General features: G+C 35.7%; 1 protein-coding gene across 4 annotated transcripts; it reads left to right on the plus strand.

Moving 5' to 3' along the window:
* Window positions 1-30409: 30409 nt before the first annotated feature.
* LOC149812032 (Clathrin adaptor complex small chain family protein) lies at window positions 30410-96997 on the plus strand. Of its 4 annotated transcripts, none has more exons than XM_089993440.1 (8): window positions 30410-30447; window positions 30698-30770; window positions 57215-57257; window positions 68086-68147; window positions 87197-87293; window positions 93830-93900; window positions 96196-96287; window positions 96400-96997. In XM_089993440.1, exons 2-8 carry the CDS (start codon window positions 30702-30704, stop codon window positions 96464-96466), a joined length of 501 nt encoding a protein of 166 aa, XP_089849566.1. In that variant the 5' UTR covers window positions 30410-30447; window positions 30698-30701; the 3' UTR covers window positions 96467-96997. The 4 variants fall into 4 exon arrangements, with proteins under 4 accessions (XP_089849566.1, XP_089849565.1, XP_089849567.1 ...); XM_089993439.1 differs by having other exon boundaries at window positions 30412-30536; XM_089993441.1 differs by having other exon boundaries at window positions 30413-30451.
* The last annotated feature ends 47182 nt before the right edge of the window (window positions 96998-144179 follow it).

Raw genomic sequence — 144179 nt, forward strand, 5'->3', positions numbered from 1 at the left:
TCCAAGATCTGCCAGAGGACAGGGTCAGACAGACAGGGATGACATCGATCCCATTGTATATCAGTTGTTTTAAAAAATGATGATTAAAATGATGTCTGAGCAAGCTGAATCCAGTTCCAGAAAGGTTCCTATCAAGAAGAAGGCACCTGTCACCTTCTCCATGAACATCACTTGCAACAACAATGACAGTGGCAAGAGAGGTTCTAAGCCCGATAGAGGCAACATTGAAAGCAAAAAGAGAAACACCTTCAAGCAAGACAACAAGTCATTTCAGTCAAGCTCTTACCAGAAATCTCTGCAAAAAGAAAAGATAAAGCATGACGGTTGGGGCTATAACTACGAGTTCAATACTTTGGATCAACCACGGGAAAAAGTTCTCGAATACATATTGACGAAAAGATTGGCCAAGCTCCCAAGAGTCTCTGATCCTCCTACAGTCATGGGAAGATTCAAAGGTCAATTCTGTAAATTCCATCAGACAATGGGACATGATATTGAGCATTACTTCATTCTCAAGAACATCATCTAAGACTGCATCGGCAAGAATCTCTTTGTTGAGGATGAAAAAGAGGATCAGTCGACTATCCTGGCCAAGCCTCAGCAGAAATCAAGCACTCAACAAAAGATACAACGTGATAGTTGGAGCCATGATTACAAACTTACCCCATTGGATCAAACACTCGAGAGTGTTCTCGAGTACATGCTGGCAAAAGACATGGTAAGATTTTCAAAGGCCTTTGATCCTTCTGTCACCATGGGAAAATGGAAGGATCGATTCTGCAAGTACCACTGAGCAATAAGGCATGACTTAAAACATTGTTTCATCTTCAAGAACATTATGCAGGAATGCATTGACAAAAGATTTCATATAGGAGACAAAGAGGAGGATCAACCTGTTGTCTCACTGACACCTTTTTCGGACGTAAAGAAGAATGATGACGCCAATGCTCCCTTATCTCTTTCATTTTGCTTCTGTCATTTTGAAGAGACGATGTAATCACAATTCTTTTCTTGATTTGTTGATTCTCTTTCAATGCATCAATAAGACATCAACTTTCCTCATAGTGGGCGTCATCTTCTTTATATATTGTTGTTTTTTGTCCTTTTGTAATGTCTTTTGTGAGAAGCAACCTCTTTCAGAATGCCTTTCGAATCAATCAAGAAGCTCATTGCCAATATTTTCCCTGTTATCTTCAGAGAGCGTTCTTCAAATATTAATTATTTATCCTTTTGTCCAATATCTTACTCCCTAGTTACACTGGGACATTTTTTAAAAAAAATTGTCTTTACCTTAAAACGTCATGTATGCAGGCAAGATCAAACAAAATCTCTCACCATTTATTTGCATCCATTTGTATTAATTTGCATCAAATTCATTTACTCATTCAGGATAAGAGATAATCCTGAGATCCTGGCAGTTGTCCACGTCATCGTAAGGGTAAAGATTGAAAATCTTCCATCATAATCATCAAGCGCTTTCAAAACACCAGTCCTTTTTAATTTCGACCTTTGGGTAAAGTCTTTTATGGAAGCCATTTTTGTCGATCATGTCAAAATCAACCTTTGGGTTGAGCCTATTTCCAAAATCATTTTAATCAGTCCTTTTTTCAAAATTTGACCTTCAAAGTAATTTCCTTTTCAAAATTCAATTCATGGACCAATCCTTTTTATTAAAAGCAATTCTATTTCAAAATTTGATCCTTAGGATCCTTTGTTTTTCAAGACTATTTTGGATCGAGTCTTTAAAAAAAATCTGGTTTTCAAACTGAACCCTTTTTCAAAAAATCCAACTTCCGAGTTGGTCTAGTTTTCCTTTGAAAATTCAAGTTCCGACTCAAATTTTCTTTCAAATCCAACTTTCAAGTTGGTCTAGTTTTCCTTTGAAGATTCGAGTTCTGACTCGAATTTTCTTTTAAATCCAACTTCTGAGTTGGTTTAGTTTTCCTTTGAAGATTCGAGTTCTGACTCGAATTTTCTTTCAAATCCAACTTCCAAGTTGGTCTAGTTTTCCTTTGAAGATTCGAGTTTTGACTCGAATTTTTTTTCAAATGCAACTTTCGAGTTGGTCCAGTTCTTCTTTGAAGAATCGAGTTCCGAGTCGAATTTTCTTTCAAATCCAACTTTCGAGTTAGTCTAGTTTTCCTTTGAAGATTCGAGTTTTGACTCAAATTTTCTCTCAAATTCAACTTTCGAGTTGGTCTAGTTTTCCTTTGAAGATTCGAGTTCCGACTCGAATTTTTTTTTAAATCCAACTTCTGAGTTGGTCTAGTTTAACTTTGAAATTTTGAGTTCTGACTCGAATTTTCTTTCAAATTCAACTTTCAAGTTGGTCTAGTTTTCCTTTGAAAATTTGAGTTCTGACTGGTACTTTATCAAAAAACCAGTGCTCGTACTGGTTGATTTTCTAAATTCAATGCTCGTACTAGTACTTTATCAAAAAAAAATAGTGCTCGTACTAGTTGATTTTCCAAATCCAGTGTTGGTGCTTTTTCAAAATTCTGTGCTGGTGCTTTTTCAAAATCCAGTGCTGGTGCTTTTTATCAAAATCTAGTGTTTGTACTGGTGCTTTTTTTAAAATCTAGTGCTGGTGCTTTTTTAAAATCTAGTGTTGGTGCTTTCTTTCAAAATTCAGTGCTCATACTAGTGCTTTTTCAAAAATCCAGTGCTCGTGCTGGTGCTTTTTATCAAAATCTAGTGCTCGTACTGGTGCTTTTTTAAAATCCAGTGCTTGTACTCATGCTCTTTATCAAAACCAATGCTCGTACTGGTTGATTTTCGAAATCCAGTGCTCATACTGGTACTTTTCAAAAATTCAATACTCGTACTTGCGCTTTTTATCAAAATTCAATGCTCGTGTTGGTGCTTTTTATTGAAATCCAGTGCTCGTATTGGTCATTCTTTTAAATCCAATGCTCATACTGGTTGATCTTTCAGATCCAGTCCTTATATTGGTTCTGCATCAAGATTCAACCTCAACACCAATTTTCAGACCTTCGAGTCAACCAATTTTATCAAGCAAACCTTCAGGTCATCAATATTATCAAAGCCTATCATTTGCCAACCTATGAGTCGTATTTGCCAATCATGGTCTTTCAGGATTCGACCCCTATGTCGAACTCATTTTCAATTGGCTCACTATCTCAATTATGAATCATCTTTCTTGTGAGGGACCCTTTCTTACAGGGAGAGTTTGAGGTAGTTTGTTTCTTTTTCATGCAATTCACCATCGTTCGCAAGAACCTTTTTTTACAAGGAGAGTTTGAAGGGACTCGTTTCTTCGCGGACAGTTTGCAAAACAATTTTTATTTTTACACAAAGCACCCTTTCTTACAGGGAAAGTTTCGATGGAAGCTCATTTTCGTTGTGGCCCATTTACCATGGCCTTCCCGTCATCGAGAACTCTTTCTTTTATAGGGAGAGTGTGATGGACTTGATCCTCTATGACAATTTATCGACCTTATCCAATCGGCCGCCTTTTCATAAGAGAAGCCTAAAGTTAGAGAGTTTTGACAAAAACTTAATTTCTCTTCGAAAGTTTTGTTTTGCAAACACCTTTTCAGGGAAGAGAGGAGTATTTTTTTTATTACCCGTTCAGGTAAGGGTCAAGCCTGAGTCTCTCCTTTTGAGAAAGAAGAGGAGAATTTAGTCACGGATGTGTCAATCGGATGTCAAGTACTTTCTTTCACCAAGGATCTCCATAATATTTTGCCAATTTGTCATCAAAAATAGTTGTTGATTTTAAAACTTTTATTGCATAAAATTTTACCTCAAATTACCTTCAGTATTCTTTCCAAAAGGATAAAGCTCTTGCAAAGGAAGACACAAAATTCAAAGCTTTTTCTGTTGGTCGACCAAAAGGATGAAAAAAAATCCTTGATATGATCGGTAAAAGAAAATTCAATGATGTTAAAAAACCATAAGTGAATTGATATTGATCGCAGCTATGGTACATTTTTAAAAACTATTCTTCTGTCAATAAGGCAGCTGAAATATCCTGGGTGATAAAAAGAATTCACTCAATCTCAATATCTCTCCAATCGCTCAAGCTACAATTAACTATCTGCAAAAGGGATCTCTCAATAATCATCAAGTTGAAGACTGATGGATGAATTAGACCCCTGGGGTCAAAAAAGACTGAGATCATCTCCAAGTTGAAAGGGCATGTAACGTGTCTTTCCAGGGAAAGTTCAAATTATTACCAAGTTGAAGGCTGATGCAATGAACCTCCCGCCAATCCCTAAAAGATATTTGATCACTGTAATTATTAAGAGATTTTCATCAAAGAGACAATATTATCAATATAATTCCTGGGACCAAAAAAGACTTGGATCGTCTCCAAGTTGAAAGAGTATGTGACGTGTCCTTCCAAGAAAAATCAAAACATAGCCAAGTTGAAGGCTGATGTAATGAAATTCTCGCCAAACCCCAAGAAAAGCTCAATCTTTATGTCTCAAAAGAGTGCAAAAAGATCATCATGGGTAAACCCCAGATATCAAACTGCCAAATCTGTCCAAATTTATCTTTATTCATGTAAATTTTTTTTATCAATATCCTTTCATAAATTGCTTTTATGATACTGAGAACAAATTCCTTTCTTTTCATATCAAGAAAATGGATAGCTTCCTTTAAGAAACCCAACATCAATAATTTTATTTTGATTCTGGATTCTACGGAGTTAGCCCAATTGGAGGTAATACTCTAGGTAGAAGAGGGAATATTTTTTGCACAAATGTGTATATTTCAATTACTTTGAATCAACTACAATTTTTATAATCTTGGCAATCTTTTCAAGTTATCCCAACATGAAGTGAGAGCTTGATATCTATTTTGATATATCTTTGCGTTGTTGTTATCCCTCTTTAGGACTTGATAATAGGAGTTTTCAAGATCCTTTCCTTATTTTTAATCTAAGCGTCTGAGCTCTCAAATTCGCACACTTTTTTGTGTTCCCCATTGTCCCCCCATAGACAGTTCATTTTCAGTTCAAGGTCGAGTTAACATCTATATTTCCAGCAAAAGGTCACCATAAAAGCTATTTAGTCTCAACAATGAGACACCCAAGATCAATCATTTTTCAAAGCTTTAGGGAACCCCATTTTCTTTCTTTTGCAAACCTGATCATGCATATATTTTAGGGATATTTCATATGAAAATATGCATGATTTCATGAGAAAATGATTTAAAAACCCTAGTTTACGCTAGTTTTGAGTAAATGAGTTAAAAATAGAAAATGCATAAAACATAGCTTTATTTTACATTTTAATGCATATTTTAGTTTTTGGCTTAATTGTAGTAGTTTAGTTTTTGAAAAAAAATTGATATAAATAAATAAATAAAAATTAGAGTTAAAATAGAGTAACTAGATTTCTTTTAAAAATATAAGTCGAAATGAGGTTTTTAGTAAATAACATTTTTTTAAGGTAATTTTTTTAGAATTTTTGAAAATCTTACAACAACCCATATGAGTTTTTAAAACTCAACGAAAGTGAAAAAAAAAATTTGTCTCCCCCTTTGTGCGCCAAAACCATTTTTCTTCCCCCTGTCTTCCCCCTCTTCTCCACCACCGGCCTTCTTCCCTCTTTCTTCCCTTTCTTTCCCCTATCTTTTTCTCTTCCCTCTTTCCCTTTCTTTCTCTCCGGTGGAGGCTTCTCTTCAGTCCAACGACGACGTACGGGAGGAGACCGCCCTCTCTTCTAACCCCTCTGGTTCACGGTAAGTTCTTCAAGTTCTTCATTTTCTTCTTCTTTTCAATCGGTCATGTTCCTGTTTTTGTTTCAGAAAAAAATGAAAAAATGTAACTCGGCTATGGATTCTACATTTGTTTCCCTAATTTCTGCCTATGTTTTTTTTCATGTTTTTCGTTTTTTGTTTCATCTCCAGATTTGTTCAATCTTTTCTTACTGTGATTTGATAACCTGTTTTGTTCATTTCATTTCCTATTTTGTTAATTTCAATTCCTGTTTTGTTAATTTCAATTGAGATTAGTTCCAGATCTTGTTTTCATTCATAGTTTCCCTGTATGCATCCTAATATTCATTGCATCTATTTTGGTCATCATTGTAATTAGCGTTTGATTTTTTTGTCGATTCAGTAATTTCCTGTTGGCTTCCATTTCAACGTGCTTTCTTGTTTTACTTTTTTTTTTTCTGCTAACTGCATTTCCATTCGTTGCATTCTCTCCTTTCTCTGCATATTTTGTTCTGTCATTCATTCATTACGGTTCCTATTTTGATTCAATTTCTTTTGATTTCCTGTTATATTTTTTTATTTCATTTGCTGTTTTAAATTCCTTATTTCCTGTTTTCATTTTTAGTATAGATCTCATATCAATTTTTTAATTTCTAGTTTTCTATTTCCTGTTTGGTTAATGCTTTGTTTTTTTTTCTGTTTCATATTCTTGTCTCTTTCATTCATCGCATGTCTTGTTTGCTAATTTTTTTTTTCCTGTGTAATGTCCTAATTTTCGTTGCAATGTAACTTTTTGTTTTCACTTGTTGCATTTCTTCCACGATTTCCTGTTTTTCAAGCATTTTTCTTGTTTTGCTTCATTTAATCTTCTCTGCAAATTTTTTTCTGCTATTCATTCTTTGACAGTCTGTATAATTTTCCAGTGTTACATGCTTTTTTGAATTTCTATTTTTCATTGGTTCAAATTCTGATTTTCATGTATTTTCAGTTTTTCTCTATTTTTTTATTCAGTAATTCTCTATTTTTCACCTTCTGAGTTCATGTTTTTCAATTTTTTTGCTAAGTATCGGTTCTTCATTTTACTTAACTTACTGTCTTTCATGCATTGTCTGGTTTTCAAAACATTTCATGTCCTGTTTTTTTAGTTTTTCCTATTTCTGTTTTTACATTCATTTTTTTATTTTTTTTAATACAGTGATTTCATGTCTTTTTCAATTCATTAATTTCATGTTTTCCATCCTATTTTACATGTCATTTCCTTGTTTTTCTTTAAATCACTAATTTCCTTTGTTTTTCAACAATCCATTTCCTGTTTTGTTAACTAGGTATTAGATGTTAATTGAGTTACCTGAAGCATTAGTTAGTGTTAGTTAAGTAAAATAAGTTTGGTTTAATTAGTTGGTAATTAGTATTTAGTTAGTCAAATTTAATTAGAATTCATTTCCATTTGAAATTGTCATTTAGAATTCTTGCATAATTTCCTTCATATTTTTAGCATTTAATTAGTTCAATATAGTTTCTACTTCTATTTCGTGTACTGCTCATGTTCATTTGATTTATGCAGGATAGCACATGAGTGGAGCTTAAGTGCATACGTGACACGAAGTACATGAAGATAGAAGATTTTTACTTTTATTTTAGAATTTAGGCATTTAATTGGGTTTGTAAATAATGTCTTTTATGCCCTCTGTGTAGGGTATTCATTTGTTGTAATAAGTAGTTAATTAGATTTATTTTCTTTGTGTACTATTTTTCTCATTTCGGCAATAAAGAATAGTTTAGTTGTTTGTTTGAATACGAAGTATTCCCGTTCCCTGAGTTCGACCCGGTCTCTACCACAAGTGAGAACCGATTTTTATTAGTATTTGATGTATGGTTTTCACATGCTTTTCATTTAAAAATCTTTTCAAAATTACAATGATTTAAAAAAAAAGACATCAAAACCGCTCTCAGATTTATTATGCAAAATCTGAAGGTTCCATCATAGTTTCTTCATTCGAGGATTTTGTTATCCATACCCGTTCAGGTTAAGGGTTACACATGAGCCTCATTTCATGAGGTATATCCATACCCGTTCAGGTTAAGAGTTACACCTGAGCCTCATTTCATGAGATATATCCATGCTCGTTCAGGTTAAGGGTTACACCTGAGCCTCACTTCGCGAGCTATTTTCCTTCTCGTTTAGGTTAAAGGTTAAGACTAAGCCTCATTTTGATGAGATAAATCTTCTTATCCATTCTTCATTTCATATCTACCATTATCATCAGAGCTAATTCTTTCATACCCAGTCATATTCTCCTAACTGGGGCATTTTTATAGCCCAAATTTGGTGTATTTTTCTTTGCCACTAAGCTCGACTTTTAACCAGCTTAGTAGCAAAGAGGGCCATCTGTAAACACCCTAAATTTTTCTTGTTCATTTTCAAACACCCTCTTTTAATAGATGCCAATCCTCTTAGGTTAGTCTACCCCTAGGTCCATTCTAGTTTAGGTGTCATTTTGACCTTTTTATCAGTAAAATTACTATTTTACCCCCAGGTAACCCTAGATCCCTGCCAGTTAGACCCAGTCAAGCTCATTTTAAGTTCATAATAGTTAGAATATTAGTCATTTCTAGTTCCTCTGAGCTCACGATGAGCGAATCCTATTCATTTCTGATCATTTTAACTAAAATTAATCCATTTACTAAGAAATGAGCTCAATTCTAGCTCGAATTCTAGCTAATTATCTCCAAGTCGGTCAATTCCAGTCAATCATGTTCCCCTGAGTCTAACTTGAGCTCATCAGAAGTTTGAATGGTCTAATTTCAGTTCAAATCTATTTTCCACAGTCTTTGAGTCTATTTCAGCTCAGTTCAGCTCAAATTGAGCTAATCCCAGTCAGCCTATCTAGTGTTTGAGCTCCAGATTTAGTTTATCTTAGTATAACTGACCTTCATTTCAGCTCAAACCTAATACATTCCCGTCACTCACTTCATTTCAGTATTCATTTCTCACCATTTCACTAAGAATTATGTCATTTCTCGATCATCCAGTCTAGGAGCTTAGTTGAGTTAGTGTCTTTTTAGTTTATCTGAGTTTAAAAACCTTAGAATCCAATTTAATTCAGTTTAAATTAATTTAAACCTCATTTTTTAGTGTCACTCTTTGCCCTGTAGGGGCAAAATCATTTCTCAGGTCATTTTCATTTAGAACATCATTTTATCATTTTTCAAGCTGGTACCATGCTCAAATCAATTCTTTTTCTGAAATTTTAGCTATATTTGAGATCCAATTCACATTTGAATCAGATCTAATATCGAATTTGATATCCAATACTCAATTTTCGTCCTCAGACAGGAATTTTTAATTCCTTGTCTCTGCCAGGAGTCTGGGACTTCAAATCCCTCATCCAGGGTTTGCATTTCTCATGTCATGTCATATCATTTCATGTCATTTCATATCATTTCATGCCATGGCATGTCATTTCATAGCATTTCATGTCATTGCATACAATTTTTGAGATCCAGTACTCTTATTTTCAAAATATCAAATCCAGACTCGATTTTTAAAACCTTTCTTTTGAAATCAATTTCCAAAACCAGGGTTTTAAATCGATATTTTCCATTTGGCCAACCCTCAAGGCTTTATATTCCTTATTTCAAAGCATTTTTCTTAGAAAATGATTTGAATTCATTTTAAATTTGATTCTCAAATGGAATCCCAATTTTCTTAATTTTTCTCAAGTGGGCCCCACTCTACTGGGGGCGCCAAACCTTAATTTTTTCATTTTTATTCAATTTCATTTTCATGTTTTATTTATTTCAAAAATACAAAAAAAATCATAGATATAAGTGTCTTTTAAAGCTTTTGAAAATCTTGTTTTTAACCCCTTCATTTTATCTTTTTAAAATCGCTTTTGAAAAAACAAATGGGGCCCACATTAGGTGGCGCCATATTTGAAAGTCTTTAAGTTAGTTTAGGTTTTTATTAGAGTGTTAACTAAATTGAAGTTTAAAAAGTCAACATCAATCCCATTAGGACTCTCCAAGAAAAATCACCCCCTCCCCCCCCCCCCCCCCCCCCCCCCCTCTATTATTTATCCCTTTTAATTAAGAGAAGTTTCGACCAAAATGGAACTCTCTAAACCTAAGCCTAAAAAATCGATAAATAGAGCCCCATAGGGGATCTCTCTCTCTCTCTCTCTCTCTCTCTCTCTCTCTCTCTCTCTCTCTCTCTCTCTCTCTCTCTCTCTCTCTCTCTCTCTCTCTCTCTCTCTCTCTCTCTCTTCATCTCCCTCAAGCTCCTTCATCTCCAACAGCCTCCATTGATTCCCTAAGGTAAGGTTCTCTTTCTTTTTAGTTTTATTAGTTCATGTTTTTCCTTTAAATTCACCATTGCTGCCCCTCCTCATTGAATCTTTTGCATCTTTTTCTTTTAAGAGCCCATGTTTATGATTTAAGAATATGATCTATTGATTATTTAATGTGTTTTACATATTTTTGATCCGTTAACAATGTTTATATTTCATTTATTTCGTCAATTCCTAAAAAAAGATTGAGATTCGACCCCTCTATGGATCAAATCCCTCTTTTAATGGCTAAATCGAGTTCTTAACCATGTTTTCCTGTGTTTTTATTTTATTTCATCATGCTCATATATATTTCCATTATTTTCATGCATTTAATCATGATTCATGGCATTAGTTACACGTTTTATCAATTTTATCATACTTAATTAGGTTTCTTTTTGTTCTAGGGTTTTAGTTTCACAGTCTTGATTTCTAGCCATCTATTAATGCTATTATTTTACTAGTTTATGTTTATTTTTTTAAATTGATTTTTTTATGATAGAATCATGCATCTATCTACAGTTTTCAATAAAAAAATTGGATTTTTTTGAGTTTTGTAACCCTGTTCCTAAATTCAAGAACCGAAACCTGATTCATGCACCGTTAAAACGTTGTGCAGAATCAAGAGCATTTTTCTGGGGCCATATCTCCCTAACCAAAGATTGTATTTTAGATCCGTAAAAAATGACATACTTGTCAGAGTGTCTAGTTTATTTTGTGAAATTTTTAAAATTTTTTACTGTCATTTATTATTTTTCCTTTATCTAAAATCAAAACCTATTTCTCTAGAACTGTTAAATCTTGTTCAAGCCTTGGGTCATATTGCCAGAGTGATTTCTCCCTAACTAAAGATGATCTTTCCAATTTATAAAAAGTGTTGTGTTTGTTTGCTTGTCTTCTAGTGTGATTTTGATGATTTTTGAAGTCTGTTTGCTATCTTTCTTTAAACCAAAATCAGAACTTGCTTTTCTTGAACTAATATATGTTGGTCAGAATCGAGCACAACTTGTTGGAATGACTTCTCCTTAACTGGAGATCATATTTATGATCCGTAAAAATGGTTATTTTGTTGAGATGTCTAGTTTTTGTCTGTTAACTTTCATAAATTTTCATTATTGTTTGATATTTGATTTTGATTTAACACCATGATAGATATGGAACAACAGATAAAACAGAATATTTTCTTTTTTTATTTAATATTTATATCCAAAATAATCACAAAAATTTATTTTTCGATTGCATATTATTTTTAGGGTTACTAGAAGTGTCCATGTTGATTTTTATGATTTTTAAAAGTTATTTGATATGTTATTTAGTTATTCCATGAAAACAAGATGCCTATGAAGTCCTGATTCAACTAAATACGGGCAAAAATCAATCTTTTTTTATTATTTCATCTTTTTCATGAAAATAATTATATTTTTAGGATTTGATCATGTTTATAATTATATCAGGGTGTTCTCCACTCGATTTGGCATCCTTTTGAATCCGTTTGATCTCCAGATTAAGCATATTACAAAAATCTTTTCTAAAAAATCCTGTTTTGCAAATAATATCAATTTTTAAGGGTATTTTAGTTATTTTTCCCCAATTCTGAATTTCTAAGTTGTTTATTTTTATTATTTATTTAGTCATGCATTATCTTTTATTTCAGTTATTTTACAGAAGCATTAGAAAAGGCTTATATCTAGATAAATCCCTAAATTTCTAGATATTGTTGGATAAATCCAGAAAAAGCTAACATATTTCTACTAACAAGTTTGCTAATTTTATAAGAAAGCTCAAGATTAGATTTTATTTTATTTTTTTTTCCTTTATTCAGTTATTGATGTAAATTATAATTGTAATATTGGAATAAGAACATTTTTCTTTTTTGCTTAGCTTAGGATACATTTGCATATAATTTGATTTTGATATATCACTGTTATTGTTTGTCATTCATATACGCATATTTCAAATTCACAATGGTCAACATGAATGGCACGTGCACCTACTTCTAAAGAGTTGATGAACTCAGTGAAGTTTGTATTTGTGGTTATAGTCAGAATACGAATGAAACTCAGATTTATCTTCTTTTAAGTTATAAATGGCCTATACTCTTAGGCTACCTTCAGAAATCATTGCATATTTTCAAAGGTTTTTCCAAGTATTTTCCTATTTTGAATCAAATGAGATATATTCAATACATATTCATGGCTATAGTCAGGGATATGTGGCGAATTTATCTTATCTAAATTCTATAAGGCACATAAAATCCCTTTATACAAATTTGATTATTGAAAGAAAGAGAATTTCTCAAAGATTTTTGAATTTCCAAATATTGAAATTCCACTAGAGGGGGGGTGAATAGTGAAATACGATGCAAGTTGATATAATAAAAAATAAAGCAATAAGGTACAACACAATAAACACAGGATTTATACTGGTTCGGTCAAAACCCTGACCTACATCCAGTCCCCAAGCAAACCACTTGAGCTTTCCACTATAACATCCGAGTCACCGGATAAATAGTACAACACCCTCTTCCTCAGAGGTCTTCTTCTCTCAACAGAGAAGGGGCACATCCTCTTCCACAGAGGTCTTCTTCTCTCAACAGAGAAGGACAACACCCTCTTACACAGAGGTCGTCTTCTCTCAACAGAGAAGGGCAACACCCTCTTTCGCAGAGGTCTACTTCTTTCAACAAAGAAGGAATATAGTGAATAACAGAAAGTTACAATACTTCCTATAGAACCTTCAGGATGATATGAATGCACGAATGAAGGATTCTCAGAATGTTCTGTTTGTCACTCAGAAGATACTCTTTGTCAAAGAGTTATTTTTGACTTTTTCTCTTTCTTTTCTCTTTCTTTTTCTAGGCTCTCTTTCAAATATCAAATAGGTATTTTTCTCGTTGTAAGCTCACTTGTCTATTCCATTCCCTTCTTTTTTGAATAGTTCATTTGAGTGTGTTTTTATAGCTTAAAAAATAGTCATTGGCTTTTTGAAATCGTAGCCTTTTTGAGATGTGAAATGTCATGTCATTTCAAAAAACATCATTAGAGAAATTCGAGAAAGTCTTCTTTCCATAAAAGTAAAATATAGGGTGCACTAGTCGTTGTAATATTTTAGGTAATATATATTTTATGTAAAAAGTCTATTTGTTACAATAGTACATTGAACGTTGGATTGTAGGTTGTCATCTGGTTTTGTCTTTATCCTAATTAATGATTTGTGGTACATAGGTACTTCTTTACTTTAAATGAGTGTAAGTACAATAAATGCTTTGAGATATTTATTTGTATATAGTCATGTCAAGAGTTTTCTTTATGTTGTGTTTTTCAAAGTCTACAGAGAGAATGAAGACTATGAGTAAGTCGACATTCTTGAGAAGGATATTAACAAGGACTTCTTGCAGGAGGTATTTAATGCTATACAAAGAGAATGATGACTTCAAGTAAGTCGACATTCTATGGGTTTGTAAAAAGGTAACTAAAGTCTTTTCAAAACCAATATTACATTTGTTTTCTTTGTGTAGCCGATTTCATGTTTTGTCTTTTTCCTATTTCTTTAAAGAAGGTAAACAGAGTCTTTTCAAAACCAATATTATATTTGTTTTCTTTGTGTAGCCGATTTCATGTTTTGTCTTTTTCCTATATTTGAAATCATTTCTTTAAAGAAGGTAACTAGAGTCTTTTCAAAACCAATATTATATTTGTTTTCTTTGTGTAGCCGATTTCATGTTTTGTCTTTTTTCTATATTTAAAATCATTATTTTTCAAGTTGTCTTGTATATGATATAAGGTACAATTATTACATTTTGAAATCATGTCAAAATACCTTTTCATAAAGGGTTGTAAGAAGGTACAATTATTTGTTTTCAAAAAGGCGCTTTTTGAAACTATCGTATACTTTTATGAAATAGCTTTTATGAGTGAGTATGTAATATGCAATATGCATGCTTCTGAAGGTTCTGTTACAAATGACTCTAAAGAAGAAAAAAATCTTCAACTTGAGGAAGCTGATCTCTTTAGATGGTCTTTAGGAGTGCATGGCTCAACAAGCTTTTTCTTCAAGGAGTATGATTGCATCATAGTTGTACTTGAACAAGAGGTCTCCATCCTTTTTGAGTGAGATATCCTTGCATCAAATACTCGTTAGATATATGGCAAAACATATCCAGTCATTATATAACATTTTTCAAGAAGACATATTATCATATTATATGAAATCAAATAAGACAGTGTATCATATTATGTGACATCAAAACAGAGTTTCTCAACAAATATGATTTTACAAAACCATATTTCATCCATCATATAAGTTAGTCAGCATCATTTTCCGATTCCTTTTCCTTAAAAATGATTTTCTCAAAATCTCCAGTTTTCAAGAAATTTTCAATCTTCTAATTCACGATTTTCCAAGTTTCATTTTCTTCAAAAATATTTCCCAAGTGTGGCTCACGACTTTCAAAGCATCTTTTTTTCCTTGTATTTTCCAAGATATTTGAAGCATACATCATGTTTTCAATGTGCATCTTTCAAAGTCATAGCACATGCCTGATTCTTCGTGCATTTAAGAGTAGAATAACGATTTAGACAGTTGAGAAAAGCAAAACACAAGATTGATCCATGGTTCGATTACCCCTAGTTATGGCACCAGGAACGGTTGAACCTCGTACCAACAGGCGAGTCCCATTCTATAAATTTTTTTCGTATTTTAAAATTGGAGGTGAGTTATTTTCAAAACTTTTTCAAAGGTCAGTTTGACTTGCAAAAGTAAAATTTTGCAATGAGAACATGACCAAAGTTCGCTCGGCCAATTCCAACTCAAAGGTCATCAACGAATATAATTGTTTACCACCATCTCTTCAGAGGGCTACCTACCCTTTGCACATTGAAAATGTCCAACCAACATAGAGAGACAACGGGAGTCTCCTGCAAGCATGTGTGTTGCATGCTTCATGGTTTTCTATTGAGTCCTTGAGTGATTTCCCAATACTAGCATGGTAAGTAGTTCATCTCCTAAAGGCCTTTTCTTTCAAAGACCCCCATTGCAAAAAAACAAAAGAAGACACACTGCATCACCCCAACTCACCTAGGATTTACTGCTAACCTGATATGTGAGATGTAACACCCTAAATTTTGTATCCTAAAAATCATGATTTTTTTTAAACAGTTTTATAAAATTGTAGCGAAAAATTTAAACGGGATAAAAACTTGTCGTATTACTTCCCGATCTTATTCATTTACCATACATGTAATAAATTTAAAATTTAACATCCATAATCGAATAATTATCTATTATATCTCCAAAATTAATTAATAATAGTCCATTTAGAAATTAAATGAATAATCAGAGTCTCGAGCATTTATAAATGCTCACAATCCAAAACACTCTAAGGGATTTAGAAAGGCTTAACTCGATCTCCGTCGCAACCTTCCATCATCGCATGTGAATTTATTCACTACCTGAAAATAATTAAAATCAATAGAGTCAGACAATTATGTCTCAATAGGGTAGAACTATTTAAAATACCTAAATTAGAACAAGCAGGAATCACTTCAATCTTTCATAGATTCAAATAAAATAACTACATCAAAATTTACATGTAGACATATCTAACAAGTCATTCAAGCATACATTCATGAAATTATTCTCAATCAGTCGTTCACTTAAACACAAACAATTAAAGATGCATAAATAGTTAAAAATGCATGCACCTACCATTGCAGAAGTTGACTATCAAGATTACTACACCAGTTGTAGCTAAAACAATGTTGTTCTTGTTTAAAGTCTTTTTGGATAAAGTACTATGATAGTGATTCATTTTTGTTTTCCAACTACGTTGGATATTTTTGTAACCCTGCCGTAGTTAAAAGGTATTTTGGATTGATCTATTATAGAAATGGGTGAATTATTTGCTTTATGAATAGAATTTGTATTTTTGAAGATATACCTTCGATTACACGAGTTTTTTTCTTGTTCAAGATGGCTTGGCAAGGAAGATACAACAACCTTATAGAGACTCCCAATAACCTTGCAGAGGTTGTCGGTCGTCAAGTTGAGACTATGCGCACCATGGGCGATAACCTTCAACAGGTCGCTCAGGGGCGTGGAACTCCTGCCCTGGTGTCAGTCGGTGTTGTACCTTACAAGCAATTTATGAGTATGAACCCACCATCATTTAACGGGAAGTCTACTCCAAAAATAGCTAAAAATTGGATTTGAGAGATAGAGCGAATCTCCCGCATACTTCAGGTTGGTGAATAGCGGAAGGTGGACTTTAGGACATACAGATTGTGCGAAGATGCAGAGAGGTGGTGGGATACCACCCTGGAGGTCAAGTTTGCCAATGAACCAGTCACATGGACGTAGTTCGTTGAAGTGTTTTACACTGCATACTTTCCAAAGCATGAGCAGAGTCGAAAGATGCAAGAGTTCTTAGATCTTTAGCAAGGAAGTGCTACTTTAGCATAATATATTATGAAGTTTAGAAGTTTAGAGCGTTATTGTCTGAATGTTTATACAACAGAGGAAGAACGAGCGATAAGGTGACTATGGATGAAGGTCTACATTCATGGCCCCAAGACAATGGATGAAGGCTTGGAAGTGACTACTCTTTTTAGACCAAGATTGGTCAAAAGCCCAGAAGATGAACCGTTTCGAGGGAACCAGCAACCAGGCCAAAAGAGTTGGCCTAAGAAGAGATTTTTTCAGAAGAACTCAGACGGAAGGAAATTCACTCCCCCATGAAAGAAGCATAGATCCCAAGGAAACAAGTATCATTAGAATCATCAGTAGAAGCCAACAACAGCAACACTAGGTTATCTAAAATGTCCCATAGATAATCCTGACAGGTCGTGTCCTCATGACACTGGTGGATGTTTGTATTGTGGCAAGATGAGCCACTATATTAAGGACTGTTGGAAGAAGCAGTCAGATGATTTGAAGAGAAGCACCCCAGGGCCATCGCAACCCTCATATCAGCAACCGCAACAGTAGAAGGCAAGCGGTCATAAAATAGTGGTAAGACGAGCTTATGCTGCCACTATGGAGCAAGTGACTAAAGGCGAGTTTGTCCAAGGTACTGTATTAGTTGCTGGACAAGCAGCTTTTACTTTGTTTGATTGCGGAGCTTCATATTTATTTATTTGTGATAGATTTGCTAGAACCGTTCCTATTTCTATCGAAACTTTGAATTACTCGTTGGAGATCCATACTTCGACCTGTGAACTTTCTTTGTGCACTGCCTATATCTCGAATATCGAAGTGTCAATGATAGGTCAGATATTGCCAGCTGAAGTAATCCTGCTAGAGATGACTGAGTTTGATGTCATTCTAGGCATGTATTGGTTATTCGAGTATCATGCCCAAGCCTTGTGTAGAGAAGGCAAAGTTGTCCTATCTCAGCCCAATCGTTCGATTGTGGAGATCAGATTCTCTCGACCTATGCAAAACAATCGTTTGATTTCTTCTTTTAAGGCTCAAAAATATTTGTGGAACGGGGGTACTGTATTCTTGGTTAGTATCGCCCCAGTTAAACCAAAAATAGTCTCAATCGAGAACCTAGATGTGGTTCAGATTAGGTTACAATTATTATCCATATGGGTACAAACACAAGCAATAGTTCTAGGATTGGACCATGACACAAGCGGTGTTTTCAAACAAAAGTGGCTTTAGCCTAGACGGGCACCATTCGTCACTGTTGGGTGAGGGACACCAAGAGTAAGAGAAACTCCCACACTACCATTCTGATGCATCATACTTTACTCATGAATTTATGTGCCTCCACATTGCAGTCTAATATGGAGGGTTCTCCTATCTTCGTGGTTGGGGAGGAGCAACCTTTTGTGCTCAATTTTGATACTCATGAAGCCAGACTAGTACCACTTACCTTCTCTTTGTAAGTATCAATTCTTTTAGCATTACATTTTTAAACTTTTAAGTTTTTTGTTTTACATGCAACACTCACAAAACAGTCCCACTTGACGGATTCAGCCACTTCGGGCCTATGGATGCATGTCTTGAAATATTAAATTTGGTAACATTGTGCATGCTTCATTCATCTCAAATTTAAGCCCATATGCACCAATGAAGCAATGAATTTCTTTTGCAACTAAATGCATCTAGACATTCACATCTTTATCAGCAAATTCATGTTAGTCTGACATTCACATCTTTATCAGCAAATTCATGTTAGTCTTATATGTAAAAAAACAACATGCACAATCCCTTAATATTCACATTAATTAGCAAGGCAGACACTTCGGTACATTCAACAGCGAGAGGCTGTGAAGTCATGCATATGCAATAGCATATCACTCAGTATAATACCTCATAAATGGGCACTTAGTTCATGCAGCAAACTGACTTTTTACAGTCCATAAATAGTCTGATATTCATTTGCAAAGATACACACAAAAATGCATAAAATTCGTAAGTATTCTCGATAGTCGAGTCTTAAACTGGTTCCAAACTTGCGAAAACTCAATTATGACTGACTATTACAGAGGTTACAAAAAATGTTATAGTCGTTGGATATAGCTGAAATTTTCACAGTTTGCAGAGAATTTTGTCAACTTTTCGATACCATAAACTGTTCATAAAAATTCTTCCAAAGGAGGAAGATATGAACAATTTAGTTTAGACCTATACTTTTATATTCCAACTATCATAATTCAGTGCACATTCCACAAACAAAGCTCAAATTTTCACAAAAGCTGTAAAAAAAATTATCTTTTCAACATAATAAACCATTCATAAAAAATCCTCTAAATGAGGAAGATACAAATGATTTATCGGTCAGGTGTCAGGTCAGAAATACGTATTAATGAAAAATATGCATTCGGGTGGGCCAAAACAGGCCACTCGAATTCATATTTCCAATTTTTTTTCACATGAATATCTTAAATAAATCTTCAAAAACATCACTATATTAATTTTAGCCATTCTAACATGGACAAATCCCCTTTTCATAGCTATTAGGCCATAAAACTGATTTGTCTTCCCAAACTCTATTTCCTCGCAAATAGTTTCAATATTTTTGCAATAAGGCACATCAAAAACACATATTTTTTCATCACAAAAATAAAGAAAAGCATGCTAATCACTACAGTATATGTAAATGAATATTAACTAAAATTTTTAATAAAAAAATAACTATTACATGTATTTTTTTAAATTTATAATTTTTATTTCTGACAAAACCGATAGCATGCATCGATAGTAATTTTTTTGTTTTTAATTCATTAGTTTGGCTACTTTAGGGGGTGAATCAATTTTTTCTAGTGAAAATCAAAATCAACCCCTTATTATTGAGTTCAACATGAATTCTTACATAAATCTTTTTTTTAATAATAGTTTCAATCGTATTCTAAAATCCAATTTTAGAAAAAAAATCAATTTTGAGAGGGGGTTTTCTTTCGAAAGCCGTCTCTATCATGTTTTTTGACAAACTCTACGCCAAACCCACGTAGGGAAGCATGGTATAGGGTTTGTTCCTATGAAGGATCAGAAGAACTCATGCCTACGAGTTCTAATTTACGTGTAGAGAATAGACCCCTTACCACTTTTGCAAAAATGCCTCCTAAGCTTGCAAAATTGAACTTCATACACGAACTGGACACCCAATACGTATGGTGACTATGCCAATGAACTCCTTACACTCCACACACACGTGAGAGCCTTTCTTGTTGGGTCAAGAGGGGAAGCACAAGGAAAACATAGAGAATAGAGAGAAGAAAGGAGGAGAATCAAGGAAGCAAAGAGAGGAAAAGGGAGAGCAAAAGGAAAAAAAACTCAAAGGAGCAAATGGGGGGGGGGAGGGTGTAAGCCCCTCCCATGGTTTTATAGGCATTAGGGGTGAGGTCAAGGGCTGAGTTAATCTCAGCCCTTGATCTCTCTCAAGCTTCTCTTTTCTCAATTTTTTTTTTCTACTTTCTTTCCTCTCTTTTATTTCCTTTTCCTTTTTTTGGTATTAATATTTTACTTAGTGTAAACACCCCAAATTTTCTAGATCCATTTCAGACACCCCCTCACAGATGCCAACCCTGTAGTATAGTGTAGGAGTTTAATCCCTAGGTTTGTCCCAGTTTAGGTGTCATGTCACCCCCTTTTCACCAGTAGAATTACCATTTTATCCCTAGGTCACCTTAGATCCATGTCAGTTAGGCTCAACCCAGCTCATTTTAAGTTCAGAAGAGTTAGAATGTCAGTCATTTCTAGCTCACGATGAGTAGATCATATTCATTTATGATCATTTCAGCTAAAATTGGTCTATTTCCTGATAAATGAGCTCAGTTCTAGCTCGAATTCCATCAAATTGTCTCTGAGTCAGTAAATTCTAGTCGACCCTATTTCCCTGTGTCTAACTTGAGCTTACCAGAAGTTCAAATGGTCTAATTCCAATTCAAACTTGTTTCCCATATTGTTAGAGTCCAATTTAGCTCATTTCAACTAAAATTGAGCTAACTCCAATCAGCCTAGCTAGTGTTTAAGCACCGAATTTAGTTCATCTCAGTATAACTGACCTTTATTTCAGCTCAAACCTTAGCACATTCTCAGTACTCACTTCACTCTATGGTGAAATTCCCATCATTTCTCTGAGAATTATGGCTATTTTCGATTACTCGATCTAGGAATCTAGTTGAGTCAGTGTCTTTTTAGTTCATCTAAGTTTAGAAACCCTAAAACCTAGTTTAATCTAGTTTAGTTCAGTTTAATTAGTTCAATCCGGTGTTACTCTTCACCCTGCAACGCGAAAATCATTTCTCGATCATTTTTATTCAAAACATCAATTCTGTCAATTTTCAAGTCGGGACAATTCCCAATCTAGACTCAGATCACTTCCTTTATCTGATATTTTATCCATATCCGAGATCTAATTCATGTTTTCATTTGGATCAGATCCAATATCTGATATCCTTTCTCTTTTCTGAACCTGGATGCTTTTATTCAATTTATTTTCTGAACCTGGATTATCTCATCAGATATTCAGGATCTAATCATTTACCATTTTGGATCTATTCTTCAATTCTCATATTCGAGATCCATTTCTATCACATCATCCTGATCCGGATCTAATTTCTAATTCTATCTTTGATCCAAGATCCAGCTTATCCTTTTATCATCTGGGATCCATTATAAATGTTTTTATCTTTTATCCAGGATTCTTTCATCATTTTCAAACATGGATCAAGCTCATGGTTTGAGATCGAGATCCATTTTTCATCTTCAAACTTCGGATCCAAATCCAAATTTAAAGCTTTTCCTCCAATTTCAAACCTGGGATTCAAAAATCAATTTTTATATCTTACATCCAAACTCAGTTGCTTTACATTTGATGTTTTAAAATGCTTTTCAGAAAAAATATCTTTTTCGATGTCAGATCTAGATCCAGTTCGGATTTTGATTCAGATTTTTTATCAAAGTCAATTTTTAAAATGGATCTTAGATCCAATTTATTCCAGAAGTGACCAACCTAGGTGGCATCACCTAAGAATTCTCATTTTTATTTTGTTTTGATTATTTCAGAATTCCAGTTGATTTAGGACTCTATCCTTGTTTTAACTTTTAGCTTTATTTTCATTTATTTTAACCCTTTTAAAAACCTTTATTTATTATTTTTAAAACCAAATGTGGGGCCCACCTAGGTGGTGCCACATTTGGATTTGTTTCAATAGAGTTTCAAATAGTTTGAAGTTTGAAAAGTCAAAAAGTCAAGTAGATTTCAATTAGGATCCAATTAGGAAAATCCCCCCCCCTTTTTTAGAAAACTCTAATTAAAATTAAGCTAATTAGGATCCTTATCTTTCAAAATTTTTGTTATCAATAGGGCTATGGGCTGGACGTCCAGCCCATGCTTACCAGCCCTCTCAACTCTCTCTCCCTTGCAGCCCCTTAGCCTCCTCCTTTAAGTCCCCAAGGTATAGCTTCTTCCCCTTTTTTTGTTTATTTTTTTTATGGCTTTCCTCTATTGTTGTCCCCCTCTTTTTCTTTCTTTATTTTGCTTTTTAATGTGATTCTCGTGTGGTAGCATCCATGAATCAATCTAAGTGCAGGTAAACCCTTGTTTCCATGCTTTTATTTCATATATTTTGAATCTTGACTATCGATTTTATCTCAACCAACAAGAAATAGAGATTCAATCTTCCATAGATCGAACATCTCTTTCAAATGGCTACATCAAACCAAATCCCATGCCATTTTTGTTTTCTATATTTTTCTTTATTTTATATGCATATTAGATTTAGTTTTACATTATTTCATCCATGAAAAATAAAAAAAATATTGCATCTATGCTCTCTTTTTACATTTTATGCATGTTAGATCAAGTTCTTGAATTTTTTTAACAGCCCTACATGAATCTTGATTTTGGCTATGCGTTAGCAGCATTATTTTATGTGAATTTTTTTATTATTTTCATTTAAATTTTTTATGAGGGTTAGATACATATATTGACATGAATCTAGAAAAAATTTCATAATTTTTCGGTATCTGATGACCTATTTATAAATTTAAGAACCGAAACCTATTTTTTGCATTGTCAAAACACTGTGCAAAATCAGGAGCAACTTGCCAGAGTCATATATCCCTAATCAAAGTTTGTATTTCAGATCCGTAAAAAATGACATATTTGTTTGCATATCTACTTTCTTCTGTGTGGTTTTTGTGATTTTTTATAGTTGTTTATTATTTTAATTTCATCTGACAATAGAACCTACTTTTCTTGAATCGTCAGGCACGGTTCAGATCCAGGTTCATCTTGCCAGAGTGATATCTTCCTAAGCAAAGATTGTATTTCCAATCCATAAAAAATGACCTATCCGTCTGCATGTCTAGTTTTTGTGGTGTGAGTTTTGTGATTTTTAATCATCGTTTACTATTTTCTTAAAACCCAAAATCAGAATCTACTCTTTTTGAATCATCAAGCATGGTTCAGATCTTGGACCATCTTACCGGAGTGATTTCTCCCTAACCGAAGATGATCTCTCTGATCCATAAAAAGTGATCTCTCCATTTATATGTCTAGTTTTTTTATGTGGTTTTTATAATTTTTTCAAGTAGTTTGGTATTTTATTTTGACCCGAAACTGGGGTCTACTTTTCTTGAATCATCGGGCATTGGTCAGAATCAAGTTCATCTTGCCAAAATCATATTTTCCTAACCAAAGATGATTTTTCTGGTCCATAAAAATGAATCATTCTATCACTATATCTAGTTTATCCCTGTCAAATTTCATAAATTTTTATTGCCGTTTGATATTTTATTTTGATCTAACACCATGACAGATACAAGATAGCATGTTCAATAGCCTATTTTCTTCTTTTTTATTTAATATTTTTTCTTAAATAATCTTAAAATTTTATTTTTCAATTGTTTGTTGTTTTTAGGGTTGTTAACAGTGTCTATGTCGATTTTCATGATTTTTAGAAGTCATTTGATATTTTTTTTAGATGTTTATCAAAAATTGGATTTTCAGAGAGTCATGTTTTGTTGAAATATGGGTAAATTTAATCTTTTTCATTTTTTTCATTATTTTCATGAATTGTTTTCATGATTTTAGACTTTGATCATGTTCTTGATCATGTCAGGGTGCTCTCCACTCGATTTGGCATCATTTCGAATCTATTTAGTTTTCAAATTAAGCTTATTTCAAAACTATTTTCCGAAAAAAACTGATTTTTAACCCTATTTTACAAATAATATCAATTTTTAGGGGTATTTTGGTCATTTTTTCCTTAATTCTAAATTTCTAATTTTATGATCAGTTTATTTTCATAGTTTATTAATTCATGCATGTTTATTTGAAATCTTTATTTTATGGGAGCATGAAAAAATGCTTATATCTAGATAAATCTCTCAATTTTCAGATATTGTTGGATAAATCCTGAAAAGCCAACATTTTTCTACTAATTTGTTTCCTAATTTTATAGAAAAGCTCAAGATTGTATTTTCTTTATTTTCCTTTTTCTTTTCTTTATTCAATGTAAATTGTAATAAAAAACAAAAAATGGTGAAAATTTTCTTTTATGCATAGATTAGGGTTGCATTTGTATATAGTTTATTTTCAATATTAATCATTATGGTTGATGATTCATATGCATTTTCCAAATCTACAATGGTCAACATGAATGGCGCGTGCACCTTCTTCTAAGAAGTTAATAAACTTAGCGGAGTTTGTATTTGTGGCCATAGTAAGAATACAAATGAAATTCATATTTATCATATTCTTTTAAGTTACAAACAACTTACACTTTTAGACTATCTTAAAAAATTATTGCATATTTTCAACACTTGTATTTTTAAACCCTCCTTTTAGGATTTAATGAGATATATTCAAAGTATATTCATAGCCATAGTCAGGAATATGTAACAAATTTATTTCGTTCAAATTCTATAAGGCGCAAAAACCCTTTTTATACAAAATAAATTTCTGAAACAAAGAAGGATTTCTCAATGATTTTTCTCAAATTTTTTTCAAAAAAGATTTTTGATAAAATAGCATTCATGTACCACTTAGAATAAGGTTGCATCATTTAGACTAAGGCCACATGCCCAGTCTTTCTTCAGAAAAATTGATTTTCTCAAAATATATCCTTTTTCAAAAGTATTTTCCAACAATTTCAAGCATGCATCATGTTTTCAATCAATATTCTCCAAAAATCATAGCACATGTTTGATTCTATGCGCATTCTAGGACTTAAACAGTTAGGCAAACAAGGCATAGTATTCGATCCTTGGTTCGATTACCCCTGGTTATGGCACCTGGAACAGTTGAACCTCATACCGACAGGAGAGTCTCATTCTCTCTCAATTTCCCCATATTTTCAAAACAGAGGCGAGTTTTTCTTAAATCTTTTCAAAAGGTAAGTTTGAAAGCTAAAGTAAAATTTTGCATGATAACACTTAGATTAGGTTATATATATATTATATGTATATGGGTCATATAGTATATGGTATACCATGTGAATAAAAAGGGAACATGGGCTGGTCGACCCCCATGGTCCAACCTTTCTAATTTCTACTTTTAAACTCGCCTGTTTGGCAAGCAAGTATGAATAGTCAAGGAGTTTTTTTTTTCATGCCCTTTCTATTTCTTTTCCTTATTCCATCCATCCCCATCCTAGAACCATCTAGGAGGGGACGCCCCTCTCCCCTTGGGAGGCTACTATTTGAAAAGGTAAGTTTTGACTTTTAATGCCTTGTTTTGGTTTTTGGTAAGTTTCAAAATATCATTAATTTTAAAGCTAAATTTTCATTTTAACTTTTTAAAGTTAAAAAGGAGTGCCACATATCGGACGGCCCACCTATGGACTCCTATACTTTTATTAAATTTAATTGAATTATAATTTTCATTCCACTTGGTTATTTAATTAATTAATTAATTTAGTAATTTAGATTTTAATTCTCATAAAACTAGAATTTAGAATTAAGTGAAATGACTCTAAATGGAATTCAAATTATTTTCAAATGTATGTGAATGCTTCTAAACACAAAATCTTGGCTATAATAATTATTTTTTTCTAACAAATTTTAAATTCTTCATAAATAAATTTTGAAAAGAGAATTTTCACTAGGGTCGATAGTACCCTTGGGTGTTTTTAATGTATTATATATATATATTTGTAAATTAGATTTTAAACTCATAAAACTAAATTCAAATTTATAGAAGTTACATTACATACATATCAAATTATTCTAAATTTGCTTGAAATTATGTTAGACTTTATTTCAATATAATTTACTAATTATTTTATTAAATTCATCTTTTTCATAAATTTGACTCTCAATGCGAATTTCACTAAAATCAACTTGAAACAACTTTAATTTTTCATAAGATATTTCTTATAATTCATCTTAAGTTAATTTGCATTTGTATACTTCTTTCTCTTAAAATTCATCATTAATATTATTTTATTTATTAAAAATAACCTAAAGAATCGCAAGTATTACATCTGAATTCAATTTAAATTCCAAACTCAATTTCGATGAATATTCAAATTATTGTATAATTTCAACTTGAATTGACATTCAACTAAATCTTAATTTAATTTCAACTCATACCCAAATCCAATTATAATATTAGAAACATATTTATTAAATCTGAACTCAAATCCAAATCCGATCCGAATTCAATTTTCCAAATTGAAATCCAAATTTAATAAAACTCCACAACTTGAAAGGGAAATCCAATGAAACTCCAAATTCAAATACACACTAAATTTGAATCCAGAGTAATATTGAAATTCAAATTAAATTCTATTTAAGTTCAACTTAAATCTAGATTAAATCCTATTACAAATCAAAAAACCCATTTCAGAATAAATTCTTAACTTGAAATTTATTCTGAATCCTAATTAATGCTCGAATTATAATTTAATTTTCATCTTAATTTTAAATAATATTTTAGCCTTAAATTCAACGTTATTTCTTGTAAAAATATCAAAAATTTGTAGGTTTTACATGAGACATCAAAGGTAGTGCATCTAAAAGTCCCGAGAATGAGGTTTTCTCATGTCAAAATGACATAATTCATGTTTAATTTTCAAATGAGTTCAACCTCCAATAACCCGTTAGTACCATAATATAATCACGTACAAGCCACAATTGCATGCAATAATATGAAATTGTTCCTGAACAAAACATAAATTTATCCATTTAAATATCCATGAATTTCATTAGAAAATTATGCAATGCTATACAAAAATCCAATAAGAGCTTGATCTTGGAAGCGGCCGGTCAATTTATAGCAGTCTTGAATCACCACACTTAATGATGAATGGTTTTGGCAGTTTTAATATTGTTTATGAAATTATGAAACAGATTACAACAGTAACTCAAGTGTTTGACATGTGAGTCATCTTTTCTAAAAGTCTTTTATGATGGTCATGTAGCAAAATTGCACAGATTCTCGACAACCAAGTCAACTACGGCAATGGAAGTTTGATGCCTACTTTTGTGAAGTCTCGACTCCTAATGGGGTTGGGCCATGGGGTAGTATATATATATAAAACTCTTGGTAGGAGAACTAGTTTTTCATGTAACAATTTTCCTTTGAAAATTTCATTGTTGTGAATCTGAAAGTTCAAATGGTTGTATAATACAGATTCTCTCTATATGTAGTGGCAAGAATTTTTTCTAAAAGCTAAGGGGACACTTGTTTGTTGTGATCTCAGTGATAGCATTCAAGAGTGTTGTTGCTGAAAGAATCATAACATAAAACACAATGACAAGTATTATAGCATGGCATGACAGAAAAGCACAAGCTCTACCTTTTCTTATCCTGGTTCTTGGTTGAAGAGAAATCCAACCTTGCTACTCGATTGAACATTTTCAAACCTTTAGAAGGGTCTCGAGCCTATCTTCTTCCTCTAGATCCGCCCTTAACCACAAGGATCAATACTATGGGCCGATAACAATATACCCATGTATCTTCTTTTTAAGAATATGCTATCTACCATAAGAATTGGAGGGCATCATTTCAAAAACTCATCGATGCTTGGTGAGAAGGATAAGAACATGTACTTAAATCAATCTTTTCAATTGATCTTAATATACTCTAGAGATCCTTGGTTAGCATTCATTAGATGATCCAGATAGGTGGGAAGCATCTTAAAGAATTGTTTGAATGAACTATATAATGCAACCTTAGTGTATTTTCATCTACACTATGCTTGTTTGTGAGTAACCTATACACCTTCCTCGCGACTGATGTCATTTATGATTTCTTTTAGAGTTATCTTTGGGTTACCGTGCATGTGTTTGCGAATAACACTTGAAATTCACTTGGAAGACAAGTTCTCCACTACAATGTTGCCCAATGATCCACCACATGTATGCTCACTGTTATACATCTTCACTTGAAAGAAACCTTCTCTGCATACCTTTGTGGCATAGATCTTCTAAGGGCAATCAACTGTCATATGAGCGTTCTTCCTCGTGCATATAATAGTGACTATGTTATTGCAGCTCTTTAAGAATTTTGCTTTATAGTTAATTTTGATCACATGATCTTTCAAAAACTCATGGTAGTGCTGAAATCATTAAACCTTTTACCCAAAACAATTTCTTAATTGTTTGAGTGTGTTGATAGTCATTAGAATTGTTCACAATCATTAAGCCTTTCAATACATAATTGCTTATACAAATAAGTTGTCTCTACTTCAATGATTTTCAATTATTTTTCATTATATGAGAACCCATTGAACGAGAACCAAGGGTTCACATTCTCCAATGCCATTGGTGCATCGCTTTTACTCGCCCTTATTTGTTCAATGTTATCAATGTCTTCGCCATCTCCTATCGACATGGTACACTCATCATCATTGATATCATCCGATTTTGCATTGTCAACATAATCACTACTATCACTATTTGACTCTTCGATCGAACCAACTAAATTAAAATTTATTGTATCTATTACTTCATTTTCTTTCATGCATGCATCAATCGTGCATTTTCAACATTTAAGATTAACCATCAAAATATCACATTCATCATCACACCTATATCTCAACCATATATTATATCAAAATTATAACTTGTATTGAAATTATAACTTATACCTAGCATTGCCGTATGTCTAGAAAGACTACATGTCATTCAAATTATTGTGATGAAGATGACTGATACTTCTTTTCTCATTGTTTTAGAAACATAGTTTCATATCCTTTGTAGTGATTCATCAATCATCTACAACATCAATATCGTCCACTATTTGGGACATTTGGATAGTCAGCAAAGGACTCATCTTGATAGATGATGCCTGAAATACATGCATATTCTTCATGAGATTTACATCATTTCATTGATCAACTACTTATTTCATTGCTCTTTCATTAACTTTTGATACTTCCAAGTAAACATCACTACTAGTTAACATCGATTCTACATCATCATTATCCTCAACATTTATCTACATTTCTTTGTTGTTTAGAGAATAATTATACCGAAGTATCAATAAGTCTCCGCATATCCTGTTTTATGAGACATCAAAGCCATAAATTTCTTAAATGTAATATTTTTGGAGAGTAATAAATATTTTCAATTAGTGAAATCAAACCTATGTTTGTGTATTTTAGCCTTTTAAGACTGCATCATTGATTGCTTATAACAACCACAATAGTATACTTTAGCCATTTCAATATTCATGTACAGTGAACCCTGGCCCTATTACACCAATAAAAGAATAATAATATTAACTAAAGGACAAACAAACAATCATAAATCATCTACAACAATATATAAATTTCTATGCAAAAAACTGTAAAACATAGTAAACCCTAAACGTTAAATCAAATGGTTTGGGATGTCGATGACAACATGAGAAAGTTGATCACAAGGATGATACCACAACCTCCTTGGAATGTAGGAATCACCGCAAGGGTTATATAGAGAAGTTCTTTGTATACACAAGCGAGAAGAAGAAACCGTAAAAATATATATATATATATATATATATATATATATATATATATATATATATATATATATATATATATATATATGATTCGACACAATCGCAACAATTAAGAAAAATTGCATATAATAGAAAATTTCTAAATATTTAAATAGCATATTTGCAATTTTGTTAGTTTTCTTTAAGTGGAGTTTCACAAATAAATGTATGCAATTTTAGGATATATGTAAAACAATATGATATTTGTGAAAGGTGTTTTGCAAATATTTTTTATGTGAAATAGTAGGATATTTGCGATTTTGGTGGTTTTAGTTTCACCAAAATTTTACAAATAAATTTATCCAAGTTTGTGAGTTTTCGCATAAAAACCTGTAATTCTATATTTAAGTGGGTGTTGGACAAAGCCGATGAGTGGTACAATTTTATAGTAAAAAGCCTTAAATTCGCACTTGCGAAAGGTAAAAAGGACTTAATGATGTCGAATATTTGTGATTTTGAACATCGAGATAATATTGAAAATTATAGGGTTTTTAGAGAATTGAGTCAAATTAGCCCCGGAGTAAGTTTATTTTCAGAAAATCTAATGAGTAAAAGTTCTTTTTAGTGATTCAAAAATCAAAGGCTAATAAAATGCACAAAATTTCCACGTTTAATTTTTTTTTATTATAAAAAAGCACGATCCAAGGGTCAATTCTAACAAATTGACTACGCTGAACACACATGTTAGATTGAGTCAAACAATTTGTACCTATGAGTTTCAACTCGTTGATGCCATATTCACATCCGCAACAGAGATATACATGCACATTCTAGTTTCAGTCATAATTTTGCAGTTTAGCTAAATTCTTTGTTTTTCTTTGACTAGTTTAGGACCAAACATAGAACCTAAACATCAGTTGCAAAAGCAGTCAACAATAAGCGGCTCTTTTGTGAATATCCAATATTATAAGTTGCGTTTTATAAATTTCTCATCTCTCTCTCTCCGCGACGAGCACAAGCTCTCTCCTGTTTTGGGCGTTATATTTTCTTGTAGGTTGTGCATAAATTTGGGTTTCTTGCTTTGTAATTTTCTGATTCAGATTTTAAATCATTGGGAGGATTTCTCTCTCGATTTGGAGGTGTCGTAACTTTTCTTCCCACGGACCCTCCTCTTTTTGACGTGATTGCTAGTTTTCCTTTCGATTTATTTGTGCCTGTGCATTGTTTATTTGTTAGCCATTTGGCATTCTCATGACATTATTGCGTTTTTTTAATTGTGGTTTGTGTTGGATACGCCCAGGACCATGATTCGAGCGGTGTTGGTGATGAACACGCAGGGAAAGCCTCGTCTTGCCAAATTCTACGAGTTCCAGGTCGCTCCTTCCCCCAGCTCTTTCGTATTAACACCTTTCTCTTCCATCAGTCTAAGGATTTATCATTATTTCTGCATATAAATCATTCATTCGTCACGGTGGTGTCTTTTGTTCACTTCTAATGATTGTTGGCAATGTATCATTATTTCTAACGAGGATTTAACTCATTGTAATACATAATTTCCATGGTGGTACCTAATATTTGGTGCGTACCAATGATTTCTAACGCAAATTCATTGTGTCGATTATGAATGTGAGGAAAGATGGATCGTTTTGTGTATAGGACGCTCTTGCTTGTGCTTAGTAATCGAAGGCACTGATGTGATATTTCAAAAATGTTAGGGGATGTGCAGAATTGCTAGCAATTTAGAAGAAACTCGTGAGATGTTATTCATGCGCTTGTGTTGTAGGTGTTCCTTTTTTATGTTTTACTTTTTTATATCTAAATATGCATCATCTGACATTCCATCCTTTCAGAATGACATATTCATCTTAATATGCATTGTTGAAGAAATTCAATTCGGAGCATTTGGTTGCTTTACCAAGTATCGGTAAATTTTAGATAGGGCTAAATATAGTTTAGATTTTAGAATTTTGAATCTTTAACAAACTACTAATAACTAATGAGAATTGATGTTGAATATGTTTATCAAAGCTTTTGGCATAGATGGCATACAAAATTAGGAGATAAAAAATGAGGGGTGAGAAAAAGCATGATAGAGCATGCAATCATACTTGGTTACACAATTCGTTTCACTTTGGTGCATCCACCACTGATTTGAGATTCGTGGATCTCAAATCCTTAGACTAGAGAACTTCAGATTTTGAATATAAGGAGGGTAGATCAGATTAAAAAACGTAAAAATTTGAGGCTTTTTAAAAATTTCAAAATCCTTAGTTTGAGGGGATTCAAGGGTGGTTGTTTGCTTCACCTTGGATCCAGCCATAAAATTTGTAACCTTTTCATGAATCAAATGATGTGCTTGGTCTTTTCATGTGAACTAGTTCAAAAGCTATCTAGGTGGCAACATTGTTGTGAAAATACAAGTCATACAAAGCATTACACACTAATGATACACATTAAAAAAAAGTCGCATATGTCATAGTCCTATACTTAGCTTGACACTTAATTGAGATATAACATTTAGCTTTTGCTCTATCAAACAAGCAACCTGGCCTCTTCAAAGTTGTAGTATTCTGAACAAAATTAACAACTTGGCCTCTTTAATCTATGTTTATTTCCAGATTGCAATGTCCATGATTAGCATAAAGGATTCATTTCAACGTTTTAATTCATTGTGAGTTGACATGGCTCATTTGTTGCATGGATGATATTTGTTCTATTCATGATTAGGTAAGTGAGCTATGCCACCAAGGTTTGATACCCCTTTTACATTCTTGATTTTTTATCCTTCTTAGCTCATAGCTTCTGATTTGAATCAATTGGCTATCCAATTTCTTATATGCCAAAATACTAGGAATTAGTTGATCACATAAATTCTTTTATAGTATAATGCTCTTGCACAAAATATGTACTTTCGTAGAAGAAAGTAACAAGGGATTCCTTAGTTAATATCAAACACTTAGTTATCACTGCCATCATGGTGAACCTTATGAGAGTTCCTCTTCAAAGGATCATCTCCCACAATCAAAGGGCCTTCCTCCAAAGGTGTACTACTCCGGACAACATTCTTATAGCTCACAATCTGGTGGACTCGATGTCCAATAGCAAGAAAAAGGTAGTCATATTCAAAACTAACCTTATAAAGGTGTATGACGCATTAATTGGCGGTTTATTGAGAACTCTCTCAAGTTCTTTGGATTTCCTGATGAATGGATTGAGCTTATCATGCTGGGCATTTATTCTCGTTCCTTTTCAATGCTTATCAATAGAGAACCCGAGAATCAATTCAATGCTAGTCGGAGCATCAAACAAGGGGACCCCTTATCTCCCTATCTGTTCTTACTAGTGATGGAGAGGTTCTTCTGTCACCTATTTAGTGAAGCACAAAAGGACATTATACCTTGCAGAGTGCATGGCTTCCTTTGGATCACTCCTTCGTCTATGACGCCCTCTTCTTTATTAGAGACAAAAGAAAATCCATCGAGAGTTTCATCTCCATTGTCCACGACTTCGAAGCCAAAGTTGGTCTCAAAGTGAGCAGCGAAAAATTAGTGTTTATGCCCTTCAACATCCCCCATCACAGGGTCCTGCATACAGTTGCGAAACTAGAAAATTTATATAAGGGGGGCCATATATATATAAATTGCATAGAAAAACTATGGGGATTAGTATGTTAATCAACACGTTCACCAAATACATTGAAATAATATCAACCTTGATGAGATCCTAAAAATGAGAACAAATGACATATAGCATCTATGGCTGCCAAGATCAATGTTTACTACCATTGCAACAAATAAAAAATGTATTCTCTACTAAAGTATTCCTGAAGTAGATAAAAGCAATTACGGCCATCAAAATCCCTCCAGACGTCTTTAGGAATATTACTTTATTGTCAAACTAAGAATATAAGTTGACTTGTCTTCCAAACCAAAAAAGTATGTTATGGCTCTATCTCAATTCAAGTTTTGACTTTTTGGCTTTTTCCTTCAGCTTCGTATGTTCATAAAATCATAATGCGTATTGAAACATCATCCTAATTGCCAACATTAAACTATTCAATTTGAAATAAGATTCAAAACAAATAAGCTATAAGGAAGAACATAAAATAAGTATTCTTAAAACATATACTATCAAGGCAATAGCCCACATGCATATGGCCCTTGCATGAAAAGAAGGTTAAGAATTGCAAAAGCTAAAAGGGACCAAATGAAAGGGCCCAATTGGGGCACCAAAAATATTAGAACTAGAGTTACTGGAAGCTTCTTACATAGGTGGGAAGCCCGCTTCCTGGAAACTCGCTTTGGAAACGCAATACTCCTCGCTCCCGAAACTAGATGGGAATCTCTATTATCCTATGCTTTCCACACGCTTCATATATTCTTCTTATATGTTTTCTCTCTATTTTTCATGTTTTTATGTGTTTTCTCTCACGCTTCTCACTCACTTCCATGTGCTTTCTCTAAATTGGCAATTATCATTTTAGATTTTGTTAAAAATTAATTCTTACGCTAAAAAATCATGAAATTTAAACAATCACTTTTATTTTAGTTTTTATTTTTAACCTTTTCCCGAACCACCTGGTCCTCTTGAATAAAGACTGGATGAATTTCTTTGGCTTCGACCTTTTCTCGAACAAAATGTTGATTAATCTCTACACGTTTCATCTTATCATGCTAAACTGGATTAGTAGAGATAGCTACCACACTTCTATTATCACAATAGAGCAAAGAGTTGGATATATCCTGATGCAAGCTGAACAATACTTGTTTAACCCATGCAACTTCTGCAGTAATAGCTGCCATAGCCCAATATTCTGCCTTTGTACTTAAGCGGGCAACTGTTTGTTGTTTTCGACTAGTTCAAAAGACCCGGTGTGTTCCCAAATAAACACCATAACCAGTCACCGAACGCCTTGTGAGAGGATCATAAACCCAATCTGCATCAGAATAGGCTAGAACCTTAATGGAGACATGAGGACTCACTGAAGAAGGTCTAATATATCTAAGAATCCTCTTCACCGCTTCCATATGACGCATATGAGGTTTATGCATACATTGAGAAACTTGATTCATTGAAAAAGCCAAATTTGGACGTGTGAAGGTAAGGTATTGTAGGGCACCAACAATGCTTCAGTATTTTTCAGGTTTGGGAAAGTCAGCATCATCCAAAAGACTATGACCTAACTGAGTTGGAGCAGCCATGGGAGTGAGTACATGTTTGCATGTCAGCATTTTACTGCGATGTAGTATGTTTCTAGCATACTTTTGCTGCAAAAGAATAAGATGGTCTGATTGTTGATCCACCTTCACACCCAAGAAGAATTGAAGAGGGTCCAAATCTTTCATGTGAAATCTACTATGAAGAATGAATTTCAGCTGACTAATCTTTGCATGACTGCTGCCTGTGGTGACTATATCATCCGCATAAACCAAGACGATTGTGATCGCATATTTGTCATGATGCACAAACAAGGAGTAATCACAATGACTGCTAAAAACCAAGAGAACGAACAACATTGCTGAATGTATCAAACCATGCCCGTGAAGCATGTTTTAAGCCATATATAGCCTTTTTCAGTCTGAGAACAATGTCTTGAGCGTCTCTCTCGGGATAGCCATGTGGATGCTCCATATATACTTCTTCACACAAATCACCATGAAGGAATAACATCTAATTGGAATAAATCTCATCCATTAGATACGATGAGAGACAAAACAATATGAATCATTCCCATGCGAACAACTGGACTAAAGGTTTTATCAAAATCGAGTCCGTGTTACTGAGTATATCCTTTAGCTACTAATCTGACTATAAAACGCTCGCTGCTACCATCAAATTTGCGTTTAATTTTGTACACCCAATGATAGCCTACCACGTTTTTATTTGTTGGTCGAGGAACTATTTTCCATGTATTTCACTCATGATGGACTGCTATTTCTTCTTTCATAGCATTCATCTATCGTGAATGACGACTAGCTTCAACAAAGAACTAGGGCTCTTGAAAATCATCAAGTGATACAACATATACCTGCCCATTTATCAGGAGGATGCCGAATCCTGCTGGACATGCGAGTAGGGTGAGGTTGTTGCTGAACGGAACCAACGCCTGCTACATTATTTGATGGTTGAAATGAGAAACTGCTAGTAGGCTGATTGGAGGTGATGCCCTCAACTAATGAGGGAGGATCTACAGTCTGATCAACAATGGAAGTAGTAGGCTGAACGGGTTTGGTAGTTGATTTGCTATATTTTTCAGGTTGCTGTCCACCTTTTATGTTGTAAACCTGTTTAAAAAATTGAAAATGTGGCTGCTGTTCATGTGTTGGCTGAGTATTATCATCAACAACTTTATCAATAAAAGCATGCTGAGTTTGTTGCATGGATGATGGCCAAAAGGAATGCAGCGAACTACTGGTGACTACTGGTGATTTCGGATGATGCAGCCCCACAAACATCTTCATTAAAAAATGACGGGAGATACCCAATAAATTGACACATGGTTGCTCTGGGAAATAATTTATTTCGCATCGAGCCATCAATATGGACAAAGTATCGACATCCATACGCACGTAACCAAGAATAATTAAGGAATAATCCGTACAACAAAAAAATAGGATGACTCACCTCCAAGATTGGATAGAGGCATTCTATTTATCAAATAAACTGTTGTGGGAAAGGTCTTCGATCATAGGTAGGGCTTGAGGTTAGCATCATACATCATAATCAAGGCGGTCTCTACAATATGACGATGTTTCCGTTCCGCCACACCATTTTGTTGGAAGATCCTTGGACAACTCAACTCACGTTGAATGCCGTTATCAAGCAAAAATTGTGTGAATTGAGTGAATATTAACTCACCACCACCATCACTCTGCAAGGTTAAGATTTTTCGAGAAAATTGAGTTTCAACATACAATTCGAATCTACGAAAGACATTTAAGGCTTGGTCTTTGAATTTTAGAAAATATATCCAAGTGAAACGAGTAAAATCGTTTACGAAAATCATATAGTACTTGGATTTGGATAAGGACACAACCAGGGAACGTCTCCAAACATCAAAATGAATCAACTTAAAAGGAAAAGAAGTTCCTTTATTAGATCTTGAGAATGAAAGTTCATGACTTTACAAATACAACAAATAACACAAGAAGAAAAATTTCTTCTTCGAACATCAATCAAACCTTTATTACATAAAATATCAAGAAAACTCAAATTGCAATGACCTAATCTACGATGCCAAACATTAACTTGCATGTGGACTATTAGACTTGACGATGACGCATAGAACGAATGACTCGTTAACGATGGAAAAAACTGTAGAGCTTCATTCATGACATATAAGTTTTCACACCTTCTTCCCTAAACGAGTGTCTGATTCCTATGAATGCCCTTTACAAAAATGAAAGACGAAGAAAATGAAACATAAGAATTAATATCACGACAAAGTTGAGAAACATATATAAGATTTTTCTGAATATTGGGCACAAGAAATGTATTGGACAAAGAAGGAGACTCTTTACTAGTAAGAATAACAGTTGTAACGACCCCAACTCATACCCCTTGAAAATGCAGATTTTTTTTTTAAACCATTGCGAAAATATTCTCAGAGACCCGAGGCCTTTACGGTTCCACTCCCAATTGGATAAAACAACCAACCACAAAAGATCTTGCATTTATCATCCATACCGAACAAAACCAAACTTTTATTGAATAAACAATGATAGTCTCGAGACAATTGCATAAGGAAATTCAGAGTGCATAAACGATTAAAGGTAAATGAAAAGTAAAGAAAAATAGAGCCACGCTGTCCATTTGTGAAGCAATCTAGCAAACGTGAAACACTCGTAGCTCTCCCAGAAGCGAGTCGCTTCACTGATCCCCTGAGACTATGAAAAACAACAAAAGTAGGGTGTCAGAAATCCGTGGAATTCTGCGTACGAATCCCTCTAATGAAATAAATGAGCATAAAGAATACATATAAGAATTCATGCAATATTTTAGAGGGATACAATTATGACAAATTCATAATTCAATTAAACATTTATGCAATAAATAACCATTATTAAGCATGAGAGAACATTTAATAAATAGCAGAGATCACGATTTAAGTAATACAATCATTTAACGTGTATTAGAGAACAACATCATGCATCCATCAAGTACCAACATATAACAATTAAGGGAACAAACAAATATGCATAACTTAATGCATAGCAGGAATATGCATAACTTCAGTGCAATGCATAAGTAAATTATTATCTTTCATTATAGTGTTCTTTTCATATACATGTCTCTATCAAATGATACAATTTAAGTTTCTCTTTTTAATTACCGTTGCCCGCGGATACACCAAACGGGTAAAATTTTTCAAGGTCAAGTAGGGTTCTCAGGGTAACTTAACACACAAGTTGTATTTTATTACTGGGTTCCAAACTTAGCCCTCGATCGAATCACCTTCGGAACATTAAACCTCTACATCTAATGTCGGGACACTAAGGACATCCACATCCAATAGTGTCACTTTCTTGATATACCAAAACAACAACTGTGTCTATACACCAGCCTCAAGTAAAGTGGTGGACTCTCCCTAAAACCGTGACCATGAGAAATAACTTCAATATCGGGTTTAAGGGTAGTAAATAAAACACACAGAGTTTTTGTATCCTCGTGGTCTCTCAAAACTGAAACTCTAAGATTCTCATTCTTTCGACGAAAGATCTCAGAACGGATATTGCACTGTTCTTTTATTCTTATTTGATTGCTATTATCCCATTTCTTTAATTTGCAATTCAGCATGCAAACAAGGGCAAAAACTTACATATTCCCCTGCGAGAACCATCACGGGACCTCCGCCCGCGGAAAAGCATAGAACATTGCAATACAGTGCTATAACATTAATGTGATTTTTGCAATGCATGTAAATTAAATAAAGAAGGAGCAATTAAAGCTCGAGGCCCACCATACTCATGGTGATTCATTTTGATCATCGATGCACCGTATGCAAAAACCATAACATGTCATATATGAAATAACGTCTTCTAAATGCACATTCATATATGCGAATTTCAACTATGCACCAAAAACAAGAATATTTAGAAGCATGTTTATATTCAGTTCATATGATAGTGACACGTGGATGCTTTCATGTGATGCACATATTCAAGTCAATTGCATGTTTTCGTTGAGTGTACATATTCATGTAACTGCAGATTCTATGTTTATGTCAATTACATGATATTAATAAATTAGCATATACATATCAGTGCATGCTCTCATTAACTTTGCATATGCACAACAATGCATGATCTCACTTAATTGCATATTTTTATCACGTGTATACATAACCGTCGATGCACTGTTTCTCTTTGGAACGACATGTACACATTCAAATGCATGTTTTATCAATACTTACATAACTGTAAATGCACAGTTTCACTTTGGAATAACGCATACATCACTGCATATTTTTATCAATGCTTACATGACTATGAGTGCACTGTTTCTTTTTGAAATGAATATACACATCTCAATGCGCTCAATGCACATACTGTTAATGAACTGTTTCTCATTGAAATGAACATCAATGCCTATTCTTTTTATCAAGTGCATATGTAACTGTCAATGCACTGTAACCACATACACCTAAATGCATAACATTTTTTCCCCCAAGTGTATACATCACAGAACGTGTAATGCTTCTCTTTGGAAATAACATACAACACATGATAAAAAATTTTGTAAAACAAGAATCCAACACCCAGATATATACATTTTTTTTATACATGACCCAGCCGACTGGGTCTGGCACGCAGCCATGTCGGCTGGGTCAGTCACGCAGCCCAACCGACTGTAGGTCGGTTGGAGCTCAGCAGTTTTAAAAACAAATTTTTTTTTGTGTTGTTTTTAACTGGGCCGGCTCAGCCGAGCCACTCGGGTGAGCCCTGAGGCTCGGCAGGCCCTGCCAGGCCTGCTGGACACAGTCCAGCCGGGCCTGGTAGACCTGTCGAAACAGTGACAGGTCTGGCCCTGGTTCGGCCAGACTGTGAGGTCCCCCAAAAAAGGATTTTATGGGTCCTCTAATGGCCCGATTTACTACCCTTTTTTTTTAAAACCTATGCATGCAATGTACCTGATTATACGAATGAAAAACATGTATTAAACAATATTAGATTTGTACCAGCATGCTTTTACTTACACGTTTTCTGAACCATACATGCATACACCAAGGCTTTCATATGCAAACACATAAATAAACTATCTCTTATCATGAAATAAATTCTGTTTTAACCTAAACATAACTATGTACAAAAATTTTAGTTTTGAAAGGATAAAAAGAATAAAAAACGCATACATGGAAGAGGATCCATGGATTCTCTTCCGTGTATTTTAGAATGACCCCATAGATCTACTCTTCTACCATGGTTTACACCATGGTATAGCATGAGAATCAAATCGGTAATCGATTTCTCACTTATTTCAAAAGAAGGGACCCGTACCTTGTGCTTGAATAAGAGAGAATCAAAGAAAACTATGGTGGAAAGGAGTTGATGATGGGAGAAGAAGATCCTTCTTCTTCCTCCTTCCTCTCTTTCCTCTCTTCCCCCTTCTTTTCCTCTCTCTCTCTCTCCCTCTCCTCTTCCCCCCTTTCTTTTTCTTTCCCTTCTTTCTTTTTTTTTGTTTTAAATAAAGAGAGTGAGAGGGGGTGACGCCCCCCCTTCTCCAGCCCTCTCTAAGAGAGTTTCCAAAAAAAATGGAACTCTCTCTCCATCTTGTTTCCAATTTTTTTTTCAAACTCTTCAAAAAGTTGACTTTTCCACATTTGGTATTTTTTAACTTTCCAATTCTTTTAAAACTCTCTCTTAAGTAAGAATAATGACTCTTTTAAGGAGTCCTACTCAGCCCTAAAATAAAATTCGAAATTAACATAATTTAATTAATTAATTAATTAATTAATTAAAAATTATCTAAAGTCTCCCAAAAATAACCAAATTAACCTAGAAGGCTTCTCAACCTTATTAAACTCCAAGTTAAAGGTTTTTATTGAATTAAAAGCTAGAGAAAAAAAACATTGGGCTTGGATTTGGATTCAGATCAATCCAAACCCATACCTAAAATGAAAATGGATCAAGATATGGATTAAATCCAGATTAAAGTAGGTCTTGAATAAGATCCAAATCCATAATAATTCGGATCATATACCTTGGATCCAATCCGATCCAACTTCAGATCCAGTTCGACAAACTGCTTAATTTTTTGAAAAAACACGATTTTTGGATCAACTATAACCCGAATCGAAGAAAATAAAATATCGTTGCGCTCAGAATTTCAAGACGCATCCAACGACATATTACACAAATATCAAATTCTGAATTTCGCCTGAAAATAACTCAAATTTCGCTCGAATTTAAAGGTCAAAATTAAAACTCTCTATCTCGTTTCTATTGGATCGTTACGACCTTGTCGATTGGACCTGGTCCAAGCCCAGACTCAAAGTCATCAGTCTAAAAACAGAGCCTCAAATGATTTTTCTCCAAGACTTGGCCAAAATTTTGACAAAATTATAAAATGACTAAGCACCAAAATATGTGATATTACAACAACGGTACCTATGTGAGTAATGTGGTGGTGTTTTCCATCTCCCATAATCACACTCTCATTATCATGATAAGGCTCAACATAAGAGAGTTTACCTGGATCTCTCGTTACGTGGTGTGCAACCCCTGAGTCTATAAACTAGCCTTGTGAGGGAGTGCCTGAATAGGGTCTCGCTGAAGATGAAAAATGCATGTTGATGGCTCCCACGACCACTAGAATTTCATCCACGACCGTGTCCTCTTCTTTGAGAGGTGTTAAAAGTATGTGTTGCAACCATTACATTATGACTCACTTCATCCTTGTGGGACCCAGATGATATGATATGTTAAACATTGCTTCATGTTCCAACATAGTGCGCAATCGTTCATGTTCCAACATAGTGCGCAATCGATCAAAAGGTGCGCGAGAAACTATACTAGTATAAACCGTGATAAACATATTATATTCCTGCCCAAGGCCTCTAACAGTTTTTGAGCATATATCCTCATCTGACAATAGAGAGCCTATGGCTGCAAGCTGATCCACCAAAACCTTGATCTTGTTGAGATATTCAACAATATGAGAATTTCTCATTTTTAGATTTCGAATTCTGCCTTCAACAGATAAATCCTGGGAGTAGAAATTTCTTCATACCATTTATGCAAAGTATCCCATAACTCTTTTGCTGGAATTTCAGATAGAATGTGAAGAAGAACTTCACGGGAAAGAGTGGTCGTTATGAAAGCTACCGTTGACTGATCATTCCTGTGCCACAAAATAAAATTTGGATTTTTGACCATGTCTTTGGAGGCTTTCCCTGCACTTTTATCTTTCTTTGAGATTGTTTTGAGAACGAACTCCATGGGTACCGAAATTGACCCATTAAGGTGCCCTATCAGATCATGGCTGCAGAGGAAAGGGATGATTTGTTTCTTCCAGGTAGTGAAATTGGAAGAATCAAGTTTCTCAATGACTAGGTGTCTGAGAAAGGAAGCATTGATTGCGACCATTGGAAGAATAAAAGAAAGAAAAGAAAGGAGTGATAAAAGGAATAAATAATTGACTAACAGAACAAATAGACTCCGCTCTGCATGAAGGATTTTTCTGGTCTTTTTTTTGGATACGGTAAATCAGAAAGGAATCAAAGAATAATCTGGTAATATTGATGCGTAGAAGAGGCCAAGAACCAATGACATATACGTATAAAATATAAAGTCTATATGCATATATTTAATACTATCGGTCTTGTTTTTTTTTAAAAGTACAAGTCAGATCTGATCTGACGTGATGGCGAAAACCAGAATTACGTCAGATCTGGTCTGACGTGTGTAATATCACATATTTTCACACTTAGTTAAATTTGAGATTTTCAAAAATTTGGCTAAGTATAGAAGAAAAATCGGTAGATTCTCGATTTTAGGCCGATGCTTTGGAGTTTCGGCTTGACCCAGGTCTCATTGTCAAGGCCTAAACGAGCCACTTAAAATGTGAGAAATTTTTTTATTTTTGACCTTTAAATTCAAGCGAAATTCGGGTTATTTTCGGGCGAATTTCAGAAGCAAAATTCAAGTTATATATTGTTGGATGCATCTCAAAATTTTGACCGTAACGATATTTTATTTTTCGAGATTAGAGCTACGGTTGACCCAAAAATCGTATTTTTTCGAAAAATGAGCAGTTTGTCGGTTCGGATCCGGATTTGGATCAGACCGGATCTGATGGATTTGATCCAAATTAATATGGATCTAGACTCTATCCAAGGCCCATATTAATCTGGTATTGATCCAGCTCAAGACCCATTTGGATTTTTGAGATGGATTTGGATCTTAGATCCAGATTCAGATCAAAATCCAAATCCATGCCCAACAATTTTTCTAACTTTAAATTAATTTAAAACCTTTAAATTGGAGTTAATTAATGTTAAGAAGCCTCCTAAGTTAATTTGGTAATTTTTGAAAGCTTATGAAAAATTATTTATTATTAAATAATTAAATAATTAAATAATTAATTTAATTTAATTCCGAAAATTTAATTTGACATTTGCTTAGGACTCTTAGTAGAGCCCTTAAACACACCTAGAAGCATCTAAGAAGGTTTGAGAAACATAGAGTCTAAATGAATTAAAACTTTCAAAAAAAGTCAACTTTGAGAGTTTCAAAAGCCCATCTAGAAGGGGCTGGAGAAGGGTGGGCGTCCCTCACCTAGAGCCCTATAAAAAGATAAAAAAAAAGAGAAGGAGAAGGAAAAAGAGAGAAAGAGAGAAAAAGAGAGGAATAGGAAGAAGAAGAAGAATGCTACCTTCTTCAATCATCAGTCTTTTTCAACCATCTATTAGTGTTCTTCTTTTGATCTTTGTGTAAGGTACGAGCCTTTCGAGAAAAAGATCACATATTTGTATTCCATGCAAGATTTTAGCAAGAACCCATGAGAAAAGAGTAAATCTGAATATTTACTCTAGATTCACAGTTGAGATTAATGTTTTCTCCTTTTTGATATATATATATATATATATATATAGGTTTTTATATATGTATATATATTTTCAATATGCCATAAAGCTATGGAGCTGGACCGATCTGCCATGTATTTAACATGCGCAGATCTGGTCCAGATCTTGTGACTGAAGTTTTGAAAAAAAAAGAGATTCAATGAAATCTGCATAGTTAGAAAAAAATTCTGTTTATGTTTATGGTCGGGTGAAACAGAAAGTTTGTTTTGATTTTTTGTGCATGATTGGAATAGCACGTATTGGTGCATATTGGTATTATGTGATATATGAATGTGAAAATAAGAATATGCATGTATACTTGTAAATAATATGTTTGCAAACGCATATCTAAATGAAAGGGCTGCATATGCATGTTTCTTGATTTACGAAACTGTGTATAACTGAATATGTACATGCTTATGCCTGCACGTTTGAGATACAAATCTGTATGTGCCTACATAACTGAATCATTTGCAAGCATATTCGGATTTAGTCATATTAAATTTTTTTTTCGTATCATTATACTGGTTTTTGCTAGGTTGACTGGATTCGGCTGGGCTGCCGGTGCCTGACGTACCTGCCAGGCCTAGCCAGATATGCTGGCTGGCAGGAGGTGAAAAAAAAAAACTTATTTTTGGTTTGGGCTGGCAGGCAGCCAGCCGAGTGATACTCGATTGACTGCCAGGCCCTGGCAGGTGGTACACAGGCCCAACCTGGGCTGTGTGGTACCCTGCCAGGCCCAGCCGACCCAGTCGGCTGGGTGCTGATTTAAAAAAAAAAAGAAATTTTGCCACTTTTTCACGGATATGAGTTGGGGTCGTTCAGTGTTGTGAAAAGCGTTGAGGCGTACACCAAAATCTGAGGCGAGGCGTAAGCCTCGAGGCGCAAAGCGTAAGCTTCAAATTTTTTTTTAAACTTAAAAAAATTATAAAAACTATCTAAAATTATAAATAAATAAGAAATGGTTTATTGATGAAGCAACAACCAACAAGAAATAAAAAATCTCAAATAAATACGGAAAAATATAAGATTTACATGTAAAAGTAACATTAATGCAACAACTTGATCTATGTAAGTATCTAAGAAATAAAATATGAGCATTTATTCAATAAAAAATTAACATTAACAACAAAATGCATATTAAAAAATGTAAGTATCTCTCTATATGAGCATTCATCAAATGAAAATAGTTCATCACTCGATAGTCAATGCTATATGCTCCATTGGATAATAGATAGATAAGTAGTCTACATCATGGTTGCCAGTTGAGGAAGCGGGAGCGGGAAGCGATACGGGAAGCAGGAGCGGGAAGCGAGGCACTTTCAAAATTTTAGGAAGCAGGGAAGCGTGGGACCACTTAGGAGCGATTCGGGAAGTGTCTCGGAAGCGACCTAGGAAGCGTCTCGGAAGCGAGGGGGAAGCGAAAAATAAAAAATAAAAAATACAAAAAATTGAAAAAAACAGGGGAAGCGTGGGGGAAGCGTGATGGGAAGCGTGCTTCCCATTAAAGGGAAGCGCGTCCCCCATTAAAGGGAAACACGTCCCCCATTAAAGGGAAACGCGCTTCCCAAAAAAGGGGGACGCTTCCACCCACGCTTCGGAAGCGCGAGGTTTCGCGCTTCTGAAGCGCGCTTCCCCTTTTAGCTAGGCGCTTCCGGTAACCCTGGTCTACATCCGGAAATGCTGTCTAAGAACATTCCTCTTTTAACAGTATGCATAGTCGCCGGAAAATCCATGACAGCCGGATTCTTGGTGTCCTTGAGCATCATCAGGTCATAAGCGGCATCAAAAATGGGATCGTGGGAGACACCGAGACGAGAAGTGGGAGACAAGTGAGGGATTGTGAGAGAGAGGCGAGTGAGGGACTGCATGCGATAGAGAGAGAGAGATGAGCGAGAGACGGCCAGAGACGAGAGACAGACTGAAACAAAATGAGAAATTAGGGCCCCTGACCCTAATTAGGGTCGGGGCCCTGATTTAATAATATCTATTTTTTGGTCAAATGGGGGCTATGACCCCCATTTGACCAACAAAAAGAGGCACATACGCCTCACATTGAGGCGCATTTCGCCCTGAGGCGTACGCCTCAAGGCTTTTACGCTTTATACCAGCGCCTCAAGGCACAAAGGCCCTCACCTTGAGGCGAGGCGCGCTTTTTGCACCTTGAGGCGCGTTTTTAATAACACTGGGGTCGTTACAACGTGAGTTATGAAGGAGAGAAAACTCAAGAACAAGATGCAATAAAGAAAAGGAAAAGAAAAAGGTTTGAGAAACAAGAAACGAGAAGATTGAGATAGGAGAAAAACAAATTTGATTAGGAAGAGAGAAAAGAAAAGTTTTCAAGAGGATAAAATTAGATCTAACGTGATCTGATAGAAAATGCCTTTTACCCTTTTTTTGGTAGAGATTTGACAAAGGAAGAATATGAAGGAAGATATCAAATCGACTTTTTTTGGTAGATTTGATTTCGAAGTTTGATAGTTGTGACTATGAATGTGACCTTGATGATAGTCAAGATATTATAGATACAAACTATGTAACACAGACTCTTCTAACAGGGCACCGCACCTGCGTCGCACTCGCACCCATGCGGGTGAGAAACTTGGACACAACTTCCTTTGTGTCAGGTGAACTCAACCACACTGAGGTCCATTTTTGTCGAAAAGTAGATTCGGTTAACCCTAACCAAGTCTAGTTATATATATATATTATGTATATAAATACATAAATGCACACACATACATGCAGTGTTAACTTAAAATTGTTAAAAATTATATATATACCCTCCTTGCACCCCCGCACCCAAGTTTTTTTAAAGTGCCGCATCCGCATCCGGACCCGCACCCGCACCTATGTGACATAGGATACAGAACATAATGTAATTAATGAAGAGCAAACCCATAGGGACGCCAATTGTTTACAATACTCTAGACGAAGGGAATCCAATCTTCCATGTGCACTGAAAAAATATTCAGAAGTATAAACCCGAAGGCCATCTAGAGTCTCTAAACCTCCCTGCTAATTCGTGTCTTACGAATCTTTTTCTCCCACGTATAAGGCATTCATTGCATTAATACAGTCGTATATAGAACCTTCATCCTATACTCAAGCCAAATAACATATTGAATGGGTAGAAACCATGAGGACAAAATTAGAAGCCTTAGAAAAAGCTAACACTTGAAATATTTAAGATATTCCACAAGGAAAAGAAACCTATAGGTTGTAGGTGAGTTTATAAGATTAAAACCAAGAGTGATGAAACTCTTGAAAGATATAAGACCCGATTAGTGGCCAAAGGATATTCTTAAGAGTGTCATAGATTACGAAGAAAAATTTGCTTCAGTTGCCAGGATAACCATAGTTAGGACTTTAATAGCCTTATCCTCTGTTAGAAAACTGTTTATATTTCAAGTGGATGTCAAAAATATTTTTCTCAATAGAAACCTAGTTGAAGAAGTATATATAGAAGCACCACCTGATATAAGTATTCCTAAGGGTAAGTCTCTTCATTTAAAAAAAGTTCTTTATGGTCTTAAATAGGCACCAAAAGCCTGGTATAACAGGTTTAGTCATGTAGGTGAGTATAAGATTAAAACCAAGAGTGATGAAACTCTTGAAAGATATAAGACCCGATTAGTGGCCAAAGGATATTCTCAAGAGTGTCATAGATTACGAAGAAAATTTTGCTCCAGTTGCCAGGATAACCATAGTTAGGACCTTAATAGCCTTATCCTCTGTTATAAAACTGTCTATATTTCAAGTGGATGTCAAAAATATTTTTCTCACTAGAAACCTAGTTGAAGAAGTATATATGGAAGCACCACCTGATATAACTATTCCTAAGGGTAAGTCTCTTCATTTAAAAAAAGTTCTTTATGGTCTTAAACATGCACCAAAAGCCTGGTATAACAGGTTTAGTCATGTTATGCTCGATATTGGATTCAGAACTTGCCTGACTGACATTGTTTTGTTTGTTAAGATTTCTGATGCAAGGATTCTTCTTCTTCTTTTTTACGTAGATGACATGATTATCACTGAAGGAGACAAACAGGGAGTTGAAAACATTAAAAAGCTTCTTAAAAATCATTTTGAAATGACTGATTTCGGTTTATTGAGATATTTTTTAGGAATTGAAGTTTGCTTATTCCCCTCGAAGTTATTTAGTATCTCAATTTAAGCTTGCTTTTGATATTGTTTCTAGGTTCAGAATTACACATGATAAGAAAATGGATACTCTATAAGTTGTCAACACCAAAATGTGTATTGATGATAGAGAACCTCTTGAAGATCCCACTCCTTACAAATAGCTTATTGGAGCACTTTCCTATCTCTCCGTTATTAGACCTGATATAGCACACGTTGTACACACAGCTAGTCAATTTCAGCACGCTTCCACTTCTGTTCACAAGAAAAAAGTTTTGCGTATTATTAGATACATTAAGTCTTTCCTTTCACGAGGCCTCTTTTTGTCTGCTTCATCTTCATTAGATTTAATTGCTTATACTGATGCTGACTAGGGAGGTGATCCTAATAATAGGCACTCAACCACTGGTTTTTGTGTTTTCTTAAGTGAATCATTGATTTCGTGGCGGTGCAAGAAGCAACAAAAGATCTCTTTTTCATCAACCGAAGCACATTGATGATGGAGAACCTCTTGAAGATCCCACTCCTTACAGATAGCTTATTGGAGCACTTTTCTATCTCTCCATTACTAGACCTGATATAACACACGTTGTACACACAACTAGTCAATTTCAGCACGCTCCCACTTCTGTTCACATGAAAAAAGTTTTGCGTATTATTAAATACATCAAGTCTTTTCTTTCACGAGGCCTCTTCTTGTTTGCTTCATCTTCATTAGATTTAATTGCTTATACTGATGCTGACTAGGAAGGTGATCCTAATAACATGCACTCAACCACTGGTTTTTGTGTTTTCTTAGGTGAATCGTTAATTTCATGGCAGTGCAAGAAGCAACAAAAGATCCTTCTTTCGTCAACCGAAGCAGAATACTGAGCCATGGCCACAGCAACAATGGAGGTAATCTGACTCAGAAGATTGTTGGTTGACATGTGAGTTGAAGTGACAAAAGCCTCACACACGTGATATGACAACAAGAGTACGATCTACATTGCTAACAACTGAACATTTCATGAATGCACCAAACATATCGAAATGGATTGTCACTATATCAGAGAGGAGTATTTATGTGAAATCATTGATCTGCTTTATGTTATATCAGAATATCAATTAGCAGATTTCTTCACCAAACCTCTCGCTGTTCCTAGATTTCATATCCTCTTAAACAAACTTTTGCTCATTGTACAATAAATTTGTGCGGGAGTGTTAAAAAGTGTATATACATACATGTATAATTATATATAATACATGTATATTTATACATTATTATTTTTTCTTTTTTTTTTTATCTTTTTTATTTTTAGGTTGTCTAGTTCCTTTTGAACTATACTCAAACTAGTCAATATTTTATGTCGACTAGTTTGAATAACTGTTGGAGCTAGTCCAACGGCTACAAATAGAGCCGTTGGACTAACTCCAACGACTCTTTTGGAGCCTCCTAAAGGCTTTTCTCTCCTATGTATATAAATAAGCTAAGTAACAGGGATTCGGCCAACCAGGTGTTGCACCCGCGCACCCGCGTCGATGCGACACGATGCAGGTGCGCGTGCGGCACCTGGTGCAGTCAACCCAACCTTGGGTGCAGTCAATGCACTCATGGTCATTTTTGTCCAGTTTTTAGACTTAAAAAAAAATCGCTCGATGAAAAGGGTTGTGAAGAGGAGGATTAGGGCATGTTTTTTTTGCCCTAATCCTTTCTTCCTCTCCTCCCGACCTCTCCTCCATAAGCCAAAGCTGATCGACCTCTTTGTCGAACCCCGACGCTGACCGCTCCGTCGGACCTCTCCTCCTTAGGTACTCTCTCTCCTCTCCGACTCCCTCTGCTCTCCTCCTCTCCTCTCAGACTCCCTCTCCTCTCCTCTCAGACTCTTGAGTCGGAGAGGGTCTTTTTGACAGTTCTCTGAAAATTTCTCTACGTCCTGTACTCTCTTTTGCAAGCGGTAGTAGTACTTTAACACTCTGTTGGATCTACACAAGAATTGGAAAAAAATGAAATGATAATGCATTACATTTGCACATTCACCTAACTGAAAAAAAAATTCACAGTTCTCCACTTCTTCTCATATAAAGCACGAGTTAGAGCTTAGCTTCACTGAGCTTCTAAGGATGGTTCATCTATTGCCATCAAAATGGTGTCAGAACACATTGTCTCATTGCTTTTACTCTTTTATTTATCCACTTGATTTTTCATTTCCCTTTTTCTATTTTTCCTCTTCGAAGAAAAACATAAAATCAATGAATAGTAATTCTGATAGGGATTTTTTTCTTAAGACTAATGCATTTTTGGTTTTACATTACCTTTGCATATTGCCTTGAAATTTGGGAATTTCTCAATTTTTCATGGTATTCACTCATTTGAATAATTATTTTTGCAAATTCATAATGACCCTTTCTTGCTCTGAATTCAGTTCTTTATGTATACAGATAGTTACAACAAAAAACAACAACTACGCCTTCATCCCAAAACAATTGGGGTCGGCGATATGAACCAACAAAGAAAATCATTCTGGGTCTTCCACGTGAATCCTTCTCCTCCAATCATTTCTATCCAATGCCATGTCCTCGGTGAGGTTCAAAGCATTCATATCCTTTTCTATCATCTCCATCCAAGTCTTCCTAGGCTTACCCCGACCTCTTTTAATTAATATATTTTCCCATTTCTCCATCCTTCTAACTGGAGCATCATTAGGCCTTCACCGAATATGTCCAAACCACCGTAAACGATTCTCTCTCATCTTATTTTCAATAGGTGCAACGCCTACCTTCTTACATATCTCCTCGTTCCGAATCTTATCTTTTATTGTATTTCCACACATCCATCTAAGCATACACATCTCAGCTACACTCATTTTTTGAATATGATGTCTCTTGGTAGCCCAACATTCCGTACCATATAGTAAAGCTGGCCTAATAGTCGTCCTATAAAACTTTCCCTTCAACCGTAATGGCATTCTACGATCACACAACACTCCAATTGCACTTTTCCATTTCATCCACCAACCTTTATCCTATGATTTACATCTCCATCAATTTCTCCATACTTTTGAATGATAGATCCCAAATATTTGAAACAATCATCCACCAGTATTTCTTGCTCACCAAGCTTCACTACAATCCCATCATTACTTCGTTGCTTACTAAACCGACATTCCATATATTCTGTCTTACTCTTACTCAACTAAACCTCTTGCTTCCAATGTCTGTCTCCATAATTCTAACTTAGCATTAACCTCAGCTCTAGACTCAATCAAAACAATATCATCAACAAACAACATACACCACGACACATTTTCTTGAATTGATCTCGTAAGCTCATCCATCACTATAGCAAATAGGAAAGGGCTTAAAGCAGATCCTTGATGTAACCCAATCGTTATAGGAAAATTGGTTGTCACCCCTCCATAAGTGCGGACATTGGTTACTACTCCTTCATATATATCCTTAATTATACTAATGTACTTGAGAGAAACACCTTTCTTCATCATTGTCCACCAGAGAACGTCCCTAGGTACTCTATCGTATGCCTTCTCCAAATCAATAAAAACCATATGCAAATCTTTGTTCCTCTCTCTATTTCTCTCAATAAGTTGTCTAAGAAGATATATAGCTTTCATAGTTGATCTTCCAGGCATAAAACCAAATTGATTCTCTGATATCATGACAACCTTCCTCAACCTAGACTCAATCACCCTCTCCTTATGTTTCATAGTATGACTCATGAGTTTTATACCACGATAGTTTGTGCAATCTTATATATCACCCTTATTCTTATATAAAGGCACCGAAGTACTCTTCCTCCACTTACGTATACAGATAGTTAACGAGACAATAATGAAAGTAACTTGCAACGATGCTATAAACTTTTTAACTTGTTCTAAACACAATAAACAAGAACCAATTGCATTTACCAAAACACTGAAGTATTGCTTGCTGCAAAGTGTACTTTTATGAAGAAAAACTGAGATTCAACTGAATGAATTGGATATGATGGAAATTATAAAATTAAATTTATCTATCTTAGGTGACTGAATCTAGGTTCATGGCTTTAATGCTTGATGACCCATGTATGCATTAAATTTCTTGTACCTTTCGGTATTTATTTATACATACTACTACTATATTTTTTAGAACTTATTGTATATGTTATTGACTTTGCACTCAATATTATAAATCTTGATTGTGTGCATAATTGATTTTAATATAATTTTTTTTTGTGTTTTCAGGACAAAAATGACGGATAAAGGGAAAGGACTTACGTCATCCTCATCCCCACATGTGAGTTCTGCTGTTAGTGTTGCTGATAGTTGCAGTGAGAGTGATGATGTGGGGCCACTATGGGTACATGTAGATAAACTTGCAAAAACTAGAGAAGGAGGTGGTGAAAACAAGAGATTTTGATGCAAGCTCTATTAAAGAGATTTTGTTGGGTCTTACACAAGAATAAAGACTCATTTGTTAAAGTAGCAGGGCATGGCATTTCAGGATGCAGAAGAGTTGATGCAACAATGCGAAAACAATACAAGAAAATACATGAAGAATATGAGAAGAGGAAGATGGTGAGTGATTCTTGTGCAATTAGTGTGTCATTTTTAAGCCATCAAGAAGATGCTAAAAAGAAAAGAAAAGTGAATGTAGAAGGTAGAGGAAGTGGAACGATATAAGCATCATTAAATACATATGGAAGGGAGGAGATCGATAAAAAAGTATCGATGTATTTTTATTTTAGTTCACTTCCATTAAATGCAACTAGAAATCTTTAGTGGAAGGATTTAGTTACTTCTTTGGCAAATTGTAATTTAAGTGACTATGTACCTTCGAGCTCAGAAAAAATACGAACCACACTTCTTGCAGAAGAGAGGGCAAATGTTGAGAGATTGCTAGAAATTAAAAAATATTCATGAGAGAAAAATAGAGTTTCCATTGTTTCTGATGGGTGGATAGATATTCAAAGGCGTCCACTAATCAATTTCATTGCTTCTTCGCTTAGTGGCCCAGTATTCTTGAAAACAGTTGATGCATCGGGGGAATATAAAAATGTTGAGTATTTGAAGGGGTTGTTTATAGAAGTAATAAAAGAAGTAGGTGATCAGAAAGTAGTACAAATCATCACAGACAATGCTCCAGTTTGTAAAAGTGCAACATTGAGTTTGGAGAGTGAGTATCCTTATATTTTTTGGACTCCCTGTATAGCACACAACTTGAATTTGACCCTCAAGAGCATCTGCAATACCAAGGAAGAAGAAAATTCACCAACATATGCTCTATATTCATAGATTGAAGAATTAGAAAAAAAATGTCAAAAGCATTAAGAATTTTGTTGTCAACCATCATCATGCTAATGCTATATTTAATAGGCATTCTGATCTGAAATTGTTGAAGGTCGATTAAACACGTTTTGCGTCCATCATTGTGATGGTGAAGAGGATTAAAAAAATGAAGAATGCTTTGGTTAGCATGGTGACTGATGAAAATTGGATATTCTATCATGTTGATGATGATGTCAAGGCTCAAGAAATTAAGAAATTTATTGTTGGTGATGAGTTTTGGGACAATGTCGTATATTTCCTTTAATTTACTCAACCTATTTGGGAAATGTTGAGAGAAGTTGATAAGGATGAGCCCATGCTTCACAAAGTTTATGAAATGTGGGATAATATGATTGAAAAATACAAGTTGTAGTTTTCAAGCATGAAGGAAAAAATCCTGCATTGGATGATTCAGAATTTTTTAACCATATTCATTCAATTTTAGTCAGAAGATGGGATAAGAGCAACACTCATTTGCATTGCATGACGCATTCTCTTAATCCAAAATATTATGCAAAAAAAGTGGCAGAAAAGTGGTATTGGTCGTGTCCCTTCAAATTTAGACTCAGAGCTATCAAGGCATAGAAATATGTGTATGACAAGACTTTATCCAGAATCATATATTCTAAATCAAGTCACACAAGAGTTTGGAAAATTTGCATCTTCAAGATTTTATAGACAAACATTACTCACTAGAAATGAGGATAATATAGATCCTATTACATGGTGGTCAACATTTGGATAAGAAACACCTCTTCTCTAACTTCTTGCATTGAGATTGCTATCCCAGCCTGTTAGTTTATCATGTTGTGAAAAAAATTGGAGCACATATTCTCAAATCCACAATATGAAGAGAAACAAACTAACCAACAAACGTGCAAAGGATTTAATATATGTTCATTCAAATCTTCGATTAATTTCGCGAACCAATGATGAATATAGGTACTAATTTGCTCTCTTAGTTATTTAACTATTTCTTAGTTTTTTTTATTTAAATATACTTGTATTTAACATTTTTAAATTAAGTTTGTAATGCAGACAAGGATCATTCAAATTTTGGAATGTAAACCCAAAAGAGTGTGACTTAGAGGGAGAGCATGATTTCAACATTACAAACATTGATGTATCTGAGCCCAGTCTTCTTACGATGCATTTGATAATGAAGAAGAAAATTATTAGGATCCATTACCTCATCGTCATATACGTTGCGTAAGATATACTTTTGGTATGTAATTATGCATTTTTTGTTTCTTTTGTTAGTATACTATATAATTTACTTTTTTTCTGCTTTACTTGTTTGATTGTTTTTATAATTGTGGGTGTTGGTTTTTATGATGTAGAATAGAATTGTAGATTGTTAATTTGATTTATTGCATCCATGATGATGAATTGATTTGATGATATTGTGATAATTGTTTTTTATTTCATTAGTGTTAATGTTGTTAACTGATAAAACTTAAAAATTATATATATATATATATATATATATATATATATATATATATATATATATATATATATATATATATATATATATATATATATATATATATATATATATATATATATATATATATTGCCGCACCCCCGCACCCGCACCCATGTGACATAGTAAATAAGGGTAACTCCCCTCTCATTGTACCAATGCTTTTTAAGCATTTTATGTGAATGAAATAATTTTGTTATTTTCTTCTTGAGTTCTCTCATTTGTGCCCTTTCATGGGTTGTGATTAAGGTGTCTTTGATAGACTCTTGTTGTAAGCATTTGTGCTTTTGTGGAAGATCTTCATTTCATTACAGCTCAAACCCTACATGTAACCCCTCTCTTGGAATAATTCCATATGCGACTGGAAACTTGGGCAAGTAAATTGGTTTCTAGAGCTGAACGCTTAATCTTGAACAACTCGATGCTGGCCTTTTTCCCTCTATATTGGATGTTGACCTCCCTCTTGCCACAAGTGACCATCAAGCGCATGTAACAAATCATGCAGAAAATTCTGTGTCATGACTCAACCGAAGGCAAACACATGCACCTCAAGTCATGGCAGCAAATATGCCTCCCGGTTGAGGAAGGAGGGCTGGGACTGAAAAACATGTCAGACATGAGGCTTGCCTTCTTGGCAAAGCTTGCATGTAAAATTGCAAATAAGACAACCCGTGGGTCAGATTGATGACAAGAATACATCATAAGGGAGTTGCTATGGGCTGAGTTCCGAGGCCTTTGTAGGATCTGCGGGGTGGAAGAGTGTGAGAGCCGGTGCAAATGTCGTCTGCCTAGGTACAAGGTGGAAAATCGGTGATGGGACCTCGGTTAAGGCATGGTTCAATCCTTGGGCAAGTGAGGAGCCCTTGTTCTCTTTTGCCAGCAAATTACAGTGTGGTGCTTTGCCAGTCTTTGGAATGTAAGGGTTGATGAAGTGCTGGACCCAAACATAGCTCCTGAGTGCCATGGTCGGCATGTTCAAATCTCAGAAGCGATCAGATCCATGGTAGAAAGGCTTTGTGCTGAAAAACATATCAGATATGTTGTTGTATTGTGACTGTAACAATTTACTAATCTGTTTGGTAGGAGGAGTATCCTATAAATGCATACATACACAAAAACCTTGAAATCAATTTTATCTTTAAGGCCTTGAACGTGAACATGTGATGCATAAATATTTTGGGAGTAACATGGAATATCTTCATTCTGTTTCTTCTCCCTAATTATGTGTATTCTTGCTTCTTCCTTGTGGTGATGGCTAATTCAATGGTCAGAGATCATTCAATGTAGTTCTCTCCATGAAACTTCATAATTGTAACCCTCATAGCTAATTCAAGGCTCTCCTTTGTTTGAACCATGACAGGGTTCTTGCTAGTTTCACCAACTTCTCAGGTACAAAAGATGCACATTGTAGGAGAAAAGGTTTTACTTCCACAAGTTCACGCTTCCTTTCCTTTTCATGTCTAGGTTAACACAAACAATTTTTTACCATCAACCTTGGCTTTTCCTTGGTCTCATTTACTTAACACAATGAATTTCCTCACTTCATGCAGCCTTTCTACCTCTCTTCCAATCTTACATAATCATCTAGCATATAGGGCTAAAGTTAGGAGAAAGTCTTAAAAATTATATAGTGTCATAACCTTCTCCAATCTGCTCCTGGAAGGCCTTGAAGGACTTCTAAAGTTCTAAACTCATGATAGAACATAATCTATCTTTACTGAGGGCTTAGAGGCTAATGTCAAGTAGCGATGAGCAAGAGAAACAACCTTCAGCTGCTTGAGATTTTGCTAGAAGCTTTTCAAGCTATGATACCATGTTGGTAGCCATGGTTTCTAATTTAAATGTTAATATTAGGGACAAAGGGAATAGAGTAGAAGGAATAAAAAGTACCTTAGGTTAGGAAACCGTATTTGTTGCTCTGTTCACTTTATTTTGGAACATACTAAATGTAGTGGGTCACCTAATATAAAAAAATCCTTAGCTCCTCTTTGACATCTATATACACTAATAAGAGACTTCTTGTAACAGTTGTCTTTTAGAAGTTAGATTCTTTTATTTGTGACCCCTGCAAAGGCTTAATGTTCTTACCAGGATCTAACAAGATAGAAGTATATTCCTTTATATTTTTACAACCAATTAAGTCATCATAAACTCAAGCTTGAATGTGTTCCTAGGGCAAGGGTTATGTGTAACACATCAAATAAGTGGAAGACTTGTGATATTGTACATCCATAATGCACATAGATTTCGAGTTAAACAAGCAAAAACAAATAGTTGCATAAAAAATAACACATATGAACACAAAATACCCATGTTTAACAATGAAACATAGAGATGTTTAGACATATATAAATAATAAATTAACAGGTATTTTCTTCCAATGCCTTAATTTTTGACTGCCATGTGTGAGTGCATATGTGCTTCCAAGGTGAATCTTCTCCATGTGCCTACAGCCTTCCACTCTTCCTTGTGGCTACTTTAATTTGTTTTTGCAGTACTGCCTTGTGCATGATTTTAAAACTTATCAGTGTCAACTATCATGATGTAAATCATCATTCAGGATTCATTCGTTGATTCAGTTAAGTTGAATTACCACCCACACTTGCATCACTTCCATTCATACGATCTAGATATGCGGCTTACATTCACCACTTGTTTCTTCTAGATAGGCCTTATGCACGAGAAGCCTGCAGCTGTTCTGTTGTTTTAATCTGAACTTTCTTTTGCTTTTATGTCCACATTTTTTTAAAATTCCTAATGTAATGAACTTACAAATTTTTCCCATTATATTATCCTTATTTATCTATTTTTGGTTAAGGTTAGCCCGTGGAGAAGCAACAGGAGTTGATGCGAAGCATATTTGGAGGTTACTAGTAATACTTAATGAGCCATTGCTTTTGTTATTTTTTTTCCCTTTTATATTTCACCAGCCAAAAGGCCTGTCCAACTAGACAGGCTTCACAGGTTTGAAAAGCAAAATGGAAAAAACTAAATGACAAGAAGTTTGAACCTATGTGACATGGGTATGGGTACAGAGGGTATGACATGACGAATTCAAAAAAGCGAGTGCGGGGATAAGGCTATATATATATATATATATATATATATATATATATATATATATGAAAATGAATGTTCTGGGTTTGGATTGGATCAAAATCCAAATCCATTGAAAAATAAAAAAGCGTATTTTTATTTTTTAAAGGTAAAAAAAAGTGGGAAAGTGGTGAACCCCCTTTTTCATCCCTCTTTGTCTCTCTTTGTAAAAGGAAAAGAGGAGTGCGTTTTTGAGAATCACCTTGACTCCCACCATCCCTCATAAATGAAAAAGGAATGAGTGGGATTTGGGGGTTCTAAAAAATACCTCTTTTCTTTCTTTTTGAAAAGGAAAAAAGCGGGGTATTTTTGAGAACCTCCTGGCCCCTTATAAATGAAAAAGGGTGGGGCAGGGGGTTCTTGAAAATGCCCTCTCTCTTAAAGGAAAGGGGAGAGGTAATTTCGACAAACCTGCCCCCTCATAAATGAAAATGTATGTAGGGAAAGAGGGTTCTTGAAAGTAAACCCCCCTCTCTCTCTTTTACGAAAAGAACAACATGATGAAGAAGGAAAAGAAAAAAGGGTTTTGGGCTATGTTTTAACTGGACCTATTCCAGACCTGGACCTAACAGATACTTGTGCCGCACTCGATACCTGTACCCGTGTCCGGGCATGTCGACACAGGTACGAAGGGCCTAGAGGCATGTTTGTGTAACATAGAGCTGAACCATAGAACATATGAGAACTAATTTTAAAATGAGAAGACTATCAGACCAACATCAAACTTTAAAATTAGAGACCAATGATATGTCCTGCCATGATTTGCATGTATAGTTTGCTTTGTTCATTGTTCATAACATGGGGCCTAAGGGGATCCGTGAAATACAAATTCACAAGATTTAGCAAAGTAGTTCACGATTCAATTACACAATGACAAGTTCAATAATTTAATAAAATTAAAAAAAATATTCATTAGCATTATAGTGATGGATTTTCTAGTAGTAATGAGTGAAATCTTTTTTTCCCTTGATAATCAAACCAAATTTAAGATTAATAAGTTCATAGTCTACATGCAAATTTTCTTCCTTTGCATGTAAAAGAACAAAATCTTCCTTTGCATGATTAAACAAAAATTTCCTGGATGAATGTTTAGGCTGTATGCATGCAAAAATGGAATGGAATCATGTTTACTTAAGGGATGAAAGTGGTTTATACATACAACCTGAATTTGTATATGCATATGCATGCATCATCGAACCTAAATATGGGTGCCTTTGCATGTAAAAGAACGAAATCTTCGCATGCTTGCACATTAGTATATCATGCTCAATCGAAGTATTAATGCACCATTGTTCTTATGTGCACGTGCATGCATGAAATTGATATGTTTTGCATGTAAGTGATTGCATGAATGCTCACATGTATTAATTGAAATGATTCATGAATGAAAACATGCATTCAACATTAATATGTGTATTGGATGAAAGCACGCACTTAACATGAATGTGTGAACTCATACACATGCATATGAATATTGTTGTTTCATACACATATCTAAATTGGCATACATGATCGTGTGTTGAAGGGCATGTGGAATGAATGCATAATGGCATGTGATTCATGATTTTTGCATATGATACATCGATGATAAAATACTAGATCATTGTGGGCTGTATAAGCCCTGAGTTTGGAGTGCTCCTTCTTTACTTGTTTTAATGTATCACAAAAGTCACATTGATATTGTTTTACTATAGTGCATTGTTTTATGTTTTTCACGGGCTGTGGTCCCGTGATGAGCCTCACATTTGAATATGTGAACTTGTGTTACCAATTTTGCATGCTGAATTGCAAATTAATGAATGAGTATTAATAACAAGATAAAGAAAGAGAATTGTGTAATATACATTCTGAGATATCCTGTCTTTAGAATGAGACTCTTAGAGTTGCGGTTTTGGAAAACTGTGAGGATACTAAAACTTCGTATGCGTTGTTGTTACCCCTAAACTCGATATTGAGGTTCTTCTCCTAGTCACTGTTTTAAGGAGAATCCGCTACTTTACCTGGGGCTGGTGTGTATACAATTGTTTTTTTTGGTATACCAAGAAAATGACACTTGTGGATGTGAAGGTCCTTTGTGTCCCGACATTTAGATGTGGAGGTCTAATGTTACGAATGCTGTTTCAGTTGAAGGCTAAGTTTGAAACCCAGTAATAAAATACAACTTTGTGTGCTAAGTTACCCTATGAACCTTTGTTATCATTGCAAAATTTTACTTTTGCAAGTCAAACTGATCTTTGAAAAAGATGTTGAAAATAACTTGCCTCCGTTTTAAAATGCAGGATCATTATGAAGAATGAGACTCGCCTGTCGGTACGAGGTTCAACTGTTCCTTGCACTATAACCAAGGGTAATCAAACCATGGATCAATCCGGTGCTTTACTTTGCTCAACTTGTCTAAACCGATGTTCTATTTCGTAAATGCACAAAGAATCAGGCATGTGCTATGAACTTTTGAAAATACAGATTTAAAACATGATGTATGCTTCAAATAGTGGAAAATATTTATAAAGGAGTATACTTTGAAAATCGTGAATCACATATGAAAAATATTTTTTGAAGAAAAGGAAAATCAGTCTGAAGAAAATGAGATCTTTTTGACAAAACTTATTTTTGAAGAAAACTTTAGAGATTTTTAAGAAAATCGATTTCTGAGATGGAATTGAAAAATCTATCAAAAGGGATGAGCGTGTGGCCTTGTGAAATTCTTTTCATGATGCAGTCTAACTTAAATGAATGAATGAATGCAATTATGAGAAAATATTTTTTGAAGAATTTGAGAAAATCATTTGAAAAGGAATTTATGTGCCTTATAGAACTTAGATGAAATAAATTCTCTACATATCCCTGACTATGACCACGAATATGTATTGAATAATATCTCATTTGGTTCTAAAAGAAGAAAATACTTGAAAAACTTTGAAATATGCAATGATTTCTGAAGATGCCTAAGAGTGTAGGCCATTTGTGGCTTAGAAAAAGATGATAAATCTGGGTTTTGTTCGTATTCTGACTATGACCACAAATACGAAATCCACCGAGTTTATCAACTCTTTAGAAGCTAGTGCGCGTGCCATTCGTGTAGACCATGGTGAGTTTAAAATTAAAATTATTGAAGAATAAAACTATATGCAATGCAGTCCTATTCTAAGCAGGAAATTTAATTTTTATTTCAATGTTTACAATTACAATTTACATAAAAAGAGAAAATAAAATAAAAGAAAATACACTCTTGAATGTCCCTGCAAAACTAGAAAACTTGTTAGTCAAAATATGTCGGCTTTTCTGGATTTATCCAATAATATCAGGAAATTACTGGATTTATCCGGATATAAGCCTTTTTTCATGTTTTCCTGAGATAAATATAATAAAATATGATATAAAATTGAATGAATAATAAAAATAAACAACTTTAAAATTCAGAATTTTGAGAAAAATTACAAAATACCCCCGAAAACAAGACTATGGCCTTAAAATCAGGGTTTTCAGAAAAGATTTTTGTAAAACTTTGGATTTATGACTCAAATAGATTCAAATAAACACCAAATCGGGTGTTAAGCACCCTAGCATAATTATAAATATGATCAAACATTAAAAACATGAAACTTTATATAAAAAAATCGAAATATCACAAAAATAGTAGTTTTCGCCAGTGTTTTACTCGAACCGGGACTCCGCGGGCACCCTGTTTTCATGATTTAATCAAATAATATATCAAATGAATTCAAAAATTAACAAAAATCGACATGGGCACTTACGATAACCCTAAAGTTAAATTGCAATAAAAAATATGTTTTTGACATTATTTTAATATAAAAATTGAATAAAATCCTAAAATACGCGATTTTGCCCACGGGCACGTACCTGTCATAGTGTCAGGCCCAAATCAGGGATCAAACCATCATGGAAATTCGTAAAAGTTTATAGAGGTACTGGACAGAAAAACAGAGATTTCCCTTTTTACAGATCAGAAAAATCATCTTCGGTTAAGGAGATATCGTTCCGGCAATACATGCTCAATTTCGGCAAATATATAACGACTTGAAATAAATATATCTGGTTTCGGGTACAAGAAAATATACCAAATCAGGTTAAAAAATTACAAAATTTTAGTAGTGAACAGCAGATACACAGAGGAAGATTTTCCCTTTTACAGATTCTCGATCGGATCTCCGGTTAGGGAGATACGATCGACCTAAGTTGATCTAGGGTTTAAACAAGGTATAATGGGATCTGTGAAACCGATTCTACTTTCTGACAGAGGAAAAATAGCAAACAGATGCATAACAATCCAAAAATTTTACAGAAAATACTAGACATGATAATAAAGACACTGCAACTTACAGATCGTCGATCGGATCTTCGATAAGGGAGATATCGCCTCGACAAGTCGTTTCCGAATCCATATAGCGATTTCACAGTTTAAAAAATAAGGTTCGGTTTTCTATTTTTTTTGACAGAGTTCCAGAACCCAAAATAACTCAATTTTTTACAAGAAATTACTAACATTTTCACGGTTTAACTCTAAAAAATCATATTTTTTGACAGAAAAACGTGCATGAAATAACACTGTTCCCGCGTGCTCGAGATCGAAATCCACCTATTATTGATAAAACTTGAAAAACTCTAATATAATGTGAAAAATAATAATAAAAATATGCAAATAATATCACGAATTTGGATTTGATGCTTGAATGAGTAAAATAAACACTAATAAAAAAAAAATCAGGGAATACACGGTTAAAATTTGATTTAGCTTTCAAAAAGAGAGATTAGACCCATTTAACGGGCGAATCTCATCTTTTTATTGGCTTAAATATAAAAAACGATATTTCAATGGATTAGAATCATGAAAAACGCCCTCAAACAGCGTTAGATCGCTTTCTTGGATCAATTTTAAGGTTCTTGAATGAAGAACAAGCTTGAAATCCATATGCAAGGGGCGACAATAGTGAAATCCATGGAAAACTTGTAATAAATTTAATAAAATAATGAAAATAAGTAAACAAAATTTACCTTGGGTTGCTGCAGCTTCAATGGAGGAAGGAGAGAGAAGCAACAAAAAAGGGAGAGAGAAAGCCTAGGGGTCGACCCCTCTTTTGCCCCCTTTTTACATTTTTTTTCGAAGGCCATTAATTAGGGATAATTAATGCTTTTTGACTTTTTCTAAAATTCTATCTAAATCCATTAAGGGAGCGGGGCGATTTTTACGAGGACTCCTAACCTAATCTAACTCTAGTTAATTAGCCTAATTAACCTAATTCAACTGAAAAAGGTCTCAAATGTGGCGCTACCTAGGCGGGCCCACATTTGGTTTTTAAAACTTTAAATAAAGCAAGTCTAAAACACTAAAATAAAGATGGATTTTTAAAATCGATTTTGACTCTTCTAACTCCTAACCTAATTAGGACACTAACTAACCCTAAGCTGACCCTAAATCTTTCAAATGTGGCACCACCCAGAGTGGGCCCCACTTGATTTTTCAAAAGCAACACCAACAACACCAACAACACCAACTACGCCTTCATCCCAAAACAATTAGGGTCGGCGATATGAACCAAAAAAGAAAATCATTTTGGGTCTTCCACATGAATCCTTCTCCTCCAGTCATTTCTATTCAATGCCATGTCCTCGGTTTAGAACTTGATTTTTCAAAAGCGATATTTTAAAACTTGAAAATGAAAGTTTTCAAAAAGAGGTTTAGAACTTGAAATTGAAATTGAAAGTTTTTGAATCAAATAGAGTTCTGACTGGATCAGAACTCTTCCAGATGTGGCATCAACCGAGTGGGCCCCACATCAGGGTTTTAAAAAAGTTAAAATAAAGACTAAAAATGGTTTCAAAACAGAGTAAAAATCACCGAATGAAAATTAGAAGTTTTAAACATAGAGTCCTAGGCGAACTGAAACTCTAGACTAGAGTCCTAAACCAACTCAAACTGTAAAATTTAGGTTTTTGAAAGCCAAATGAAGAGGTTTTTGAAAGATTTTCTCAAAATGAGTAAAAATAAGTCAGAAAAAGTAATCAGGGTTAGAATCCTAACCAGAGTTACCAGAAGCACCTAGGTGCATGGGGAAGCGCGCTTCTCCGAAGGGCGTTTCGAAAGCACGAAACGTCGCGCTTCCGAAACGTGCAGGGTGGCGCGCTTCCCAAAAATGAGAAGCACACTTCCCCCTCGCTTCTCCATTTTTTTCATTTTTTTTTTATTTTTTTTCGCTTTCGCCTCGCTTCCTGTTCGCTTCCGAGACGGTTCATAATTTTCTTCTAAGTCATCCCACGCTTCCCGCTTCTTAAATTTTTGAAAGTGCCTCGCTTCCCGCTCTCGCTTCCCGTATCGCTTCTCGCTCTCGCTTCCCCGACTGGTAACTCTGGTCCTAATTCAACCTAAACTTTAAAATAGAGTCTTGAATCAACTGGAATTTCGAAATTTTGTGTTTGTTTTCAAAAAACAAGTAAAATAACGGTAACAGATGAAATCATGGTAGAGTTCTGAACCGATTGAGACTCTGGGACAGAGTCCTGATTCGATTAAAACTCTAGAATTTTGCTTTTTTTGGAAAACAGATGAAAGGATTTTCGAAAACAAGTGAAAATAGCAACAAACAGTGAAATCAGAATAGAGTTCTGACCCGACCGGAGCTCTGGGGACAAAGTCCTAATTCAACTAAAACTCTAAAGTTTTTGATTTTTCTGAAAACAAACAAGAAGATTTTGAGAGTTTTTTCGCAAAAACAGGTGAAAACTAGATGAAAACTAAAATCAGAATTAGAATCCTGATCCAACTTGAACTCTGGGACAGAGTCCTAATTCGACTAAAACTCTTAAAATTTTAGGGTTTTCTAGAAAACAAATGAGAGGGTTTTAGAAAACAGGTGAAAATAAGATAGAAATTGAAGTCAGGTTTAGAGTCCTGATCCGACTAGGACTTTTGGGAAGAGTCCTAATTCGACTAGAACTCTGAGAACTTTTGGTTTTATGAGAAGCAAATGATAAAATTTTAAAAAAGACTTTTGAAAACAAGTGAAAATGAAATAAGAAAATGAAATCAGGATAGAGTTTTGATTCAATTAGGTCTCTAGGGCAGAGTCCTAGTCCAACTGAAACTCTAAAATTTTGGCCAAAATGAAAGGTTTTGAAAGATTTTCTCGAAAAAAGATAAAAATAGAAGTGAAAAGTAGAGTCCTAATCCGACTAAAACTTTGAGATTTTGGCCAAAATGACAAGAATGGACAAAGGATAATACTATTTCTGATTTAAAACCAAAATAGAATTTTGAAAAAGGTTTAAAAGGTAAAAAGATAGAGTCCTGATCCAACTAGGACTCTGAAAATTTGAGAAATTTGAGGAATGAAGGAATCCAGAAGCGACACCACCTAGATGGGTCTCATCTGATAACTGAGATCAGTTAAAAATTGATTTTAAAATGAATCCAGATCGTTTTGTAAAGAAAATATTTTGAAATAAAAGAATATAAGATCATCGGGGTTGATAAATGACAAATATCAATGTAAAAACCCAGATTTTGAAATTGATTTTGAAAGAAAAGTTTTAAAACTCGAATCTGGATTGAATATTTTGAAAAACAGGAGTACTGGATCTCGAAAATGACATGCAATGCCATGAAATGATATGAGATGATGTGTCAAATGCATGCAGTGATATTCAACGACACATGAAATGTAACCCTGGATGAGGGACTTGGAATCGCAAACCCCTGACAGACACAAATGATTGAAAATTCTCATCTGAAGATGAGAACTGATATTTGAGATTGAGCCAAAATGAGGATTGAATCTTGATTGTGAGATAAAGTATTGAAATTTGTTGTAAAATTTGGGTTATGAACAACCCTGACTCAGATATCGACTAGCTGGTTCCCTAAAGGTTGCAGAGAGTGGGTCCCAGTGGCAGGAGGAAAGGGTTTATGAGCGAATGTTGAAAATTTGAGGTGTTTACAACCTTACGTGACCTCGGAAAATTTTACCCGTTTGGAGTATCCGCGGGCAACAATAATAAAAAAAGAAACTTAAATTGTGTGCATTTAATAGGGACATGCATATGAAAAGAAAACTCTGATAAAAGATAATAATTTATTCATGCATGTGCATAGAAATCATGCATATTCCTGCTATGCATTAGATCATGCATATTTACTTGTTCTTTTGTGTTACATGAGTGATTGCAAGATATGTACTTTTTATTGCATGATTACATGTCTTTATTGCATAAGTGATGTTCTCTATGGATAATAATTGTTCCCTATTGATAATAATCGTTCCTTGTTGCTTAAATGATTACTTGAATTATAAAATTGTCCTAATTGCATTCCTCTAAAATATTGTATTAATCTTATTTATATTTTTTTTACTTATTTGTTTCATTAGAGGGATTCGTACACAAAATTCTTTGGATTCTGACACCCCTACTTTTGTGTTTTTTGCAGCCTCAGAGGTCTAGTGAGACGACTTGCATCTGAGAGGAGCTACGAGAGGATTACACGACTGCTTGACAAATTCTTTTGGACAATGTTGCTCTTCTTTCTGCTTTATTTATATTTCATTTGCTTATGTCACATACTATATGCACTTTAATAAATAAAGTTTGGTTTGATTTGAAAGATGAGTATAAGATCCCTTGCGGTTGTGGATGTGTTGTAACTGTAAAGCAAGGTTTTAAAACCCGTGGCTCGGAACTCGACTCGTTCTTTATTGACTCGTGACTCGACGGGTCAACTCGGTGACTCGGACCGGGTTTTGTTAACTTTTGATTTTAAAAGAAAAACAATATATAATTTGTATATAATCATGTTTTTGAGTAAACATAGTCTCCAAATGTCTGTAAGAATATAAAAACAACTGCAAAGAGCTATAGAGGTTTGCTTGAATAATTGAATTTGATATCTATACAAGCACTTTGACTAATTCATGACTTGAATTAGAGGATTTGGTCACCGTGAGTTCAGTCTGCTACTACCTAAGGTTCCTAAAATGGCCAATCATATATGCTAGCTTGTTTTAAAAGTTTTAATTCCCTCTCTAACAAATCCATAAATGTAAAACAGGGATATATGTGCATATTGAAAGTTTACAGAATGCCCAATATCAACATAAATAAGCAATTTTCTCATGTATAAAACTATGTAGGAAATATATTAATGGCACAACTATAAAAAGACTACTAATATTTGAATATGTACAATGCTTGTTCACATAACAAATGGATAATGAAACCTAAATGTGACTTCCCATAGGCACAGTTGACCCGCCATATATAGTGAGAATCATTTCTTTAAAATATTTTGCTAGAATAAGTTGATAACACAGGGTGAACAGTAGTTCGAACAACATGGTGATTTTATTCTATGGATTTAAATGCTTTTTTATCTTTAAATGATTTTTATTTTCTTTTTTTATACAAAATCTGGGGGTAACCCTTGTTAAAATATATGTACTTATATATTTCAAAACTGTAATTTGAAACTCAAAAAACAAATTTCAAACATCCCAAAACTCGCCCGAGTCAGGCCGAGTCAAGCCGAGTCAGGCCGAGTCAAGCCGAGTCGGGCCGAGTCGGGCCGAGTCGGGCCGAGTCGAGCCCGAGTTTTGGCAAACCGAGTTTGCCTTGCCGGGTTGAATCGCTGGAGGGGCGAGCCGAGCCGAGTCAACGAGTTGACTCGGCGAGTTTTAAAACACTGCTGTAAAGGCCTCGGGTTTCTGAGAATGTTTCCGCACTTGAAAAAAAAAATTGTCACTTTTTCATGGGTACGAGTTGGGGTCGTTACATTCTAGAGTCGATTGTTTTATACCGATTATATCATATCGTCGAATTTATTTTTATAAAAACGATAATATATAAATATCATCGAAAATAGTAATATAAATTACCATAAAAGCCTAATGCCTGAAATGACGATATTTATCGGCGTTTATGTTATTGGCCATATAAATCATATATTGCCGACGATAAATATCGTCGGCAATGACCTATTTTCTTGTAGTGCTTTGCTATTCTTAGGTTTTATAAAGAGATTTATCCTCTAAGTTTCTTTATTTTATGTTGTCTTCTTATAAAAGGCTCTACTTTCAAGTTTTCTTTTCATAATAATGAAAAAAAATCGACTACTAATAATGCGAGAAATGTGACAGAGTACAAGCGAACTCATAAATGCAATGACTTTTGGGCAATATCCATTTAAATGACAAAGTTTTGCAACAAAAGAAGCAATCCTTTTGAAAATTTTAAATTTTCTATTTTTTTTTTTATTTTCAAGGATTTTCATTTTTTTTGGATTTTTGAAGATTTTCCAAATTTGTTAAATATTGTCGTTGAGATATTGAAAATCCTTGTTGCATATTACAAGGGGTCTGAGTTCTGATCTACATTTTCTAATAGGCAACACTGAACTGTTTATTCTTCCTTTTAACTTGTCCAATTTTTTCTATATTAATCTTCATTATGTTCCATTTATCCTTCTCTACAAATTTGTCTTTTGGCAAAGAATACCGACTTTTATACATCACTATGTTTGCATTATTTATTACCATGTCTTCTCACTTATTATTTGCTGAATTACTTACTGTATCTTTTCCTTTTTTGTGCAGTATTATGTAGTAGAGCTGAGAATATCAGCAGCTTTATTGAAGCTGATGCAATTTATGGTCCGGTATATCTTTTTCTCTTTTTTGGGCTAGAAACATCGTGTATTAAGTAATAGGGAAAAATAAATTTTCTTGACAGCTTCATTGGAGTTAATAACTGAATATGCAAAGCTATGTTTCTTGCTGAAAATGGATCATTCAAAAGAACATGATAAACAACACAATGTTTTGCAGAAACATAGATCACTAAAGTTATTAGTAGTTGTTCATGTCGTTTACCCTTTTCTATTAACATTATTTTTCTCAATGCAAAGTCTAATTTATTATGAGTGATGCAATGTATAAAAGACATGAATTGTCCATAGTGGAGATATTATGATGTGCTGCTGTGCTGGTTTATATATGTCCCAAATATATTGCAGGCCAAGAACACCTCTAGGAATGATGAAATATTGCAACATCATATGTATGGCAGGAACCAAACATGAAAAATGTGGTGCCGTTATCACCAAGAACAAATTCATTTGAGCTAAGTTAGAGAAAACCACTGGTATTGTGGTTGACATTAAATAACACAGATATAAAAGTGAGGTAATATGTTGAGACGGTGCAACGAACTGGATTCTGGTGTCCGCAATTAGTCAGCATCACCTCTGAGAGTTTCCAAAATAGTCAAAAAAATGTTTCCCACATGATGGGCTGATGTTTTTTATTACCGGTGACTATTGTACTTGAACCATGATAAGATATGATTTTAAGAAGATTAATAAGGTTACATATCATATGATCTACCACTCTAGAATCAAGAATGCACAAGTTAAAATTGGTGGATGGCTGTCCGCTAGGGTGCATACTAGCACCTATTGTCCAATAATCACATGCATTTGTATTCGGTGACTAGGGTACATTCGATATATTATGATATAAGTTCATATGGCTGAAGGCAGTAGAGAGTGCATCGTGACTGTGGAATCCCACTGAAGATGGCGCTTAAGCTCTCTAAGATGAGCATTGGATGCATATAATGTTCGGACTCGTAGGTCACGGGCTTCGAGGGGTCAAACCAGCAAGTGTATGAAATCTAGGCGAGATGGGCACAATAGGCAGATGATATGTAGGCACATACAGCCAATAATAATTAAAACTAGTCTTCCCACATTTGCCACACATTTAGCAAGAGACTCGAAGGAATGAGAAGTCCTACTTGACCGTAACCATTACCTCAACTTCTTCCTTTACTGGCATCAGGAGGATGTGTAGCACTATCAACAAGTAGAACATCATGGCACAACCTAGTATCATCATTCTTATTGGTAGTTGATGTTACCAAAAATGGCCTCATGTCTAGTAACATGGACCTGAGCTCATCAAATGTAGATCGTGGGACACAGACCCATGTACACAGTTACAAACATGCCATACACATGACCTAACCTGCGAACTGTCTTCATGCATATCTCCTCATTAGATACCTCTACTCCTATGGTAGCATGCTGGTCAGTGATGGATTTGAACTAATTGAGATAATCCAACACGCTAGAATTGCCTTTTTTGAGATCAATAAACTCCCTTTTCGAGTGATAAATTTTGAAAGTTGAAATTTGTTCAAGCCACCAATGTAAAAATTAACCAAAGCTCTCTAGTTAATAGATCAGTGGGTACCTGAAGTAGAAGTTCATGCAATAAGTGGTTGTACCATATGCAACAAGTGATGATCATTCTTCTTCCAAGTAATATATGCTAGATTCTTGACCATAACTTGAAGGGATTGCCAATCTTTTTCTCTCCCCAAGGCACAAATTTCATAGGTGTTGGTAGAGATCTGTTGAGGTGCCCCATCAAGTCAAATTTGCTTAACTTGTCAGTAAGGAAGAAAGCATCTAAAGAAGAATTCACAATATATAAGGCCACAGAATACAATGAAACTATAAGGAAGAAACAAAGAAAGACAAGATAAAACTAGATTAGAACCACAATCACCTATATCATTCAAGGTATTTTCTTGGCGAGGGTTTTTCTGAGAGCGATTTTCAAAAGTTGGTTTCTCGGGAAAATCTTGAGATTTTTAAAATATTGAAAAAAATATAAATAATAAGAGAAAACATAAGGAAATAATACTCTTCCATGGTTTTTCTTGCAAAAACATAAATAAACACGCTTTAAAAGGTTTTAAAATATAAAAAAGAAAAAAATGGAAAATATGTGCTTAAAATATAAAAAGTGAGTTTTTTCCAAAAATATCATGATATTTATCATGCCAAGATCACAATATTTTTATGTTGGATATATTTTGCAAATATCACGATATTTTGATATTGGTGATATTTTGAAAATATCGCGATATATTGCTGATAATATCGGCTGACTTGATATCACTGATATTATCATGATATTTTCAAAATATTGGCGATATCGATGGCATTGATTAGAACTATTAAGATCTTGCACAAAACTTGATGTTGGACTTTCATGATGTCACCAGGATGACATCATCCAAGTAGAAAAAGAAACATATGCATTTTATTGAGGAAAATAAAGAAACTATCTGTAGAATGACTGCGGTGCATGGATTGGCTAATGGGACATGTTGCTAATATTAGCAATATATGCCCTTCTATTTTTTTTTTTTGAAAGAGGCAATTTAGATCGGCTACGCTACTGCATCAGGTCTAATAATCTCTAATGAGAACTTCCTTTCGTTTCCTTTTTGTTTAACTTTTCCTTTTTTTTAGGGAACAAGCATGATCCAGAATGGAAATTAAAGGATGATCAAAACAAAGGAAAAAATTAAGAATTTAAGATGACAAAAAACCAAGAAGTTCGGCCTAAGAAAATTTAAAAAAAGGAAGAAACAATTAAACTAGAAGAATGAATAAAATAAGGTTATGAGATGATTTTTTTTTTTGGGAAGAACACAAATTTGAAGAAAATATGGAAGAAAGAACAAACTTAGAAGAAGCAAATAAAGGAAGCTATATTAACTTGATTAGGATCTTATCCTTGCCTCACTCTAATACCATATAATTTTTTTTTGTCTTGGGAATCATGCCTTTCTGCTAAATACAATAACAGCAAAAGTGATGGAGAGAGAAAGAATACATTAGAAAAAAGGGACAACCCGATAGTCATTACGGTTCACATCCCATAGTCTTTATATAAACTTATAAGATAGATTACATCTTTACCCTTTTACATCAAACATTGTTACACATTAGCTATGCACCCTGTTATAATTGGATAGACATTCTCACCCTCACAAACAAATACACAAACATACATGTACGGGCTATCCTTAACATGAGGCCTGTGACCTACCAATTCAGAAACATTTATGCACCATCCCTGAGGTCTTATGGACCATCTTCAGTAGACCCAAGATTATGATGTACTTTGTACTTCAACCATTTGAATCTAGTTTAAGGCATGTTAGTGGCAAATATCCACCAGTTTCAGCTCATGGATTCTTGACTGGAGAGCATCACATTATGTGATGATCGATTCCTGGTAAGCTTCTCAATATTTACCTTATCATGGTTAAAGTAGAATAGATACAGGTGATAGAAAGCATCGCCCCATTACTCATATTAGAACTGCCATTTTCCCTAGTTCTTCGAGAATACTTTACTTTTCTGACACCTTTTTAGTTCCTGTACTTTCAGCATAATTTCATTTTTTGTTTCTTGGTTATCTAACCAAACTAAGTCTTCCATCTCTTTTCTCCGTCTTCTATTTATGTGAAGGATCTTCACATGAAATGGATGTTCATTAAGAAAAGCATATGCAAAATCTTTATGTTGTGAACGAAGTTTAACCATCCAATTACCATATCAGTCATTCAGTTCCTTGCTTTTATCCAGTTCGTAATAAAGATGTTGAGTTGCAGATAGATTAGCTCATTGCAATTCTGGTTTTCTTCATGTTTTATATAATAAGAATCTTATTGCCTTGAATAAGATTCCTCATGTTTCTTTTTCTTGTTCAAGTTGTCGTATACCCATGAACTCTCTTTTGAACAATCTAATAAAAGAACTTCGTTTCTTTTTGTACCGGTCAATATTGATCTTTGGGGTCTAAAATCTATGTTATCTCGATCAAAAACTCATTATATATTATCTTTTCTGATGATTATAGGAAATATGACTAGATATTCTTTCTCAAAAGTAACTTATTTGTTATTTTTTCAACATTTCAAATCATATATCAAAACTCAATTGTTCCACATGATTCTTACATCGAGGAGTAATGGAAGTGGTGAATAGACATTGGGGTATTCACAAGTTATATGATAATGCATTTCCATGCAAACACCTTCATGAAGAGGTTTGTATCAAGGTTGTATGTATCGTATCATAATCCGTATTGTTCGGGCTCAAAATAAGATACATATCATAAAAAATCATAAAATTTGGAAAAAAAAACTTAAAAAACAAAAAAATCAGAAAAATCAGAAAAATCAGAAAAAATTAGCAAAATTCTAAAAAAACATAACACACAAAAACAATTATGAAATGCACAAAATGTAACCATAAAATCACATGTGAAGCATTTATGTCTCTATGAGCTACGTAACACATCATCAATCATCAAATCTCACAAGAACAATGCAAAATAGTAATATCTTCAATTAAGAATATGCCATAAGATTCATCAAAAAGCAAAAAAACCAAGTTTATGAATACTTAACAGTTACAAATTACAATACATAACCAAGTTCTTAAGAAGTATACCATCAATAATCATTATCATCATTATCTTCTTGTTCTTCATCTTCATCTTCTTTTTCTGCTCCTTCGACATTCAAATCATTGCCAATATACGTGAGGTATTCATCATCTATGTCTTGAGCTCCCTCCACGTTTATCCATTGAATGTCTTCTTCATTTAGGAAGTTTGCTTCTTCTTGAACCCATTCATCTAATACATCGAAGTTCTCTAAACTGGTGTTATAAGTATCATACCGTATCGTATGATACAATACGATACATATGGTTACTTTTGGGTTTTGCTATACGATACACACTCATATCACGATACGAGTGTGTATCGTACCCGTATCAGGTGTATTTTATGATACACCTCTATATCGTGCCATATCGTACGATACAGGGTGTATAATACGATACACCTTCAATGCACTTTAAAAAGGCCGAAAATTATTTTTTTCATTTTGGGTTTTAAATACCTTTTAAGAGCCAATTTCATTTGTCTAGAGGCCATTAGAAGTGCATTTTTACCGTTTTTTCATCCCAAAGAAGTGGGTTAAGGTAAAAAAGTGTATTTCCACCATTTTTTCACTGAAGAAAATGGGTTAAGGTAAAAAATCTTTATTATGAGTAAAATTACAAAGCTACTCACCAATTTTTTTTTTTTGCCTCAGGGAGTGCTGCCCCCTTACAACCCCTCACCAACAAAGATGGCATCAAATGTTTCGACATGACAATGGGGGCACTCAAGTAATGAGTGGAAACCAATTGAAAATCAAGTGCAATTGTTGCCATAATAATTTTTGTTTATGTAATATGAAAGTATGAGTCTTGTGGCATATTCTTAATTGCAAGATATTTAATATTTTGCATTGTTCTTGTGAGGTAATTGATGTTTGATGATGTCTTATACAACTCATAGAGACAAAAATGCTTCATATGTGATTTTATGATTGTATTTTGTGCAATTCATCATTGTTTCATGTGATATAAAATTTTTTAGAATGTTTGTTAATTTTTTGGATATTTGGAATTCTTTTATTAAAATTTACGATACATTTACGATATGATATGATAAGGTATTACTTTGGGCCTAACTGATACAGGTAATGATACGATACTTACAACCTTGCTCCAAACTGATGGGATCAAACGGTTCTTTGTGCCTCTTTGATAACAACTTTTGTATTTGCCTAAAAAGATAACATGAAAATTTAAAATTAGTTGAGTTTTGCATGCATAAAAAATATTAAATAACACATGAATATGATAAATAAACTTTATAATTTTAAAATTACTTTTGCCTCAATCATAGGTTGTAGCGAGCGTACATGAGGTCATTGAGCCTTTTGTGCTCTAATCCATTTTTTCGCTTTGTATGAATATGCTCAAAGACACTCTAATTTCTTTTGTATCCACTTGCACTGCATGTTGCTAAAAATAATGTATCGTAACTAGGATTTTTAGTTCAACTTTTTATTTTTAGTTTGGTTTGTATTGAACTAGTCAAAGCATTGACTAGTCAATGTTAGTTTTGGATCATGGATCCGACCCACACCACATTCCAAGGATTCACCTTGAGATGCGTGGGCGGTGGCATATTGTAATTTATTTTTATTACTTGTGTAATGTTATACTTTGTACAATACATATAAATAGTAATAGAAAAGGGAAAACCCTATTGCCGCCGGCTCCCCTCTTCTCTCTTTACCTCACCTTTGTCTCTTGCAGGTTGATCTTTCTCACATGGTATCAAAGCATAGGCGCGAAAATCAATCATCTAGAAGACTTATAAGGACCAGCACGTGCTTCTAAAGGACGTAGGATTTATTTCTGTCTCTTTTCCTTAATCAGATTTATTTCTTTCTCTTTTCCTTAATCCTTTTTCACGTCATTCTAGTTTCTCTTTCGGTTCTTTTTCATTTTCAATATTTTTCTGGTACGCACGTCTTAATATTCTGTTCCAGTCTGCCGAATCTTTGTTTTTCTCCCCAAAAAATATTTCTGTTCAACATTTTCTGGTTCGCACGTCACTACTCCTCTGTGTGACAAAGGCACTGATATTATTTTCAGCACACAGCATTGCTGTTTTTCTCTCAATACACTGTCAGTACAGTCGGCACTCTATTTTGGTATCATTCCATTCCTATTTCCTATCTGTTATTACATCTCATTCTTCATATAATCCATGGATTCCAAGTTGAACCCTAGTTTTCTTACTCACCTCATGACCCACAAGTTATCCCATGATAACTACTTACTTTGGAAGCGTCAGATTGTGCCTTTTATTCGCAGTCATGGTCTTTATGGGCATCTAGATGGGCGATCACCCGCCCCACCTACACATATCGTGCAAGAGATAACAGGTGAATATGGGAAGGTGAGTCAACTTCGAACCACCAATCCTGCTTATGATATATGGGTACAACGGGATTAGACATTAGTTGCTTACATAACTTCTACACTTTCTGATCGTGTTTTACAAACTATTTCTGATGATCAATCTGCTGCCGAGTTGTGGAATGGACTAGCTCATTCCTTTTCTCAGGTTTCCGAATCTCGGGCTTTGCAACTCAAATGGCAATTCCAATCCATGCGAAAAAGAAACAAATCTATTACAGAGTTCATGGGGGATGTCAGGGTGATTACAGATCAGTTAGCTACCATTGGAAGTTCTGTATCTGATAAGGATATGGTACAACAGGTATTAGGTAGCCTTGGACCTGAATATCGCATATTTTGCACGACACTCCAGGTTGTCTCAGTTCTTCCATGTTTTGATGATCTTCAATCTAAGCTTTTGCAATATGAGGTCAGTTTAAATCAGGAACACGCGTCAGATGATGCTCATCCTGTGATGATGGCACATACGCCTATTTAAACATGAGTCTTATTTACTCCTCCTCGTCCCAATGGAACACCTATGAACAAAGGAGGATTACTACCTACACCAGGTGGAGGAGGTAGTGGCTCAAGCAGTGTATCACGAGGGGGACGTGTTCCTACTTGTTTTCTATGCAATAAGCGGGGACATGTTAAAGAAAATTGCTGGTACAATCCTCAGAACCAGAACAAAACAGGGAGGCCAGATAGTAGGCCAGGGCAGAAGGCAATTCAGACGTTTGCACGCACTCCTCAGGGACAGGTTCTTCCACAAGACGTACAAAATATCCTTATGACTACTTTCAATCAGATGAATTTGCGCCAAAATGATGAAGGTATATGGTATATTGATTCAGGGGCAGCAACACATGTTATTTCTGATGCAGGTAAATTTTCTCACTTGACTCCTTACACTGGAAATGACACTATAGTCATAGGAGATGGATCTCACCACCCCATCTCTCACACTGGAAATGTCTCCCTTTCTTTTCCTGAATCTCAATTACCCTTGTCAAATGTCTTACTCACACCTGCTATTCAAAAGAATATTCTATCTGTGTCAAAATTAGTTGATGAAACCAATTCTTCCGTTGAATTTACTCTTTCTTCTGTTTATCTTAAGGATCTTCACACCAAGAAGACACTCGCTAAAGGTGAACGGCGCGAGAACATGTACGTCTTTGAAGAATCTCATGTGCCTTTGAAGACGTCGTCTTCCGTAGCCGTGGCTTCTTCAGCTTCTTCCTTTCCAACATTTTTGAGTCGATCTACAGATCATAGTTCTTCATCTAGAGTCTTGAAACTTAATAAGCCAAACTTATGGCATCTTCGTTTGGGTCATTGTAGTCAAGTTTTTCTTGACAAGTTGTCTCCTAAAGGTTTAATACCCGCAGTCAGTTTAGAGTCAAAATGTCCAAGTTGTCACTTATGCAAAAGTCATGTACTTCCTTTTCATAGTATCAATAAAAGAGCAACAAAGCCTTTTGAGATTATATGCTCAGATGTTTGGGGTCCTGCGCCCATTGCCTCTCTTTCTGGATCTCGATACTATGTACTCTTTCTTGACTCTTACACTCGATTTAGTTGGATTTACTTCATGAAAAACAAACATGAAGTTTTCAAGTTGTTCAAACAGTTCCATGCACTAGTCCAAAACCAATTCAATACCAATATTGTATATTTCCAGTGTGATGGGTGGGGGAATACATATCCCATGATTTTAGTGAATATTTGAAGGAGCATGGCATCACACGTAACATTTCTTGCCCTCATACCCCTCAACAAAATGGAGTAGCTGAGAGAAAACACAAGCATATTGTTGAGACAACCTTGAGCATGATGCACACTGTGGGTATTCCTTTCTCTCTTTGGACAGAGGCTTTCCATACAGTTGTTTACGTTATCAACAGGTTGCCCATGACCATCCTCGAAGATAATTCTCCGTATTTTGTTCTTTATAATTGTCATCCATCATATGAAGAACTACATCCTTTTGGTTGCGTATGTTATGTTCATATTGATCATTCATTGAGAAATAAGTTTCAAGACAAAGCTGTGCAGTGCATGTTTCTTGGGTATGCAGATGGCTATAAGGGATACATGTGTTATGATGCTCATACAGGCAAAATTCGGGTATCTAGAAATGTTGTTTTTGATGATGAAAATTTTGACACTCTGAGTTCATCTTCCACAGATACACAACACAGTTATGGTCCTTGGCTCAGTGACTCACTTTTATATGATTCGTTGCCTTATGAGGATTCATCTTTATTGACAGACAATGAACCTTATACTTTCGATGTGGAACCGCATATGGAAGACATTCCTCCTACAACAACATCCTCACGTTTTTCTGGCCTTGTTTATTCTCGTAGAGCTCATCCAGTCAATGATGAGACTCTTCTACGACGTTCCACTCGGATTAGACATCCTATAGATCGCTGGGTAAGTTATAACAATTTCTCTTTGGATTTTCAAACATTTCTAACTAGAGTGTCCAAAGAAACAGAACCTTCCTCCTTTCATGAGGCTGTACATTCCCGTGTCTGGGTAGAGGCGATGAATGAGGAAATGGAAGCATTGCATGAATGCAATACATGGGAGATTGTACCAAGGCCAGATAACAAGAATGTTGTAGGATCCAAATGGGTGTACAAGATCAAGCACAAACCGGATGGCAGTGTTGAGCGCTATAAGGCTCGTCTGGTTGCACGAGGCTTCACACAGCAGTATGGGCAGGACTACGATGAAACGTTCAGCCCAGTAGTAAAATTGGGCACCGTTAGGATTATCATTGCATTGGCGTTACAACATGGATGGTCACTTAGTCAACTTGATGTTAAAAATGCATTTCTGCATGGTGAACTAAAGGAAGAAGTTTACATGGAGCAGCCACCTGGTTATAGCATGCATGATTCATCCAATTGGGTATGTAAACTTCGACGCTCTCTTTATGGCTTGAAACAAGCTTCTCGATCTTGGTTTGAAAGTTTTTCCACGGAGATCCAGCATCATGGGTTCACTAAAAGTGTTCTAGACCATTCATTGTTCATATTCAAAAGTGATTCAGCTATTGTTTGGGTGCTTATATATGTTGATGACATCATTATCACCGGGAGTGATGAGGTTCACATATCTTGGGTTAAGTCTATGTTGATGGCTAAATTCAAGATGAAAGACTTGGGTCCCTTGCGATATTTTTTGGGTGTGGAAGTTGATAGTCGACATAAGACTATTACATTGAGCCAACATAAGTATACTATTGATATTTTACTTGCTACAGGGATGGAGAATTGTAAACCAATTAGCACACCTTGTCTTCTAAATCATAAGCTAAGTGCTAAAGAAGGCACTACTTATCATGATCCTACTTTGTATCGTCGAGTTGTAGGGATGTTACAATACCTAACATTGACTAGGCCTGACATAGCATACTCTGTCAATCAGGCTTCACAGTTTATGCATGCTCCTACAGATGTACATATGGAAGGAGTGAAAAGGATCCTTCGATATTTAAAGGGTACGATTGGAGATGGCTTGATGTATACCAAGGACACAACTTATACGTCAGGACATCGACTATTCACTTACACAGACGCGGACTGGGCTGGTGATCCTGACGAGCGCAGATCAGTTTCGGGGTATTGCATTCTTATCGGCAATAATATTGTAACATAGAGTAGCAAGAAGCAAAAGGCAGCGGCGCGATCTAGTACTGAAGCAGAGTATCGTGCAATGGCAGCAGGAACAGTCGATGTTACATGGGTGAGACATCTACTGCAAGAATTACAAGAACCGATCTCGTCCTCTATGCTTCTTTGCGATAATCAGAGTGCTATTAATATTGCCTTCAATCCCATCCTTCATTGTCGCACGAAGCATATCGAGATCGATCAACACTTTGCTAGACAAAAGGTGGAAGAAAAAGAAATTGAACCTGCATATGTTCGGTCAGATATGCAAGTTGCTAACATTTTTACCAAGGGATTATCCACTCATCAGTTTTGGGCACTCAAAGACAAGTTGAGCATGATCAAAGACCATACTCAACTTGAGGGAGGCTGTTAGTTTTGGATCATGGATCCGATCCACACCACATTCCAAGGATTCACCTCGGGATGCGTGGGCGGTGGCATATTGTAATTTATTTTTATTACTTGTGTAATGTTATACTTTGTACAATACATATAAATAGTAATAGAAAAGGGAAACCCTATTGCCGCCGACTCCCCTCTTCTTTCTTTACCTCACCTTTGTCTCTTACAGGTTGATCTTTCTCACAGTCAATACAATAGAGAGTTGTTGGGAGCCCAATGACTCTCTCTTCCTACCTTCCTTTTTGTGTATAAATATGGGGCATTGCCCACTCATTGCATGTTTTTTTGTGTGGATTACAATAATTAAAAATATTATTTTTCCTCTTGTTCTTGAAACCCATTTAGTGGGTATTTGTGTATGAACCCTTCTTGTGGTTCTTTTGAGTGTTCATTTTGGTATTTTTAGTGGAATTCTTTGAGTGTCCATTGTTGGTAATCTAGTGAACATCCTTGAAGGAGCTTGTGTTCTTACACGTTTGATTTAGGATGCGTATAGCAAAAGCTCTTAGGTTTGGAACATTACTTCCAAACCTAGTCAATCACATGTCTAAAGAAAACAAGATAACATTAATAAGACAATAACTAATATAAGTCGTGCAGTCATACAAAATATTATAACTAAATAACATTATGTTTTAAAATTAAAATAGACAAATAAATTGCTTGGGCGCATCGTGGTACATTTTTTGCATTATTGCAGGTCTCTCCATATCATACAATGCATTGTCGTAAATTTTCATTTCCTTATGTATCTTATATTGAATTCCATAATCAGGGTTTAACCTTTCAATGCAATCCAAGAGACCCTTGTTGACTTCCCTATCTATCTTAAATGTGGGGGAGTATCTAAATATAGAATTTAAATAATACGCTGCAACATGAAGAGGTTGATGAAGCTACCTAGTCCACCTATGGTCAATGATGTTCCATATAGGCAAATACAATTTTTTATTTTCATTTAAATTATCTCTAATGACCTCTTTTGCCTTATCCATGGCCTCATAGAGATAACCCATAGCTGGTCTGTCTTCGCTGTCAACCAATCGAAACACCTTCACTAATGGTATACTGATTCTCAACAACTTAATGAATCCCAAAATTACTTCTAAATACAATATCTACAATTTCTCTTGGCTTTCTTTTTTGAGAATGGGGATATGCATTCCACTCATCTAAAGAAAACATCTTTTTAAGTGTACTTCTATTCTTTACAAGACTGCATTGTCAAAAATTTCGTAGCAAATCTCGTAAGTACTCTATGAATCAACTCAACATTGTTGGTATACTTCCTCATTAAGTTCAAAACTCATGCATGATTATAAATAAATTTTGTAATTTCTTGGCAGCATTCAACTGTATGTCATATTTCATCCATGTTGTCAATGTCCTTAAGCATGAAGTCTATGCAATAGGCAGCATACGGGGTCCAAAATAATGACCCATAATTTTCTACGAGTTCTTTACCTGCTGCCCTATAATTCTTTGCATTATCAGTAATGAACAATACAATATTTTGAGGTTGAACCTCTTCCACAACCTGTTAAAAACCCTCAACAATACATCTGTTGTCTTGGGCGTATGAGACAAATCAATTGATTTTAAAAACATGGTTCCTTTAGTATAATAGACAAGAGAATTTATCAAAGTCCTTGACTTTCTATGTGTCTACCCATTTTCCATGATGCTACACCTAGTGTCTCTTCATGATTGCATCATCTCATCACAATAAGCCTTCACTTCATTCGCATTGGCATTTAAAATCTTGTCTCTGAAAGCATGATATGAAGGCATCTTGTATCCAACCTCAATACTAGTTATGTGTTACGAACCACACCTTAGATTCATCCCGTCAGATCCAGATCCACCCCAGGCCCCACTGCTCACCCGGAGTTCTGCCCAGTTGGGACTTGTGTAGATGAGAAAGAGAAGTCCCATTCACAACATGACTATCTCTGGGTGGGATGTCCCTCTCTGGAGTCCCATCTAGTGAGGGACTGTGTACAACTTATCTTAGTCTTTTTGTTCTATAAATACATGTGTAGAGTTTCTTATTTTTTTAATGAGATTTTTGAGAGTTTTTTCTCTTAGTTTCATTCAAGGTTCTGTGTCGTTTTGAGGGAAGGCTCTCTTTCCTCATGCGTGCATCCTCCGCATGCACCCGCCAGCTAGTTGGGGACGTGTTACCTCCTTTGAGTCGTGCCCCCATCCTCTATCTCGCCTCCATTTGCCAACCGACATCTCTCTCTCTCTCTCTTTTCCTGCATTTTTCGTGCATGTGTCCTTGCCTAGGACATGCCCCTCCTCTCATAGTTTATGTGACCATGTCACCTACCCTGTGACACGGCCATACTGTGCAATATGACCCCCTTCATACTAAATCGACTGTAGCATTTCCTCCAATGCATGACACACCCCATGTCTTGACTTGCCTCGTTCTTGCTGCCTCCGCAATAGGCCACACGCCTGCTGCCTTCCTACAACATGTTCATTCATCGATCTCGCTCGTGCCCTAATCTACGTACCTGGACTTGTACGACCGAACCCCTTGGAGTTCGTGTCATGACATTATGGCATCTGCCATGGCTTGAAAATGAAATGAATTTTCCGCATTAAGAGGAATGCATGCATCATAAAACCATCTCCCAACCACGACATTCGCCTGCTTGATTAAATGTTGATGAGTCATAGCAGTACGAATGTCGGGTTACGCCCTATGGGTGACTCCTATGAGGAAAAAAGCTCCTAATAGAGCATCTAGCTCTACCTCCTCTCGAAGAACTCCCTCCTACTCTTCTTTTTGTGCCTGCGACACTACTAGTACCGGCCACGCATTTTCCCTTCATTGCAGAACTTCTTCTGAAGCTACGCTAAAGGTTGTAGGATCAAAAGTAGGGAGCTCATCTTCGTCCTCCTAGGGCTGCGCATACCCCATTTCTACCTCATTCATCTCTTTTTCTTATCATTTTTCTCTCAAACCAGTAAGTAATTGTTGTCATTTGCCATTTCACAACATTCGACAGAGTCCTTGACGTGCAAGCTGCAATATTTAGATGTATCTCAGCCAAATGATGCTTTAATCGAGTGATACCACCTGAAATAATAGTATGACAATAGTTGCACTCGATTTTCAACCAGATTTCACTCATTATTTGAGTGCTCCATTGCCATGCTGGATCATTTGATGCCATCTTCCCCCAAAAATGCTCAATACAAAGCAAAAAAAAGGTTTTTTTACCTTAACCTACTTCTTTGACTAAAAAAATGGTAGAAATGCACTTGATGAAATCACAAAAGCCCTCTCCCTTACACATGGATCGGCCCCCAAATTGTTGTCACGAGTCCTAGGATGCATGGATATCTCTCTAATGACCTCTACATAAATGAGGAAGTCAGCCCTTAAGAGGTCTTTAAAACCCAAAAATGAAAAAATTACTTTTCAACTCTTTGTAAGTGTGTCACACCTGTATCATACGATACACCCCATATCGTATGGTACGGTATGATACGATACGGGCCTGAATCATACAATTCATACAATACGCACTCGTATATCATTTTTCTTTATAGTTATGATATGTATCATACAATACGGTACGATACAAACAACCTTGGTTTATATGGAGCAGAGTTACCAGAAGTGCCTAGGTAAAAGGGAAAGCGCGCTTCGGAAGTGCGAAACATCGCACTTTCGAAGCGTGCAGGGAAGCGCCACTTTTAAATGGGAAGCACACTTCCCTTTAATGGGAAACACGCTTCCCTTTAATGGGAAGCACGCTTTCCCCGCGCTTCTCTAATTTTTTTCAATTTTTTTGTATTTTTTATTTTTATTTTTTTCGCTTCCCCCTCGCTTCCTAGGTCGCTTCCGGTTCACTTCCTAGGTCGCTTCCGAGACGATTCCCGACTCGCTCCTAAGTGGTCCCACGCTTCCCGTTTACTAAAATTTTGAAAGTGCCTCGCTTCCCGCTTCTCGTATCGCTTCCCGCTCCCACTTCCTCAACCGACAACCATGGTATGGAGCATCCATCAGGTTACCCTGAAGTAGATCCATGCAATACTGTTCTTAAACTAATAGTCTTAAAAACATCAGGTTATCAAACAGTGCATGGGTAAGAACCATGGAAAGTTTAGTCTTAAAAAACTAATAGTTGGCAACGGGCAATAATTTGGTGAACAAATCTGCAACTTGATTCTTACTAAAGATAAAAAGGGTTTGTTTTATTTGTCTTCCACCTTCTCATGAGCAAAGTGTTGATGACATGTTTAGAGATGGAAATCTCATGTAGTTTTTAGGTTATACCTTTTATGGCTTTTATATTTGTCATTGCTACCAACAAGCTTATTATGGAGGGATTGATCCACGTGAACATAATGTGTGCTTCTTAACACCCGCAAAATATGTTAATCTTGGTGTTTGCTATAAAATATAATTCAGGCGCTTCTTCTTAAAGGCATTGGAGGCATACATGGTTGTTGAAGGTTTTTCTCCCTAAATCCATTATAAGCCTTGACCTCTTCTTCATAGTATGGGTGGTCCCTATGATATGTAAGCTTTCTTTCAGCAACACCATTTTTTTATGACGTAGAGGGCAAGACATCTCATGTAGAAAGTCATTATTGTGCAATTAATTAGTTAGCTATAGATATGTATTCACCACTCTCATCACTTCATGATAAGGATCTTAAAAGAGAATTGAGCTTCAACATAAGATTTAAACATTTGGGAAAGTGGAAACACTTGGTCTTTGTGATTAAGGGCTCGTTTGTTCCATGCAACTTTCATGGGAAAGTGCTGAGCTGGCAATCTTTTTCTTTTCCACCATGAATGAAACAAACATCAAATCATTATGGTGGGAAAGTTCCATGCTGGCACAAATGGGCCCCATTTTTTCACACCACTGACCACTTTTTATGTGTAAATCCTTTCATACCTCCTCCCTTATGAAAGCTTTCTCATGGGAAGGTTGAGCTGGCTGGATTTTTTAGAAATTTGTGCCCCTTCCCATGAAAGGGAATGAGACAAACAGACCCTAAGTAAAAAATCCAAGTGTATTGGTTGAAATAATCCACAAAAAATGAGGTATAGGTAACAACACAGTTGAAGCTGTACCCTACATATCTAAATGGATTAGCTCAAAAGAAAACAAAGCTCTTTGGTTAGATATTCCGAATGGCAACTCATGACTCTTTGTGTGCATGACAACTAAAACATGAAAAACTACTTCCTTGACCCTTATTCAAGAATGAAGTCCTTAAAACTATATGGTAAAGCATGATTTATACACACAAGTAAAACATGAAAAACTACTTCCTTGGGCCTTACATGAAATGTTAAGAAAACTACAGTTGCTACGACCTAGACTTTTATGCCAATCAACTCTATCTTTTTATTATGAATATTAATGCTGTAAATTGACAAAGGAGATACACTTTCATTACTTGTTTGAGCTTCAGAGAAAAGGAGATGCAAGAATTACTTCACACCTGGTTATGAAAGAAGCCAAATTACATTGTATACTTGGAACAGAAAAGTTGTCAAACAAATACAGAGTACCAAAGGGAGTTTGAATAAGACAGTTCCTAGATTGGGTACTGGGTAATTTTTTCTATCGCCAATGTATCAAAGAGAGTTTGAAGAAGGGTAGTTCCTACATGGGTAATGTGTAATGTTTTCCATCGCCAATGTACCACGATAAGTCATTAAATTAAGAAACTTACTAGAGTCTTCTTGACATGTGCTACCCTTGAATCCAAATACTATGCTCTAAATGAAAATGGTTGGCTTGTGCTCCCAAAGATTGGATACCTAAACCAACTTCCTGAGGATTTGGCTGTACTTCAAATTGACTATAAGATATACTCAGAGCATCCACATCATGGGACAACCCAACTTGTGAAGCTGCAAATGGAATGAGTAGGCCTAGCAATTGATGGAGCGTACAGAGGTTCTCTAAAAGCTGGAGTAGAAGGATGAAACCTACTGTACTTGCAGGAGCAGAAGGCTTATATGTCGGTACATGTCTCCATAACAATTAGAACTAAAGTGCTCATGCTTCCTACATATCTGACATGTGATACTACCACGTTAGAAAGATGATATTGAAGGAATAAGCCATCCTCCATATCCACGATGAAGCCTCGCCCTTTACTCAATCTCTTAGCTCTACCACCTCCAGGAGATGTTCCCAAAACACTAGCAGCAACTGCCTTCCTGGGTTAAAATAGCCTCAACCTCAAGAAGCATCAAGCATAGTTCATCAAATGAAGTCACATGGCAACAAACATATTATATTCAGCTCCCCAAACCCTTCACAGTTTGCATGCACGTCTTCATATGCTATATGATTACAAGTAGCTGCTAGTTGGTTAGCTCTGTACTTGATTTGATTCAATTATTGCAAGATATCTAGACCTTTGCTTAAGATTTCCAAACCTCCTTTTAAGATGATAGGTCATAGGGTGAAAATCTGCTCAAACCAATCATGTAAAACATTCCAAAGCTCTCAAGCAGAAATACCAGTAGGAATATCAAGTAATACCTCACACAAAAGAGTTTTTGTAATAAAATTGCTAACAGTCAAATCATTCTTGCAACAAGTCACATTCGAGGTTCTTGATTTGACCCCTTTTACTACCTCAGCTTCTTTGCCTTTTTTCCTGAGGCGCAAAAAAAAACACAGTAGGAATCACCTTAGACCCATCAAGGCACCCCATTAGATCATGACCGCAGAGAAACAAAATAATCTATCTTTTTCATGTTATAATATTGAAAGAGTCAAGTTTTTCGGTGACCAACTAGCTAAGAAATGTTGAATTAATTGGAGAGGGCATCGGTAAAGGATTAGAAACCATGATGATGGTGCAACAAATAAAAAAACTGATAAGGACTGAAATAGTAGGTAAGCCCTAGTAGCGTACCTTTTTCCTTTCTTTGATAAAGAAGGATGAAAATTAAAGTCAAGGAAAACAAAATATAAACAAGCAGCTGAGGAGCTGATTGATGAAGAATAAGAGGGACTAAGATGATTAGACTAAAAAATCAAGGATCTGATGCTGATGTCAGCAACTTGTTGCTGCAATATTATGATGATGTCACTAGGGAAAAATCAATAGAGAAGAAAAGGGGCCAATCTGACAGTTCCAATTAACCCCTCTCAGGTTGTGCATAGCTTTGAATTCTGGACAATTTGTGTTTGAATATCAGCGATTGACCTTATTTTTTAGGACATTATGATTTCTTTGTTGTCTCTTATTCTGACTAGCTGGATTTGACTATTCGAGCAGATGCCAGATGGTATCTTTGCAGAAACCCATTGAGTCATTGCTATCATAATATGATGGTGCTCTTCATTCTTGGATTTTGAGTAATTGCAATCATATCTGTCTCCTATTTCTGTTTCTGTTTTCTTTTTTGAATTTTCAACCATGGAGTTTCTTGTTTGCTAACATTACATTGGTTGCTAAACAAAAATGCTAGCATGCTAATGGCAACACCCCTTGTATGTATGTGCTGACTGTTTTCTATGTGCATTATGTGGAACCAAATCACTCAACTTCTTGCTGAAGATAACAATTATGAGAACAAATGCAATTAAAATTTTCACACATCTCTCTCTTTGCTTGTTTATATGTTGAGGAGTTTTATGTTAAGCATTTAAATTAGTAATGCATTAGTGCCTTAACTTAAATCCCCATTTGCATGGAGGTTTCTTTTAAGACATTGATTTTCTGTTAAATATGCATCTTTTTTTATGTCATATATTTTGTGAAATATGCATCTTTTTGAAGAACATGAGTTTCTTCTTGTTTTGTATGTCAAGAACTAAATCAAGTTTTGTTGAAAGTCCAGAGAATTATTGCAAGACAACGAGTTCCTTAGTATTTTTTCTTGTTGATCTTCTGTTCACTAGTTGTTGATCAGTCATTTGCTTGTAGGGTACCAAGGTGGTGTACAAGCACTATGCAACTCTCTACTTTGTCTTTATTTTTGATAGCTGTGAAAATGAGCTGGCTATGCTCGATTTGATACAAGGTGCTTCAATAACCATTTCTCATTTTAGTGGTGCTCTGTATTGTTGCAGATACTTTGCTGCTTTCATCTCCCTATTGTAGATATGAGGCTTGAAATTTAGCAGGACAATTTCATAAAAGAAAATTTACATATCAATTTTCCATTATAAGGGCATGTTTGCTTTGGTCACAGGTGGGAACAAACATTCACAGCTGAGAAAGTAGAAGCTGTGTTTGTTGGTCACAAGCTCAATCTTGTGACCAACTTTCACAAGATTCCAGGCAAAAACAATCACAGAGAGCAATCACAATTACAACTTGTACTTCTGTTGTTTATTAAGATTTTCTTTCCTCATCTTTTTACTGAAATTGGTGTAATGGACCTCACATGTCCAATGTCTATGTTAGGAATCCCACAACAATGTCAAATTATGAGAATTGCCACCTTCATGCACTATGCAACTCTCTACTTTGTCTTTATCGTGTTCTAAGTCCAATAAGATTTAAAATCCTTTAACTAATTTCAGCGCGCCACAGCAAGGATGTGTTATAGGTTTGTTGTAAAAAAACAGAATAAAAGATTGTAGAGTTATTTCCACTCCTATATTCATCTATTTCCTTTCCTAAGTTGGGGTACAAGTGCTTTGATCCTATCTCTAGGGCAAGTTTCTTCAAAGAGAACTCTTATCTTTCTTCAAAAAAACCTAGTCAATGTAGGTTAAGAGGAGATGAGTGGAGAGTTTGTCATCTTTTTAATGGATGGTTCCTTTAGAAGCTAATGGAAATAGAAAAAACCATGTAGAAGAATCTACAATCCCAAGAAATGGCAATAAACAATTGTCATTCATGTACAAAGGAATGAACTAAAATAATTAAGACATGTTAAAAGGGAAAGAGAAGTGTTTACACCAGATATTCCAACCTCCACTACTAAATGGTCATCAGATTCAAGTCCACCAACTAAAAAGTACTTCAAATCAGTAGATCAAACAAATTTTGATGCTAAATATAAAATAAAATCACTTCAATTCAGGTATAAACTTCAATGATCTTGACTTGCCCAGTGTAATTTGTAAGAAAAAGGTTTATATAGTGCCCATCTTCTGTCATTTTGTTTCTTACCACTTTGTGTCTAAATGATATTGCCATTTGTGGTCCATTTTTATTCCTAAAACTGTGACTGAAGCAATGACTAATCCAAGATGGAAAGAGTCAATGGCAAATAAAACTATGGAGAGAGAGAGAGCCTTCCCTCATGGAGTTAAGGAAGGATTTACTTGACTCCCGTTCTTGGCTTTTCATCCAAGAGGAAGATAAGATGTGTAACCTTAATATAGACATTTATTGGTTATAACAATATCCAAGAGCATGGTTTTAAAGGTTTCACTATAATTATTCTTGATTGGGAAGTTGCATATTCGTGGGAACACAAAACAGAAAAAAGAGAAGAATTTATTTGTATGGTAAAGAATTTGTCCATATCAGTTATTCCGCAAGAAGAAAAAGGGGTTCTGTAGAATTCCAAGTATTTAGTTTTATCTATAAGATGGAGAGGCTTACTTCACATTTGGAACTGCACAAACGGGGTTATTTATCTTAGAAGAGTCTACGGAAAATGTTGGGGAAACATCAATGATTGTTGGTTATTTCTCAAAGAAAAATTGAGTGCGTTATAGGAAATTAATTGGTCAATTGGGCATTCAGGAACCAAAGACTGGTTAATTTGGAAATTCCTTTAAATTATTTGGTTCATTAGATCTAGAAATTGATGGAGATGTAAATCATAGGATAAAGGTTGGGTGGATGAAATGGAAAAGTGCTACTGGAGTGCTGTGCGATCGTAGAATGCCATTGCGGTTGAAGGGAAAGTTTTATAGGACGACTATTAGACCCGCTTTACTATATGGTACGGAATGTTGGGCTGCCAAGAGACATCATATTCAAAAAATGAGTGTAGCTGAGATGCGGATGCTTAGATGGATGTGTGGAAATACAATAAAAGATAAGATTCGGAACGAAGAGATACGTAAGAAGGTAGGTGTTGCACCCATTGAAAATAAGATGCGAGAGAATCGTTTACGGTGGTTTGGACATATTCGGCGAAGGCCTAATGATGCTCCAGTTAGAAGGTTGGAGAAATGGGAAAATATATTAGTTAAAAGAGGTCGGGGTAGGCCTAGGAAGACTTGGATGGAGATGATAGGAAAGGATATGAATGCTTTGAACCTCACCGAGGACATGGCGTTGGATAGAAATGATTGGAGGAAAAGGATTCATGTGGAAGACCCAAAATGAATTTCTTTTTTGGTTCATATCGCTGACCCCAATTGTTTTGGGATGAAGGCGTAGTTGTTGTTGTTGTTGTTGTTGTTGTCTCATTTTCAGAAATTCATGGAATAATGGACATGTATACATATTTTTCTTGCAATGCAAAAATCAACTGTTGTAAATGCATTGATTTTTTTGACTAAAAAAAATTCATTTTTTTTTACTTATAAAAAATGATCCAAGGACGATTTCCACTAAATTGACCGTGTTGAGTACATCTAGGAGGTTAGGTTGAGTCAAAATGACAAGTATCATGAGATTCAGACTACATTTTAGGTACATTCAAATGTATTAAATATTATACAATTTATGTGTGTATAAAAGATAGATATTATGTTGATCATGGCCATTGTAATGTTGAAATATATACTAATGCAATTAGGGTGGTTCTATAAAATAAACCTCTACCGTAGGATATTGTGTACTTGTTTGAGATAATCTAGTTTCTTGCAGAAGCAAGAAACTGAAAAAGTGGATCTTGGACAAATGTCGAGTCCATGTATAAGTTATAGTGCATGGAACTTGTGAAAGGGTCTTTGGTTAAGATCCATTCTTAGTAAATTGAGTATAAGGGCAAAGCTTTCCTTGATTGTACTAGTGACAAATAATAGTGCAGCCATTTTGATAGATTTTGATTCAGTTTTCCATGAGAAGCCCATGAATATAGATATAAATTTTTGCCACTTTATACATGAAAATCTTATTGGTTATGTTGTTTGACAGTACATACCTATGGTATCAAAATTAATTATCCAACACTTTTTCAAAGGCCTTGTAAAGATCGAGGCTCTTAATGATTACTGACAAGTTTATTATTTTTGACAATTTTTTAGGACTGTTAAGTGACACTTTCAGGATCAATCTTGTCTTTTATGTTGATTCCATATGCATTGTGTTTTACCTCTTAATTTTATAAATATTGTATTGGTGATGAATGACAATCTCTCTCTCCATGGTTGGATTTTTCAACGAGTCATCTCACCACTCAGCCAAGTCATTTTGGATAGAGCCCCACAACCACCCTGCCTTATGTGGCCCACTTTTGAAAGCTACGGACATACCCGTGCGCCAACGAGGTGTGGTCTAGAGTCTTCAACTCAACACCTTCCCTACCACCCCGCTGGCCACGCGGGCGACCCCCGTGGTGGTATCAAATTATTAGAAGTAGAAAGATGATATGGTTTATATGTCAACTATGATGTCTTCACTTAGTCAGTGTCATAAATTTTTTATAGAATTTTTGATGTTGAATTTAGCTAAATATTACAAATTTGTTTTTTTAATCTTTATGACTGGTTTATGACATTAAGCAATTTAATTTTTATACTATGAATTAAACAAAAAAATTTTGACTTGCAAGACGGACCGAGTTGCTTGTGGCCAATCCGAAATCAAGAATGCCAACCATCTCTCTCTGTAATGATCCCAACTAATTCTCGTAAAAATAGTGATTTTTTTTTTAAACAATTGCGGAAAGAAACCCAAGGATTCGGCGGAGTATCACAGATTTAATATACCAAACCACAACCAGACTAGGCATTGAATCGAAGAATAATAACTCAAACTTTATTAATCAATGAATAAGTGTCAAATAAACCAAGATAGTAAAATCGTCTATCACAAAGAGCCATCCTGTCAGATAACCCATAATTAGTCACACAAGACTCGCAGTCTTTAGTCAGCCAGTCGAGACATCGCTAAGCATCAGGACCTATAAAACAGTTTTATAAAAACGGGTAAGAACCAAAGTCCTTTGTACAAATTCCTCTAAAAAATTCAAATAGTAAGGAGATAACATAAACCAAATTCATGTATAAATATCATAATAACAAATTACCACAATCAACTTACCATTCAAACATTTAAACAAATATCATGCAATAATAATTATCATTCGAAACACAATAAGCATGAATGCATGAACTTATGCTGAACAGTAAAGATGCATGATTCAATGCACGTGCATGAATAACTTATTAAGTTATTTATCAGAGTTGCTTTTGCATGCATGTCCCTATTAAATGCACACAATTTTAGTTTTCACTTTTCCTTTAACCCGCAGATACTCAAAACAGGAACAAATTCCTGAAGTCAAAGTTAGGTTCCTAGTTATAGCTTAACACACAATTTGTATTTTATTACTGGGTGCCACACTTGTTCCTCGCTTGATATCAGGAATCAACACCATCTATCAGAATATTATAAATCAACATTTAATATCGAGACATCATGGAAATTAACATCCACTGACGCCACTTTCTTGGTATACCAATAACTACAACTGAGTTAACAATACCACCCCCAGGCAAAGTGGTTGAATCTCTCTAAAACCGTGGTCGGGAAGTGAACCACCATATCGGGTTCAGGGGCACAATCGTACACAGAGTTTTAGTATTCTCACAGTTCTCCAAAATCGTCATCCAAGATTCCCACACTGTAGAAGGAACATCAAAAAAGAGATTAATTACACTGTTGTGTCTCTTTTACTCTTTTCAAATAATTTCAAGTTCTTTACACAAGAACCGTTTTGCAAATCAACATGCAAAACCAAATTTTGGGCTTCGGCCTGCACAAATTTAACAGTGTAATTAATTTAGAAAACCAATAATTTCTAGAAATAACTTTGCAATGTATAAACAAAATCAACAATAAGTAGAGCAACACCTGGTCCTGGCCTACACAACCTGCAGTGGTTCATATCTGACCACCACAACATCTCAAAAGTGATTTATTCATCTTTTGCAAAATTTTAGTGAACATGTAACATACATCTTGTTTCAAAATATGTTCACAATGTACATTCAAACACACAGCATGAATGCTACCTACCCTAGGATAGAGTTCTACTCCAGGTAGAACTCTACCTACCCAATTTAAATATTAAATTGATTTTAAAGTTTTAAATTGGCCATATATGGATTTCGGATCCAAATTCGAATCTAAGATCCAAATCCATGTCTAAAATCCACATGGATCCTACTTGGGCCAGATCCTAGTTAATATGGGTCCTGAACTGGGTCCAGATCCATATTATCTTGGATCAAACAGAGCAGATCCAATCCAGAAAAAGGCAAAAATAGAGGTGGGTCATTTTTGAAAAATGCGTTTTTTGGGCCAATCGTAGCTTGATTTCAGAAAAACAAGGCACCAACGTGCTTAGAATTACGAGACACATCGAACGATATACATACCTAATTTTTGCCTATGAATTTCGCCTGAATTTAACTTAAATTGTGCTCGATTTTAAAGGTTAAAAACAAAAATTTTCTCAAACTTTAATTGGCTTATCTAGGTCTTGTCAGTGTGCTTTGGGCCATGCCCAGACCCAGCTGACTTCACCTATATTTAAATATATTTTCCATGTTTTTTATTAATTTAATTAAATATTAAATTAAAAATTCATATTTTTCGAAATAAAAAAAAATATATGCGATATTACACTCTCTATTGAAAATAAAATGAGAGAGAATCATTTACGGTGGTTTGGACATATTCGGCGAAGGCCTAATGATGCTCCAGTTAGAAGGATGGAGAAATGAGAAAATATATTAGTTAAAAGAGGTCGGGGTAGGCCTAAGAAGACTTGGATGGAGATGATAGGAAAGGATATGAATGCTTTGAACCTCACCGAGGACATGGCATTGGATAGAAATGATTGGAGGAGAAGGATTCATGTGGAAGACCCAGAATGATTTTCTTTTTTGGTTCATATCGCCGACCCCAATTGTTTTGGGATGAAGGCGTAGTTGTTGTTGTTGTTGATATTACACTGTCTATCTCTCTCTTACACAGACACACATCTTTCCCTCTACTCTTTTTTCCTCTATCTCTTATTGTAATATGGATTCAAGATATAGAATATTTATGTATCAAATCGAGTCCTTGAGAGCAAGATGACACAATAAACTGACCAGTTCATTATTATTGTATGATGTTTCCAAAAGTTCAACATGTAACTACAATGACCTGGCAAAGTTCCACTTTTATTTCGATGTTTATTTGCTATTTTCAACACTAGGATCTCTAATTTGAAAGTTTGGTTGGTTCTTTTGTCAATTTATCTTTTCTATGATTGTTCTTGTATTGCTTGTCTTGATTCTTTTTATTGATTTCATTCATCAAGTTTTAGTCATTTGTGATGGGTGAGATGCTCTTATAACTTGCTTTTAATCTACATTATGTACTTATTCATAATTTAGTTTTGAGTTGTTGCAATATATTGGATTGCAGTGTTTGTGGAGACACTGGACAAATGCTTCAAGAATGTCTGTGAACTTGACATTGTGTTCAATTTCAAGAAGGTTGTGCCTGTGTCAGTTTTTCCACCGTTTTTTTTGTAGAATCTGGTTCCTTCATTTTCACTGTATTGCATTGTTTTACATGAGTGACAAAGAGATGTCCATAATTTATTGTAGCTTGTTGTGCAAAATAAGTTCATTCTAGTATGGATTAAAGTTGTTCAATTTTGAATTTATTTTCTTTAACTTGAGGTCATATACATACTAATTGATATGATGAAAAAAATCCAGAAACTGTTCCTTTTAAAGGAGAGAAATGTTTGCCTTCTCATTATGCTTATGATGACCCACTCGTGTTTTATTGGACCACGAACTTTAGAGTGAAAGAAGAATCACTTGAATTGCTGAGCAAGAATGCCCTCTCAAAATTGTTTAAAGAATATACTAAGTTCTTGGCTAATAATGAGCATAGTTTAAGGGATTCTAGTTTGGACAACTACATAGGTCATGAAACTCAGCAAATAAGATCATCCCTATTCACACCTTGCAATGGTGTGAATTGGATGTGAACCTTGGCAAGTGAATAAACCCCCATTCAGGACTAATCAATCCAACCTATTGACATGCATCCTCTAAAATCATCAGCTGTACACGTAAGATGAACATAAAAGATTGCAGCAACGTGTCTTGCTGTTATATGTAGTTATCCAGTCAAGATTAACCTTCTAAATGATGTATATTAATATGTAACTCTGACAGATTTTATATGTCAAAAACCTTTTGAGATACTTCACAGCATCTATGCATACAATGTGATAGCCGAAAGTTACTGCATGCAGTCATGCTATACCTAAAAAAGAAAAGAAGAATATTCATTAATGTTAAAATAAAAGATGACAAAACTGCAGAATAGATACAAGAAATCTGTGATGAATAAAACCCTTAAGTATACAATAACAATAAATCATGTATGAAATAAAGCTAACTTATGCCGTTGTTTAACTGTGCTGGTTTCAGAAAATTTGGTCCTCTTCCCTCGATAAATGTGTGCATGAATGACATAATGTTTCCTTTTCCTCCATGATGAGGACTAGAAGCATTGTACACCAAAAAGTCCAATTTAAAAACAGGATGGATTTGAGATAAACCTTAGGTCTTTCACATTTTATCCTTAAAAAAAACTTCAAATGAAAAATCATGGGGTTGGGGAGGACATGAAACCCTTTTTGCTATATTTGTCATTATTTTCTCATAGGTTGTACACCCATTTTTTTGCCATGAAGGATGGGCAAACCACCTTCAGGAACATAGACCTTGTCGTGCTGGCTAAGCCTGCTGTACGGTCGCTGTCACAATGGTGTAAACCCATGATGCACCCCTTGCCCCCAGGGAGTCGCCAGGGTTCAGCTGAGCAAGGGCTTATCCTTTTCCCTCATTGATGCAAGGGGCTGATGCTCATGGGAATGGAACCCTGACCACCTGCCTAGTGGCCAAGGTCCCCTCCACTACGCCAAACCCCTTGGGGCTGGTTGTACAGCTATTCATGTTGTATATTTATGTCCTCATCTAAACTGTATTATATAATACTGCAATTTGCTTTGTTATTATGTGCATATTCATCACCAAGTTTGCTATTACTATAAAATGCACCCTTTCTAGGTTTCGGAAATTGTGGCATAGCATTTGGGTGGTACACCTTGGAAGTTTTCCTATTTGTTTAAGGAATTTGATGAGAAGTTTGAGAAAATTTAATAATGAATGAATTATTAATTTGGATCACGAAACCCCCAATCTTATGTTTTTGGGCTCCCCTTCCTAAAATTGTGATAAAAAGAAAAATCGGTGAAAAATCTATAAATGCCCGAGCGCAAGGGAATGAGCCCTTGCTCCACAACCCTTTTCAAGGAAGGAGCTTACGTTAAGAGCCTACTATTACTAACAGTCAATAGCGAGAAAAAATATTTATGTTCTGCTGTTTTAGAATACTAAAAGACAAGCTATTTTCCCTTGTTATGTTGCAGATGTTTAATCTCTGTCTTTGGTTCCTCCATACAAATCCTCCAAATTTCTAGCTTGTTCCCTTTGGAAAATGGGGTTCTGATAAGTTTCTGATTTATAAATTCTGTAGATTTGAGATTATAGAGATTCTTGTTGAAAGGTGTTCTGAACAAGACACCATAGGGATAACTGTTCATGTGTACGTTTATAGGGCTCACTATAGACTTACGCTGATGGTTTATATTACAAACCTATATATCTATTGGTAATTTGGAAAATTATGGTCATTTGGAGATGTTTGTGCTTTTCTTTTCTTTGGTTTCCCATGGAATAATTGTTATTTATGGTTTCTGTGTGCAGTTGCATACCATTCTGGATGAGATCATTCTTGGAGGCCAGGTGCTGGAAACAAGTTCTTCTGAAATCATGAAGGCCGTTGAAGAAATATCGAGGTAAAAGGGTACTTTATGCTAATTACAGTCGTGCATTGGCCTGTCTGCACATGCAAACGTATATCCTCGTCACAATGTGGTTATTGATCACATCCTTTATTCACCTGCCCAGGGTGGAGAGATCTTCAAACACAGTTACCTTTTTGTCGAAGTCATCTTCTAGCTGGATTGGAAAATAAGCACTAAAGAAGAGTTTCTACCCAGAACATTGATAGGAAGTACACCATCACCATGTTGGCAGCTGAATTCTCCAACAAGTTTGATCATTTGTTAGCATCCAAAGGTCTTCTAAAGACTGTTTGTCCAGTTTTGGAGCTGAAATAAATAGTTTGCTGATATTTTTAGAAGGTATCCCTATCACAAAGATACGGTACATGTGGACTGAAAGTTGACTGAAAAAATTCTGTTTTTTGGTGTGTCCAAACGAAGATGTGAAATCAGTTTAGAGTATGTAAAGAGTCGGATCAACAAATTTAACAGTGGGTGATAACGAACTTTGAGATGGAGCCAAGGAGCCTGAAGGATGCATTGTGATATGGAGCCTCATGGCTGATAATGCTAATGTTTATTGCTTGACTAATAAAGCATTGGGCAAACTCATTTAAATTGGTAGAACATGATGCTTCAATTTGAAAATGTGCTATTGGAACAAGTTTTTAATGTGTTGATTCCGATCATAATTAGTTAAATCACAGATTTTGGTGTTTCATTCTCGTAAACTTTTTGGTGTGGTTTTGAAGCTGAGTTGGGAATCCATGTGTTTTTGCAGATAGTGCCATGTAAAGCATGTAGTTATCATCTGCCTTTAGAGTGGATGTCTTCTTTTCTTTTCTTTTCTCTTTTGTTGTGTGTGTGCGTGTGTTTAAAAGTAGTTAGCAGAAAAGGATGATGGCTGCCTCTAGGCAAGAACTCATCAAGGAGCTTAGTCCTTGAACGAAGTGGAGTTTCCCAATCAATCATGATCAACATTAACCGAGATATCAGGCTAACTTCATGAAACCATCATTTAAAATATGTGAGATGACTGCAAGTGATGCAAAGACAATGCACTTGTTTCCCCTGCATTGAGCCCGATCTATGAGACTATCGGCATGAAAGGATGAAGGACCAAGTCAACAAGCAAATCCTTTGTACTTGAGAAGAATCTAAAGAGTAACATATATCTGTTACCTTGTTGAGCTTTGATGAATGTTCATCCCAAAATTGTTCGTTATTGTAAAGGCATGTGCTATGTTACATGGACACTTCACAAGTGTCGGTGTCGGATACTTCCTGACACTGACACTCCATTTTAAAAATTAGGAGTGTCCAAAATTTTGAACACGTGTTGAGTGTTTGACACCTAAAAAGGTGTCTCGACACACCTTGTCCAGTAACTGTCATACCCATGTCTAGTGTTGGTATTCAGCTTTGTGGACACTTGTTAAACAGTATTTTAGAGTTTAAAGATGCTTACCTGATAAGTATCTATCATGCCAGCATCTAACATTGGATGCTCCCATTAGTCTTGATGATTTGTTTTGACTCTTTGTACTTAATCTTAAGTGTTCATATTATATCATCGACATTTGTGTAAATCATCAAGAATCAAATTACAAATAAGAAAGGAATGTGCGCTTTATATTTTATGATTTTGTTTGCATAATTCTTTAAATCTCTCATATATATTGGAAACCCTCCCAAACCTACTCACCACACGTTTTATTGGAACTTTGTTGTTTTTTTCAAAATTTTGGCTGTACAGATGTGATCCATATGCTTGTTTTTATAGGAATCAGTTCTTGGAGCATTTGTTTCCGATGCATGGATAGGTTTTTTTAAGTTTTAAAAATCAACCGTGTACAATTTTCATAATTTTTTGAGGCTCCAAACACCATTTTTTCTATCCAAAATGCTTAATCCAAGTGTTGATTTTTAGTAAATCAATCATGCTGAACACGTGTATGGTCAGAATTTAAAAACAAAACACCAATTTTTTTTCATTGGGTAGGTTTGAGACCATTTTCATTTGATATATATATATATATATATATATATATATATATATATATATATATATATATATATATATAGGGAAGGGAGACCGTTCAGCCAAAGGAAGGTCCAAAATCTACAACCAACAACTCTCCTCCAATGCTTGAGCATCTCATTGATCAGTTATCATATATTTGTTCTTTATAATTTGTTTAGTAAAAAATATGCTTTACACGAAGACTTTACAATGTTTGACGGCTCACAATGCATTTAAAACTTTACAATACAAAGTATTGTGGGTTGTTGATTTTTAGTGCTTTCAAAGATGCATCTAAATCGAAAATTCATAATCCAAAACATGGATAAAAATCCAATATGTGAAGTCTGATTGATGAAAAACTCTTGTTAGAGAAGGAACAATGTCAATTATCATCGATTGTAGATTTTGGACCTTTCTTTTGTTGGAGGGTCCCCCTTCCATATATATATATATATATATATATATATATATATATATATATATATATATATATATATATATATAGCTGTGTCCAAGTGTCTAGATTTTTAAGACTCGCCGTGTCCGACACCGATACCTCTGTCAAAGTCCAAGTAACATAGGGCATGTGCCATGAATGGTACTGGTGCATATGGGATCTCCACAGGGTAACTCTCATGGATAAACTATCCTTTAGCTTCATACCTCAGATTGTGATTAAATTACTGCCTACAATAGTCGGAATGGATACAGGTTTATTAGGCCATGCACATGTAGATTGTTGTGTGAAGGGAGATGCATTATTTCTGGATATGGATCTCAAAGTAGAATGCAAAACTGATGTTTGGATGAGATTCTAATTTACATGGCCAGACTCTTTTTGGATTCAGACGTAGATATGGATCCTTTTTTTTGTTGTATTTGGCCAATCTAATCGGCATGGTTCGCCTGTAAAGTGCATGTTTTCAACCTATTTTTAGTGAATCTTGTGATACCGTTGATCAGTTTCCAACAAATTGTTGCATTATCCAATTAACAGGTTGGATAGGAGCAGGCCTTCAATTAACTGAACCTTCTGAAAGTATACTCGGTGAATTTGCGTTTGCAGTGTTCATTTATTTGATCAAATATCGAACTGGATTGGAAATTAAAAAAGGGTTCTAGTAATTCTTAAAAAAAAAAGGGTTCTAGTAATTCGATAATGTGTGTTTGCGCGTGCATGTAAGCATGCATTGAAGGTAAGAAAGGAGGTTGAAAAGGATCAGATCCATGAACAAAGCCAAAACCTTTTCATCGTCCATGTGTGGAGCAATTAGTCCATTCTCGAACCTAGGATACTCGCGATGGGCTGTTGATGGGCAGCTAAAACCGGAGTTGAACCAATAAGATTGGGTTTGGACCAACAAGGATATCTCCAAAAACTAATAGGATCAGATATAGAGGGTCTCAATGTCTGATCTCTGGTAAGGCCAGAACTGGTTTGACTTCTAAAGGGTACTGATTGAACCAAATTCACCCTTTAGAAGGTGTAGTGACACAGACTTAGGGCTGCACACGAGCTGAGCTTATGCTGGCTCGGTTTGGCTCACTAAAAAAAGAGTTGTTCAAGCTTGGCTCAATCCCGAGGCTGAACAGTGTTTGTCCAAACTCGGCTTGAGCCGAATTTGAGCTTCGGTCAGCTTGATCTGAGCATTTTTATTTTAAAATATTTAAATGAAATGTGGGTGGGATTCGAACTCCCTACCTCCTTCAAAACGGATCTCTCCTCCTTAAGTACCGTTTGGATGACACCTAAAACTTAGTTTTCAACTGGTTATGAATGTTAACCGAGTTTTCAGCCCAAAACCTAGGTTTTAGTGTGTTTGGTCTATCTCTCTCCACACAATGGAGTCGGGCGATTTTTTTGGCCGGTGGCCTGCCAAACTAGTACAGACCATTTTTCGTCTGGCTAGCCATTTCCCGACTGGTGGCTGGCTGAAAAATGACCCCTTTATTTTTTTTTTGTGATGGTCACCCAAAAAGCCCATCAAGGCTGATCTTTGGGAGGCAAAACCTGGGTTGGCCCATCATCCAAACGGCTCTTTAGGCTGGAGAGTGCTAGTTTTTAAACTAAAAAGGATCCCAATTTCGCTCCTTGGCATTTGATTCACCCCAAAAAGGCCTACTTTGGTACGAAACCAGCTTCTTTCCCACCAAGTGTAATCAAAATGCAAGGTGGGGCCTAACACTAAGGTCCACGTGTTTTTCATACGAAAAATGATCGTATTGTACAAGTAATTTGACACATTTCTCGAAATGCTCTATAATTTTCAATATTCTTCTCATGTCCAAAACACAAATAGCTAGCTTTAGAATGTCCTTTTTACCCTTCGCATGTGCAAAACTCATGCGTGAAATGTCATTTCGTTTGTCGAGTGTTGCATACTTCCACTTAAAATGATGTCCGTATTTTTTTTACGGACTTCACGAAGCTTGCATAATAATATTTACGAACATCTTGTCAAACTCGAACAAAATGAGGAAGTATGCATATATTTTATGCGAACTTGAGGAAGTCCGCACATATTCTATGCAAACTTCCTCAAGTTCGCATATTGCATATATTTAATGCAGACTTCGTCAAGTCCACCTATATTTTATGTGGACTTCTTCATCCTCACCTATGTTCATTATTTGCATATTTAAGAGAAATAATCTATCTTCTAGATAATGTTTTTCTCTAACCGCTCATCAGATAAAGGTGATCTTGGCAGTGGAAAGCTAACGTCTCAAACTGTCTCTTTTCTTAGCGTGAAATAAATGAAAAATGCACAACCATAAATGGTGCAAAGAATGTTTCTATTTTCATTTTGAAACTCAAAAACGGTAACCCTAGAAGGGTTTTCGATTCTGACTCAAAACATGAAAGTTATAGGCATGTATCTCAGTTTTCCAACGAATAAAAATAAAAGTTTTCAACATCTCATCAGAGAGATACATATATGAGAGCATAGATCATTTTGCAAAAAATAGTCACATATTTTAGAGGAAGATCGCTTACATAGGAAAAGTTCACATGTGCGAAGGATAAAAAGGTCTTTTTAAATTCAGATATTTGTGATTTTGGACATGGGGTGAATATAAAAAATTATAGGATTTTTAGAGAAATGCATCAAATTACTCATACAATATGGTCAAGTGGGCACATTTCGAATGAAAAAGCGAAGTCAAACCACCTCCTAGAGAATGAAATTTCTATGCATTTCCTGTGGGGAGCATACAAAGAAACATGCTCTTAGGGCATGTTTTGTGTGCTGCGGAAGAGCACTCCATGGCAACACCTCCCATGGAGCCATCTTTTCAAAACACAAGCCCCCTAAAAAAATAAAAAATCATGGGAAGTGTCGCCATGAGAAAAGTGGGATTACACATAGAAAACCAACTCATCTTTCCCTAAGGAAAAAGGAGCTGATGTTTGCATTGCCTCTGTGAAAATGCATGAGAGTGCATTCATTTCCATGTATTTTGCATGCAATCATTAGGATTTGAGACATGTTCACTTCAAATTTAGAGTGGGGCCCCCATGCAATTCAAGATCGAAAGTGGTCGTATTGTGTGAAAAAAATGACATATTTTCTCAAATGCTCCATAATTTTTGAAATCTTTCCCATGTCCAATATCACAAATAACCAACTTCGTTAGGACCTTTTTATCTTTCACATGTGTGAAACTCATAAAGTTCACGTGATATATTGATCTGCTCATCGGGTATCATAAGCTCCCACTTAAAAGGAGGTATGCACATTTTTTTTTCAACCATCACAAGTTCGCATAATCATATTTATGAACATCCCGTTAAACCCAAACCTCAAAACTTCACAAATACCGAACTAAGTTCACATATATAATATGAAATTCTCATAAAAACTGTGTGAACCTCCAGTTAAACTAAATCTTGTAACGTCACAAATATCTTACTTAGTCTTTATATACCTCATGAAGTTTGCATAAAATTATATGTGAATTTAAATTGAACCACATAATTTTGCAAATAATAGACTACAATCACATATATGTAGCGATCAATGAATATACTTCATGAAGGTTTCACTCCTAAACGATTGAGTATAGAAACTGATTGTCCTCACTTGAAGACTATTTTATCATAAAATAGAGTTCTTTGTGGTCCCCAATCTGCTTCCCACCGGTGACCTTTTCAATAACTATTTTTTGCAATTATTTTTGGTGACTTATTGGCAACACTTCATCCTTGAGTATTTCCGAATCATCAATGATGATTTTTTTCAGTAACCACATCTTTAGTAGTTGAACCAATTATTTTTTTGAAACAATAGCTTGAATCAGATTTTTTTTTACACAATTGGCATGAGTTAGTTATTTTGTGGAAGAATTGTATGGTTTTTAAGTTATCTTTGCATGTTTAATAGCTTATTCTATTTATTTCAATGACTCGTATGCCTCTATTATCCAGTTTGGTTGTTTATATATTATGTATCTTATATGATAAGCATGGTATGTTGTGAATAATGTTTTTTTTTTTGTTTTCTTAACGATTCAAGTTTTTTATTGTCAATAGGCTATTCAATTTATTTTTTGTAATACTTTTTCAATAGTCTATATATTGTATCTTTGTTGCCTGCCTGTCTACCTATATTCTTTGTCTTATTATTGTAGTGAATTTATTTAATGCAATATGGCCAGTAAGAAGACAATATCTAAAGGGTTCACACCCACATCACCTTTTAGTATTGGAGTACAAAATAAAAAAATAAACAAGAAAATTTTGAAATGGGTCATCCTATATACTATGAAGCATAGAGTAAGCATGACGCATGGATAGAGAGGGAGCCACATACAATGTCAAGAATCTAGGTGTCTGACATTTTCCACAAAAATGCACCTTTCGTAAACCAAAAAATTTGTGCTCAAACAATCAGCAACAAACACCTTTAGTGTTGGTCAAACAATATCTAACAATTTTAAAGTGACCCATATCCAAGGTACAATGTGTAGAAAAGTTTGAAGGATTTGTGATCACAATCTTGTCTATCATTCTGTAAGAATCTAAGGAGAGGAAGGGTGATTCAATAGTAAAAAAGAGGAGCCCATTGACTCACTCTAATGTTGTTGCCAACCTTAATGCCCGAATACATGAAGCTGGACATGCGACCACAGTGGCAGTGATAAGATTATAACATTGTACCTAAACTTTTGATTTATACTCAAACACTATTTAACATTATTAATGTATTATACTATATATTAATCCTTGTAGATTTGAATATGGTAGCACATATTCATTGTAAGGCCTCAGATGTGTGACGGTTTCCATGAATTTTCAAGTGTAGCAATATAGAGTCAGTCACGCAGAAAAGAGGTGACTGATCAAAGATTGGTGGGTTCTCACATGGGACGTGCCCAATGTGTTGTATCGTTGCTTAGGCTAACTAGGACAAATATAAGTATTGTTGATAATATTTCTTAGGTTTTTATATATAATACAATATAAGACTAACTATGAATGAAACTTTGTTTTGTAGGTAAAGTTGTGCCTCTATAAAGATGTAAAGGAAGAGAATGTCGATGTGATTATAGGGGCAAAGGACATGATGTGAATAAACATTTGGTTGCAAAACATAAATGAAGTTGAGAGCAAAATGGCTAGTCAAGTCATGCAACCGTTTGGGTTTGTTTAGCAACTCTGTCGCCCTTGCGCAGTTAGCAAATCTGTATCGCTACAAATAAAGGATCAAGCAAAAAATTGCCCCACGATATGCCTCTCTAAACTTGAAGACTGGTATGACAACAACAAAGGCATCAACTTGTCATTCATGGTACGTGTCACTGATGATAAAAATATAGATGATGTATCCCAACTAGTGGCAAGCAGTCCCTCTGCAAAGAGGGTCATTGAAGAGGAGGAGAAAGTTGAGATTAAAAAAAAATCATTGTATACCCCAAGTGTCTAATCTGACGAATTGGAATGTGTTGGTTGCCGAATTTTAGAACTGCACAACAGCCTCTAAGAGCTTGTGATTGATGTTTCATGTTGTGATCTCCAAGAAATATAAAAATGCATCTGATACAGTCACTCCTTTGTTTCCTCCATTAGTGTTAGGAATAGGGGTGGCAAAACGTGACACGACCCGCCAACCCGCCTTTTAGGCAGGTTCAGGTTGGGCTTAAGCCAACCCGTTTAATAAACGGGTCAACCCGCTGTGAACACCCCAATTTTTTTTCAAAGTTTTGTAAAAATGACCGTTTTGCCCCTAACCCTGTTTTCTGAGAAAATCAAAGCAATTTTAAAGCTAAAACTTCAGATTTTCTGAATTAAATTCCATATTGGTGTATTCAAAATTAATCCCGGATCCTAATACACTTTCTGAAGAAATTTTATCGAAATAGCTTTTTGTAAATATTTTTACAAAAACACCAAAAAATTAGTTTTAAATCTTTGATTTCTCGTAAAACTTTAGGATTTTATTCTAAAAATACAAAAAATAGAAAAATAATATAAACAACCAAAAAATTGAGAAAAGCTACAAGGAAAACAGATGATTTTCAAGCTCTTGAAGCCATTTTTACCAAAAACCTCATTCCTTAACCATTTTTCAGAAATTTCTTAAAAAGGGAACCACCTTTTTGAAATAGGGAAAACTTACAACGGAATCTTCCCGCGCTTCCCTCTTCTCCTCTCTCCATCACAAATCTCAAACAGCCTCTTCATTCTCCACCATCAATCCTTAATGAATTTCCCTTCTCGAGCATTCCATTTCACCTTTAAGAAGAGGCCTCCAAGCCTCTTCTGAGGACCCATTATTTTCATTGAGATCAGTTTTTCACTTGAAAACATCCATTATTGGCATCCATCTTCACCCCGGAAACAACATCGTTTCTCTGAAAAATCGTGAACCAACCTTTCCCCTTTTACATTATCTTCTTCCATTTTCGGCATAATCAACGGAAGGAGACGGAGATTACAGCAAAACCCTTTGGAGTTCACTCAATTCATGAATCCTCAATTGCAGATCTGATCATCCGTTGTAACACGCAATCTTACCTCCTTCGGAGCATCTTGATTCCCCTTTATTTCCTCAGACTGGTGGTAAGTATCTCTACCTTCTGGTTTTCTCTCTTTTCTCCTCTTTCTGTTTTCTCTGAATCTTTCTGTTCCTACCTCTTTAAACGCATATTTGGTAAGCATCGATTTGCTTATAGCAAATCGATTTACCTAGATGCAACATCATCAGGAATGCTTATGTTCCGATATCCTTTTCTTTTGAATATCATTTTTTTTTACCCTGTGTATTGCAAATTTGTAGCCTTTTTTTTTCTGTCCTGCATCTATTTTTTAATTCTAGTTTTGATAATAACGCTTGCGTTTTGATTTCTTTTTTTTTGATATCCTAATTCTATTGTGATTCACATCCACATCGATCATGACACCTTTAGCTTGTCATTGGGTGTATGCTTGTATATTCATATGTTTCCCCTTCTATATATATCATCCTATAACGACCCATCAGATGTCCTCCATTGGGCGTCAATATCGTTTTACCATTTCATTGAATGCCACTCACGTGTTTGGCATTTTGATTATCACTTGGCCGTTGTCATCACTTGGAATCACACACTTGTCGCACTTAAATAGCATGAGTCTCCTGTAACCATCACTTTATACATTCTATCAGGATTTAGTCCTATCGAGTTTTCACTTTTTTTTAGCATCATTTTCTTTTCATTGTTTCCTTTCCATCCTTTTTTTTAGTATATAGCTCTCGATTAATGCCTTTCCAAGTCTTCACAATTGAGGATCTGGAATGGTCCATTCATTTCTGCACTTTCATCCACGTGTTTTCCTCCGCACCAGACCCTCATAGCCAGTGCAATACAAACTGACACTCAATTAGGACATTCAATATTTTGCCCAGTCCATAACATCTGATTTCCTGTTTCATCAACCCTTTGATCATTTTGTTTGCAGGTTTTATTTATGTTAAGTTATCTTTACTGTAAATAAGTCACAGTTGATTGGTTGTTTCAAGGAATCATGGCTTGTTTCTCATGCTATCAACTTACCATATGTCAGCAATACCAGCCCATTAAACTGCATCTTAGCATTTCATCCTGAGTTGTTATTTTATATCCCTTGTAGATTCTATGTCATTGATTCCTTCTTCTTTTTTTTATTTTATTTTTTGGCTGGAGAAAACTCAGATCAACATCATTAAATATCGGTATGATGTTAGTTGTATTAGCATAGGATTTTATTGCCATTATGTCTTTTTATTTGATGTGTTTATCTTCTCTTTATTTCCCAGTAAGTTCATTATATCTTACCATGAAATATATCATCCAACTTACAACATCGGTTCCCACTTCACAATGCTCTGCTTTACCATAGTTCACCATGTTTTCTATTGTTCTAATGCTTGTGCATAATTTTTTTTTTACACTGCCTAAAATACCAAGAGTTCATGACAAGTATGGGCAGTCATTTTACTGTTTCCATGAAGGTAATTTTCATTGATCACTCCTTCTCTATGACTATATCTAAATTACTCGATGTCTGATGACTCATGGGATGGTTTTCTTGCATATACAACATGAGGATATTCTTCAGAGTTTCTTTCCCCTCTTTATGTGTAAAAAGTGCTGATACATGTGAATGAGAATGGTGAAATAAAGATGAAATTTAGGCTTAGAACCAGATCATGGGATTAGCCGTCAGTGACATTGGTGCTTTCATTCTTATCTGTGACCTTAATGCTTTTTTTTTTCTCTTTGGGTTATATAATGCTTGTCTCTTCTTTAATTTTTGTTTTGGAGTAACAATGCTGGGAGGAGGAGGTGGTCGTCTCTATGTGTCCCCAATAGTACATCTTTCTCTTTGGTTAATGTGGCTATAAAATGGTTGTTACAGTGGATTCATTATGCTTTTGTCAAATTAAACTCTGTTTCTTGATTTAAATCAAGTTGACATACGGTGTTGTTCAATTGGTTGCCAGCTTTTCCCCAAAGTCTTGCTTTTTCATACTGTGCAGTTTTCTGTCCTGTGTTTTTGCAAAAGGTTCATTTATGGAACTGGCTGGTAAGATATGGCCCAATCCAGTGTGTAAAGTGTTACCCCTCAATCGACAGCATTTCCTGCACACTGCAGTCAATCACACAGCCAATACTGTGAGGCTACAATGTCTTTATTTTTACTAAGGGAGATGCTGGTGCCGCTGCCAAGTTTGCTGTGTTGTGTAATCGGATGGTCATTGCACCAGTTGCACATGTTGAAAATATGACCTCCAATTTGTTTAATTCTGTGGTGTCCACTTTCAAACTCACCTTTCCCTCTTTGTTCATCTTTCGTAATTAATGTTCAGTGCCATAAGTCCAGTATGACCCAACGTTCATCTGGAAATAATAATCATAACTAAAGACATGACCCTCTCTATTCTGAGGTTTTGAAGAAAGTTTGGGATGTGTTGTAATTCTATTGTATTTAGTCATTTCAAATTCCAGTGATTTGAAGATGATTCTTGCATATTATGTCGAAAGAAGTTGCGTCGGCTATTACCAATTTTGAGGGTATTGCTTTTATCGGATTTGTCATGGGATCAAGGAGGATCATCTGGGGATAGCATTGAATCTTGGAGATGACTGAAGGACCTGAAATATTAAAGTTGTGGTTATCCTCGTTTCGGCAAGCCACTAAGCAACATGCAGAGTAAATAGATGATTCAAGGATATGCTGTCCATATTTTCTCACTATTCCTGAGTTTTAGCTAGATCTAATTTGCTTGGAAATATTTTGCAAATGTTTTTTTTTTTAGCATATAAAGTCAATAGCTTCAGTCCACTGGGAAGGATTGCTGAGAATTGAAAATTTTCCTGATTGGTAAGGACTCAAGGATAGCAAAATTTGTCTATCCATATAATCTGCATTGTACCTCACATGTTTTGTTTATCAATTTTTTTTTATTGTTGCACCTCCTTCTTCACTTCAACACGTTACTGCTGTCCATCCTTTCCCAGAGCATCACATGTTGCTCTGTACTCCATCCTTCATCACCACCATCACTAACATCATCATCTCTCCAGCTCTATGTCCCTACTAATGCTGGTTGCACCCATTTTACCCATTTCTACTAGATATCCACTACAGTGCAACTTCGCCATATTCATCTAACGAATATTTTTCACAACCACACACTTAACTGCTACACACTGTAGCAGCATTTTGGTGCCCTTCATTCACATATCCCCAGCCCTTGCACTGTTGCGGCTATCTATAGTAGTAAACATCCATTCCCAGCAAATCACCATCTCACTACCATACATCGATTTTCCCTGCTACATAGTCATCTCTCACAGTCACATTCTTTACACATGCATAGCATTATCCTGCTACACAAAAAATTACAGTAACCACTTATGTATATCTGTTGTATACCTTCATTTTCATCACACATCATGTGTTATAACAGATTGCCTTTTCCACCATACCTAGCATCTCTACCTTCCTCTCACTCCGGCACCTACCTGCGGCATACATACTTTCACAACCCCTATCCACTGCTGTCACACTTCCCAGCATCATATCCACAGCATCTTGCTATAATTTGACTACCTAACCCATCATATCATACTGCTGCAACTCATCATCATCTTCCACCATCTGCAACCGCATATTATTAGATATGTCCATTACATATCAATTGATATGCTTACAGCACTTCATGTATTTAGGCATAGTTACATTCTTTACTATCAGCACACCATTGTCCCACCATTTATATCAGCCATTGCCTACACCTTCACCACTATATGTCCATGTAATCATCCACCCCTACACAGTGCACGTGCTGAATGATGTTTTCTTGCCTTTTCTGCAAATATCACCTACATGCATTCACCAATGTCACATGTATCATATCCCTTCAGCACCCAGCAGTGCTACAACTTCCTTTCATCTACCAAAAACAATCATCATTGCGATGATTTTTCTGCATCCACAGCAGCTTCCTGAGTTGCTGTAGTCTCATTGTTGTAAATCACAAATCAACTTTCAGCAAGCTCAATTGGCTGTACCTGTTAAGCATATTCTCATTTATCTACATTAAGCACATGTTATATGCGATATATATATATATATATATATATATATATATATATATATATATATATATATATATATATATGTGTGTGTGTGTACGTATGTATTTACATATATATACCATTTTCCAATCCTCTTCATCATACCTATCTTTTCGCCATTTGATGTGATTTTCCTTCTTTTTTCTTTATTACTAACCTGGTTGTTTTGCAGGAAATATGTGGATAAAGTTATCATTTGAAATTGTAAAATTAATTTCACATGTTGTAATAGCTAGATTTGAATGAGAATTTACATTTCCTGCTTTAGGTAGAATGGATGAGCATTGTAAACATTATAAATTGCTGGTTCTCATGCATTTTTTTTCTTCTTTTCTCAAATTTTCACAAATGGTGAAACACGAATGGCACATGCACCATTTCGTAAGAGGTAATTGATGCTAAGTTGATGATCCACATCAATGGCCATAGTCAGGGCGTGGACAAAACATAGCATTTTTATCTTTTACAAAATAACACTGAATCCACACTGGATCCACTTTCAAAATCATCATATTTTCTTTAAATATTTTCCTCTTTTATTAGAATTTAATCTAAAATTAAATCAACATATATACCAATGGCCATAGTCAGGGTATATTGAGAATTAATTTCATTTTAAATTTTATAAAAGCACCAAAAATGTATTGCATTCTTCACTTAAATTTAAATGTGGTTATTATATAATATATTCAATGACCATAGTATGGGATATATTATATCTTCAACCCCATTCTTAATTCACTTAAAGAATGAAATAGCTTTTCAAAAACCAATTTCAAAGATTTAAATTCATTCATCATTTAGGATAGAATTGCATCATATTTCCAAAATTTCCTTTTTCAAAATCCAAGTGATTGTGAATATCTCTTCTTCAATTTTTTATTTCAAATGCCAAAATCTACCTCAATTTCAAAGTCCAATTTGACTTTGGAATTTCAAAAATCATTTCATATTCAAAACCCAAATTCGAAATTCAATTTCAAAGTTCAAAATTAAACTTTAAAGTTTCTGATTCATTCTCAAAATCAAAATCAAGTTTATCTTCTTATCTTCAAAATTCAAAAATCACAAAGTTTGAGATTGATTTTGAATCTTAACTCTTCTCAAATTTTAAATTCAAATCTGGGTTTTCAAAACCCAGATCCATCTTCAAAAGTCCCATTTGGACTTTCAAAACCCAAATCCAAAGTTAGATCAACTTGGATCCCGTTTTCTAAATACAATTCTACTTTTTGGATCTTAGACTTCAGATCCAAATTGCATCATGAATTCCAGACTTCAGATCCAAATCAATTCTAGGATCCAGAACCCAATTCTACCTTGGATCTCAGACTTCAGATCCGAAATTTCCTTTAGGATCCAGAATCCAATTTCATATTGGATCTCAGATTCAGATCCAAATTCCAATTCTTAGGATACAGTATCCAATTTTACTTTGGATCTCAGATCCAATTCTATTCTAGGATTCAGAACTCAATTCCCCTTTGGATCTCGGATTTCAGATCCAAAATCCAATCTTTAGGATCCAGAACCCAATTCACCTTGGATCTCAGATTCAGATCCAAAATCCATCCTAGGATCCAGAATCCAATTCTACTTTGGATCTCGGATTTTAAATCCAAATCCATTCTAGGATCCAGAATCCAATTCTACTCTGGATCTCAGACTTCAGATCCAATTCCATTCTAGGATCCAGAGTCCAACCCTATCTTGGATCTCAGATTTCAGATCCAAATACCATCTTAGATTTCAAATCTTGAAACCAATTCCATTCAAAATTTCAGATCCAAATTTCATCTTGATTCCAATTCTTAGAACCAACTCCGTTTCATTTTCAGATTTCAAATCAAGTTCCCATTTCAGATCCTAAATTCAAAATTCAACTTTGAACTCTATTCAGAATCCAGATATTGGATTAGGATTTCATCTTGAAAATCCGACTTTTAAATTAATTCCATTTCTCAATTTTATTCAAATTTCCCAATTCTATCTTTCTTTCTGATTCAATTCCATTTTCATTTCTATTCTGATTCAAAGTCCATTTATGACTTTGAAAATTCCTTTTATCTCAAAACTTCAAAATCATTTTTCAATCCAGATTCATATTCCCAAGCTCTTGATTATTCTAAAAACTTAGAACTTTAATCTTAAGTTCTAAGTTAAAAATCATTTCTTCACTTTAGCAGATTCATCTCAGAAACACTTGGGAATTCTTCAAAACATTTTGCAAAAAGAGCATACATCTTGGCATTCGCACAAGCATGATTCTTTGTGCATTTAGACTTAGAATAATTTCTTAGATAAATTCTTAGCAAAGCAAAAGGCATAAATTTGACCCTTGGTTCGATTACCCCTGGTAAAGGCGCCACGAACGGTCGAACCTCGTACCGACGAGCGGATCCCGTCTCCCAGTTTTCCCGCAAATATTTCAAAAATGGAGGTGAGTTATTTCAAATATTTTCAAAATTAAGGTCAAGTGAGACCCGCAAAAGAATTCCTCTTCTCTTCTCTCCTTTCTTTTTCTCTTCTCCCTTCTTTTCTCTCTTTTATTTTTCTCCCTTCAAAAAGGAGGAAAATAGAGGTTAGAAAGGAAAAGAGAAGGAAGAGAGAGAAACCACAAGAGAAGAATTTTTTTTTGCGATGATCACAGTTTTGGCGACCGTGATGGGACTCGTCTTCGTCCGGTCGAATTTAATGCCTTTGCCTTTGCTTTGATATTTTCTAAGTTTTTATTCTATATATGTCAGCTTCATTTCCATGCAAACCTTAGGGGCCTAGATTTTGTCCTAAGCTGACATCAGTGCATATAGGATTTAAGTATGGTTTGATAGGACCATATTGAGGAGATTATTCCATGTTCACATTAGACTTAGGTCCGAAATACAACTCTCCTCAATTTTAGGGATTGAATGCAAAACAATGTATGCAAGTGTATGCTTCTCTTCATTTTTAATCTATCTCTTTAGGACTTGCATTAGAGCCATCTGATTTATTTTGCATGTTGAACATGTTTTCAAAAACATCCCCTACCTATATTGTCCCGGTCTTCACGTTGCTGGGCTGTCTCACTAAACCATAGTTCAGGAGAGAGCCTCACAACTGGACCACTTATTTGGGTTCGCGCCCCCCTACCACGTACCTAAGGGCCATAGTCCGAGGTATATCGGTAGGTGCTCAAGGATGTTGGGGAAGCCATTACCTTAGAACCAGAGAAATATTTCTATGCCACGTACTTTGAGCTTCGGCTCGGATATATCAGCGTATCTTGATTGGAATCAGATGATCTAAACCCTAAAGTTAGGATTAAGGTCTTACAAGCCATTTCAACTACTTGCATTTAGAGTCAGCCTTTAGGGAGTGCTGTGTGCGCATCCTTGTTTGTGCAACTTTAGTTGTATGATAATTCTCTTATTCTTTCATATATATGTATCAAACCTTTTTTTTTTCAAAACCCTGGGGGTATTATTCAAAATTTACCTTTATTTTTCAAAAACCCCAGGTGTATATTTCTATCTACCTACATTTCTTTTCTCTTTTAGATCAAATTTACTTCAAAACCCTGGAAAATTTCTTTAAAAATTTCCTCAACCTTTTAAAATCTCCAGGTTTGATTCTTCAAGAGTCTATCCATAAGTCCTGCATTCTATCTAATTCTCCTTATTTCTTCTTTACCCCAGTATCATCTCAATGGCGTCCAATCCTCTCAATGTGGTCTTTCCCCGAGATCATGTCTTCTATCAGATTTAGGATGGATCCCCGGATCTGCGGGTCATCCAGTCTCGTCATTTCTTCCCTCGGTGGTATTATTCTTGGTTCACCACCTTCTCACGTATGTTCCCAGACCACTTGGATGACTGTGGGTTGGAGATGGCATCAGCGGTAGGCAAGTGAACCATCAATGGAGCTCTGATTCAAGCTATGGCAGAACGGTGGAATCCACGTACCTGCATATTCTGGTTTCCTTGGGGAGAGATGACTCTACTGATGGATGAGTTCAATGATATTATGGGATTGCCCGAACCAGCTGGTCAGCCAGATGATCCCATCGAGCAGCAGTTTTTGATCAACATCAAAGGGGTGGATGTTTGAGAAGCCTTAGCAAGAGCAACGGGGAGCAGATCTTGGCCTCTCACTGAGATTGGTGGGAATCAGTTCATCGACCTGTTCGAACTATATCAAAAGTACGGAGCCTACAAAGAGGTTGACACTCTGTCTCGAGCAGCGAAAGACAGAATTCAGCATGCCATGATCCTGTGCACAGTGGGGTTAGCTTTCTTCCAAGATGGTCAGAATTTCATAGATATCAGAGTTGCCCAGCTCTTTCAAAAATGGGAAAGCAAGCAGACCCGTCAACTTTCAGTCTCCATGGCCGCATTAGCCTTTCTTTACAGAGGCTTGGCTCGATTTGCTCTTGGGGAGACCATTTTGGTAGAAGGATACACTTACGCCCTGCAGTCGTGGTTCCTGCGACACATTTCTTTGAAGGCCAGTTCTTTCAGGTTCAACAGTAAGCAGCCGAAGACAACCATTCAGTGCCGAGCCTTGATCGAGAAACTGCATTAGGAGGAGATTACTTGGGACTTCTTTGATAGAAGAGAGACCGTTCCTCGATACACCTATGCTCGCGATAAGCGTTACAAGTTGATGGGCCCTTTCTTTTGTGTTGATTATCAGCCGGAACGATGTCTGAGGCAGTTTTCGCAGCGGCAGGTTCGTGCCAATACCCGCTTCCCGACAGACAACGTGTCAGAATTCAACCTGCAGTCGGATCAGTGGTCTGGGGCATATCATGTCGCTAAATATACCTGGGACTCCTTTATTTCTCTATCTGTATTTCCTGGACCAAATGTATCATCTGAATATCGAGAATGGTGGCAAACTGTCTGCCCACCCTCTCTTTGTCTTTGAATGTTAATATCAATAAAAATTACTTTTTGGCCAAAGTTTTATCTCTTGTATTTTGTTTATAGCACAAATAGTCACAAATTTTGGGTGACGACCTCATCCCGGGTAAATGGGACATTCCTCCTACATTTTCTTCAAATATATTTTCTCATGGTTGACAACCTCGCCTAGGTAACAAGGCACATTTCTCTGTTATCATCAAATGGTAACATAATTATCACAAATCGTGTGATGACCCAATCCCGGGTAATGGGATAATCTCTTGAAATTGTCTACCGAAATCCTTCATTCTTTTTCTTCAAAAGTTATAGTTTTCGAAAAATCTCCTCCATACTCTAACCATTCCCATTATGCTGCAGGAAAACTTTGGCATCTAAAAATGGTTCAGACAAGGGCTGGTAAACAGGCTGCTCAAAGGCACAGTGACAGCGAGCCAGAGGAGACGAATTCTCTCTGATTATCCAAAAAGCATGATTCGGAGGATGAGAGCGATGTAGATCCGGCCATGTACCGGGTTTTCCAAAAAATGATGACCAAGATGATGGCCGAGCAGGCTAAGGCGACTCCAAAGAAGGCAGTTTCCAAGACTAAGGCTAAGAAGAAGCCCATAAAAAAGCCAGTTAAGATCAGCAAGCAGAAAGTGCAGCGCGACAACACCTCTGAGGATTCCGGGTCAGCAGAAGAAGTCTCTGAGGAAGAAGAGCAGCTGATCTACATCCCGAAACATCTGCGGCAATCCAAGAAGCCGATAGAAGAGCCAGTGTCAGTGAACAAACCCAAGTATGGGCCCCCCGCAGAGGATTCAATCCAGGCACTGACCAAAATTGTTAAAGACCTGCAAGTCCGGGATAAAGGAAAAATGTCATACACCAGGCAGGATTTCTACCTCAGTTTAGAGGGGGACATCAATATGGAGAACCTCCCTCGGAAATTCATTAAATTCGATGGATCCGGAGATCCCAAGGCCCATCTTGCCATGTTCTTCGCAGAATGTGCCCGGTTCAGTGAAGATAACCGCGCCCTTTTCCTTTGTTTTCCCCGCAGCCTGGACGGGATAGCAACAAAATGGTACGCTGAGCACGTCAATCCCATTGAGCTAAGGGATTTTGACAAAGTCGTCAACATGTTTGTTGAGCGCTTCCTGTTCAACACAAAGGCTCTACCCACCCTGAACCATTTGTGCAACCTGAAGCAGGAGCCCAATGAAAAGGCCAGGGACTTCATTCACAAGTGGAGAAGCCTTTGCAACAAAATGAGGAATCCTATTTCTGAAGAGCATGCCCTCCAAGTCATCCTCAATAACTTCTCCCAACCCCTAAAAAGTCTTCTTTTCCCATATCCCTCCAAGTCCTTTATTGAGCTGACGGAGCGAGCAGAATGGCTCGAGATGGGGGTAGAGAACGGAATCTACGAGGGTGTTGCTTTGGCCAAAAATATCTCGGACCCAAAGAAGAAAGCACACTTCACTTACTCAGCCGAGGTTCCAGGGAATGATCAGGGCAGTAGCAGCAAGCAGGGCAGCGACAGTGACACAAAGCCCGAGCAGAACAGAGGAAGGAAGGGGAAGTTCTTCAAAAGCAATGACAAGCCTATCCCGACAGGTCCTCAACAAAAAGGGGACCTTCAAAACAAACCTAAGCATATAAACTGGAGCAGGGATCGGAAATTCACTCCCCTCGACCAGCCTTTAGAGAAGATTCTGGAATACTTGCTGTCTCACGGGATGGTGAAACTTCCCAAAGTTGCAGATCCGCCAGTGCTCATGGGAAGATTTAAGGAACAATATTGCAAGTTCCACAGAGCTATGGGCCATGACACTGAATACTGCTTCGTCTTGAAGCATCTGATCCAAGACTGCATTGATAAAAGCATCCTCATCGAGGATGAAGAAGAAGACAAAATGGACATCCTGTCCGCCCCATTTCCAAAGCATTCAGCATCAACCATTTCTGAATATTCCTTCCTACCGCAGAGTCACATACATCCTTGTTCCAACGAGGAGATGAGTTTGCAGCATCAGGTAATGGTTCTACGTCAGGATTAGCCTGCATCTCAGAGAGGAGATATCCTCTCATTTTTGAACATAAGAAACATGTCAGTTGAGAGTGGGAAAACCCAAGTTTTTCCAAAGAGATTTCTGAGAAGGGAAGCCTGCACAGAGGAAGCAGAAACCTCAGAAGTAGCAGAAGAGCGGGCCAAAAGCCTTCAAAAGCCTATTACAGCGCTCTCCATTATCTCTATTTTTGAATTAACCCATGATTTTCCTAAACATCAAGAAAAGTTAGATGACTTATTTAGGAAGATCAAGGTGAAGCCGGGCACCACGCCTGAAGATATGGCGCAAATAGTGAATCAAGCGATGACAAATGCGCCTATTACCTTTTCAGATGAGGACCTGCCAAAGCCTCACTCATTCCACAATAACGCACTGTATATTGTGGTCAGGACCAGAGGCATGACTGTCCCGCATGTACTTGTTGATGGGGGCAACAGTTTAAATATTTGCCCAGAAATAACAGCAAAAGCCTTGGGATTGAAGGAAGAGGAATACGTGCCTGACCCCATCACCATCTACGACTTTGATAATCACGGGCAGACTGCCAAGGGCAAGATTTTCTTAGAAATTTTTATCAACTACTCAGTGCACACTGTCCTATTCCATGTTGTCAATGTGCCGCCGACTTACAATCTTTTGTTGGGACGAACATGGATTCACAATGCCAATGCCGTTCCATCAACTCTCCACCAGTGCATCAAGTGGTCCAAGGATGGAATGATTACTACCGTCTTGGGCGAAGACCCTGAAGAAAGACTGCCACAACCGATGATTCCTCGACCGACATTTACAGCAGATATTCTTAGCATCCGGGAGGCAGAGGAAATCAATCTCAGTGACAGTCTAGAGATGTTAAAACTGAAAGATGTCATGGACGAAGAGAATGTTGCAGCCACGGTCCAGTGGCAGGGACCTTGTTTCTTCAAGCTAGGAGGACGCATTAACTACACCTCCTTCAAAGATCACCCTTTATTCCCTCAGTTTTCCAAAGCCAGAAAGGGATTTGATCTGCTGATAAAACATGGATATCAGACATTCCGAGGCATGGGGAAAAGATGAAGATGGCATGATAGAGCCCATCATTCCAGTTCGGCATGCGGATAGTTCAGGGTTGGGGTTCACCGGACAGGATTCCAGCAAAAGGACAGTTTTTGTTAGAGGAAGCCAATGAAGAGATTATGCCTTAGTTTTCCTGCTTTCTTTTCTTCTCTTTTTATCTTGTAGAGACAATACAGTCCCATCTTTTTGTTAAAGTCTTGTAAATACTTTACTTCAATCAATGAAAGATCAAATCTTCTCTTCGAGCATCTACCATTCCTTCTTATGCTTTGTCTATGACATTTCTCTTTGCTTTATACAAAAATTTGTTTTGGCTTGTACGTTCCCCTAAAAACCTCTTTTTGGCCTTTTTAAGACCATTAACTCCTGAATCAATGACAAAATTCGTTATCAATCTCAAATATCTTAAATTGACAAGGTTTCCTGAGATGAAAGACAGAACAGAGGTCAGTCAGACAACAGAGCAGACCAAAGAGCTAGCTGAATTTGATTCCACTATTCAGGAATTGCCAGAATTTGCTCACATTCAAAAACAGGATGAACCATCATCTTTGGTTCAAGATCCAACTGAGGATATCAACATTGGGTCGGAAGAGGATCCGAAAATTCTCAAAATCGGGTCGAGTCTAAGCAAAGTTGAAAAAGCAAGATTCATCCAATTCCTTAAGAAGCATCAAGAAGTATTTGCCTGGACTTATGAGGATATGCCAGGATTGGATATCAAGCTGGTTGAGCATCGACTCAAGTTGAAACCAGAAGCCAGACCAATCAAGCAGAAATTGAGGAAGTTAGACCCTCGAATTGAGCAGCAAGTCAAGGAAGGACTTGAAGATTTGCTAAATGCAGGCTTCATTCGGGCCATTGATTACCCAGACTGGTTAGCAAATATCGTGGCAGTCCCTAAAAAGAACGTAAAAGTTCAGATCTGCATTGATTTCAGGGACCTCAATAAGGCCACCCTGAAAGATGATTATCCACTTCCTAATATTGACCTGTTGATCGATAGCACGACAGGTCATGCCATGTTTTCTTTCATGGACGAATATTCAGGCTATAATCAGATCAAGCTGGCTGTTCGTGATCAGTCGAAAACTTTATTTTCTACCCCATGGGGAACCTTTTGCTATACTGTTATGCCATTTGGGATCAAAAATGTCGGGGCAACCTATCAAAGGGCAATGGCCGTCATTTTCCACGATCAAATGCACAAGAATATGGATGCATATGTGAATGACATTCTAGTTAAGTCTAAAGAATAAGAGGATCATCTCGATGCTCTTAGTCAAGTTTTTGAAAGACTCATTCTTTACAAATTGAGACTTAACCCTCAAAAATGTGTTTTTGGAGTGGAGTCCGGCAAACTACTCGGCTTCATTATCAGCAAGAAAGGGATCGAGGTGGATCCAGCCATGGCAAAAGCCATTATTGACATGCCGCCTCCAACTAATCTCAGGGAACTACGAAGCCTTCAAGGGCGTATTAAGTCTATTCGCAGATTCATCTCTAATCTGGCCATGAGATGCGAGCCTTTCAACCATTTGCTAAGAAAAGGAGTTAAATTTGAATGGGGATCAGAATGTCAGCTCTCATTTGAGCGCATCAAGCAGTATCTCCTTAATCCATCAGTTTTGAAGCCGCCAAAGCTGGGAAAGCCTCTCTTACTATATATTTCAGTCAATCAGAATGCCTGTGGTGGATTCCTCGCGCAGTATGAAGAAGGCAGCTTGATAGAGCACGCCATCTACTATGTTAGCAAAACTTTCATTGATTATGAAAAGAAGTATTCTCAGATGGAGAAAACTTGTATAGCTCTGGTTTGGATGTGCCAGAAGTTAAGACATTACTTGTTGGCTTCTGAAATCAAGTTCCTATCGAAGCTTAATCCTCTCAGATACATCTTGGAACAGCCGTTTCTTACTGGATGGATTGCAAAGTGGCAAGTCCTTCTGATGAAATATGACTTAGAGTATGTTTCTCAAAAGTCGATTAAAGGCCAAGCGATCGCAGATCAGTTGGCGGATTTCCTTTTGACGAAAGAAATTAAAGCAGAGGATGATTTTCCTGATGAGCACATCTGCAATATCCAACAGCCCCCAGTTTGGAATATGTTTTTCGATGGCTCTAAAAATATGTCTGGCATCGAGATTGGAGTCTTGTTAATCACTCCAGAAAAAGAAATGATCCCTTATTCTCTCAAACTTGGTTTCCAATACACTCATAATATGGCCGAGTATGAAGCTCTAATACAAGGCCTCAAAATCTTGCAAAATTTTGATGTCAAGAGAGTGCATGCTTTTGGCGATTCACTACTTGTTGTCAGTCAAGTTAACACTAAATGGCAAGTGAAAGATTTCAAATTAATCCCATATCAGAAGATCGTCTTAGCTCTTGTGGACAACTTCGAAGAATTTCAGCTCAGCCACATCAGAAGAGAGCATAATCAGATAGCCGATGGTTTAGCCAGTCTGGGCTCCATTTTATCATTCAAAGGCAGTGAATCTTGTCGTTCTTTTGAAATTGGCAGACTTGAGCAACCTGCTTTCACTTCAGTTATGCAAATAAACCAGGTCGATCAGAAGGAGAAGCCTTGATACCAAAACATAAAAAAATTTATTGAGACTCGTGAATTTCCACCAGAAATGCCTAAAAGGGAGCAGCGCGCGATTCAGCGTATGTCTACCCGTTATTTTCTTCTTGCCAATGTTCTCTACCGTCATGGGTTTAGTTCTGAGTATTCAAGGTGCTTAGACAAAGAAGAAGCTATGGAAGTTATCCAAGAGGCGCATGAAGGGATTTGCGGTGGCCATGTCGGCTATCAAACTCTTGTCAAGCAGATCATCAGAGCAGGGTACTATTGGAATACCATGCAGCAAGACTGTCATAGGTTTGTGAAGAAATGCGTCAAGTGCCAATTGCACGCGCCTTACATTCATGCTCCGACCACATATCTCCAATCAGTTATTTCTCCTTGGCCATTTTCTATGTGGGCATTCGATGTAGTAGGCCCGATTACCCCTTCTGCTTCCAACGGCCACAAATACTTCCTGGCTGCGACAGAGTATTTCACAAAATGGGTTGAAGCTGTTACTCTACGCACTATGGAAGGCCGCCATGTGGTTTCTTTCATTCACAAGAACATTCTTTGCCACTTCGGCATTCCACATGATATCGTTTCAGACAATGAAACCCACTTTAAAAATGAGAGGATGAAAATATTTTGTTCTAAATTCAGAATTTCCCATCATTTCTCAGCTCCTTATTATCCTCAAGGGAACGGCCAAGCAGAGACTACCAATAATATCTTAATCCGTATTTTGGAAAGGACTGTGAAGACAGGTCGAGATTGGCATGAGCAAATTCATGACGCACTTTGGGCATACCGGACCACCATTCGGACCCCGACTAATGCCACTCCTTCAGAACTTGTTTACGGAACTGAAGTGGTGTTACCTCTCCATATCCAAAAGCCCGCTCTCAAATTTGCTTCACTTATAGAATTGCCACTTGATCAGTATTAGCAACAGAGATTGGTGCAGTTAGATTTACTGGATGAAAAGAGGCTCAAAGCAGCAGAGCACGCTCAAGCTTATCGGCAGAGGATAGCTCGACATTATGCTAAGTCTGTCATTGAGAGAAAATTTCGAGTTAACGATTTGGTACTCAGATCAACGACTCATCTCAAGCATCGATCACGGGGCAAGTGGTCACCCAATTGGGAAGGCCCTTATGTGGTTAAGGAAGTGCTTTCTCACAATTCATATCGTTTAATCAATGCAGATGGAGTGGAGATGCCAGATCCCATCAATGCTTTGCATTTAAAGAGGTTTTATACCTGAAATGTTCATTTTAAAGCCTTTGTACTCTTCAAAGAGCCATTTCAATAAAAACAATGATCTTCTATCAATTCTTACGTTCTTCTCCATGATACTGGGGCATTTTTTGATCTATGATCATCTCCTTTCATCATATGCAGGCAGGATTAGACGAAAGCTCTTTTCCTCAAATTTTGTTAACTCTCAATTGATCTTGTGATCTTTATTGTCATTTCATTTGATTCACTTTTGATTTGATCAAATTTACATCAAGCTAATGCGCATTTATGTCAAGTTTTAACCAATTTTTCAATCTTATTAAAATTTCATCTACCTTTATCTTTAAAATGCACCCTTTCAGGATAAGGGGTAAACTTAATGCCTTCTTTCAATGAGGTATTCTTTTTGCTATTTCTCCCGTTCAGAATAAGGGGATAAATCCTGAATTATCTTCTAAAAACTCATTTTGAAAATCTAGCTCATCTACAAAACCCAGTTCTCGCACTGGTTATTTTTCGAAATTGAGCTCATTTGAAAAATCCGGTTCTCACACCGGTAACCTTCTAAAATCAGTCTTCTGACCAAAGACCTTTCTCCTTCTAAATTCAAGTTCTGACTTAAATCTCCCAAAACTTCATGTATTTTCAAAAGATCCAGCTTTTGCCGGTCATGTATTTTCAAAGGATCCAGCATCTCGCTGGTCATGTATTTCCAAAAGATTCAGCATCTCGTTGGTCATGTATTTCCAAAGGATCCAGCATCTCGTTGGTCTTGTATTCCAAAAGATCCAGCTCCCGCTGGTCGTGTATTCCAAAAGATCAAACCCTTAGGGTGCGATTCCTCAATTCTATCATTTCGAAACCTTCAAGTTCTCCAATCTCACAATTCTATCAGTTTCCCAACCTCTGCTTGTAATATCCTCAAAATCTTATCATTTTCTCAACCTTCGGGTTATAATCTCCCAAATTCAATCACTTTCAAACCATCAGATTAAATCCTTTATTTTCAAAATCCAGTTGTCTTAACTGGTCGGGATTTGAAATCCAGTATTTTTCACTGGTCGGGATTTGAAATCCAGTGTTTTCACTGGTCGGGATTTGAAATCCAGTATTTTTCACTGGTCGGGATTTGAAATCCAGTATTTTTCACTGGTCGGGATTTGAAATCCAGTTTTTATAACTGGTCGGGATTTGAAATCCAGTATTTTTTTTCACTGGTCGGGATTTGAAATCCAGTTGTCATAACTGGTCGGGATTTGAAATCCAGTATTTTTCACTGGTCGGGATTTGAAATACAGTATTTTTCACTGGTCAGGATTTGAAATCCAGTTGTCATAACTGGTCAGGATTTGAAATCCAGTATTTTTCACTCGTCGGGATTTGAAATCCAGTGTTTTCACTGGTCGGAATTATCAAAATCCAGTTTCTCATAAACTAGTCGGGATTTCCAAAACCTAATGTATTTCATCAGTCCAGTTTTCTAAGGTCTGATTCTTACACCATTTCTTTAAATTACAGCTAAGTGTCTCATCCAAATCTATATTGAGTGATTATTTCACAAAGAAATTCATGAAAACTTTGCCAATTTGCTAAAAGCATTAGTTGATTCTAAAAGTCTGACTACACAAAAAGAATTTCCTCAGATTACCTCTAATATTTCTTTCCAAAAAGGTGAAACTTTTTGCAAAAAAGAGGTAAAATTCAAATCTTTTCCTGTTGATCAACCAAAAGGATGTAAGAAATGTCCTCGATATGATCAATGAAAGAAATATTCAATGATGTTGATAAGCTAGAAGTGATTTGTTATTGATCATGGCTATGACACATGTTTTAAGACGACTTTCTGGCAATCAGGCAGTGGAAATATCTTGAGCCATAAAAAGAATCCACTCAACCCATATCTTCTCATCCGTTTAAAGTTGCAATCCAATATCCGCAAAAGGGATCTCTCAACTGTCGTCAAGATGAAGACGAATATGCGAGCAGACCTTCGGGGCTAAAGAAGATTTGGATCATCTCTGAGATGAAGGAGTTTGTGAAGGATCCTTCCAGGGAAAGTTCAGATCACCATCAAGATGAAGGCGAGTGTGATGAGCCTATCGACAAACCCTAAAAGATATTTGATTCCAGCTACATCTAAAGACCTTTTGAGCCAATGTCATCAATAGAATCCCTGAGATAAAAGAAGGATCAGAACATCTCCAAGATGAAGGAGTTTGTGACGTACCTTTCTCTGAAAAAGAGAGAAAAGTCAGGACATCCAAATGAAGGATGATGTGAAAAACCGAGAAAGCCAAATGACTCAAAAAGAGTGCAAAAAGATCATCGTGGGAAAACACCCAGATATCAAACTGCCAAAGTTGCCAGAAGTCATCTTTTTCTCATGCAAAATTCTTTTATCAATATCTCTTCATCTTCTGCTTTTATGAAATTAAGAATATTTCTTCTATTCTCATATCAGGGAAATGGATAGCTTCCTTGAAGAAAATCATCAGCGCTAAAAATTTGAATCTGACTCTTAAAACCAAAAAGTTAACCTCGTTGGGGGAAATACTCTAGGTAAAAGAGGGAATACCTTTGCATATACATGCACATTTCCAAGCATTTGAATCAGCTATAATTTTATCTTATTGGCAAAATTTTCTAGCTATTCCAAGAATGAAATAAACATTCAATATCCATTTTTTATACAACTTAGCGTTGTCTATATATTCCAGAAGAGTTGCCTCATTCAGTTGAAGTATCTCTTCCTGTCCCATCATGGTTTCTTCAGTCAAGGATTCCGTATGGTGTCACCCACTCAGGATAAGGGTCAAACCTGAACATTTTGCGAAATATCATTTGATTTCAAAAGCTATTTCAGTCTCAGCAATGAGACGCCCAATTTCTTCCCCTTTTCAAAGCTTTAGGGAACCCTATATTTCTCCTTTCGCAAAAACCCCTTTCAGATTTGTTCGTCCAAGTTCCAAAGGTCCCATTATGGTTTCTCTATTCGAGAAACCCGTATGGTAGATTTCCTATCCAGGTTAAGAGTTAACCCGAAACCTCATTTCGTGAGGTATCTTTCTTGCAGGTTTGGGTTAAACCCGAGCCTCGTTCCAACGAGATTCCTCGTTTGGACGAGATGTTTTCTTCCAGTCCCATCATGACTCTTCCCATCGAGGAACCCATGCTTCATATATTCATCCAAGAAAGGATCATACTTGAGCTTCAATTCATGAAACATTCCCCAAAAATGTCCCATCAGGGTTCTCATGTATTCCTTTTCTCATTCAATACATTTTGATATATCTTCGTCCCATCCAGGTTAAGGGCTAAACCTGAATCATTCCAAAAAGAGTATCTTGTCTCACCCATGAGACCCGATCAAAATTCTCATTTCCCGCCATTTCAGAATTTCCATCCAAAGTCCCATCACGATTTTAATCCCGGATCCTAATACACTTTCTGAAGAAATTTTATCGAAATAGCTTTTTGTAAATATTTTTACAAAACACCAAAAAATTAGTTTTAAATATTTGATTTCTCGTAAAGCATTAGGATTTTATTCTAAAAATACAAAAAATAGAAAAATAACATAAAAAACCAAAAAAATGAGAAAAGCTATAAGGAAAACGGATGATTTTCAAGCTCTTGAAGCCATTTTTACCAAAAACCTCATTCCTTAACCATTTTTCAGAAATTTCTTAAAAAGGGAACCACCTTTTTGAAATAGGGAAAACTTACAATGGAATCTTCCCGCTCTTCCCTCTTCTCCTCTCTCCATCGCAAATCTCAAACAGCCTCTTCATTCTCCACCATCAATCCTTAACAGATTTCCCTTCTCGAGCATTCCATTTCACCTTTAAGAAGAGGCCTCCAAGCCTCATCTGAGGACCCATTATTTTCATTGAGATCAGTTTTTCACTTGAAAACATCCATTATCGGCATCCATCTTCACCCCGGCAACAACATCGTTTCTCTGAAAAATCGTGAACCAACCTTTCCCCTTTTACATTATCTTCTTCCATTTTCGGCATAATCAACAGAAGGAGACGGAGATTACAACAAAACCCTTTGGAGTTCAGTCAATCCGTGAATCCTCAATTGCAGATCTGATCATCCGTTGTAACACGCAATCTTACCTCCTTCGGAGCATCTTGATTCCCCTTCATTTCCTCTGACTGGTGGTAAGTATCTCTACCTTCTGGTTTTCTCTCTTTTCTCCTCTTTCTGTTTTCTCTGAATCTTTTTGTTCCTACCTCTTTAAACACATCTTTGGTAAGCATCGATTTGCTTATAGCAAATCGATTTACCTAGATGCAACATCATCAGGAATGCTTATGTTCCGATATCCTTTTCTTTTGTATCTCATTTTTTATTTTTTATTTTTTTACCCTGTGTATTGCAAATTTGTAGCCTTTTTTTTTCTGTCCTGCATCTAATTTCCGATTCTAGTTTTAATAATAACGCTTGCGTTTTGATTCCTTTTTTTTTATATCCTAATTCTATTGTGATTCACATCCACATCGATCATGACACCTTTCGCTTGTCATTGGGTGTATGCATGTATATTCATATGTTTCCCCTTCTATATATATCATCCTATAACGACCCATCAGATGTCCTCCATTGGGCGTCAATATCGTTTTACCATTTCATTGAATGCCACTCACGTGTTTGGCATTTTGATTATCACTTGGCCGTTGTCATCACTTGGAATCACACACTTGTCGCACTTAAATAGCATGAGTCTCCTGTAACAATCACTTTATACATTCTATCAGGATTTAGTCCTATCGAGTTTTCACTTTTTTTTATCATCATTTTCTTTTCATTGTTTCCTTTCCATCCTTTTTTTAGTATATAGCTCTCGATTAATGCCTTTCCAAGTCTTCACAATTGAGGATCTGGAATGGTCCATTCATTTCTGCACTTTCATCCACGTGTTTTCCTCCGCACCAGACCCTCATAGCCAGTGCAATACAAACTGACACTCAATTAGGACATTCAATATTTTGCCCAGTCCATAACATCCGATTTCCTGTTTCATCAACCCTTTGATCATTTTGTTTGCAGGTTTTATTTATGTTAAGTTATCTTTACTGTAAATAAGTCACGGTTGATTGGTTGTTTCAAGGAATCATGGCTTGTTTCTCATGCTATCAACTTACCATATGTCAGCAATACCAGCCCATTAAACTACATCTTAGCATTTCATCCTGAGTTGTTATTTTATATCCCTTGTAGATTCTATGTCATTGATTACTTCTTTTTTTTTTTTTGGCTGGAGAAATCTCAAATCAACATCATTAAATATCGGTATGATGTTAGTTGTATTAGCATAGGATTTTATTGCCATTATGTCTTTTTATTTGATGTGTTTATCTTCTCTTTATTTCCCAGTAAGTTCATTATATCTTACCATGAAATATATCATCCAACTTACAGCATCGGTTCCCACTTCACAATGCTCTGCTTTACCATAGTTCACCATGTTTTCTATTGTTCTGATGCTTGTGCATAAATTTTTTTTTACACTGCCTAAAATACCAAGAGTTCATGACAAGTATGGGCAGTCATTTTACTGTTTCCATGAAGGTAATTTTCATTGATCACTCCTTCTCTATGACTATATCTAAATTACCCGATGTCTGATGACTCATGGGATGGTTTTCTTGCATATACAACATGAGGATATTCTTCAGAGTTTCTTTCCCCTCTTTATGTGTAAAAAGTACTGATACATGTGAATGAGAATGGTGAAATAATAATGAAATTTAGGCTTAGAACCAGATCATGGGATTAGCCGTCAGTGACATTGGTGCTTTCATTCTTATCTGTGACCTTAATGCTTTTTTTTTTCTCTTTGGGTTATATAATGCTTGTCTCTTCTTTAATTTTTGTTTTGGAGTAACAATGCTGGGAAAAGGAGGTGGTCGTCTCTATGTGTCCCCAATAGTACATCTTTCTCTTTGGTTAATGTGACTATAAAATGGTTGTTATAGTGGATTCATTATGCTTTTGTCAAATTAAACTCTGTTTCTTGATTTAAATCAAGTTGACATACGGTGTTGTTTAATTGGTTGCCAGCTTTTCCCCAAAGTCTTGCTTTTTCATACTGTGCAGTTTTCTGTCCTGTGTTTTTGCAAAAGGTTCATTTATGGAACTGGCTGGTAAGATATGGCCCAATCCAGTGTGTAAAGTGTTACCCTTCAATCGACAGCATTTCCTGCACACTGCAGTCAATCACACAGCCAATACTGTGAGGCTACAATGTCTTTATTTTTACTAAGGGAGATGCTGGTGCCGCTGCCAAGTTTGCTGTGTTGTGTAATCGGATGGTCATTGCACCAGTTGCACATGTTGAAAATATGACCTCCAATTTGTTTAATTCTGTGGTGTCCACTTTCAAACTCACCTTTCCCTCTTTGTTCATCTTTCGTAATTAATGTTCAGTGCCATAAGTCCAGTATGACCCAACATTCATCTGGAAACAATAATCATAACTAAAGACATGACCCTCTCTATTCTGAGGTTTTGAAGAATGTTTGGGATGTGCTGTAATTCTATTGTATTTAGTCATTTCAAATTCCAGTGATTTGAAGATGATTCTTGCATATTATGTCGAAAGAAGTTGCGTCGGCTATTACCAATTTTGAGGGTATTGCTTTTATCGGATTTGTCATGGGATCAAGGAAGATCATCTGGGGATAGCATTGAATCTTGGAGATGACTGAAGGACCTGAAATATTAAAGTTGTGGTTATCCTCGTTTCGACAAGCCACGAAGCAACATACAGAGTAAATAGATGATTCAAGGATATGCTGTCCATATTTTCTCACTATTCCTGAGTTTTAGCTAGATCTAATTTGCTTGGAAATATTTTGCAAATGCTTTTTTTTTAGCATATAAAGTCAATAGCTTCAGTCCACTAGGAAGGATTGCTGAGAATTGAAAATTTTCCTGATTGGTAAGGACTCAAGGATAGCAAAATTTGTCTATCCATATAATCTGCATTGTACCTCACATGTTTTGTTTATCAATTTTTTTTTTATTGTTGCACCTCCTTCTTCACTTCAACACGTTACTGCTGTCCATCCTTTCCCAGAGCATCACACGTTGCTCTGTACTCCATCCTTCATCACCACCATCACTAACATCATCATCTCTCCAGCTCTATGTCCCTACTAGTGCTGGTTGCACCCATTTTACCCATTTCTACTAGATATCCACTACAGTGCAACTTCACCATATTCATCTAATGAATATTTTTCACAACCACACACTTAACTGCTACACACTATAGCATCATTTTGATGCCCTTCATTCACATATCCCCAGCCCTTGCACTGTTGCGGCTATCTATAGTAGTAAACATCCATTCCCAGCAAATCACCATCTCACTACCATACATCAATTTTCCCTGCTACATAGTCATCTCTCACAGTCACATTCTTTACACATGCATAGCATTATCCTGCTACACAAAAAATTACAGCAACCACTTATGTATTTCTGCTGTATACCTTCATTTTCATCACACATCATGTGTTATAACAAATTGCCTTTTCCACCATACCTAGCATCTCTACCTTCCTCACACTCTGGCACCTACCTGCGGCATACATACTTTCACAACCCCTATCCACTGCTGCCGCCCTTCCCAGCATCATATCCACAGCATCTTGCTATAATTTGACTGCCTAACCCATCATATCATACTGCTGCAACTCATCATCATCTTCCACCATCTGCAACCGCATATTATTAGATATGTCCATTACATATCAATTGATATGCTTACAGCACATCATGTATTTAGGCATAGTTACATTCTTTACTATCAGCACACCATTGTCCCACCATTTATATCAGCCATTGCCTACACCTTCAGCACTATATCTCCATGTAATCATCCAACCCTACACAGTGCACGTGCTGAATGATGTTTTCTTGCCTTTTCTGCAAATATCACCTACATGCATTCACCAATGTCACATGTATCATATCCCTTCAGCACCCAGCAGTGCTACAACTTCCTTTCATCTACCAAAAACAATCATCATTGCGATGATTTTTCTGCATCCACAGCAGCTTCCTGAGTTGCTGTAGTCTCATTGTTGTAAATCACAAATCAACTTTCAGCAAGCTCAATTGGCTGTACCTGTTAAGCATATTCTCATTTATCTACATTAAGCACATGTTATATGCGATCCATATATATATATCTATATATATATATATATATATATATATATATATATATATGTATATATGTGTACGTATGTATTTACATATATATACCATTTTCCAATCCTCTTCATCATACCTATCTTTTCGCCATTTGATGTGATTTTCCTTCTTTTTTCTTTATTACTAACCTGGTTGTTTTGTAGGAAATATGTGGATAAAGTTATCATTTGAAGTTGTAAAATTAATTTCACATGTTGTAATAACTAGATTTGAATGAGAATTTACATTTCCTGCTTTAGGTAGAATGGATGAGCATTGTAAACATTATAAATTGCTGGTTCTCATGCATTTTTTTTCTTCTTTTCTCAAATTTTTACAAATGGTGAAACACGAATGACACATGCACCATTTCGTAAGAGGTAATTGATGCTAAGTTGATGATCCACATCAATGGCCATAGTCAGGGCGTGGACAAAACTTAGAATTTTTATCTTTTACAAAATAACACCGGATCCACTTTCAAAATCATCATATTTTCTTTAAATATTTTCCTCTTTTATTAGAATTTAATCTAAAATTAATTCAACATATATACCAATGGCCATAGTCAGGGTATATTGAGAATTAATTTCATTTTAAATTCTTTAAAAGCATAAAAAATGTATTGCATTCTTCACTTGAATTTAAATGTGGTTATTATATAATATATTCAATGACCATAGTCAGGGATATATTATATCTTCAACCCCATTCTTAATTCACTTAAAGAATGAAATAGCTTTTCAAAAACCAATTTCAAAGATTTAAATTCATTCATCATTTAGGATAGAATTGCATCATATTTCTAAAATTTTCTTTTTCAAAATCCAAGTGATTGTGAATATCTCTTCTTCAATTTTCTATTTCAAATGCCAAAATCTACCTCAATTTCAAAGTCCAATTTGACTTTGGAATTTCAAAAATCATTTCATATTCAAATCCCAAATTCGAAATTCAATTTCAAAGTTCAAAATTAAACTTTGAAGTTTCTGATTCATTCTCAAAATCAAAATCAAGTTTATCTTCTTATCTTCAAAATTCAAAAATCACAAAGTTTGAGATTGATTTTGAATCTTAACTCTTCTCAAATTTTAAATTCAAATCTGGGTTTTCAAAACCCAAATCCATCTTCAAAAGTCCCATTTGGACTTTCAAAACCCAAATCCAAAGTTAGATCAACTTGGATCCCGTTTTCTAAATACAATTCTACTTTTTGGATCTTAGACTTCAGATCCAAATTGCATCATGAATTCCAGACTTCAGATCCAAATCAATTCTAGGATCCAGAACCCAATTCTACCTTGGATCTCAGACTTCAGATCCGAAATTTTCTTTAGGATCCAGAATCCAATTTCATATTGGATCTCAGATTCAGATCCAAATTTTAATTCTTAGGATCCAGAATCCAATTCTACTTTGGATCTCAGATCCAATTCTATTCTAGGATCCAAAACTCAATTCCCCTTTGGATCTCGGATTTCAGATCCCAAATCCAATCTTTAGGATACATAACCCAATTCACCTCGGATCTCAGATTTAGATCCAAAATCCAATTCTACTTTGGATCTCAGATTTTAAATCCAAATCCATTCTAGGATCCAGAATCCAATTCTACTCTAGATCTCAGACTTCAGATCCAATTCCATTCTAGGATCCAGAGTCCAACCCTATCTTGGATCTCAGATTTCAGATCCAAATAGCATCTTAGATTCCAAATCTTGAAACCAATTCCATTCAAAATTTCAGATCCAAATTTCATCTTGATTCCAATTCTTAGAACCAACTCCGTTTCATTTCCAGATTTCAAATCAAGTTCCCATTTCAGATCCTAAATTCAAAATTCAACTTTGAACTCTATTCAGAATCCAGATATTGGATTCAGATTTCATCTTGAAAATCCGACTTTTAAATCAATTTCATTTCTCAATTTTATTCAAATTTCCCAATTCTATCTTTCCTTCTGATTCAATTCCATTTTCATTTCTATTCTGATTCAAAGTTCATTTATGACTTTGAAAATTCCTTTTATCTCAAAACTTCAAAATCATTTTTCAATCCAGATTCATATTCCCAAGCTCTTGATTATTCTAAAAACTTAGAACTTTAATCTTAAGTTCTAAGTTAAAAATCATTTCTTCACTTTAGCAGATTCATTTCAGAAACACTTGGGAATTCTTCAAAACATTTTGCAAAAAGAGCATACATCTTGGCATTCGCACAAGCATGATTTTTTGTGCATTTAGACTTAGAATAATTTCCTAGATAAATTCTTAGCAAAGCAAAAGGCATAAATTCGACCCTTGGTTCGATTACCCTTGGTAAAGGCGCCAGGAACGGTCGAACCTTGTACCGACGAGCGGATCCCGTCTCCCAGTTTTCCCGCAAATATTTGAAAAACGGAGGCGAGTTATTTCAAATATTTTCAAAATTAAGGTCAAGTGAGACCCGCAAAAGAATTCCTCTTTTCTTCTCTCCTTTCTTTTTCTCTTCTCTCTTCTTTTCTCCCTTCAAAAAGGAGGAAAATAGAGGTTAGAAAGGAAAAGAGAAGGAAGAGAGAAACCACAAGAGAAGAATTTTTTTTTGCGATGATCACACCTGCCTAAGCCGTTTATTAAACAGGTCAGGTTCGGGTTTGGGGTTTGCCAACCCGCCAACCCTGCTGACCCGTTTAATAAACGGGTTATGCGGGCAGGTCAACCCGCCAACTCGCCAACCCGACCCACCAACCCGTCCGCCAACCCGCCAACCGGCCCACCAACCTGACTGCTACCCGCCAACCCGTTTTTCCGACCCAACCCATTTATTAAATGGGTTGGCAGGTCATGTCGGGTTACCCATTTATTAAATGGGTCAGGTTAGTGTTTGCCACAACCGACCCGTTTAATAAACAGACCGGGTTCGGGTTGAGGTATGCTGACATGCCAACCCGCCAACCCGACCCGCCAACCCAAACCGATTGCCACCCCTAGTTAGGAACCATTGGTTGCATGGAACCAATAGAACTAGTGCATGCAGGATATTTGATCTTTTGAATCTTTTGATTGAGGATTCTGTAGTTACAATTAATTTTGCTAAAATCAATCAAATTAATCATTGAATTACATACACATATAAAAATGATGTTTTAACAATCTAGTTGTCCTAAAAACATGTTTCACATGTGAAAGATAAATGAATCAATCAATTACAATATTCAAACTAGTTGAAATGATTAGTTGTAACCTTAGCAACATTCAACTAGTCAATTACATCCATATATAGTCACAACCTTAACAATATTCAACTAATTGAAATAATTAAATAATCTTATTAGTTACAATAGACACTTTTACTTTTTATCATTCAAATTATTTAAATAGTCGATTAACAAAAAGTTTATTATAAAATTAGTACAACCAAGTAACTTGAGTCATTTTCTCTAGAACTTAACATACAACAACAAAAAACAACAACAACAACTACGCCTTCATCCCAAAACAATTGGGGTCGGCGATATGAACCAACAAAGAAAATCATTCTGGGTCTTCCACATGAATCCTTCTCCTCCATTCATTTCTATCCAATGCCATGTCCTCGGTGAGGTTCAAAGCATTCATATCCTTTCCTATCACCTTCATCCATGTCTTCCTAGGCCTACCCCGACCTCTTTTAACTAATATATTTTCCCATTTCTCCATCCTTCTAACTAGAGCATCATTAGGCCTTCGTCGAATATGTCCAAACCACCGTAAACGATTCTCTCTCATCTTATTTTCAATGGGTGCAACGCCTACCTTCTTACGTATCTCCTCGTTTCGAATCTTATCTTTTATTGTATTTTCACACATCCATCTGAGCATACGCATCTCAGCTACACTCATTTTTTGAATATGATGTCTCTTGGTAGCCCAACATTCCGTACCATATAGTAAAGCGGGCCTAATAGTCGTCTTATAAAACTTTCCCTTCAACCGCAATGACATTCTACGATCGCACAACACTCCAGTTGCACTCTTCCATTTCATCCACCCAACCTTTATCCTATGATTTACATCTTCATCAATTTCTCCATACTTTTGAATGATAGATCCCAAATATTTGAAAGAATCATCCACCGGTATTTCTTGCTCACCAAGCTTCACTACATTCCCATCTCTATTTCGTTGCTTACTAAATCAACATTCCATGTATTCTGTCTTACTCTTACTCAACTTAAAACCTCTTGCTTCCAATGTCTGTCTCCATAATTCTAACTTAGCATAACCCCAGCTCTAGATTCATCAATCAAAACAATATCATCAGCAAACAACATACACCACGGCACATTTTCTTGAATTGATCTCGTAAGCTCATCCATCACTATAGCAAATAGGAAAGGGCTTAAAGCAGATCCTTGATGTAACCCAACCGTTATAGGAAAATTGGTTGTCACCCCTCCACAAGTGCGGACATTGGTTACTACTCCAAATTGTTATAAATAAATCCAAATTGTTCATTTGCTTTTTAAGTGTAAATGAATGTTAACATACACTATTATTGATTCAATGAGAAAATAATAGTTCATGCTTTACACACACACACACACATATATATATATATATATATAATTTAATAAATGATTGAATAAAAAATTAATAATGATTGCAAAAATCTTACAAACATGTATATACAAAATAACAAAAGAACAAAGTACTTATCCATGAGACCGTGTTACATGCATGAGCCCATGGGTAGGTTGGATATGTTAGGAACATGGTTAAGTTCAGTTTTGATTCTGACAGGTTTTGGGAAAAGTTCAGTATTTCCTAATTACAGCAGATAAAATGCTACAAATTTAGGAAGAGGTTTACGACACACAGAATTATGTTCTGTTAAAAGATCAAGGTCAAACTTCACTTGGTTCGAGATTTATGAGCTCGAGATCAAGTTACAGGAAACTAGATTCATACTAAGTCTAGATTGTGTTTCGGGTCCGATAGGGTTCAATAAAAAATTTGGTCATCTCAACTAGCTTGGGATCTAAGGATAATTTTTGGAGGGTTGGTTGGAGACACGTGAGAGCACCTATAGTTAAAATTTCAAGATTAGATATGACTTAAGAAAGTGGGGTCAGATTCTTTGATTCACAAGTAGAATATGTTGGGTTTCTTGGAATCAATTTGGGTCAAGAGGATGCATATGTGGGTTTGGGCTAAGGTGAGAGATGGTTTGACTTATGGGGGTTGGCTAGGCTCAATCAAGGGTTTCACAGAGGTCTAATGGTTTGCTGGAGTTCAGGTTCACCCAAATTGAGCTGAATGGGTTCAGCCATCGATCTTAGAGCGCATCCACATGTTGAGCGTGTGCTTGTTAGGGGCAGCAACCTAGAAGACCACCGAGTTTCAGACCAAGATCTGATCCTCTGAGCCTTAGATACGTTAGCCAAGGAGTGATATATATATATATATATATATATATATATATATATATATATATATATATATATATATATATATATATATATATATATATATATATATATATATAGAGAGAGAGAGAGAGAGAGAGAGAGAGAGAGAGAGAGAGAGAGAGAGAGGAACAAATTTGAGAGAGAAGGAATAAGGTTTTTTATTTCATGATGCTTCAAAGGTCAAATTACAAGCCTTAAGCTCAAGACAGCGATTTACAACTCTCTGCAAGTTAGAAGATTTTTATTAAAACAAACTAAAAATAGATAAAACCTATTTGACTCAAAGTTAAAATTAGATAAGAACTTTTTGAGCTTAACCTACTCTAAGTAAGCACCTACTTAGCTTACTCCCCCTTAGATAGACCTCCCTTGGATTAGCCAAGCCACAAATATCACTACAGGAAATATGGGTTTTGTTGGGGGGCACCTGAACGGTAGCGAAACGGTAAACTAGTTTTTGCTGGCGTAGAAATGGACTATACTATGATAAGAGAGTTTTTTTTACTGGCGCAACAACTTTGCAGTAAAAAACATCGGTTTTGCTGGCGCCGCTCCAGATTGCGCCAAACAAAAAAACCTTTCCTAGCTAAAATTGAACTTTGCCAGCGAAAGTCTTACTTTCATACAACTTTTCGCGGGCTCCCTTTTCCGTTTAGCTCCCTCCCAAAAACCCTCTTCCCTTTTCCTTTTCCCTCCACCCCCATCTCTCTCTCTCCTACGGCGTGTGCTCTCTCTGCCTTCTCCCTACGCTGCTCCCGTTCTTTTCATTTCCCCCCAGCCCTACCTTCTCCCTCTCTCACGCTCTGTTTCTTTTTTGTGCTAGATAGAACACCTGGCCTAACAGCCTAAACATGGTCCACCAGCACACTAAGAGAAAAGAACGCACGCAATGTCAGGACTGAGTCATCAAAGGAATCTACAGATCATTTTGAGATCATATCCAGCAGCACATGCTGGGTCCAACCCACTTAGAGCACCACTTTTAAGTCGTCACCACTTAAACGCACTCTAGAAACTGAAAGCCATGTAGCTGTTCCTTTATCCTATTTTCCCATGCTCTTCTTTTTCTTCAAAGTGGTTGGAAGTGCTTTTGAGTATCAGAAAAAGTCACAAATAGAACAAGGAAAAGGCCTCTATGCTTATGTCACTAGTTGAGGGATCTATGCTACTTTTTGAAAGCTAAATCCCCCCTGAGACATATATAGCTTCAAAAGCTTGAAAAGTAATGGAAGGCGATGAAGAAAAATTCTAGCGTACCCTTGCTTATTCTGAATATGACTTCTATGCCTTTTGGTTTCAGAAGTTTCTTGCTTATGAAGTTAAGGGACTTGAGAGAGCTACCAATGTTATTTCTTACATGCTAAACGATGGCCTTTTTATTGGGAATACCCCGATAGATGATAGTTGGTGGTGCTAACCCAAGGGCTTTGCACATAGTCATCACTTGCTGGGTGTAGTTCCTTTTTGGCCAACCTCATTGTCACGGGAGGGTGTTGTGTGTTCTCCCCGGAACACAAATTCGCGTGTTTCGGTGTGTACGGAGGAATATCTTGGGACCCATGATAATTCATATGCCAATGTTGCCCAGGATGACTTTATAATAAAATAACATATAAAAAAGGTGGGTATGCTTTTGACGAAAATGTCCTTCCATAAGATAGATATGCGTTGGATGAAAATGTCCTCCCGCTCCCCGTATATAGATTTGCACGTTCCGCCTTTGTTTTTAGCTTGTGCTACAACACATGACCGCTTTCTCGTTCTTGCCTTGTGTTAGAAAACTTTTTCTGGTTCGTTCTTACCTCGTGGAGATCACTATAAATTGAACGACTGGTTCGATCATTGGAGGGCATCAAAGGGAGATTTGTCGGCCATCTCTTTTTACAGTCTTCTCTTCTTCTTCATTTTTGTTAGTCAGTATGAAAAAAAGCAATGACACACAAACATTCTAACAAGTGCCATTAAAGCGTTGTGAGTACCTTTTCATGTCATCACGCTATTGTTGAAGAATGTATGTCATCGTGACTGTCATTAAGGCATTGTTTTGTTATTGCAGGTAGATTTTATCATTTCGACAGTTGGAAACTTAAAGATATTTGTAAGGCGGTAGGATCTCTTGACAAGAATGCTTGGTTACATATGTGAGCAAGGGCCTCTACCCCATCCGATATCGTCCATTCACTCAGTATATGCAATATAACCAAATCGCGGTTGTAGTAACATGTATATCGATTTGTGCGATATTGTTTTATTTGTTAATATCGATTTATAATATATTATGCTGAATTGTCGTATATCGATTTGTAAGATATTATGTGTTTTCTAGTATTGATTTGTGAGATATTGTTTTGTTTGTTGATATCGATTTGTAAGATATTATGTGTTTTCTAGTGTCGATTTGTGAGATATTGTTTTGTTTGTTAATATCGTTTTATAATATATTATGCTGAATTGTCGTATATCGATTTGTAAGATATTATGTGTTTTCTATTATCGATTTGTGAGATATTGTTTTGTTTGTTAATATCAATTTATAAGCTATTATGTTGAATTGCCATATATCAATTTGTAAGATATTATGTGTTTTTTATTGTCGATTTGTGAGATATAATTCTGTTTGTTAATATCGATTTGAAAGCTATTATGATGAATCTTTGATACTGTGTTTCATTCAATTGTTTCTTTGACTTGCTTAACTAATCGCTAGCCATTGTTATATGCATCTTGAATAAATCATAGTAAATGTATGCGCTGGCTAACGCAAATTGATATTTTTCTCATGACAGTGTCGAGCATATCAACTAGTTGCAGTAAAGATAATGTATCTCAATCATTGGAAAGTCATGGAGGAACTAACATCCGTACTATCGATGCACCTGAAGAATTAAATATGTGCACTAATGATGCACATGATAAGAAGGGTGCAAGTATTGGATTCACTCTTGACTTGAATATTTCATCAGACAAAATGCAATTCGATAATGAGGTAGACGATCATGACAGTGTACTTGACAAAGGTGCAGGCACCTCAAGTCTACATGATAGTACACTTGACTCTATGCCTTAAAACTTGACTTCAGTGTTAGAAGGTATTCTTAGGCAACAAATATACATGGTGTCATGGTGAGAAAGGCATATGTTTGTTCTAAGCAAGGTTGGAAGAAGTCAAGTGAAAATCCAACAAGGAGCAAGCCAGATTCAAGATGCGACTATCCAGCGAGAATGATGTTAAGAAGACTTTCGAATGAGAAATATGTACTTCATACTTTAATCGATAATCATAACCATGAATTAGCCACTTCATTTATGACTCCTATGTTAAGGTCACATTGTAAAGTAACTGAAGCGCATGCTGCAATTGCTGAAATAGCTGATAGCGCTGACATTGCAATAAGGAAGACATAATTTATGCATGCACATAAATAGTGGTCGCAAGAATTTACCATTCACACCTATGGATCTAAGAAACCACTTGAGAAGAAAGATGTTAGAAAACATGAAGAATGAAGGAATATGTTCTTTGGTTGATTACCTACAGAAAAAATTGAACATTGACCCTGGTTTCTTTAGTGCAATGCAATTGGATGAAGATGGGTATGTTGTGAATATATTTGGGCAGATTCAAAGTCAAGAGTAGATTATGAATGCTTCAATGATGTTCTTGTTTTTTATACGACAATGAAGATTAATACAGAACAATGGCCATTTGCGCAGTTTGTTGGAGTGAACCATCACTCACAGAGTTGCATATTAGGCAACACTTTTTTGTATGACCAGACCAAGGAAACCTTTGAGTGGTTGTTCAGAATATTTACATAGGCAATGAATGAGATGTTACGACAATGAAGCCATACATGATACTTCAAGTACAAGGTTTTGATGATGAGCAAGTGGAATCAACTGCATTTCAGCTAAGGCTATGAAGAAATTGAAGAATTCAGTGAAGAATCTTTGAAGACTAGTGTGCAAATGTTTAATTCATTAAAAGTCTTAGATTCTTGTAAGAGCCTTACTTAGAGTGTATATTTAGGTTGCATTTCACCTTAAAAGTCTTTAGAAAAACTTTTCTAAAAAGAACCCTCATGAAAATCTTTTTAGAAAACTCTTTTCTTAAATTTTCATGTTTATTAGTCGACCAATAGACTTACCAGTCGACTAATCCTTTCGCGCCATATTTTCTAAGAAGTCATTTTTGTCAAATTAGTCGACCGAAGGTTTTATCAGTCGACTGGACAGAATGTCTGTTTTCTGGAAAATTAGCAGCAGTCGACTAATGGTTTTATCAGTCGACTGAACAGAACATGTGTTTTCTGAAAATTTAGCAGCAGTCGACTAATGCTTTTTATCAGTCGACCGAACAGAATGTTTGTTTTTCAGAAGATTTTAGCAGCAGTCGACTAACTTTTCTCAAGTCGACTAAGTTTCAAAAGTTCAGATTTTCAAACGGCTCGATTAACAGATCAGTCGACCGACAATAACTGTCAGTCTACTAATAACTAACTATTAGTCGACTAACTGATGTTTCAGTCGACTAATTTTGCCGTTTTCCTAAAACTTCAAAAAATGCGTATCTTTTCATTTTTCAAACATTTTGATCGTTCGAAATGGACAGTTTTGATACCCTTTCATACCCTCAATGTATGGAAAACTTTAACTATAAATATGAGTGCATTGTACACTAAAAAATAACAAGAATTCAATCGATTTGAATCATTTACTTATTGCTTTTCACTCCTATTCATTCAAGTATTTGTTTTCTCAAATCACTTTGAGAGATAGTGAATTTGTGAGTAAGAGTATTTCAACAACCTCAAAAGCCAATAGCATCTCATTTGCATTCAAAAGGAAGGCTCATAGGTTGTTTTGTAAGTTGTTACTTATTTTCTGTAAAAAGAAGGACTCCTTGGTGTAAAGGAGTTGTTTGCTTTCAGTAGGGTTGTTACTGAAAGTGGGACCGGTTTTGGTCTGTGTGATCTTGTAGTTAACAAGGTTGATAGTGGAAATCTCAAGCGGGTTTTGCTTGGGGACTGGATGTAGGTCGGGATAGACCGAACCAGGATAAAATCTTGTGTTCTTTGTGTGTTTGCTTTTCGATTTGCAAAATCCTTTAATATTCCATAGACAATTTTTAAAAGCACTATTCACCCCCCTCTAGTGTTCGTTGCCTAGATCCTAGTGTACTTTCATTTGGTATCAGAGCACAGGTTTGCTATTACTTTGATTTGACCATCATCTAGCATGGCAACTACAACATCTCAGCACAAAGAAGGAAGCTCCTCTGTTCGTCCTCCTCTCTTCGACGAAACAAACTATGGATACTGGAAAGTAAGAATGACAATATTCTTGCAATCCATGGAACTCGATATCTGGAGAGTTGTTTCAGAAAAGTACCAAACTCCATCAACTGATTTCAGCCGATGGACCGATGATGAAAAGAAGACTGCTTCACTGAATGCCAAAGCCATGAATGCATTATATTGTGGCGTTGACAAGGTAGAATTCAATCGCATCTCTCAATGCTCTACAACAAATGAAATTTGGCATACTCTTCTAGTAACTCACGAAGGTACGTCAAAGTTAAAGGAATCTAAAATTGCTTCTTTAGTTCATAAATTTGAATTGTTCAAAATGAAGCAAAATGAATCTATATCGGACATGGTAACTAGAATGACCGATATAACTAACACTTTGAAATCCCTTGGAAAAGAATATTCACAAGTGGATTTAGTCAGAAAGATTCTAAGGTGTTTAACTCCTGAATGGGAGAGAAAAACCACTGCTATTGAAGAAGCAAATGATCTCAATACTCTCACTCTTGAAGACTTAGTTGGTAACCTAATGGCATATGAGGTCCAATTTCAAGACAGACAAGAAGAAGAGCCTAAGAAGACATCTCTTGCTTTTAAGGCTACTTCTGACTCAGAAAATTCAGAAGAAGATGAAGATGAAGATATTGCCCTCATCACAAGGCAATTCAGAAGATTCATCAAAAAAGGAAGATTTCAAAGAAAGGTAAAGAAAGCAGATTCTTTCATTCCCAATGAAGTCAAGTGCTTTAACTGCAAAAAGGCAGGACATATCAAGAAAGATTGTCCTCTTCTCAAAATCAAGCCCAAGGACCAATTCAAGAAGAAAAAGGCATTTCAAGCATGTTGGGATGATAGTGACTCCTCTTCCGATGAAGAATCAAATGAAAAAGTCGCCAACATGTGTTTTGTAGCACAAGAAGATTCGGTAAGTCAATTTGACTATGATGAGTTATTTGAAGCATTTAATGATTTATATGTTAAATTTAAGAGTCTTAGTTCTAAAAATAAAGAGTTAAAAACTGAAAATTTAACTCTTGACTCTCAAAATAAAGTGTTACTTCAAGAAATAGAAGATCTCAAGAAGGAAAATTCTTGCCAAGCACTTGAGATAAAAGAAATTGGAGTTAGAACCAATCTCTTACAAAAAGAAATATCTAGTCTTAAAGAAAAGTCAAATGATCTTCTTTCTATAGTGACCAAATTCACAAATGGTCAAGAGAATCTAGAAAAACTTCTTGGTTCTCAAAGATGCTCGGTTAATAAAACCGGATTGGGATATAGCTTCTTTGATACTCAAAATAGACCAAACTATGTGGTGAAAAATCAAAGACATTATTCTCAACCTTTTGTTCATAAAACTAAACTTTCTAGTTCTAATAGAAATGCATCTAGATATTATTATTCTAGACATGTTTATTCTAAATCCTTTTATAGAAAGAATATTTATTATCAAAGGAAACCAAAATCCAAATGGATATGGGTTCCTAAGACTAACTCTCATGGACCCGAAAATAGAAAGGGGTCAAATGCTCTGTTTTCTGATTTTGTTATAGGTACACAACATAAGGAGCAAATGGATATTGGACAGCGGATGTTCCAAACATATGACTGGAAGGCCGGAGTTATTTTCCACCCTCCAAAATAAGGATGGAGGAACCGTCACCTTTGGTGACAATAACAAGGGAAAAGTGATAGGTATTGGTAATATTGGTAATCCAAAATTTCCCTTGATAGAAAATATTCTTTTAGTAGATGGTTTAATGCATAATTTAATATCTATCAGTCAATTATGTGATAAAGGTTTTCATGTTTCTTTTGAAAATGATTTATGCTTAATTTTTGATTTTCAATCTAAAAAGATCATTTTTAAAGGTAAAAGAAGAAACAATGTGTATGAACTATATCTAGATGAATTACCCTCTTTTAATGAAAAATGTCTTATTGTTTCAAATGAAATTCAATGGTTATGGCACAAAAGACTTGGACATGTTAACTTTAAAAGTATTTCAAAGTTATCTAAGAATGATCTTGTAAGAGGCCTACCTAGAATACCATTTAAAAAGGATCACTTATGTGATGCTTGTCAAAGGGGTAAACAAATCAAGAGTTCTTTTAAAGCAAAAGATATAGTTTCAACAAAACGTCCTCTTGAACTTTTACATTTAGATCTATTTGGACCATCTAGAATTCAAAGTTTGAATGGTAGCAAGTATGCTTTTGTTATAGTAGATGATTATTCTCGGTTTACATGGGTGATTTTTCTAAAAAGCAAAAATGATGTTTTTCAGAATTTTCTAAACTTTGTAGAAGAATTACAAATGAAAAATCTATATCTATTATTAAAATTCGCAGTGATCATGGTGGTGAATTTGAAAATGAATCTTTTCTAAAGTTTTGTGATTTACATGGTATATCTCACAACTTTGCTTTTCCTAGAGCGGCTCCACAAAATGGAGTTATTGAAAGAAATAATAGAACTTTGCAAGAATGTGTTAGAACCATGCTTCAAGATAAAAATTTACCAAAATACTTTTGGGCTGAAGCAATTAATACAACATGTTATGTCTTAAATTGTGTTCTTATTCGACCAATTTTACATAAAACATGTTTTGAATTGTATTATGATCGTATACCAAAGATCTCATATTTCAAATTTTTTGGTAGTAAATGTTTCTTGTTAAATACCAAAGATAATCTTGATAAGTTTGATTCAAAATCAGATGAATCAATATTTCTTGGATATTCTTCTAGAAGTAAAGCATATCGTATTTTCAATAAAAGAACATCTTGTATTGAAGAATCTTTACATGTTGCATTTGATGAGAATTGTGAGCAGGTTATACCTCTAAGCGAAGGAGAAGAAGTAATACTTCAAGAAGAACCCTTGATAGAGAGTACTTCTCAAGAAAATATTCCTCTTCAACCGGTTTGGAAAGAAGTTCCTAATCATCCACATGAACAAGTTATTGGTGAAATAAAGAGTGGTGTCCAAACTAGAAGGCAGTTAGAAAAATATATTGCAAATGTTGCTTTTATATCTAAATTAGAACCAAAGAATATCAATGAGGCTTGTGTTGATGAATTTTGGCTTTTGGCCATGTCTGAAGAACTTAACCAATTTACTAGGAATGATGTTTGGGATCTAGTTGATAGACCAAATGATCATCCGGTAATTGGAACAAGATGGGTCTTCCGAAATAAGCTGGATGAAAATGGTGAAGTCATTCGTAACAAAGCAAGGCTAGTGGCACAAGGCTATAATCAAGAAGAAGGCATAGATTTTGATGAAACCTATGCACCAGTGGCTCGATTAGAGTCAATTCGAATGATGCTTGCTTTTGCTAGTTACATGAACTTCAAGTTATATCAAATTGATGTTAAGAGTGCATTCTTAAATAGACACATCAATGAAGAAGTTTATGTAGAGCAACCTCCAGGCTTTGAAAATGAGAAATATCCAGAAAAAGTCTACAAATTGAAAAGAGCTTTGTATGGACTCAAACAAGCACCAAGAGCGTGGTATGAAAGACTACGAAATTTTCTAGAACAATCTGGTTTTTCCATTGGTCGGGTAGACTCCACTTTATTTATTAAAAATCTTAATTCAGATATTCTTATTGTACAAATTTATGTTGATGACATAATATTTGGTTCTACTAATGATTCTCTTTGTAAAGAATTTGCTAAAGCTATGCAGGAAGAGTTTGAAATGAGCTTGATGGGCGAATTAAACTACTTCCTTGGACTTCAAATAAAGCAAACTGAAGAAGAAATCTTCATCAATCAGGCTATGTATACAAAAGAACTTTTCAAGAGATTTGGGATGGACTCATCGAAATCAAGAAGGAATCCTATGAGTACAACTACTTCTCTTGATAAAGATGAAAATTGTAAAAGTGTAGATACTAATCTCTACAGAGGTATGATCGGATCTCTATTATACTTAACTGCTAGTCGACCTGATATTATGTTTAGTGTTTGTATGTGTGC

Source organism: Nuphar pumila, chromosome 17 (assembly GCF_984573655.1).
Source record: "Nuphar pumila chromosome 17, dmNupPumi1.hap1.1, whole genome shotgun sequence".
NCBI lineage: Eukaryota > Viridiplantae > Streptophyta > Magnoliopsida > Nymphaeales > Nymphaeaceae > Nuphar > Nuphar pumila.

Excerpts from the sequence above, each read along its gene's own strand:
- LOC149812032 (XM_089993440.1), top strand. The coding sequence starts at position 30,702 with ATGATTCGAGCGGTGTTGGTGATGAACACGCAGGGAAAGCCTCGTCTT. Across the intron at positions 30,771-57,214 it reads CCAAATTCTACGAGTTCCAG|CCCGTGGAGAAGCAACAGGA; the intron begins GTCGCTCCTTCC and ends GGTTAAGGTTAG. Across the intron at positions 87,294-93,829 it reads TATGCTCGATTTGATACAAG|TGTTTGTGGAGACACTGGAC; the intron begins GTGCTTCAATAA and ends ATTGGATTGCAG.